Below are 121,896 nucleotides of genomic sequence, written 5' to 3'. Positions count from 1 at the left end.
GCACATTGGATGGATGTAGTGCTGTCTGTGGCCTGAATTCTTACTGTTCTTTATGTCATGAAAGTTTATGCAATTTATAATCTATCCGTCAAGGAAAGATTCAATGCCAAAATAAAGGGTACAATTTAGCACTTATTTCCCAGGGTACCCAGGATACCCAGAGAGGGTAAAATGAGGCTGAATTTGCAAAGTGCTTTGTAAATCTTAAAATGCTATGTAAATGCTAGGCTATCATTATCATCAATATTATTCTTATTAATGATAATAATAATTATAATTGTGAAATCAATAGCTAAGCAGTCGGGCTCATTAAGCACTGTTAATGAATGAGAATGAATGGATAAAAAGCATTTATTAAGCACTTAATATGTTTTAACCCTTTTTTTTTAAAGCTAGGACAGACCTTGCTTTCAAGGAGCTCATACTCTAATTGGGGGAGACAATACCCTGCAGTTCAGCTGAAGAGCACATGGAAAAGTCCAGAAGGTCCTAAGGATACAGTGGAAATTCCTGTATATACTGTATTTAATTATAGATTGATTTTTTCGCTTACAAAAATTAAAATTCAGTGATTTCCTTGGACATTCTGAATTCCTAGTGTTTTTTATACGTTTTACAGATGAGGAAATTGAGGCAAAAAAGACAAGGATTTTTATATCAATTAAGATTTACAAGAAAATATGTTTTTATAAATTTTAAATAAATATACCATAATTCAAAGAAATACAATAAAATACTATTTAAATATATATATTATTTAATTTTGGCGTAGCCTTGTAATTTCATTGATATAGAAATTCCCTCCACTCAATCAACAAACAGATCCTTGCCTTGTTTTTCATAGAAGACTCTACAAAAATATATAAATCAATAGCCTTGGTTTCATAGCCAGAAAAAAATAATGATTTTAATTTTCAAACACTAATATTTTACAATTTATACCTTTCAAGACACTTTCATGTTCACTATGTTGGTTGAACTCATAGCAACTGTATGGGCATGGGGGTTCAAGCAGAGCTCAAGTCTGAACTGTTATGTCAGGATAAACATGTTCAAATTCTGCCTGATTTTTGCCTCTCTATGACTCAGTTTACATCTAGTAAAAGAGGAATTTGGAGTAGATTATCTCTAAGGTCCCTTTCCCCTCTAAATCTGGGAGCCTAGAGGCAGCTAGAGGATGAAGCAGGTAGCCAACCAGTCAATAAGTATAAATAGATCACTGTACCTGTAGTCGAGAAGACTTGAGTTCAAATCCTGTGTCAGATACATATGAGCTATGTGACCCTGGGCAAGTCACCTTTCTGTTTGGTTTTTTTGGTTGTTTTTTGTTTTGGCAATTGGGGTTAGGTGACTTGCCCAGGGTCACACAGCTAGTAAGTGTCAAGTGTCTGAGGCCAAATTTGAACTCAGGTCCTCTTGACTCCAAGGCCAGTACTCTATCCACTGCGCCACCTAGCTGTCCCTACAAGTCACCTTTCTTAGCCATAGTTTCCTCATCTGTAAAGTGGCAAGAATAATAGCACCTACCTCCCTGGGTTATTATTGTGAGGATCAAATAAGTTAACATATGTAAAGGCTTTGTAAACCTTAAAGCACTATATGAACATTAGCAATTATTATTAAAATGATTCTTTTCATCAGTTTATGGGACATTAAGGCATTTCAAAATAAACTGATAATTTATGTATTTTGTCATTGTAAACTGATAAAAAACAAACTATTCTTTGGGGCATGGCTGGAATCATGGAGAAGGGAAGATAGACTGAAAGTTAGAGATAAAATGGAATATAATTGTATAATTGTGAAAGCTAAAGAAAGGGGGAATGACTCCTAATATGATATAGTCCATCTGAGAGAGTTTTTATTAGATGATAACTGTTCAAGGAGAGGAGGGGAAAATAGAGAGGAAAAGGAAGAGATGGATTGACAATGAAAGATGGTGCTTCATGGAGGGTGTAAGGGAAAGATTTTGGCACAGAGTTGATTAATAACAACAATCTTGCAAGTGGGCTGTGATTTCATTGGTGTAGGGACCTTCTTCATGAGGAAATGCCTACTCTGAATATGTTCTACAGTTTAAGTAATTTGCCTAGGATCACCTAGCAGGTATGTGTCAGAATCAGGACCCGAACATAGTTCTTCCTAATTTGAAGGTTGTAGCTGTATTCTGTAGGCCAAGCATGTGTCTCTCAATTATTAAGAGTTGTTCAACAACACTTTGGAAGTAGGTGTTTTATCATCCCCATTTTTGTTATTCAGTCATTTTTCAGTTGTGTCTGACTCTTCATGACCCCATCTGGGGTCTTCTTGGCAGAGATACTGGAGTGGTTTACCATTTCCTTCTCCAGCTTATTTTACAAATGAGGAAATTGAGGCAAACAGAGTAAAGTGACTTGCCCAAGGTCACACAGCTAGGACATATATTAAGACAGCCAAGAATACTAATGGCTCCAGCCCAAATACCCTCACCTATCCATTATCCTGGGAGGGGAACCCTGTGTAGATTTGGGCCCAGCAACTGCTCCTTCAGGTACTATTGTAAAAACACATAAAAGAAAATTCTTGCCATCCAAGTATTTGGTGCTGTAATATGGCTCAACATCAGAAGTTGAATTCATTTTATCACTGGAAATGGTATTAAAGAGGAGGTATTACCATCTTCTTTTTTGCTGCCCCCTAAGGACCAGGGGACCTTTCCCTCTGACACACAGCTGAAACCTTCCACATATATTCTTTCTCCCTTTTGAATGTGAGCTCCTTGAAAGCAGGGACGGTTTTAGTGTTCTATTTTTATTCACAGTGCTTTGCGCATAGAAAGCACTTAATAAATATATTTTTCATTCATTCATTCGAGTATTTAAAGCTGGATTTAGATCTAGGTCTCCCAGACTCCAATTCCAGCCTTCCCGTCTGCTAAATATACCACACTGAGTAGATTATCCATGAAAATTAATGTGTGCTCCAGGGACCAGGGCTTGATAAGAATCAGGATGGAAATTTTAAAAAATATATCTGTGAGCAAGTAAGAAATGTAATTAAAATTGAACATTTTACCCACAACTGTGATAATATATTTTTGTTTCGTTAATTGCTTGGAAACTTGGTAAAAGTATATGTTACCCCTTACAGAACTTACCTAAGCAGAGGGTATTAGGGAGCCGACCTGATTAAGAACCAAAATTGTCTCTTAGGAACACAGGGCAGGATTATTCCTCTCTCTCTCTCTTCCTGTGCAACCCTGTGTGACTCTGAAACAAGTCACTCCTACCATTTCCTGATTTGTATAAATGAGAGGTTCGGCCTGTATTTCTGATTATGGAGCTAATTAGGTTCATAAGAGATATAAACAAAGGTTACTTTTAGATCTAAAATCTCTTAATTCTAAGAAATATTAAAAGAGCTTACACCTTGTAGTTGAGGACCGGACAAATGCATGATAACTTCCAAAAGAAAAAAGGAACCTCGGGCAGTTAGGTGGCAGGAGGACCTGAGCTATAATACTGCCTCAGACACTTCACACTTATTAGCTGTCTAACCTTGGGCAAGTCATTTAACCCCCACTGCCTCATAAAGCAAAAAAAAAAAAAAAAGGAAAAAGGGACCCTTTGCTATTAGGAAATCCTGACCTCTTCCAATCAAGGACAACTTCCCACTAGCAGGAATTGTAAAAAAAAAAATGGAGATTGTAAAAAACAAAAAAAGAAACAAAAAAACTATAGACAGAAATTTCCAAAGGGGCAAAGTGGGTGAAGTACTTGGAGGCACTAAAAAGTGAGTTAGAATTCTTCCTCAGGGGCAGCTTGGTGGTGTAATGGATAGAGCACTGGGTCTGGAGTCAGGAGGAGCTGAGTTCAAATGTGACCTCTGACGCTTAATACTTACTAGCTGTGTGACCCTGGGGAAGTCACTTAACGCCCCCCCCAATTGCCTCAAAAAAAAAAAGAATTCTTTGTCAGGCACTTACTAGTTGTATGATCCTAAACCAGGGTCCTCAAGTGTAGCCCTTTGACTGAATCCAAACTTCAGAGAACAAATCCTTTTATTAAGGGGATTTTGTTAAGGATTAAACTAAAGATTTATTTTATTAAGGGATCTAGGACCTAGACAAATGGCTTAACCTCTTTAGGCCTCAATTTCTTCATCTCTAAAATGGAGGATTCAACTTGTTTACTTCTAAGGTCCTTTCCAGGCTAAATCTACAATCTCACTGAGGACATTAAAAGCCCTCTTCTAGAAAGAATATCTTATGGAGGTTGAGTGATATACCATCACCAATATAGAATTTCATCACCGATATAGAAAGCAAAATAAAGCTGAAAGAAGCCTTAGGGCAGTCCTTTCATAGTATAGAAGAGACTGATATCCATTGAAGCGTCTAGCCAAAGATCACACAGATTATTGATGTCAAAAACTCTGACTAGAACTCAGGTGTACTTATTCTTAATCAGTTGACAAGTAGGTACTGTGTGCTGGGCACTATGCTAAATGCTGGTGATATAAAGAAAAACCAGACCCCCTCCCTCAAGAATTTCAAATTCTTTTTTTTTAAATTATAGCCAACAGCCATTTATTAAATACTTACTATATATAAGATATTATTCTAGGTACTGGGGAAACCAAAAGTTATACGAATATAACTACAATTTACTGAAACAAAGATAGAACTAAGTAATTGGAGAAGTGAGTATGGTTGTATCATGCTAATAAAATAAACTTCATCAGTGTCTTTCTTTTTAGCTTTTTATATTTTTTTCCTGGGGTAATTTATTTCGTTGCCCATGCTTTCCTTGGATACTGTGTTTGTTTATCTTTGTCGTATTTCTGTTGTTGGCATTCACGTAGCAAATGATCTGCTCACTGGATATTTCTTTTTTTTTTTTTTGTAAATATACAAGAAGTTCACATTCTAATGGGGAAACGCAACATGTAAGTAACTAGGTTCCTAAGAGATAGATACAGAGTAGATGGACGTTCATCTCAGAAGGAAGGCAACAGTAACTGGGAAAGGCCTCCAGCAGAAGGTAAGATTTGAGCTGAGTCTGGGAACCATGGCAAGAGAGAGGGGGAAGTAGAGGTGAAGAGGAGGGACTTTCCAAGCATGGGAGACAGCCGGTGCAAGGAGACACAGAAATAGGAACGCCAAGTAAGCCAATGTAGTTGGATTATAGAGTGATAGAAGGGAGTGAAGTGTAAAAAGCCTGGAAAAGTCAGAAGGCTAAGTTATGAAGGGCTTTAAATATCAGAAGAATTCATATCTGATCCTTAAGGTAATAGGGAGCCATTGGAGTTAAGTATGAAAGTGACCTATACTTCCCTTCCACACTTAATAGCATTTTATTTTTTTCCGATTACATGCAAAGATAGTTTTCAACATTCACTTTTATAAGATTTTGAGCTCTAGATTTTTTTCTCCCTCCCTCCCCACCTCCTTCTCCAAGACGGCATGCAATCTGACATAGGCTGTAGATGTACAATTATATTAAACATATTTCCACATTAATTATGTTGTGAAAGAAGAATCAGAACAAAAGCAGGAAACTTTGAGAAAGAAAAAACAAGAGAGCAAATAGCATACTTCGATCTGCATTCAGACTCCATAGTTCTTTCTCTGGATGTGGAGAGCATTTTCCATCATGAGTCTTTTGGAGTTGGAAGACGACCTATACTTTAGAAAACTCACTGCCCCTTATGTAGAGGGCAGATTGGAGTAGAGAGAGAATTGAAGCAGGGGACTAATTAGAAGAGTATTGCAATAATCCAAGGGAGGGATGGTGAGGGCCTGAGCTGCTGGGGATGTATCAGAACTAGGCAATGTGATGGGAGAGGAGGGAACCTATGTGAGAAATGATATGTAGGTAAAAGCAGGAATGACAACCTTTGGCAAGGGATAGGATATGTAAGAGTGAATGACAGAAGTCAAAGATGACACTGGGGTGGTGAGCCTGGGTGACGGGGGAGGGGGGGGATGGTTCCCTAGATAGTAACAGTGAAATTCAGAGGAGGAGATGATTGGCAAGAAAAGATGAATTCCATTTTGGATGCGTAGAGTTTGAGATGCTGTGCTAGGCAGCTCAGGAGGCTACCCCAAATCTAGGTTATCCAGATGGCACAAATGATTGACCCAGCAAAAGCAAGGAGGTTGAAAAAGAATAGGTCTACTTAGTTTAGCAGGATCCAGATAGTGAATATAAAACAAGGCCACGGGTGGGTAATTCTGTTTCTAGTCCTGAATCAGATTCTGGCTTGGTTGAGAACCTAGATCTCTTCTCACCTTTCCCCCCAAAAGTGATATTGCTTACAATAATGACTGGTGGTTGGTACAGCCTGCATAGTGTGAAATAACACTGGGCTCTCTTGAGCTGAGTAATTTTACACATCCAGGGGTTAATGTGCAAAACCTTAAGTTATATGCTTGCAACAAAGCAACCTTTGTTCTCTGGCCGGGAGGGGAACATTGTCCATCAGCACCCCCTAACTCAAAGTAGTTTATAATCCTATGCTCTATCAGCTAAGGATTCCTCCTGTGGAATGCCATCCCTACTTCAACCTAGGAACTTCCCCCTTGAAATCCTGGCTGTTTCCTCAGACCTGTTTTTGGAGTTGTGATTAGATTAGTCATTGCATTAAATCTTGAGTCTTTCAAAGTTGTGGTCAGTGTAAAAACTGATGTCCTTCCCAATCAGTGTGTAAGCTCCTTGAGGGCAGGGACTATTTTTTGCCTGTCTTTATATCCTGAGTACTTAGCACATTACATGGCACATGGTGTTTACTAAATGCTTGTTGACTTGACTGCACGTGTCACTCTGCATCCATTCATATTTCTTCCCAGGTTTTTTTGATTCCATTCATCTTGCCATTTCTTAATATTCCATTGATTCATATGCCATAAATTGTTCAGTCATTTCCAATTGTTGTTGGGTATCCTTGTTGTTAAGTCATTTCAGCCATGTTTAATTCTTCATGACCCCATTTTGGGTTTTTTTGGCAAAGATACTGGAGTGGTTTGCCATTTCCTTCTCCAGCTTATTTTTTACACATGAGGAAAAGGTGAGGAGCTGAGGCAAACAGGGTCAAGTGACTTTCCCAGGGTCACACATAGTAAGTATCTGAGGCCAGATTTTATCATGACTCCAGGAGGTCCCTTCATCTACTTCACCACCTATTGTGTTTCTAGTTCACTGATATAACAAAAGTGCTGCTCTAAGTATTTTTAAATTTATAGTTCTTTTTCCTGTTTTTAAACAAAGTTGAAAAGCACATTTATGCTTTGTGTTGGAAAGAACTTCCCAACAACTTTAGCTGCCCAAAATCTAAACAAGCTATCCAAAGAGGTAGTGAGTTCCTGCTCATTGCAGGTCTTTAAGCAAAGGCTGAAAGACCGCTTATCCAGTATTTTATAATGAAAGTTCTGTTAGGGTATAATTTGGTCTAGATAGCCACTAAGTTCCCTTCCAATTAAAAAAAATTAGATAATTTGGAGATTCTTCTTCATCCATTTCAGTTTTGCAATGGACTCCTCCAAACATAGGTTAGGTTGGTCTCAGTGGAGGGTGGAGTTTGATACTAGAAACACAGGACTCCAAACAGGACTGGATTTTCTGAAAATACTAAGTGGATTTCCACTTTGGGATTGCCTCTTAACAGAAGAAAAATCTATTTGATTGTGTATAGACACAGAACCCATTCCTTAAGTTAAAAAAGTTTTATTTTATTAACAAACATTGATTTTCCTCCCTCATAACTTTTCCTCCCTGATTTAGAAAAAAAAAAGGAAAGAAAAACTAACCATGTAACAAGTACGTATAGTCAAGGAAAACGAGTTCTCATATTTGCCATGTCAAAAAAAAACTGTGTCTCATTTTGCACTATGTCCACCACATTTTTATCAAAAGGTAGGTGGCACGTTTTCTAGTCATTTCTCTGAAATCATGGAGGGTCACTGAAGGGATGAGAGGACAGAACCCAATCTTACCACTCCAACTTCCTCCTTACTTCCAGTCATGCCTCTCCAACTGCCTATTAGGTATCTTGAACCTTAATCTCAACATAAGCAAAGCTCAACTCTAAATTCCCCACACCCTCTCCTTTGATTTTACTTAAGTAACATCTTTCCTATGTGGCCCCTTCACAGCTCCAGCACTGCCACCACCCTAGTCCAGGCTCTCCTCACCTCATACCTGGATTATTGCAGGAGCCTTCTCCTTGGTCCTTCTGCTTCAAGTAACTCCCTATGCCAAATCATTACTCAGCTGACTAATAGCTCTTCCCAAATTATCTCTCACACACACACACCACCCTCTATTCAATAAGCTCCAGTGAAAATGCTATCCCTATACAGGGAAAGAACTATGGAGTCTGAATGCAGATGGAAGCATACTATTTTTCACTTTTTTTGTTGTTTTTTTCTTTCTTGTGGTTTTTCCCTTTTGTTCTGATTCTTCTTTCACAACATGACTAATGTGGAAATCTGTTTACATATTTGCACATGTGTAACCTATATCAGATTGCTTGCCCTCTTGGGGACAGGAAATGGGAGGGAGAAAAAATTTGAAACTCAAAATCTTATAAAAAAGGAATGTTGAAAACATAAAAAACAAACAAACCAATAAACTCCAGTGGCTCCAGTTATCTCAAGAATCAAATATAGGATCCTGATAGGCTTTTTAACCTCTTCATAACCTGATCTTCTGCTACCTTTCCAGTCTTCTTATATCCCACTCCTCTTTCCCCTAATGCTCCCTTCACTCCACAATTCAGTGACCCTGGCCTCCTGGCTGTTCCTAGACATCTGCAGATTCCAGGCCTTTTTCTCTGGCTGTGCCCTATGCCTGGTAAGCTCTCCCTCTTCATCTCCATCTGCTTGCTTGCTTCAGGTCCCATCTTTTATTGGAAGTCTTTCCTGATTCTCCCTTAATGTCCTCCTTCTGTAATTATCTCCCATTTCTCCTGTCTGTACTTGGTTGTTTGCATGCATGTCGTTTTCCCCATCAGACTGTGAGCTCCCTGAGGGCAGGAACTGTTTTTTTTCCCCTAAGTTTGTATGCCCAGCGTTTAGCACAGTGTCCAACACACAGTAGGTGCTTTATAAATGCTGCCTGATTAGATTTGTTAGTTCTGCAGGAACAAACAGAATAGTGGGAGGTGTTATTCTAGGGAGAAATGCGTAGTAATCTTTGAAGGGGAGACAGCCTTTGGGAATCATTAGTCCAGGTCAAGATGGGGCTTGTGGGGGCGAAGGCAGGAGAAGCGAGGAGCGGCTAGGCCTGGCCTCGACCTTGAAGAGGTTCTGGACAGCAGGACGTGCAGAGGGAGCCGGGTAGGGTTGGGGGTGGGGGGGAGGGATGGTGGGGAGGGGGGGAGGGTGACGCATGCGCAGCAGCTCCCCGTGCGTCTGCTCCCCGGATCCTCCACAAACATCGCCCCGACCCCTTCGCGCCTGCCTCGTTCTGGTCAGAGAGGTGTCCTGTGCGCAGGCGCCGCTTTCGGAGGGATCATGGCGGCGGCGCTGCTGTTGCTTTTTTCGCTCCGCCGCCGGCCGGGCAGATGGCGGCTCCAGGCCGCAGGATCCAGCTGGAGCCTCAGGCCAGTCGGCGCGGCTGTCGCCGGGCTCGGGGGTAGGCAGTTCTGCTGCGCCCCGAAGGGTCCTGCTGGGTCTGGCGACCGAGTCCTACAGGTAACTTCCTGGGCCTGGCCCCTGAGCTCCGCCCGCGGGGGGGAGGGGTGGTGGTGGTGGAGGAGCAGGCTCCGCCCCCAAGCCCGGCCTCGCCCCGCATCCTTACTGGCTGTCCTGAGGCGGGTCCTCTTTCCCACCCCTCAAACTAGCATCGGTCTTCCCTGACTTTCGGTCCTGGCTCCAGGCTCCACAAACACGGCCTTATCAAGCGCTTCCTATGTGCCAGGCACCGTGTTAAGGCTGGGGAAGCAGCCCCTGCCCTCGAGGAGCTTCCATTCTAATGGGGGAGACGGCATGCAAACAGTACAGTACCAAATGTAGGCAGAGTGGAGGGAGGGAGAAAGGAAGCTAGGAGACAAGGGAGGAGGGCAGAGCATTCCAAGGATGGCGAACAGCCAGTGAAGAAAGCATAGAATCAGATTAGTCACAGCTGGAAAACACCTTAAAGCTTTGTGAGTCCAGCTCATGAACTTTACCTTTGGGGAAACTGAGACCCAGAGACTAGCAGGGAGAGCTTTTGAACCCACGTGTTCTAGCTTCCCATCCAAGGCTCTTTTCTCTTTACCACTTTCCCCTATACCCCTTTTACAGTCTGAGGTCTGTGGGCCCTTTATTTCCATTCTTCTTTCTGCTGGTGATTATGAGCATGGGGGCTTCCAGAAGTTCCATTTGTTCTCCCCATTCATGAATACTCTCTGGTTCTGATTGTAATCAGTCTTGTGAATTATCTGCATAACTATCTGTTGGGCCATTGCTCACCTGGTCATATTCTCCATCACTACTATCAGTAGCATCCGGGGTGACCCCCACCGCCGAGTAGGAGGGTGTGTTTGTGTCGTTTTGCATGAGTACCAGGAGAGACTTGTTCTGCTTGGCCTTGAAGTACAGAAATAGAATGGATAGAAGTTGGATGAAACCTTTAACCTGTGCATAAGAAAAAGTCTCTGAACAAGTAGAGTGGTCTTAAGCAAAAATAATAATAATACAGTTCATCTCTGCTCAGCCATTTTTTTTCTGTCATGGACCCTTTTGACAGTCTGGTGAAGCCTATGACCCCTTTTCAGAAAAATAATTTTAAATGTATAAAATAAAAGATATAGAATTACAAAGGGGAAGGGAGCAAGCATTTGCTGTGTGCCTACTATTTATCAGTTACTGTGTTCAGCACTTTACGAATATCTAATTTAATCTTCACAACAACCCCCAGAGGTAGCTGCTTTTATTATCCCTGTTTTACAGTTGAGAAAACTGAGGCAGCCAGCAGTTAAAGTGACTTGCTCAGGGTCATGTAGCTAGTAAGGCAGGCAGTTCAGATTCAGGTTTTCCTGACTCCAGGACTGGCTCTCTGTCCACCCTACCACCTAGCTGCCCTTTTCCAATTATATGGAAATGTAGTCTCAAAATAAATATTTTGAGGCCCATGGACCTCAGATTAAGAATTCCCAACTTTGTGCTTTACAGTTGGTGAAATACTGTATGTGCATGATTCATTTGAGCCTTGTCCTGGCCCTATGAGGTAGATAATGAATACCTCGCCATTAGAAGTCTTAGCTTGGAGGCTGGATAATGACTTTGGGGATATCGTAGAGAGAATTCCTGTTTAGGTACAGGTTTGATCTGGGTGTCTTTCAGAAAATCACATAACCCGCTATGCTCCTCAGTATCCTGTTCTATAAATTGAGGGGGTTGGACTCGGTGACCTTTTGTGGTTGGTCAGTCCTTTCAGTCATGTCTGACTCTTCCTGATCCCATTTGGAGTTTTCTTGCCAAAAATACTGGAGGTTTGCCATTTCCTTCCCCAGCTCATTTTATAGATGAAGAAACCAAGGCAGACAGGATTAAGTGACTTACCCAGCATTACACAGCTAGTAAGTTTCTGATATCAGATTTGGACTTAGGATGATTACTCTTCCTGACTCCAGGGCTAGCCCTCTATCCACTGCCCCACCTAGCTGCTCTGCTAAATGACCTAAAGATCTTGAAGGTCCTTTCTCCCTCTAATTATGTGAAACGTGTTTTGTTTGTGGATGTGATGCTGTGAAATATTAACTGAATTCCCGCTATGTATGTGTTGCATGTGTTCTGTAAGGGGCCTCTCCTTTCTCTGATTGGTCTGTTCCTCTCAGTACTTCACTTTTAAGGAAGTGTACAGGTCAGCCCCAACCAGCCATGTCTTCTCCGGGCTCCATTCCTAATTCTTCCATTCCTTTTCAACTTCCTTTTATGTATTGTCTTCCAGTATTAGAATTGTAAGCCCCATGAAGTCAGGGACTGTCTTTCTTTCTGCTTGTATTTGTATTCTCAGAGCTTACACGATGCCTGGCACACAGTAAGTGTTTAAGAAATGGTCCTTGACTAACTGGATGGACCATTAGAGACTGTGTCTGGGAGGACCTCAGCCACTGAACACTCTCTGGGACCATTTGCCCTTATCTCCTCGTGAAGTTTTTAATCTGCCACCTTTCTCATATCCTATCCCCTCCTCTGTTTTCATGTCTTTCTCCGACAACTGGAATCAAATGATCATTGCTTTTTACCATTGGAAAAGGTTGACCACAAGAATTGGAAATTGAGGGGATGTCCCTCAATTGGGGAATGGCTGAACGAGTTGTGGTATATGAATGTAATGAAATACTACTGTGCTGTAAGAAATGATGAGCAGACTTCAGAAAAACCTGGAAAGACTTACAGAACTGATGCTGAGTGAAATGAGCAGAACCATTGTGCACAGTAACAGCTACATTGTGCTGCAGCTGACTTATAGATTTAGCTCTTCTCAGCCATGCAAGGATCTAAGACAACTCCAAAAGACTCACAATGGAAAATGCTGCCCACATACAGAGAAAGAACTTTGGAGTCTGAATGCAGATGGAAGTATACTATTTGCTCTTCTTTTCTTTTGTTGTTTTGTTTTGTTTCTTCTTTCTCATGTTTCCTCCCATTTGTTCTAATTCCTCTTTATATCATGACTAATGTGAAAATATGTTTAATATGAATATATAAGTAGAGTCTATATCAGATTGCATGCAGTCTTGGGGAGGGGGAGGGAGAGGAGGGAGAAAACTCAAAATCTTATGGAAGTGAATGTTGAAAACTAAAAATAAATAAATAAATTATTAAAAAAGAAAAAAGTAAAAGGTGATGACAGCCCCCTTTCCTGGCACCTAGATGGTGCAGTGCAAAAAATGCTAATCCTGGAGTTAGAAAGATCTGAGTTCAGATGTGGCCTCACACATTTTACTCCTGTGTGTCCCTGGGCAAGTCATTAACCTCTGTCTGCTTCAGTTTCCTCTACTGTAAAATGGGGGTAATAATAGCACCTACCTCCCAGCGTTGTAGTGAAGGTCAAAGGAAATGATATTTGTAAAGTGCTTAGCACATAGTAGGTACTTAATAAATGCTTTCTTCTTTCCTACCCTCCTGAAAGTTTGGTCTTCCCTATTAGAATGTAAGCTTCTTGAAGTTTGCGCGCGCTCTCTCTCTCTCTCTCTCTCTCTCTCTCTCTCTCTCTCTCTCTCTCTCGTTCTTTCTCTTTCTTTTTCTCTCAGGCAGTGGGGGTTAAGTGACTTGGCCAGGGTCACACAGCTAGTAAATGTCAAGTGTATGGTCTGAGGCCTGATTTGAACTCAGATCCTCCTGACTTCAGGGCCGGTGCCCTTTCCATTGTGCCACCTAGCTGCCCACTCTCTTTTTTTATAAAAAGTTTTTCTTGACTCCTTTTTTTACATCACTGCAATTTTCCCCAGTATCCTTTCCTCTCCTCCACCCAGAGATCCATCCCGTGTAACAAAGCATTTTTTTAGGATAGAAAAAAAGAGGAAAAATCAGCATAACTGATCAATGCATAGAAAAAGTCTGAAAATTTGTGCCATGTACAATACTGTGGATCTCCCTCCTCAAAAAAGGTGTGGGTGGGAGTCTTTTATTTCTTATTTTAGGTCATATTTGTTTTTCAGTCATTTTGCAACATTCACTTGATTTTTTTTTCTTAATTCTTTCCATTTACATTGCTGTAGTCACTGTGTATACTGTTTGCTTGGCTCTGCTTACTTCACTCTGTGTCAGTTCATATAGATCTTTCCCGCCGTCTCTGTGGAGGCAGGTAGATGGCCCACTGGATAGAGCACTGGCCTTGGAGTCAGGAGGACCTGAGATCAAATCACGCTTAGTGGCTGTGCTGCGACTGGGCAAGTCACTTCACCCTGTCTGCCTCCTTTCCTCATCTGCAAAATGAGCTGCAGAAGGAAATGGTAAATCATTCCAGTATCTTAGCCAAGAAAATCCCAAAGGGGGTCACAAAGAGTTGGACTGAAAAACAACTCAGCAATAGCAAGACTTCTCTGTAGTCATCATTCACATCATTTCTTACGGCACAGTAGTATTCCATTAAATTCATGTGCTGCAATTTGTTTAGCCATTCCCCAATTGATAGATGATGATTTGGTTTCCAGTTCTTTGCTTCACAAGTACTGCTATAAACATTTTAGTATATTGGGGGACTTTCTTCTTCTTCTTCTTGTTCTTTTTTTTTGGGGTAAGGCAATTGGGGTTAAGTGACTTGCCCAGACTCACATAGCTATGAGTGTTATGTGTCTCAGGCCACGTTTGAACTCAGGTCCTCCTGACTCCAGAGCAGGTGCTGTATTCACTGTGCCACCTAGCTTCCCCCCCGGACTTTCTTCTTATCAGTGATGTCTTGAGGGTATAAGCCCAGTAATGGAATCTTTGGGTCAAAGTATATGGACATTTTCTTCACTTTCCATAAGAGTTGTCCTGAGTAACAGCTACACCAAAGATGCCTTAGTGTGTCTTCCTTGCCACAGCCCCTCCTATATTTGGAAGGTGCAACCTCTAAGTTTTTTTATTTACATCTTCTTAGTGATTTCTATTATTCTTTCATGTGATTGTGAATAGTTTGCAATTCTTTTGAGAACTGTTTGTTTATATACTTTGACCATTTATCCTTTGGGGAATGCCTGAGGCTTGTCTCTTAATTAGAGCCTAGAGACTTTCATCCTTTTTCTTTTAGTTTGGGGAAGGACTGTCTAGCTTTGTATTTGAGTTCCTAGTCCTTGGTATAGTTTTTGGCACAAAGTGCTTAATAAATGTTTTTCATTTATAGTTTAAAAAAAATGTATTGATACCTTTTGTTTTTACATTGCCTAAATTTTCTGATATGTCCATCTCTCTCCTCCTCCCAGAGAGCCATCCAATATAACAAAAGATTTTTTTAAAGAAAAAATCTTTTACAAAACTGATCAATACATTTTAAAAATTTCAATAAAAATGATCAGTATAATAAAAAAACCAAACCTGGCAGTACATGCAGTGTTCCACACCTGTAGACCCTCCCCCATCTTAGCAAAGGAGAAGGGAAGGGTTTTTATTCTTTCTTTTCTTTGGAACCAACCTTGTTTTGGTAATTTTGCAACATTCATTTTTGATTGTTTTGTGATGGTTGGTCTTGACATTGTTATAGTTGTGCTTATTATTTTTCTGGCTCTGCTTACTTCTCTTTTAATTAGTTCTTGTAGGTCTTTCTTTGCCCCCTCCTCCCCTTTTTTAAAGTCATGTTCATTTTTTTAAAAAGTTAATTTAATTTTTAGTTGTGAACATTCACTTCCATATACTTTTGAGTTCCCAATTTTCTCCCTCCCCCCATACAGTGTGCAATCTGATATAGACTCTTCATATTCATTCCTATTAAACATGTTTTCACCTTAGTCATGCTGTAAAGAAGAATTAGAACCAATAGGAAGAACCACAAGAACGAAGAAACAGAACAAAACAGAAGGAAAAAAAGAGCAAATATTATTTAGACATTCACTGTTAAATGGTACCTAGTTTTGTTTCTAGTTCTTTGCTGCTATAAATATGTTGGAGCATATGGAACCCTCCCACTCTCCTTTTTGCCAGTGACCTCCTTGGGATAAATACCTACTTGTGGAACCTGTGGTCAATGAATATGTACATTCTAGCCACTTTATTTGAGTAACTACAACATTGCTTTCCAAAATGGTTGTACTAATTCATAGCTCTATCAACAATACAGTAGAATGCCTGTCTTACAGCTCCTGTGACTATGGCTATTCTCATCTTTTAACATCTTTGTTAATTTGCAGTGTGTGAAGTGAAACCTCAGGATTGTTTGATTTGCATTTCTTTTACTAGTGATTGGGAACATTCTTTCATAAAATTAAAAATGTCAAATTCTTCCTTTGAGAATGCTTTTATATCATTTGAACACTTACCTAATGGAGGAATGGCTTTTGATCTTATATATATTCTGTGCACTTCTGTTAGTTACCGAATGCTTCTTCAAAAAATTTGACAAAGCTCTTTTTCCCATTTAGCAGCTTCCTTCCTTATCTTAGATACATTGTGTTTGTGCAGAAACTTTTCAGTTTTATTTAATTAAAATTCTTTTTTTATTCATTTGTTGTGTGTATGTATATATACATTTACATATGTGCATATATGTCTATATATACATCTATAAGTAAAATACTTTAAGCACTCTATATAGCACTTTAAGGTTGGCAAAAGTTTTATATATGGGGGTGTGTGTGTGTTTGTGTATGTTCGTAGGTGTGTGTTCTCTCTCCCAATAGAATGTAAACTTCTTGAGGACAGGAACTGTTTCGTTTTTCTATCTTTGAGTCCTAGGATATAGTGCTAGGCATATATAATAAGCACTTAATATGTGGTCACTAATTGATTTTATGTATCTGGATAGTTAGGATTTTTTCCAAACTTGCTGAAATCACTTTTATACTGCTTAGTTTCACATATGGCTTACCCCTAGGTTTTTCTTTATTAGAGAGTTTTTTTCTTTGTGTTTTCTGTAGTTGACCTCATGCCCTGTGATCTGCAGCTCTTTTAAAATAGGTAGACTTTCTGTAGGCAGGAAATAGGAATTGTTAGTTATAGGAAGAAACAAGGGCAGCTAGGTGTCAAAGTGGATAGATTGTCAAGTCTCAGGAAAAGCTGAGTTCAAATGTGGCCTGAGAGAGATACTTACTAGCTAGGTGACTCTGGGCAAGTCACTTAACCCCATTTGCTTCAGTTTCCTCATCTGTAAAATGGAAGTAATGATTTTTGCCTGCCTGCCTCATAACATCATTGTGATGATTAAATGAGATACCATTCAAAGTACTTTGTAAGCTTAAAGCATTATGTAACTGTAATTATTTCTTACTTGTAACATAGCTAAGTGATGCCACTACTCTAGAAAAGCTTGTCATATCTACAAGCCAATTTTTATGTCCTTAATCTTTTCACTAGGAAAAGGTTAAGCATTAAAGAGCAGTTACTGTATCAGTTTTTATTTAATTCAGCAGACACTGCTAACAAAGAGAACAAATGAATATGGGGTAATATTTCTGTGGCGCAGCCGCAAGTACAGTGAGGTGGTGCAGTAAATAGAGTGGTGGGCCTGGACTCAGGAAGACTCATCTTCCCAGGTTCAAATCTGGCCTCAGACACTCACTAGCTGTATGACCTTGGGCAAGTCTCTTAACCCTGTTTGCCTCAGTTTCCTTATCTGTCAAATGAGCTGGAGAAGGAAATGGCACACCACTCCAAGTATCTCTGCCAAGAAAAGTCCAAATGGGGTCATGAAAGGTTGGACACAACTGAAGCGGCTGAACAATAACAACAACACTATTTTACTTTGATCCCTGATATTGTTTTTTTCTTTCAGAGTTTACTTTTGAGGACATTGTCCCCTACCTTTCAAGGAATCAGAGGATTGTTATTGAAACAACATCTAATTCAGAATCCTGTCAGACTCTGGAAACTTTTAGGTATGGACCTTTTGTGTGAATCTTAGGTGTGAACCTTTAGAAAAGCAGCTGCCATTGTAGTAGTAGGAGCAACAGCAGTAATAGTAGGTGTTATCTAGTGCTTCAGAGTTTGCAGAATCGTCTCTACGAGGGAGGTGTTAAACTGAGGCTTTCAGAGGTTCTCTCTTCCCCAGAGTCACAACCAGTTCAAGTGTCTGAGCGCTTTCAAACCCAAGTTTTTCTGACTCCAAGTCCTTTTGCGCCTGTACAATGTTTGCCTTTCAATATATAGGGGAGGGAGCAAAAAACCAAGGTGTAACAGTCCCACCTTTTCCTCTAGATAGCTGTGTAACCTTATATGTCATTTGACCCTGGGTCTCAGTTTCCACAGCGGTAAAATGAAAGGCTTTAAGAGCTCTTACAGTGCTAAAATGCCATTATTCTAAATTAGAAATAGGTAATAATGTTGCCAGTGTGATATTGGCAAAAAAGTTTAGCTATCTCTTCATGGTGATATAGTGGGTACAGAGTTGGCCTCCAAGTCAGGAAGACCTGGGTTCAAGTCCATCCTTTGACACATGCTAGCCATGTGACCCTAGGCAAGTGTCAGCCTTTGCTGGTACACATTCCTCCCCTGGGAGTTGCCTATGCCAGTGAAATCACAAATCTCTTTCTTAAAGGGGACTGAATAGTGCAGTGGCTAGAGCTCTGAGCCTGGAGTCAGGAAGACCTGAGTTCCAATCCAGTTTTAGTCATTTGCCTCTGCCTCAGTTTCCTTAACTGAAAAAAATGGAGGTAATATGTATCTCCCAGGGTTGTTATGAGGATAAAGTTAGATAATATTTGTAAAATTTTAACATAATGTCTGGCATATAATAAGTACCTAATAAATTCTTATTTCTGTCATTTCCTTCTGTCCTATGCCTAGTCATTTGACTATGAAGAAGAATTTTCACTTCTGCTCTAGGATTGTTTTATTCTTTGTATTTCTAGTGCTTAATGACGTGTCTAGCACATAACTGGTACTTAAGAAATGTTTGTTGAATTTCTTCCATCACTGAAATCCATATTTCGTTAGAATATGCTAGAGTGAATTAAGGAAGGACAATATATTTAAGGTCTGAATGGTATTTTTCTTTTTTTGCTTGATATGGAGTTGCTTTGATTTTTATGTAATGTTTTTCATATAGCAAGAAGTGACATTGTACTACTTGAAAAATAAATAAATCTTGAGTTTTAAAACTTTTTATTGTAAATTTTGACTAAAATAAACCTTCAGATATGTAAACAAGAATAAAAAAGATTGTTCCCAAACTGTACGAATCTGTTTTTCCATGTTGTCTTTGGCCTTCTGTCAGCTGTTGAAGGAAATAGCTCTGTTGCAGATCTGCAGTGTTGCTGTGAATGTTTTAAATGCAGAATGGAACTGAAAATAAACTACAAAGAATTTAGCACTTAAAATAGAGAGGTATTGCCCTTTAGTGAGTCACTCTACTACTTGGCTGACCTCCTACCTAATGCTTTCTTTTAGTCCTGGGTTAAAGAACCTTTAGCATAGATACTATGTACTTCTTGTTCAGCTTGTTTTTATCGTGGAGAAGCAGAAAAAGATTGAAAAATGTAGAATCCTAATTACCAGCAAGCAGCCTGCTATCCATATGTGATAATGGAGAGTGTGTGTATGTGTGCGCCAGTTGGTTTTGAGTCAGTAGCTTGCACATGTGAATTCTGTGTGGTTTTTCCTTTTAAAATGTGAGAAACAGAGGAAGGTGGCATATATCTTCATAACTTCAAAATAATCCTTTTAGTATGTGACAGTGACTCTCAAACAAACAAGATTCATTTGTAGTTCTGTCAGCATTCCTGTAAAGATAGTTACAGTTTATTCCACTGCTTTGAAATGTGTGTGTGTGTGTGTGTGTGTGTGTGTGTGTTTATAAAAATAAAATTTTGCTAAGGGCTATTCTCTTGTTCAAAGGCCTTAGACAAACTGAGGCCTTTAGTGTAGAAGTTGCTGTCTTTCTGGCATATCCTAGTGATAGTGACAAGAAAGTTACTTGATATTGCTTTGTTCAAGGAAGCTACTTGTTTGTGAATTCCTAAGAGATCCTAGAATGTCAGGGTGGATAGAGGAGCAACCTTGAAGTCAGAAAGATCTGAGTTAAAGTCCTTTCTCTGAAATGTGTTAATTGTATATCCATTGCTGATTCTATTAACCTCTCAGTCAGGGTCCCTTGCAACTCTCTAGGACTGAAAGTTACAAATGAGTTGCCAATATGTATTGGTGGAGCCACTTTCCACCTTAAATAGTAGGTCTGGACAAAAAAATTATTTTCCACATTAATGATCCATTTAAAGAGCTTTAATTATCTTCTGCAACATCTTCCCAACACATTTCCATAATCACTGAATATGATTGCTCTACCTTAGTTGTTTTAAACGGTGTCATAAGTCACACTCATTCATTTTATCCAGTGAATGGGTAAAATTTTTTCAGATGCTTTGTCTTGCTTCATTCATTTTATCATGTAGTAAGCTTTTTTTTTCTCTGTGGTTTCATACCTTGACACTAAATACTGCATATATTCCTTGTAGGTGGCACTTCTTATTTTAGTACCTCCAGGATGAAGCAAAAGAATAAGGAGAAAGAAAAATCCAAGGGAAAAATACCAGAAGATGATGAAGGTAGGTCTGAGATTTTGAAGTAGTTGTTACACCTGATGTTCAGAAATCACTTGGCTTTTCTTAGTGTAGACACACTAGTAGTGTGCAAAGCCAGCCTTACAAAGAGTGGCATTCATGAGATGTCACATTTCTATGTGTTGATTGGGTTTTAATTGGCATTTCAATCCACTTGTCTTTTAATTTTAAACAAGTAGTCCCACCTCTGACTCCATCCTGCTTGAAAGTTACTTCATTTATCTGTTTCTAAGATCCCTTTTGTTTCCTCAGTAGACACAGACACAAGTTTGTGCATTGGATATAATTGTACTTTTGGCTCTACGCACACCTTGATGTCCTCCCACATTTGGAGTTTATCTCCATGGGTGTTTGGAGTGATAGGGAGGAATGAATGAGGATGATTTAGCCAAAAGTGCCCAACTGCCAGCATTGGTCTGATGACTACTGCTGACTTTACCCTGGGAGCTACCCTAAGAGGGCTGCTGTAATGGAGAGAAAAGAATAGGTAAAGGTACCATCCCTTTGGACCACTAAAAACAGGGGGATGGGTTTCCTTTAAGGCTCATTTCAGCTGCCACCTCTTTTGTGGAGCCTTCCTTGACCCACTTTCCAGTGGTGGTTATTCTCTTCCTCTTCAGATTACTTTCAGTTTTCTTATCTGTGTCATGTGTTTTTCCTTTTCTCTCTATCCCTGTCCCCTTCAGTGTATTCTTCCCCTCCCCCCATGCACCTTAAGGTCAGGAATTATTTATAGTTTTGTTTGTATGTGTCCAATCCTAGCACATAACTTGCACAGTGCCTCGCATATAGTTTTTTTAATTGAATTGAAAAAAGATCAAACACTACCCGCATTCTACAGCTGTAAGAGGACCTCAGAGATATACCTTTGACTTATCCTCCAACTTGGTATGGTCATGTCAAAAAGCACCGCTTTAATCGATTTTTTCTGAGTTCTCCAGATAAGAGAGAAAGCCATCAGTGTGTCTTTGGGAATCATCAGTGTTCATGAAGTTCAGACATTTGAACTTGTCTAGAGTAGATGTTCTGTGACAAAAATAAAGCCTCCAGTGAAGATCAGAACTCTTTGGAATCTCCAGGACCCTAGAGTGTACAGTGGTGTCGGAGGAAGCTCAGTTGTCTCTGCATCTGGGACTCAGAAATTCTTCCTTGGAGCTGCTGTTGTTCTTGTGGTGCAGTTTAGCATCCCCTCCTTACCAGGTTCTCTGTGCCTTACCCTTATCGACTTGAGTCGTCAGTGGCAGACCTTAAGTTCACTGAAATTTCCATTCCCCCATCTCCCAACACGCAAGGAAGAATGGGTTACAAAAGTGAGTGACCAGGTTAGTTTATTTGATTAAAATATTTCATTCTATGACCTAATGAAAGTCTTTAGAACTTAGGTACAATGAGAGAAACAGAAGCAGGGCTGGTTTCATAGGTTAATTTAATATAGTGCCTCCATCTTAAACATGGAGTTTAACTATGGAGACATACTCCCAGTGCTTCTTGTGTCTAGATCTAAGCTGCTTGTATCTAGATAAAGCATAGCTTGCTGAGGCTTGTAGTTTTTCTTAAGTAACATCTTCACATTAAGTTTGAAAAGCTATTTAGATACAAGGTAAATGAAAGATTTATTATGAACTTACTGTGCTAAGTACTGGGGATACTTTATAAGCAAGTTCCTGCTCTTAGTGAGTTTACATTCTCTTGAGGGAAGAGGACACCTAAAGTAGGGCAGGGCAGGGCAGGGCAGGGACATTTCTCTGGTGTCATGATGTGGAAAGAGCAGTAGCCTGGCTTCCTTTGTGCCTTAAGGATTAACTACTGTTAGAAAAAATATTTCCGAAAGGTAGTTCACTGTACTCTTTAAAAGCTACTGAATCACAATGTGTCAACAGGTTTTAGTAGCTTTTTCTTTATGGTCTGTAGAGTTTGACCTAAATATTTCTTATTACTATCTCTCTGACTTTGGTGGTTTTGGCAGTAGTTACAGGTGCGTCAGATAATTGGCTATTCTGTGTAATTTGATTTTGTGGGTTGTACTTTCTTGGGGCAGAGTTAGAAGTTCCAGGTTTTAAGTTCAACTTCTAAACCTCTATTGCTAGCTGGAAAAATCTCACAGTTGCTTTTTTTAAGGTTCTGAATTTTTATTCTGAATTTAGCAAACACATAATAAAATAGACATTTCCATATACATAGAATATAAAAAGATTGTGTATGAAAATGTAGACCTCTATGGTGTATATACTACTTGATTTTTCTTTTACAGATAGTATAATAAATTCAGCACGTAGCTTTCAAAGCTGTCTTATGTCTGTGAGATTTTTCTGGGCTTCTGTTTTCTTGTGCACATTTTAGGAAAGCTTCATTGATTCTCTTTTCTTCTCTCTCTTCCTCTCTCTCCATCCTTCCCTTCCTTGCTTTTTCTTCTGATTCTGTTCACTTTAGTCTGCATCATTTCAAACAAGAAGTCATTCCAGCTTTCTATGGATCTGTCCCTGTGTCATTTCTTTTGGCAGAATGCTTTTACTATTTTTGCTTTCAAGTATTTTTATATATTTAGATGCTATTCCTTTTTCTTTGGTCTCTTTGGGATATAGGTCTTGTAGTAACATCACTGAGTCAAAGGGTATAGACAATTTAGTAACTTTTTTAGGAACTGTTCTGAATTGCTATTTACCAACAGTATATTAGTGAGCCTATTTTCCTACATCTCTGCCACATTTAACATTTCCCTTTTTTGTTGTCTTTGCTGATGTTCTTTTAATTTGCATTTTTCCAATTATTAATGATTTGGATCATTTAAAAATATGATTGTTGGTAGCTTGAATTTCTTCTGTCTGTTCATATTCTTCAACTATTTATCTGTTGGGGAATGGCTTTTGTTCTTATAAATTTTAATCAGTTGCTTATATATTTTGGGTTTGAGACTTTTATCATAGAAACTTGCTACAAAGATTTTTTTCTTTACATAATTGTTTCCCACTAATTTCAGTTGCATTGCTTTGTTTGTACAAAACTTTTTCAATTTTAGGCAATCAAAATTATCCATTTTATCCACTCTATCCCTTTTTTGGTCATCAACCAAATCTCCTATCCTTGAGATATTTAAGTTGTTTAAGAAAATTCCTTTCTTGCTCTCTAATTTGTTTGTGATATGACCTTTAATATCCAAATTATGGATCCATTTTGAGCTTATCTTACTATATGGTGTGAGATGCTGTTATACACTTAATTTCTGTCTGACTTTTCCTAGTAGTTTTTGTCAAATAGTGACTATTTCCGTTAATAGCTGGGGTCTTTGGGTTTACTGAACACAGTGCTGCTATGTTTATTTGCTTCTGTATGTTGTCTACCTAATCTGTACTTCTGATAAACTTCCCTTTTGAACAGTAGCAAATAATGTTGATGTTTACTGTTTTGTAGTATTGTTTGAGATCTAGTACTGTAACTCTCCCTTTCTTCCCGCTTTTTCCCATTATTCCACTTGAGATTCTTTACTGTTTGTTTCTAAGATAAAATTTGTTACTACTTTTTCTACCTTTAAAGTAATCCCTTGGCAGCTCTAATGGTAGGGCACTGAAGAGCTAAATTAATTTAAATAATATTGATTGTCATTTTTGTTACATTGTCTCAGCTTATCCATGAGCAAGTAATATTTCTCTAATTATAGAGGTCTCTCTTTATATAAAGAATGCTTTGTAGTTAAATTGATATAGTGCCATGTATGTCTTGCTAGATAGAGTCCCAAATATTTTTTAAAATCTTGGATTATATAGAATGAAATATCTCTTTCATCTCTTTCTACTGGATTTTATTGTTAAAATGCAGAAATGCTGATCAGTTATAGGGATTTGTTTTATATCCTGTAACCTCGCTGAAGTTATTTCAATTAATTTCTCAGTGAACTCTTTTGGGTTATTAGATGGACCATTTCATGTGCAAAGAGTAATAGTTTTGTTTCTTCTTTACCCGTACTTATTTCTCTGATTGCTTTTATTTGTCTTATTGCTATAGGTAGCATTTTCAATACCACATTAAATAAGTTATGATAACCAACCTTTCTCTATTGTGTACATTTTTTGCTTTTGGTTTTAGATCGATACTCCTTATCATATTAAGGAAAGATCCATTTATTCCAGTGTTTTCTAGTGTTTTTAAGAAAAATAGTTTGACTTTGTCAGAAGCTTTTTCAGAATCTATCATAATCATGTCTTTAAAAATTATTTTGTGCTATTAGTATAATAATAAGAATATGTCTGTTATGCTTATTATTTTCCTTATGTTGAATCAACTCTGTATTCCTAGTGTAAGTCCAACATAGTCATAGTGTGTATAATCTTTTAAAGATGTTATAATGTCCTTGCTAATATTTTTAATATTTTTGCATACATATTCATTAGGAAATTAGTCTATAGTTTTCTTTCTCTGCTTTGTCTTTCCCTGGTTTAGGTGTAAAGACCATAAATGTGTTATAGAAAGAGTTTGTGTGCTTCTTTTCTTATTTTTGCATAAAGTTTATATAATATTGAAATTAGTTGTTCTTTGAATGTTTGGTAAAATTCACTTGTAAATCTGTCTGGTCCTAGAATTTCTTCATTGGGAAGTTCATTTAGAGCTTGTTTGATCCTGGGCAAATCACTTAACCCCGGTTGCCTCACCAAAAAGCAAAAAAAATTTTAAAAAAATGACAGCTCTATTTTGGCTGTGATATTCCTAGAAGTTTTCATTTGGGGTTTCTTTTAGGAGGTGACCAGTGGATTTTTATTTTCTATTTTCACCTTTTCCTTTGGTTCTAATAGATGGGGAAGTTTTCATTTATTATTTCTTGAAATGTGGTATCCAGGCTTTTGTTATGGGTTGTGATTTTCAGGTAGGCCAGGTATTCTAAGGTGATCTCTCCTCCATCTATTTCTAGATTAATTGTTTTCCATAGAATCATTTAGAGATGGAAGAGAATGGAGAGATGTTCTAGCCTCTCCATTTTATAGATGAGGAGATGGAGGCCAGAGAAGTTACCTGCCTTGCCCAGGTGACTTAACACAACTACTAAGTGTCTGAGGTGAAATTTGAATCCAGGTCTTCTTGACCCTAAGACCAGCACTCTATCCACTGAATAAATAGTACTTGATTTTTCTAATGAAGCAGCTCACTTGATGCCATCAATCCCTTTCAACAGTTCAATTAAATTCAAGAACATATGTCTCTATTAAAGTTCTTTTCTTCAAAGAAATTAAAGGAATTCGAATAGGCAGTGAGGAAACAAAACTATCACTCTTTGCAGATGATATGATGTTATACTTAGAAAATCCTAAGGAATCAACTAAAAAACTACTTGAAATTATTAACAACTTTAGCAGCATATGTATATCATCAGCATTTCTATGTATTACCAACAAAATCCTGCAGCAAGATATATAGAGAGAAATTCCATTTAAAATAACTAGATTATATAAAATACTTGGAGTCTACCTGCCAAGACAAATCCAAGAACTGTATGAATACAACTATGAAACACTTTTCATACAAATAAAGTCAGATCTAAACAATTGGAAAAATATTGATTGCTTATGGATTGGCCAAGTCAACATAATAAAAATGACAATTCTACCTAAATTAATCTGTTTATTCAGTGCCATACCAAACTATCAAAAAATTTATAGAGCTAGAAAAATAGTAACAAAATTCATTTGGAAAAACAAAAGCTCAAGGATATCAAGGGAATCATTGGGAAAAAAATGCAAAAGAAAATAGACTAGCTGTACCAGAGCTCAACTATATTATAAAATGGTAAAAAAACCAATCTGGTGATGGATCAGTGGAATAGATTGCATACAAATTACATTATAATAAATGGCCATAGTCACTTAGTTTATGATAAATCCAAAGATCCACACTTTTGGAACAAAAACTCATTATTTGACAAAAATTGCTGGGAAAACTAGAAAACTATGGCAGAAACTAGGTATAAACCAACATCTCATACCATATACCAAGATGAGGTCAGAATGGGTACATGATTTACACATTAAGGGTGATACCGTAAGCAAATTAAGAGAGCATGGATGGGGCAGCTAGGTGGTGCAATAGATAGAGCACCAGCCCTGAAGTCAGGAAGACCTGAGTTCAAATCTGGCCTCAGACCAAACCCTTGACACTTACTAGCTGTGTGACCCTGGGCAAGTCATTTAACCCTGATTGCCTCACCAAAAAGCAAAAAAAAAAAAAAAAGAAATGATAAGCAGGATGATTTCAGAAAAACCTGAAAAGACTTACATGAACTGATGAAAAGTGAAGTGAACAGAACCAGGAGAACATTGTACACAAGAATAACAATATTGTGTGATCAATTGTAAATGACTTAGCTATTCTCAGCAATACAGTGATCCAAGATAGTCCCAAAGGACTAATGATGAAGCATACTATCTGCCTCCAGAGAAAGAACTGATTTTGATTGAATACAGATTGAAGCATGCTATTTTCACTCTTTCATTTTTTCTTTTATTCAAGTCTTCTTGTACAAAATGACTAACATGAGATGTTTTACGTAATCGCACATGTAGAACCTATATCTAATTGCTTGCCATCTCAGAGGGGTAAGGGGAGGGAGAGAGAAAAGCATAGAATTTGGAACTCAAAGCTTTAATTTTTTTTGAGGGAGGGGCAAGGTAGTCAAGGTTAAGTGACTTGCCTAGGGTCACACAGCTAGCAAGTATCAAATGTCTGAGACCATATTTGGACTCAGGTCCAAATAGCTACTCCAGGGCCAGTTTTCTGTGCTCCCTAGCTGCCCCTAAATAAAAAGGTTAGAAAAATAAAGTTCTTTTCACATATGTGTACAATATGAAAATCTATATTAATTCCAGTTTCCTAGATGTTACTTTTGTGGCTTTATATGTAGAAGTTTAAGGGGGCAGCTAGGTGGCACAGTGGATAGAGCACCGGCCCTGGAGTGAGGAGGACCTGAGTTCAAATCCAGCCTGAGACACATAACACTCACTAGCTGTGTGACTCTGGGCAAGTCACTTAACTCCGCAACTGCCTCACTTAAAAAAAAAAGTTTAAGAATCAGGTCTTTAATTCCAAGAATTTTAATTCTCACAATTTCATGAAAATGATCTTGTGAATTGTTTTCTTATCACGTTTTTGCAAAGTGATTCTTGGCTATAGCAATCCCTGAAGATCATACACTAAAGTTTTGTCAGTCAGCAAGCATTTGTTTATTAAGAGTCTGCAATAAACCAATAATGTATACTTTTCATTGTCTAATCTAATTTTCAAGCAGCTCAGTAGGTTTACCACCATCTCTTTTAAGCTATTAATTCTCTTTGCCTTTCTTACCCTCCCAGTTGTTTTCTTTAACGTTGTGTTTAAATCTTTCATTTCATTTCTTTCAGAGACTCTTGGCGGTACTTGTGGCCAGGACATTCTTTTCTCTGAGGTCTCCTTAATCTGGTTGTTAAGTTGCTCTCTCCTCTTTTGAGTTTATATCTTAAGCCATAATATTTATTTATTTTGTTCAGCATTTTCTTCTGTTTACCCATATCTCCAGCCTCAGGTTTTGAATTTGGGCATTGTACTTGAATCAGATTTAGCTCCCTCCTGTATTCTTATGGGAAGAACCTGTGGGAAGAAGTGACTAAGATCAGGATTCACTCTTTGCAGGAATTCCTGAATTTTGGCTTTTATCTCCTGGTGGCTAGACTTAGACTTTGGCCTTGCCTCCTTCTTTGTTTTTCTCCTTGGACATTTCTGAGCTTGGAGTTTCCTTTTCCTTCCTGTGATCCTTGTAGGCCCCCCAAAAATGTTATTGATTATGCAGATGGCAGGTTTTGGGTTCTGAACTGAAGCACTTGTAGAACTTTACATGGGTGTTTGTTAGGGACCTGTGCTTTTCTAGGTCCTGAAATGCAGCCATTTTCCCAGAATTCCACAGAAATAGTTTTACAGATGGTTTTATTGAAATGAATGAAGGGTCTCTGGTCGAATTTTCTGTTCTCACATGTATTTAGTAGCAAAAACTAGAAAGTAATAAGGCAGAAGAATAAAGGAAGCATTTGCAAATGTCTGTGATTAAGATGGAAAAAAATTTTTTTTGCCTCAAATGAAGTTTTTGAGCCTGAAGGGGGAAGGTAGGATTTGGGTAGGTAGAAGAGAGTGATTAGAGGAATAACTCTGGGATAGTTAAAATTTTATCTGTTAATATCTTTTATTTTTACATCACCTTCATTTCCAAATATATCTCTTCCCCAACCTGCTTGGTGAGCCATCCCTTGCAGTAAAAATTTTTGAAAGAAATGAAAAAAGCAGTTCAGCAAAACTAACCAACACATTAATCATATCTGACATTATGTGCAGTCTCCCTCACATAGTCTTCCACATTTGCAAAAACGGGAAAGAGGTGCATTTTCTCAGTGTTTCTCTGTGTCCTAGATTGGTCATGATAATAGTACAGGGTTTATTTTGTTTTCATTTTTTCCAGTCGCATTGTTTTGGTCACTGTGTATATTGTTTTCTTCTTTCAATTTACTTTACTCTTCATCAGTTCATACAAGACTTCCTATGTTCTCTGAATTTTTTATGTTTTTGCTTTTTAGGATACAGTGACATTTCATTACTTTAATATATCACAAATTTGTTTAGCCATTCCCTAGTCATCAGGTATCTACTTTGTTTCCAGTTCTTTGCTATGACAAAAAAGTACTGCTATCAGTATTTTGGTGTTTATGGGGCCTTTTTTTTCCCTTCTGTTTTTGACCTCTTTGTATACCTTATTGGGTCAATTGACCTGTTATCTGGGTCAAGGTGTATTGCCGTTTTGGTCTCTTTTGTATATGTTGACGTTGATTTGTGGAATAGTTGGACCAGTGCACAATTTCATTAATAATATATTAGTGTGCCTGTTATTTTTGTAGCCTACCAACATCGGCTGTGTTCATGATTTTTACCAACTTTTTGGTTATGTGGTGGAAGTTCTGAATTGTTTTATTCCCATTTCTCTTTGTGTTCTGTCCCCTCAGCCTCTTGTGCTCTGCGATCCAGTGACGCTGGATACTTGATGGTCCTCCCGTAAGACATTCCATCTTCAGACTCTGGGCATTCTTACTGGCTTCCCCCATGCCTGGTATCCTTTCCCTCCCCTCTCTCTCCTGGCTCCCCTGACTTACTTCAAGTTCCAGCTAAAATCCCACCTTCTACAAGATGCCTTTCTTGATCCTCCTTAATTCTAGTGCCTTTTCTTTCTTTATTGTCTCTGACTTATCCTGGTAGAGTTGGCTTTATTGTGGCTCCAAAGCAATAAAAAATATGATTTGAACTTTCATGATCTAGTTTAGGCCAGCAGCTTAATTTTAATGTAGCTATGTCTTTTTGAATTAAGTCTGTCTTTTGTTCAGAAAATAATTTTATGAGACTTTCCTTGCCTTGTGTTGCACATAAGTATTTGTTTTTTAAAAAATCACCTTCAAGATTCAGTTTATGTACCAATAACCTTTGCAAAGACATCCTGCAGAGAATTTAGTGCAGGCCCTCATTAACTCATACTTAAATATTGCATTAGCCCTGCCTCAAGTCTATCCCCACTCCAGTCCATCTTCCAATCAACTGTCAAATTAATCTTGAAGTACAGATCTGACCATGTCATTCGTCTATGCAGTAAACTCGAGTGGCTCTCTTTCACCTCCAGGACCAACTATGAAAAACTCTATTTGGTGTTCAAAGCCCTTGCAACTTGGCTCCTCCCTCCTTCCCAGTCATCTCTTATTGTCCATCTCCCCCACAGATTCTGCAGTCTGGTGACCTGGGCCTCCAGGTTGTTCCTCCCATACAGCACTCTCCAGACTCAGTCCCTCATGCCTGGAATTCTTTCCCTGCTCATCTCCATCTCTTGGCTTCCTTTAGGCCACAGCTAAAATCCGCCTTTAATTCTAGTGTCTTCTTTTTATTATCTCCAATTGATCATATATATGTGTGTGTGTGTGTGTGTGTGTGTATGTGTATGTATGTGTATGTGTATGTGTGTATATGTGTGTGTGTGTGTATATATATATATATGTGTGTGTGTATATATACATGTATATATCTATCTGTGTATCCTGTTTGAACTTTGTTGTTTTTCATCTTGTTTGAACTTTGTTGTTTTTCATGTTGTCTTCTTCATTAGCCTGGGAGCTTTGTTAGAGTAGGGACTGTTTTTTGCCTTTTTTTGTATCCATAGTGCTTAGCAGTTGTGCTACCGAGTAGTAGGTGCTTGACAAGTGCTTATTGACTGACAATCCATTCAGTTCATCAAACACTTATAAATCACCTACTAAGTGCCAGGAATTTTAATGTTCAGTAACTTTAGTGCATTATTAGGAAAAGGGTAAAACAATGAAAACTCTGATTCATCAAAAGAAGAGGCCTCATGCCTTTATATAGCATTACACAATTATGTAGAAGCCTCCTGCTCTACGTACATCCATATGTATATATACATACCTACATAAATGTGTACATATGTATACATTTATATATATCTAATATGTCATAGACATTTTATTAATAAGAGAGAAGCGCCTGGAAATGGAAATTGCCATATAATACCACAAGAGATGAAACTGTTACATCTCAATAGATGGCAAATAATTTGTTACTGATAGAGTTATTTCTAAATCAGTGGTCAGTATGGTCAGATTGTGCTTATTAAAAAAAAGATAAAAATTGTCTCCAAAGGATGACCCCTCTTCCTTCTCTATCACTTAGGTGCCTTCTGTCACACTCTTCCTTCACCTCTGCCTCACATGATGAAGTGGCCTTACTCTTTATCAAGGCTAACCCCTCTGCTTGTTTAAGCAATCCCATTCCATCCCATCTGCTCCAACACATTGTCCCTTGTTGTCATCCCCACTCTTGTACTTATTTTCAATCTCTCCCATTTTACTAGCTCATTTTTTACTGCCTACAAACGTGCCTGTTTCTCCCCCATCTTGAAAAAAATCACTTGCTCTTTCTATCCCTGCTATCACATTACCATCTTATAGATCTTCTGGAGCTAAGGAGCTTCAGGAACTAAGTTCCTGAAAAAGATGTGTACAGTAGGAGCCTCTAGGTACTCTTTCTTCTTAATCCTTTGTAATCCAACTTTTGACCTTATCATTCCACCAGAACTTCTCTTTCCAAAGTTACTAACAATTCAATAGCTTTTTTACAGTGCTCATTCTCCTTGATCTCTTGGTAGCCTCTGACACTCTTAATTACTCTCAACTCTTTTCTCCTTGATACTCTCTTCTCTAGGTTTTCAGGACAACTCCTCTCTCCTGGTTCCCCTCCTGCCTGCATGACTGCTCCTTCTCTGTTTTCTTTGCTAGATCCTCTGCCAGATCACACTCTCTAAGTGTCCCTTAGGGTTCTATCCTAGGCCCTCTTCTCCCTCTATATTGTTTTGCTTAGGGATTTCATCAGTTCCCATGGATTTAATTACTATCTCTATGCTGATGATTCTCATATTTTCCCATCCTGCCCTAATCTCTCTTGTGATGTCCAGTCTTGTATCTTCTTTTTTTTTTTCCAGTGAGACAATTGGGGTTAAGTGACTTGCCCAGAGTTACACAGCTTGTGAGTGTTACATGTCTTAGGCCGAATTTGAACTCAGGTCCTCCTGACTCCAGGGCGGGTGCTCTGTCCACTGCGCCACCTAGCTGCCCCCTAATCTTGTATCTTCTTCAACTGCCTTTCAGACATTCTGACTGTCCAGTAAGCATCTTAATTTCTTTTTGTATTCCCAGTGCTTAACATAGTGCTTGGCACATAAGTGCTTGCTATATACTTTTTGAGTGATTGATTGGATGCAGTTAGAATAGCTCCAATAGTACCTATTTAAGCAAGCTTTTTCTGCAAAATATGGATAATGAAGAACAGATATTGCTCTAGAGGATCATAATTTCCTCTTGAATTTTAACTGATATAAAGCAGTTGTTTTGAGAAGGTCGAAAGAACCTAGAAACTGCTTGAGCCAACAAACATTTGATCTCCTTATCAAACAGAGAGAGATGTTAGAAAAAGTAATACTGGTTTAGCATATAAGCTCATTGGTAAAATATTGCAGAATAAAAGATTGGACTGTTTATGAATGGCATCAGTTCTTAAAACAATGTAAAACAGTAGAGAGAAAGCCAAGTTTGCAGCAAGGTTAATGTGGGACCAATTAGGCTAGATTGTTGTGAAAGCAGTTCATTCTAAAACTGTAAGAAGAATAACAAACAGATGAAAAAATGGAAAAGATTTGTAAAAATTTCCGTAACAAAGTTTCTCTGTCAGTGACAGTGCTGCTATCACATTTTGGGCTATGAAATTACAGTCTCAGTGGGCAGAAATGGAACAGAAGAAGACAAAAACAGAAAGAGGAGCTGAACTGGACCACTATTTAGTAGGTAGGGTCCTTCTCCCCCTCACACAGATGAAATTAATTTTTTTCTTTAAAGGGTGACAAAACTCTCACCTGGAACTTATTGCCCTGGGGCCTAGGGCTTTAACTGTGTCATATGGTCACTCAGAGGCATAAAAAGGCCCAACTATGTGGAGTCAGAGCCCTTCAGATCTGATAGGTGTCCCAAGTGTGTATTACCAAACCTTTCCCAAACCAAACTCTTTCCATATGAGAGAGAGTCATGGCCATGGGTGGAGAGAGAAGGAAACATTCAAGAGATGCGGTGGAAGCAGAGTCGGGAAGATGGCAGTATGAGACAAGATAAAGCAGGATGGTTCCAAGGTTGCCATTTTTGGTGACTGGCAAGATGGTGATGTTCTTGACTGAAATTGGGCAGTCAAGAAGACAAGCACATTTGGTGATAAGAGAATGAGTTCTGTTTTGGAAAGAGGGAGTTGGGGGTGTCTGTAGATCATCCAGGTTGAGATGTCCAGCAGTTGAGTGATGATGCTCCAAAGAGATGACAACTGGGTATGAAGATTCAGGAGTCGCTCTCTGTAGAAGTTATCATTGAGATCTAAGACAATGTAGAAGGACTCATGAAAAATGCTCTCCATTTTCAGAGAAAGAGCTAACAGAGTCTGAATGCAGATTGAAGCATATGTTTTCTTTACTTTCTTTGGGGTTTTTTTTGATCTGTGTTTTCTTTCCTATGACTAACATGGAAATATGTTTTACATGATTGCGCATATATAACCTATATCAAATTGCTTGCCTTTTCAGTAGGGGAGGGAGGGAAGGTAAGGAGGGAAAGAATTTGGAACTCAAAATTTTATATAAAAAATGAATGTTAAAAATTGTTTTTATGTGTAATTGGAGAAAAATAAAATATTGGGGAAAGAAGTTTAAAAAAAAAGAAGTGATCATTGAAGTCAGGAGAATGGATGAGAGCACTATATGTGAATGTGGAGCAAGGAGAACCCCTGGCAGGACTGAGCAGTGGCAGAGAGCCATGAGGATTATTCTTGCATTCATATGGTGCCATAAGATGTCTGAAGAGCACTTTTCAAACCTTGAAACCCTATATGTTCTAGGTAAAGAAAAACTTTCTAAATGCAGGGCAAAAAAAGATCACCTTGGTTCTAAATTCGATATTGTTCTTGATTCAAGTTCCTTTTTCATTCCCTACATTCATTTGGCCTCTAAATCTTCTGTTTTTCCTTTGAAATTCATCTTATATTCATTGTGTGCTATATTCCTATTGTTTCTTTGGATCAGACTTGTAACCTCATTGTTTTAGGGAACTCCTAGTGAGGAAGCTTCCTCTGCCAGTACAGGTCAGCACCTACTCAGCAGTTTAAACCCTGCTCTATGGAGGAGAGAAGTGACTCGCCCAGGGTCACACAGCCAGGCTGGGGGGAGGCACAGAATTTCAGCCAGGCTTTGATTCAGGCTTTGCTCTCCATCCAGTGCCACGTGCTTTCTCTTAATTTCTCACCATAGTAAAGCTTACCTTCCCTCATCCATTTTTAAGGCTGTCCATATTCTAGCCCCTATTGTAATGTAATAATTCCCCATTTATGTTTGCAGAGCACTTTACAAAGTGCTTTCCTAGACAGTGCTTACCACACCTATTGGCCCATCTTCTGTTTGGGCAGATTTTAGGCAGGACTTTTCACTGGCCACTGCTCGTTTCTGCCTCTGTGCCTTCACTTTTGTTGCTTCCGTTGCCTGGAATTGACCCCCCCTTTCCTTGTACATTAAGTTCTTTGTCCTTTTTATGTCATGAGTCCTTTTGACAGTCTGGTGAATCATATGAATCCCTTCTTGTAATAAGGCTCTATTTAAAAAGACATAGAATATGTAGGATTACAAAGGAAACCAGCTCTATCACTATCTCTGCCTATATATTTGTAAACAAGTTCATGGGCCCCAGGTTAAGCACTCTTGCTCTATAGAGTCCCCAAAGCTGTGCATCCTTTAAGGCCTAGTTCAGGTCACTCTTTCTGATTAAACTTTACCTGACTTACTTTTTCTTTGATACCCTTTCCTTTAGATTCCTGTTGAACTTACATAGTCTGTACCACGCTGTTTAGCTTTTCATTACGTAGTCTTCTTTGCTCACTGTTACTTTTATTTAGTATTTGATTTCTTCCTAATTAATCTTCCTGAGGGCAGTGTGTTAGACAGAGACATCGCTGTTTTGAGTACATGGTAGATGGGTGGTGATGGGTAAAGAAAAATACTGCCTTAATTATGATAATATCCTCCACTATCCAGGATACTAGGGTTTAGAATATCCAGTTCGTGTTGATAGGAGAGGGCCTGCCTTTTATTGGAGAGATCTCCGGAGGAGGCGTGAGAGTCAGTAATCTTGTATGTACAAAACAAAGCTGTATTGCTTCTATTTATAGCTAAACCATGTCTTTCTAAAAGTCAGGCTTAAACCAGAAAGCAGATGAAATTTTTAGAAAATGCTTTGTGCTTGAAGAGCAGATAATTTTAGCAAGATGGTTGGATCATGTACCTTTTCTGCATAGAGTATAAAGATAGACTAATGAGAAATAATTGTGCTGCAGTCTTTGGCCTAAATTTCTACTCATAAATTTAATCTCTGGTACAAGTAAATATACAAAATGCTCAGCAACGTGAGTTAAATTGTTTCTAATGCTTTACTTTTATATTGAAATCATACAATTATCTGGAGAAAAGGGATCTCCATTTTTATTATTACCAAGAATTAATCAACTCTTGGAAACTTTTTTTTAAAGCATCCATCTCTCTAACAATGAATTCTCTGTTTTTTGGAAACAGCCTCTTGAATTAGAGAACTAGATTGAAATGAAGTATCAGAGATGATTTCTAATGCTGTAGCTATAGTAAACTATTTATTTGCCTGAAGTTATAACTTAGAAGAGAATTATGCATTCTAAGATGAGTAATGACCTGGGTATAGTTTACTCTTTGTGGAAATAGTTTGAAATGAAGTTCAAAAATATCTTTCTGTTTTCCAACTGCAGTTGTGCTCATTTGGTTTTCTCTCCTAAGCTGAACCAAAAATCATAACCATTATTCTAAGCCACATTGCTTTATCCTGTCACTCCTGTCGTAGGCTCCTCTTTTCCGCCTCTTGCCTGGTCTGCTATTTTCAGGCACCACCTCCACTAACCAGTGAAGGAGGACCTCTTTGCCCATCCCCTGCCTGTGGCTCAGGTACAGTTCATCAGGTTGTGAATATCTTCCCTGCTCTGGGCCTGAGCTCTTTTTATTTGGGGTGTGTTTGTCTCTTTTTGTCTGCTGGCCTACTTGCTTCTGTGTGGGGAAGCTGTATGTGCCTACTTAATGTGTATGAGTGTAATTTAGTGTGTCAAGAGAAGTGCCAGGAGATATGAACAAAGAAAGGGAAGAAAGACAAGGACTGTCTTGAGTTATTAAGTGTTAAAAGGCCTCAGGTTATGAAGAGCTATGTGATTTGTTCTGACTAAGCCTCAGGAAGGTTCCAGGATGTAATCCTCAGAGCTTAGTCAAAGTCATGATGTTGAAACTGTTGCTCATTTCTGCAGCAGACTCTACAGCCAAACTTTGCCTTTTTCCCTTGTGAGAACGTACTCTCCACACCTCTGGCCTCACCCCAGGGAGTGGATGTGATTTTTTTCCTTGTTAGTCACCGTTTCACCCTCCTTTGTTTGCTTTCTTCATTGGCCTTCCTTTCCTTCTGAAAGGCACTGCTTACTCTGGGAAGCCTTCCCTGATCCGCCTTCTTTGGATAGGTCATTTGTGTATCTACTTTATCCCCCTCTCAGATCTTATTTTCCATCTAGATCTGACTTTGTCTTCCAATGATTTGGTACAGAGCCTTTGACCTGGTAAGTGCTGCATTTATATTTAGTCCATGGAGTTGTTCCCTGCCCATAGATCATATCTACCAGAGGTCTGACACTCTCCATCCCTTCTTCTGCACCTGTACAAATCATACCTTTATTTGAGGCCTGGCTCAATCCAATCTAGTCTGTGAAGTCTTCTGTAGTAATTGTAGCCCACACTAATCTCTTCTTTTAGAATTTCACAGTCTCAGAGTTGCATAGCACTTCAGAGGTCATATAGTTGAATCTGTATCTGAGCAGGAATCTTCTCTATATAATATATAGACTCAAGTGAATATCTAGTAATGGGGAACCCATTACTTAAAAAAATTTAATTGATTTTTTTTGTTCTTATATCACCAAAATTCTCCTCTGTATCTCTCCTGCTACCACCCCCCAGTTTCCCAGAGAGCCATCCTATGTAACAAGGAATTTTTCTATTACTTTTTGATGTAGCCTGTTTCACTTTAGTACAGCTCTTATCATTAGGATTTCCTCTGATGTTGTTCCATTGTTTCAGTTGTATCTGACTCTTCGTGATGCCATTTAGGGTTTTCCTGGCAAAGATACTGGAGTGGTTTGCCATTTCCTTCTCCAGCTCATTTTACAGATGAGGAAAATGAAGCAAATAGGGTTAAGTGACTTGTCCAGGGTCACACAGCTAGTAAGGGTCTGAGACCAGAATAGCTAAGCTGCCTCAGTTTTTCCTTACGTGGAACCTAAGTCTGACTCTACAACTTATACCCATTATTCTTAGTTGCATTCTTGAAGGCCAGGCAAAACTAGTTAAACCTTCTTCTTTTTTTAAAATTTATTTAAAATTTATTTATTTATTTTTTGGGGCAGTTGGGGTTAAGTGACTTGCCCTGGGTCACACAGCTAGTAAGTGTCAAGTGTTTGGTCTGAGGCTGGATTTGAACTCAGGTTCTCCTGACTTCAGGGCCCTTGCTCTATCCACTTTGCCACCTAGCTGCTCCACTAGTTAAACTTTCTTCTGCATGACGGGTCTTCAAATACTTGAATAAAGCTGTCATGTCCATTCTGTTTTTTCCACTGTCCATGCTAAATGAGTTCTCATCTTTTCAGTCATGAGATGTCATCTATAGCAATCATTATGAACTGGAGGAGTCAAGGAGTATTCAGTGAAGGAGGCAGGACTAATGAAAGGGATGAGAATTCTCTACACTTGTGTAGCACTTAGTGTGGGTGCAGAATATATTAGTGCTCATTTATATGCTGTTTCATACTATTGACTAATTGTTCATGTATGGAAAAATTTCCTGACCAGATTATCAGTACCTTCCCAATCTCAATGAATTGGTGATTAAGTTCAACTTTACCCTGTTCTCTATTCTCAAATCTCTTTTCCTCCAGTCCTCTTGCTCCTCATGCCTTGTCAACCCTCAACTCGGCATTACTTCCATCATCTACTTCCTTTTATCCTACTAAGTTCTGCTAACTAGAGCTGGAAGAAATCACAAAACTATTCTGACTGGCTTTGCTGCTGTGTTATCTGATCTTAGTTGAACCCTTACTGTAGCAGGGCAGTCATTCTGCTCCTCTTTAATCTGTTCTTTGTCCCACCCACCACAGAAGCTGTTCTCAACTTTCTTTTCTGTTTCTTCTCCCATCCAGTCTTTAGCTACCTTGTACTTGACTGAAAAAATTTGCCTCAAGCTTCTTCTTTTCCCTTTTACAATTCTTTTTTTTTCTTTTTAGGCAATTGGGGTTAAGTGACTTGCCCAGGGTCCCACAGCTAGTAAGTGTCTAGTGTTTGGTCTGAGGCCGGATTTGAACTCAGGTCCTCCTGACTTCAGGGCCGGTGCTCTGTGCTCTGTCCACTGCGCCACCTAGCCTCCCCTCCCTTTTACAATTCTTAATCACCTGAAATTATTCCTCAGTATCCCCTCTTTGATCCCCATCTTTGATGGAGATGACTCTTGTCACTCTTAACTCCATTGCATGCTACCTTGATTCCGTTCTCTTCTCTTGGATTGCCCCCATATCATACCCTCCCTCTGTTTTCATTCTCATCCTATCTAATGCTTCCATCCATGCTATCTACAGACATTCCTGTTTACCATGTCCTCAGAAATCTTTCTGTAGAGCTTACTGTCCCACTAGTCTTCATCGTATCTCTCTGCTCCTCTTCCACTAAACGTCTTGAAAGTCATCTGTACTTAGTCCCTCCCCTAGGTTCCCAACTAAATTGTCAGTACCCGCTTCACACTTTCCTCTAAACTAGAGGTGTCCAACTGGAGGGATTGCCCGGAGGGATTGCAGGAACCTAATTAAAATGTAATTGGAAAATGTGGAACAAAATAAATGAAAATCCAGTGCAATCCAGTTGATGTTAATTTGTGGCTTTCTAAGTCAGTAGTGGCCAGCAGGGACTTTTTTTTTGTTTCACACCATTGCTCTAAACCTTCTGAATTCTGACTTCTAATCTCATTAATCAACTGAAATTACTTTCTCCAGAGGTATATTTTAAGTGCCAGATCAGCTGGCCAGCAGCATTTAACACTGTTGACCACCTTCTGTTGCATAATCTCTCCTTTCTTGTGACTCTGTTCTCGTATCCTTCTCTGACTACTCTTCAAACTCCTTTGCTGGATCTTTGTGTCTTGTTTACTCTCTGTGGGTTTATCCCAGAGCTCTTTTATGACCTCTCTTTTCTTTCTTCATTCTCTCATTTGGTGATCTCATCAGATATCATGGATCTAGTTATCATCTTAATGCCCCCCAAACCACTGGCTTTGCCTCAAGAACCAACCCTTCTGCAGGTAGAGCCCCTCCATCCCCCCTATCACCAAGACCAGCTGCCACTGATGGGACAGCCAAGCCAGCCTATCTGAAAAAGAGAGGCACCCAGTTGGAGAGACAAGAGGCAGTTTGTGCCTAGGCCCCTACCTCCCTTCATGCCCTGGTGGAGATATAGAAATAGCTTAGGATTTTGAGCCCACAAGCCTAGAAATATCAGTACCCCCCCATATCCTTCAACTCTCCCACCCCCCATTTGCTCTCCATTTGGCTTGGTTCCAAGTTAGCTCTTGCAGCTGTCATTGAATCATTGAGGGGACTGATCTTTGTGGGGTGGTTGTCTGCTACTGCTACCAACCATTGACCAACTGTAGCTTCCTGGCAGCTAAGTTCAAGAGCTTGGGGAACAGCAGCCCCTCTCAAATAACTGGCTCTGCTTTTCATCCTGGACCCCATTGCCAAAATACAGGGAGTCAACCCTTGTGGAGATGGGATCTGGCAGCCTCCCCTACTAGTACTGCAGCTCCTATATTCTGCGTAACCACAGTTGCTGAAGATCTGAAAAACGAGGTTCTTGCCTCCAAAGTCCTTGGTACTGTCAAATGGTTTAAAATCAGAAACCAATAAGTTTTTTTAAAATGGAGATTCCACTAAGGAAGATTCATTACTGTGTGCTTTGCCACTGCACTCTAAGGACCTTGGGGCCTTCGATCTGATTGCCTCTGAAACCTCCTCTGTGTATTGGCTTCCTCTGCTAGGATGTGAGCTCCGTGAGATCAGGGACTGTCTTGTGTTTATATTTGTATGCCCAGCAATTAGCATAATGCTGTGTACCTCAGAAGCACCTGCTATAAATGCTCATTCCTGATTCCCAGATCTATGTATCCAGGCCTAGTCTTTCTTCAGAGCTGCCTCAAATCCTCACACTGCCTTTTAGACCTTTTTCACAGGGTGTCCCATAGGTATCTCAAGCTTAGTATATCCAAAACAGCACTCCTCTTTCCCCCACACCTTCTTCTTTTCCAACTTTCTTATTAGTGGCAAGGGTACTGCCATCCTTCCTGTCACCCATTTCTTGTAATCTTCTCATCTTCTAGTGCTTGCTCCATATAGTCATTCAGTTGCCAGATTTGGTCATTTTTACCTCCACAGTGTTTCCCATGTACATCTCCTCCTCTCTACTCAAAGGTACCACCCTAGTTCAGGCTTTTGTCACCTCTGTAAGGGACCCTTGCTGTAGTTTCCTAATTATGCTGTCAGTCATTTAAGTGCCTGCTGTGTGCCAGTCACTGTGCTAAAACAGCTAGGAGGCAGAAGACAGTCTGTGCTCTCAAGGAGCTCGTAATTTAGTGTATCTTCTTGCCTCCAGTCTCTCTCCTCTCCAGTTCATTCTCCACGTAGCTGCCAAAGTCATTTTCCTAAATCTGGACATGTCACACCTTCTCTTCCCACCCTCCCCCCACAAGTAAACTTCAGGAACAAATACAAAGTCCTCTTTTTGGTATTTTAAGCCCTTCACAATTTGGCCTCTTTCTAGTCTTTTAACACATGAGACTGCCCTTTGTGCACTCAGTGGTCCATCTACCCTGGCCTCTTGGTGTTTCTTACACTGACTCTACCTCCTGTTTCCTGCCATTACTGGCTGTCTCTCTTGCTTAGAATACTCTTCTCTTCTTACCTCTTCCTCTTAGAATCCCCAGCTCCCTTCAAGACTCATCTCAAATGCCACCTCCTGAATGAAACCTTTCCAGGTCTTCCTAGTCACTAGAGCCTTCCCTGCCTTCTAAAGTCTGTTTTTATCTACTCTGAAGGTATCTTATATATATTATTTATTGTATAAGTTGCCTGTCCCATTAGAATGCAAATTCCTTGAGGACAAGAACTATTTTTGCTCTTTACTTTGTACCCCTAAGGCTTACTTAGCACAGTGTAACATTGTAAGCTTTTAATAAATGCTTATTAACATAGATTATTTACAGAAATCCTTCTAGCTCTTTTATTCTGTGATTCTCTCTTAAATATTTTTGTGACCTCATAGCACCTAGCACAATTGTGAGTATGTAGTTGGCATAAATGATTAACAAAAGGAATGATTTACCATAATTTACAGGCTTATAATTGAGGGGTTTTCTAGTTCAACCCCCTTATTTTACAGATGAAGGAAATAAACCCCAGAGAATGGAATTGCCTCCCCCAAGGTCACGCACCCCATAGCAGATCTGGCATCTGAAACCAGAGCTTCTGACTCCTAGTCTGGTACTCTTGATGCTATGTCACAGCTGCCTGATTATTGAAGGCACCGTTTGGGGCAGTGGACAGGCATTCTTCTGTAGGCTGTCTAATGTGATCTTGGACACCAGGACGAACAAGTCATATGATTGGCATTTGCCTCAGTGAAATTGGTTGGGAAACTGGCTAAAGAGCAAAAATCTCATGCAACACATGCTGCCTTTCTTGGATTGGATTTTCTTAAGAAAAGAACAAATAAGATGAAATGTATTTTAATTACCTTCTTTTTAAATATTAATGTGTTTCTTACGTATTTGTTTTAAATCTTTTTCATTGGTTTTCCCATTCATTAAGAGGAAAAGAAACGGAAAGAACGGGAAGATCAGATGTATCGTGAACGGTTACGGACCTTATTTGTCATTGCTGTTGTCATGAGCCTGCTGAACTCTCTAAACATTAATGTGGCTAGCATTTCCTGGAGCGACTTTGTGAATGAGATGCTGGCAAAGGGGGAAGTGCAGCGGGTCCAGGTGGTGCCAGAGAGCGATGTAGTGGAAATCTATCTGCACCCAGGAGCTGTTGTATTTGGCCGACCTGTAAGTAAATCCACCAACTTCCAAATGAATTATAGGTGAATCTCATCTTGTTCAGGACTTTAGTGTGAAGTTGATTTTTGTTTTATCATATAATTTTGCATGGTTTAGGGGAGCTGGTATTTTAAGATACCTTAAGGTACATGCTTTTGTAATGTAGATCACTGTGCCCTAATTTGTTTATTTTGTAAAATGCAATTTGGGAGTTTTCTTAAGAGAGGCAAGATTGTATTTTAAAATAATTATGAATCCTGATCATTTGAGACGTGTTTAGTGCCTGTTATGTGTTCAGTTAGAGAATCAGGGAAGCTTGATTTAGGGTTTGACATATACTGCCTTTGACATGTACTAATAGCTTTGTTGACTGTAAGATTATAAGTTACTGAGGAGTTGCAGATCTATATTCGTGGCGGAGGTTTCCCACACTCATTCCCCACACAGATGCTCAACATTGTGTTGATATGAGCTAGGATACAAGAGGTAGGGAGGGTATGGCTCTCAAGGACCCTAAAATGACACATATGGAATATGGAATAATACAAGTTATCTATTTAAGTCCTAATTTTTTTTTTTTGTGCAGATCCTGAATGTGGTAGGAGATCACTGAGAAATTTAATTGTCAGAGGAGGCTTCCTTAAAGAGAGAGACCTTGAGTTGGGCCTTGAAGGATAAGTAGGTTTTACATAATTGGGGAAAGGAAAGAACACTCCAGACAATGGGAACAGTGTAATAAAGCCATGAAGGTAGACTTGTTCTTGGGATAGATAGGAGTCCAGTGTGAATGGTCAAGGCATAGGCAATAAGATCCAATAGGTAGACTAGACCTGGCCTTTTCAGGACTTTGAAGGCCAAGCCAAGGAGTTTAAATTTCATATGCCAACATAAGGGGCTGTGGAAGATTTTCAAGCAGGAAAAGTGACATGATGAAAACAGTATTTAAGGGAAATGAATTTTCCAGAAATTGGCAGAATGAATTGGAGGGTCAAACACTTAGGAGGCCAGTTAGGAGTCTCTTACAGTAATCCAAATATGAGATGCTGAGGACTTGAAGTAGAAAGCTTTGTAAATATGGAGGAAAAGGTAAATATAAGATGTTTCATAAGATAAATGAGCAAGTCTTGGTGATTTGTTCACTATTGGTGGTGAAGGATGAGTTAAAGATAACCAAGCTTGGGTGACTAGATGCATGTCGATGCCATTGTCAGGGGTGAGGAGAGGTAAGGAGAGTGGAGGAGAGGAGTTAATTTTAAGACAGTTTTAGGTTGACATGATGATAAGACATCCAAATGGAAATGTATGGTGTAGATAGAGACCCAGAACTAGTTCATTTGAGATAACAGGACTGCTGTTGAGTATAAATCAAGGTATTTTCAGTATAGCAATGAGCGTTGAAGCCGTGAGAAATCAGTAAACATTTGTTAAGTACCAACTGTGTGTCAGCCATGAATAAATATAAAGGGAGAAGAGCAGAGGGTAAAGGAATTTGATCCTTGGGAAGAGAATTAAGATGGTAGCTAGAGAAGGCAGCAGGGTCAAGTGAGAATTTTTCCAAGGTATGGGAGGCCTGTGTGTACATTTGACTAGAAGAAAGAACTAGTGGAGAGACAGACTGAACATAGAAGAGATGGTGGAACTAGAGGAGCCAGGAATGTGACTTAGTAGGCAGTTAGGTTGGTTAGCTTTAGAGATCAGAAAGATACCTGAAGATATCTAAATCATAAGAAAAAAATAGTAATAAAAAAATTTTTAAAAATACTAATAGCTCACATTTATTATCACTGTATCATTGCCAAGAATATTGTGTTCACATCAAATAGATCAAAACTTCCAGCATATGTAGAATGGAGTTCAGCAGCCCCTGGATCTTCAGGGATGAAGCTGAATGGGGGTGGATCTTCTAAGTCATCTCCCCCTTGTTTCTCCCTTTTCCATTTTCTACTTGTGCTTAAGTTTGGATAACATAATGGTTTGGGGGTTTAAATCCTGCTTTGCCCTCTTATCATCTGTTGTCCTTAAAGTAGTTTCTTAGGAACATACATTTAGAGCTGGAAGGGACCTTATAGGTCATATATTCTAGCCGCTCTTGTTTTATTCACGAAGATTACAAATCCTAGAGAGGTTAAGTGACTACTGGCTGAAGGTCAGATTAAGTATTAAGTGTCAGATCCAGGATTCAAACAGAGGTCCACTGTCTCCAAATCTAGTGGTCTTTCCATTGCCTCTGTGAATTTACCTCTGTGAATTTCTGTTCCCTCCTTTGTAAAATGATGTGGTTGGAATAGATTACTTCTGAAGGCCTTTCTAGTTCTTAATTTATGTTGCTTTATGAATAGCCTTTGAAGAACATGGGCCTTCTGCTACATTATTCCTTCTTTTTCCTGGGCAAGCCAGCAATACTTACAGAATAATCTGGGTGTCATACTGTATCTCAATAAGTGGATTTTGCTTAGCCAGATTATTGGATTTTAAGAGTTGCTGTGTCCAAAGAATTCATCATCAGTCTGACAATGAGTCTTTCTGTTACTAGTTAGGCATATCCTTAGAAAATAGACTTGGTCTGTTGCAGGGACCATGCTTCAAACATTTTCATCATAACAGAACCTGCTAGAACTTGTGCTTCACTAGTGTAGTCCTTGAGAATCCAGGGTCACCTCCAAGCACTGATGAGTCATTGTTGGAGGAAGCATTCAGATCAATGAGATCACAGATCCATTTGAGTATTTGAGAACTGTCTCTTCATAGCATGCTTTTGCAGAATTGATACTTATCTTCACTCCCATTTCCCCAAGGTACTTTTCTTTGCTCATTCCTTTAGCGTTAGATAAAAATAGAGATACCACCATTTTTGGGTTAATTTCCTGACTGTCTGTTTGCAGAGCTTGAATTTTTAAAAAAAGTATTCTTTATCTTTGAATGTTTTTGGCTGTGGACTTTTAAGGTTTTTGTTCCATGTCAACAGATTCTGAGTGCCTGCTTCATCTCTAGCTTGTCATTGTTCTTCCTAAATTGTGATTCTCATAATTGAACACTGTACAGGAGATATAGTCAGAAGAGGACAATGTACAGAAGGACTCACATTGCCTGGTTCTGGAAGCTTTGTCTCTCAAGATATTGCTGAAGATTCCATTTGCTTTTTTGGCTGCCACATTAACTCTACTGATGCTCATTGAGCTTTCAGTCAGTAAGAATTAAGCCTATTATAAGTGCTGTAGGAATATAGAAGAAGGAAAATGACTTGAGTGGTTAGGAAGTTGTTGCCCTCTGGAGGTGGCATTTGAAGAGGATTGTTTGAGTCACAGTCTTTGCTTTGGGTTCTTGACAAAATTATAGCATAGGGGGATTATTTCTGGATAAATCAGTGACAAGCAGTTTTATACCAAGAAGCTAGAACATTGCCATGACGGTGGGAATATCTCTTTATCTCAGTGTCTTGGATCATTATTTGGGTCTCACTAAAGTTATACAGAGGTGATATTCATTGGGTAAAGCACCTCACACAATGCTAGTTATGTGTGTCATTAAATATGTAATGATTTGTTGATTTGTCTGATTGCAGTATCTGTCTGCCTGTCTGTCTGTCTCTCTGTCTATCTACCTGTCTACCTGTCTACACTACATAGTGATTAAATGAAAAGGCATTGCTGCCAGAATGACAACCGTTGGCCAAATTTTCCAAAGTCAAAAAAGAAATCTCATTGCACAATGAAGATGAAGGTTCTTTTTTTTCAGTGTAAATAGTATTTTATTTTTTTCAGTTACATATAAAGACAATTTTCGACATTCACTGTTATAAGATTTTGATTTCCAAATTTTTTCTGCTCTCTCCTTCCTTCCTTACCCCCCTCCCCAAGACAGCAAACAATTTGATATAGGTTATACATGTACAATCATGTTAAACGTATTTCCACATAAGTCATGTTGTGAAAGAAGAATCAGAACAAAAGGGAAAAACCACGAGAAAGAAAAAACAAAAAACAAAAAAAGTGAAAATAGTGTGCTTCAATTTGCATTCAGACTCCATAGTTCTTTCCCAGGATGTGGGTAGCATTTTCCATCATGAATCTTTTGGAATTGTCTTGGATTGTTGTATCATTGCTGAGAAGAGCTAAGTCTATTGTAGTTGATCATTGCACAGTGTTGCTATTACTGTGCACAATGTTCTCCTGGTTCTGCTCACTTCACTCAGCATCAGTTCATGTAAATCTTTCCAGGTTTTTCTGAAATTGACCTGCTTATCATTTCTTATGGAACACTAGTATTCCATTACATTCACATACCATAACTTGTTCAGCCATTCCCCAGTTGATAGCTGTCTCCTCAGTTTCCAGTTCTTTGCTACCACAAAAATAGCCACTATAAATATTTTTGTACATGTAGGTTCTTTTTCTTTTTTAATGATCTCTTTGGGATATAGACCTAGAAGTAGTATTGCTGGGTCAAAGAGTATGCACAGGTTTGTTGCCTTTTGGGCATAGTTCCAAATTGCTCTCCAGAATGGTAGGCTCAGTTCACAACTCTACCAGCAATGCATTAGTGTCTCAGTTTTCCTACAGAAGGTGGAGATTCTTAATGTGTGCGCAGAATCATGACATTGCAAGCAGATGATTTGATCCAAAAAAGTGCTTGGTTGATTAGGGAACTGTCACTGGTATCAGTTGAAGTATCTTGAAAATGATTTATGCCTCCCTCTTAAAGTTTCACTTGCCTTGGGTTATTAAAGGTGTATTTTTTTTTCATGGTAATGAGTAGTTCTTGTTTGTGTACTAGACTGCTATTCTGATGCATGCAAATAAAAATGAAGGACTCCCTTTGATTTTGATCAAACAGATGACTTTGGGGGCCCATCTGGGAATTCTTAGTCTGGTTGACCACCTCAAACGATGTAGCCGTTTCAAATTATATGTTGCTGGATTTTTTTCAGTTTTGGTTTTGTTTTTTGTGGTGAGATAATTGAGGTTAAGTGACTTGCCCACTGTGACATAGCTAGTAAGTGTCATGTATCAGAGGCTGGATTTGAACTCAGGTCTTCCTGACTCCAGGGCTGGTACTCTATCCACTGTATTGCCTAGTGCTCCTAAAATTATATGTTAATTAAGGTATCCACTTAGTGAAATATGGGGATAGTGGTGGAGAAGAATTAATTACTGCTGGATGCTTTTGGGAAGCCTCTGATTAGCCAAAATAATAATTTTGTAATGGGAAATCTCCCCCTTTTCTCTCTTCCAGCAGAGTTTACTGAATTTTTATGAAAATTAGGTTGTGATATGAATCTGTATATATAAGAGGACACATTGGAAGCATCAACTTTGAATGACCTCTGGGTGGAAAAATCCTAGAATGCTATTTCCTTATACTGTTGTTAATAGTATTCTGTGGAAATCAATCTAGATTCAAAACAGAATTCATTATCAACCCATCCCCTCCTGAATTTCTTTATTATTGTCTAGGTCACCACTGTCCTAATCACACAGGTTCACGGTCTTGGCATCATCAGTGACTCCTTTCTCTTGCTCAAGCCATGTATCCCTTAAATGGCAGTTGTCATATTTTCATTTCTGCCTTCACAACATCTCTCATGTGCCTCCCCTTCTATTTCAATTTTTCATCCTTTTTTTTCTGTATTGTTACATTAGTCTTCTAATTAGTGTTCCATCCCACTTCCTTGTCCACACTGTTGTCAAAGTGACTTTCCTAAAGCATTAATCCAACCATGTCACCATGACTTCCAGGAGCTCCCTGATATCTCTGTAATATAATAAGAAGTTCACAACCCTGTCCCTTTCAGTCTTTCTCATCTTCTTACATTCTGCCCAGGCACCCTGTGATCCATCCACAGTGACCTACTTGCTGTTCTTTGAACATGTTCTAACTCCCATCTCAGTACCTGTCTATTCACCATTCCTAGAAGGCTCTTCCTCTTACCCTCTAAGCCTTAGAATCCCTGATTTCCTTTAAGACTCTGCTCACATGCCACCTACTCTGCTAGACTTTCCTGGTTCCCTCCATTTGCTAATACTATTTTCTCTGAGGTTTCTCTATATTTTAATTGTATTTTGTGATGTATATATATATTGTCCTCCCATTAAAATGTTAGCTCCTTGAAGGCAGGGATTATTTTTGCTTTTCTTTGTATTCTTAATACATAGCACAATGCCTGGTACATAGTAAACATTTAATAAATTCTTTTTGATCAACTGAGTGAAGCATGATGTAAGATTGGATGTCATAGGGTCAAAGTGGTTTAGGTAAATTTTCCTAGGGAGAGTACGTGTAGCTGCCTACAAATGTTGAATAGTGAAAATTTCAAAGAGAAAAAAATTTTATGGAGAGTCTGAAAGAATAGAATTTAGAATGATGAAAATAACATAATAGAAACTCCATTGATAGGAGTCCTGAGTGGAATGGAAATATTTTAGTTAATTAGATTTTGAAAGCTAAGCAGAAATTCCTTTTTCACAGTCACAGGTAGAAGTCACAAAACTGGAAGGAACCTTAAAACCTTCTGGAAACAGAGGCCCAGTTAGGTGAATTCACCCAAAGTCACAATGGTAGCAAATGACAAAATCGGTATGGGCACTTCAGTCTGACTCCAAGTCCAGTGCTCACTCTGCTTTGCTATGCTGCCTCTCTTATTGTTGCAGTTTTTTTTTTCTGAAATGTGTTAGTTTACTTTCTTAATTACCTCAAAAATTAGAGTATGTGAAACATAATGTTTTTAATCACATTTGGACTTCATTTTGTTGTGTAGAGTTGTGGATGATACAGAAATTAGGCAATGTTTGTATTAAGCTCAGGATATGAGGTTAAAAAGAAAAATGCTGCTCAGTTTACTTTCCTTTAATCTGCCTTTCTCCCAACGCTGGAATCTGTCTGTTAGGTTAGTGGGCAAGGGAAGGGGGTGTCCATCTGATAGAGCATTTTTGTCAGTTGGATTTTTACTGTAGTTGATTCAGGGAGGCCGTGGATCTTTTGAGACTGAAATAATAAAAAGATCTGTGTTACTCCAGATTAATTGAATGGACTATTTAGGGGACGGAATAACCACTGCCAGTAGGTTTATATAATTCTGACAGTCCACTGCTTTGTTGTGAAGTCTCTTGGGTTTGGGACTCGTTCATATCACTGGCCTCCTCTGCTTTGTGTCCCCAGCGGTTTACCTTGATGTACCGGATGCAGGTTGCAAATATTGACAAGTTTGAAGAGAAGCTGCGAGCGGCTGAAGATGAACTGAACATTGAAAGCAGAGACAGGATTCCAGTGTCCTACAAACGGACAGGCTTCTTTGGAAAGTATGATTGTGGCCTCAGTGTTTTTCATGACTACTCTAAGTAGGTCAGGTTCATTTCTACCAAGTCATGATAACATGAGGGAGCGCAAGAAACCCCCAAAGAGCTTTGAAACTAACTAGAAGTGGTGATCTCAAGGGCATTTATTTAACAGTGTAGTTCCTTATGGGAACAGTAATTAAATGTACTCAAGAAATACTTAAAATTTAGAAAGCAGGAAATCTGTAACTTGGCTTGAAATATTTTGGTACTTTTCAGTTTTTATGACATTTATTAATTCATTAAATTTGTGAAGTTTTTGGTTTCCCACAAAGAGGAGAATGAAAAGTGTGGAAATGAAGGTCAAATGAAAACTTTATTGTGTTGTCAGCAGAATAGATGGGTGGAGTTGTTAATCTTGCAACCTGAGGATTTCGTTCATAGAGGTCGATGGAATCAGAGGAAGTAAGTTTAGTCAAGTGGATTTGGACTTTGCTCATCAAAACAGTCATAGGATTTTAGGGTCATAGATTTAGAGCCAGAAGGGATATATTATCCAACTCCTTTATTGTACAGACGAGGAAACTGAGGCTTAGAGAAATCAAATGACCAGAATCACATGGGTACTAAGTCATGGATTTGGGGTTTGAACTCAGGTTCTCTGATGGGTAGGTCAGACATAGAATAGATTTGGTATTGATTTAGAGTCTTGTGAGCTCATTTTAATGATAGGACACAATGTCGGGGAATCAGGTGTTCTTGTCATATTTATATAACTGTGAACTTGAAAGCCAGTAGTCCTTTATTGAAAACAAAATTCTGAGGGGGTAAAAATTTTGGTTTTACCATACGAATATACCAGGCAAAAGGAAAAAACAAGGAGAAAATGAACTTGTAGTGTATGAGTGGCTAGGTATTATTCAGTGTTTGTTCTGGGCCATGCATTAGGAACACAAGTAGAAAAGTCAAAGAGGGCTTCCTCTCAAAGAAGGAGGAGGAAGGAAACAAACATTTCTTAGTTGCTTACCATGTGCCAGGCATTATGCTAAGTACTGGAGATACAAATGCAAGCAAAAAACAGTACCTGCCCTCAAGGAGGGTACCTTTTATTGGAGAAAGAAAACAGCCCCCCCAAAAAAAAGAGCTGGAAAGGGAAGGGGTAGAGGGAGCATGGTTTGAAGTTAAGAATAAGGCCAAGAAGGGGATGGAATGAGTGGAGACAACACATACAGGAGAATTCAGCTTCGAGGCTGGTGGAAAGCTCTGACGGTCCTTAGGGTGCAGCAGCAGAGCCAGTGGCAAGGCTGCAGAGTCTTTAGTGTGCACGGTTGGGAAAGGGAGATCCTGGTGGGAGGGTGGAGTTTGGGCTAGGGCTCTGAGGGGCTGAAGAGCATCCTTTGTTGTTTCATTGAGATGCAAAAGATCTAGTCAAAGTTTTCCCCCATTTGCTGACATCCCAGTTATTTTGGCATAGTTTTTTTTTGTCGTTGCAGTGTTTTACTTATATTTCTTTATATATATGTGTGTGCGTGTGTATATGTATATTTTTTTTGTTTTTGTTTTGCTTTTTGGTGAGGCAGTTGGGGTTAAGTAACTTGCCCAAGGTCACACAGTAGTAAGTGATAAGTGTCTGAGGCTGGATTTGAGGTCCTCCTGACTCCAGGGCCAATGCTCTATCCACTGTGCCAGCTAGCTGCCCCTATATTTCTTTTTAAATGCAACAAATAAAAACAGCTTGTTTTTCAAAATAAAATGTATCGAGCCATGAAGTGACATGCTTGCCATTGGTGATCTCCACAACTCCATTAACTGCTAAATCCTTGAGAGAAGAATTACTTTGTTAGAAAAAAAAAAGCCCTTTTCCAACTTTGGTATACAGCAGATTATTCCACTGAGTTATCCACATAATTGTTTTCTTTCCTGTTTTTCACTATGTAGATTTTGAAAAATGGACGTATCTGTAATCTAAGTTTATTCCCTTCATCACTTGATCAAAAGAAATAAAAATGGGATTCTCTCATTAGAAATACACCAAACCATTCTGAATTAGACAAGCAAAAATGCTTTTTATTGAGTAATACTATGGCAGCACGCCCTGAGCCATGGGAAAAAACAAAAAACCAAAACCACCACTTTGGAAGGAGTTATGTCACCTCCTGTTTCAAAATGCTGCAGGTGATTAGTAATGGTTCTTCACATGAGGGCCTGGTGTGGCAAAACTTAGTCTAGCTGGGATCCCAGTCACTTTCTGACTTTTTTTTCCTTAGTGGCACAAAAAAATCTTTCATCTCCCATGATACAAAAGAGTGGGAATTTGCCTAGTGGTGAGATTGCCTGTGTTGTTCAGTTATCGTACTCAAGGTCTTTTGGTCCCATGTGGGACTTCATGTAGACCATGTTTCTGTAAGAAGCTTAAGGATTTCTGACTTTATGATGAGTGTGAGAAATGTTGATGAGTTACTGTTATGTTATTATCCTTTTCTAAGTGAACACTTGATCCTGGGTCTTGGATCATTTCTGCACAATGTCTGGGGTACCTTATGTGAACTCATATTCAGTTTAAAGGATTTGATGAATTTATGGAATGTCAATAGTTAGAATTTTGTTTGTAGCATAAGCTGCTTTAGAGGATGCATTCACTAAGTTGAAGCCTTGTATGGTGCATTTAGAAGTCTTGCTCATATGTGAAAACATGAGTAAAAAAAAAAACTTACATAAGAGACTAATTGATGTGAATTGGACAAGAAAGACTTACATTTGTGGCATTTTTTTTGCCATAAAGCCTCAGATAATTTTCTCACTTTTGAGAGTGTCAGAGGGCTGTTCGCTATTATTACTTTGTTTCATTTGTAATGATTTAAAGCCTTTAACTTGTCTTTTTGTTCTTTTTAGTGCACTTTATGCCCTGGGAATGACAGCTGTGGGTGTGGCCATATTATGGTACATTTTCCGCCTTGCTGGGATGACAGGAAGGGAAGGGGGATTCAGTGCTTTTGTAAGTTGCATAAATCATATTCAGTTGTATTTACAGCCTCAGAACTCGCCTCTGTTTCTTCTTTCCCAGATGTTACAATGTAAATAAAAAATAAAAATGAATTGATAGCAAAGATCATACTCTATCATATCTTCCATAATTTCTGATTCTGATTGGGTGACTGGAGGTTAAATAATAACTAGTTTTAACTCAGGCTATGTGAAAAGAATCCAAATCCTTATCACATGATTAATTTAAATGCATTCCTATAGATTGAAATGTAGTTTGGCTTGGGAATAAGGGTGGAGGAGGCTCTATAAGCTGAGCATGTGAGATAATTCACAAGTCATTTATTCGCACTGGCAGTCATAAGTAACAACTTTTTAAAGCATGTAGGAAGAGCCTAAAAATTGCTGTTAAATGCTACCAGCCAGCCACATTTCTTAATAGCCAGTTGTATTTAAACACTGATGTTTTACCTTGCATCATTGAAGGAAACTTACCTTTTCATAATGTCTCTGCCCTTAATGATTCTACTCCTTGTTACAGGGCACTATGGACAGAGGCAGTAGTGATATGGGAAAGAAATCAGTCTATGTGCATGTAAGAGGTGAACAGAAAGGTGGATAGGCCAAAGTACTGGTGCTGATGTACTAATTTTTTTCTCCCCTCTGTAAGACTTATTCTTTCAAAATTGATTGTTTTGTATGTTTTCTAACACAGAACCAACTGAAAATGGCTCGCTTCACTGTTGTGGATGGAAAGCTTGGGAAGGGAATCAGCTTCAAAGATGTAGCAGGAATGCATGAAGCCAAGTTAGAAGTCAAGGAGTTTGTGGATTATCTAAAGGTGGGAAACAAAAATTCTGGGGCAGAAAGATAGCTCAAAGTATAGAGGAAGCCTAGAGACTTTTCTTGAGGTCTCTTGATTAACCATTTCAGTCAACTCTGAGTTTTTATGTTCTAGGTAAGCATGAAGGAAAGGCATTCCGGTTTTCTTTTTTTTTTTCCTTTTTGCTAGGCAGTGGGGTTAAGTGACTTACCCATGGTCACACAGCTAGTAAGTGTTATGTGTCTGAGGCCAGATTTGAACTCAGGTCCTCCTGACTCCAAGGCTGGAGTTCTGTGCACTGTGCCATCTAGCTGCCCCAAGGAATCTGTAACTGACTGTAATCAATTAATTATAATTACCACTGCAATTGGACCAGCCTCCAGTTTTCCTAGAAGAAAACATTATGTCAGGGTTATTTTTGTGTAGAATAGGCATCATCTTCAGAACTGCAATTCCACTTTAAAAAAACCCAAACCGCCTGTATTGTGGATTGATTGATAACCTACATAGCATGTAGTTAATTTGATTTTATCTGTCTCTTTCCTCTTTCCATTGAGACACATTGGGCACTTACTGAATATGTAGACGGACCTACTAACCAGCTAGGAAAGCGAACTAAATCTGCCTCCAACATTTTAGGCTCTTGATGCTCTGGCTCGTGAGCGTCCTAGCATTCTCTTAACTACAAAGTTGGGTCCTTGGAATGGCTAAACATTTTCCCCAGTTTGAGTTTATAGCCATAAGGTTATATATGAGGGAACAAATTAATCGATGAACATTGTACTTCATAGTGAGCAAGGTTTTCCCTGAAGAAAGATGAGATAATGTCCCTCTCTTCTTTGAACAGGTGGGAGATTGTGCTTGTGAAACATTGTATACGTTGTTAGGCTGGTCCATGTTTTGTTTTGCTGACCTTTTTTTCTCCTTTTTCCTTTTTGCTCAAGGGATAACTTGCTAGGTAGGGCTAAGAGAAGAGATATATTTAGAAATGAAGGTGATGTAAAAGCAAAAGGGATAAGTAAAAAAGAAGAAAAAGAAAATAAGGTAGTTGAACCTCTTAGAGCTATTTCCTCTTAAAAACTATTTGAAACCCCAAATGACTATGCTCATGTAACATGTGCTCTGCCTCTAGAGTCCAGAGCGCTTCCTCCAGCTCGGTGCCAAAGTCCCAAAGGGTGCTTTATTGCTTGGACCCCCAGGTTGTGGAAAGACTTTGTTGGCCAAGGCAGTAGCTACAGAAGCCCAAGTGCCATTCCTGGCAATGGCTGGCTCGGAATTTGTGGAAGTGATAGGAGGTGAGTCATCAGCAAAGCAGTTATAAATTGGGGGGGAAATGTGTAATAGCTTTTGAGTACCCCAGTTGGTGAAAGAAAAATTTAACCTGCTTCTGTATTCCTCCTGTTTTGTGCTTCTTACTTCTTTACATGCAAAATTAATGGAGAGTTGGGAAAGAAATGGAGAAAGAAAGTTGAGATGCTCTAGCTTTAAATTTATTACTCATTTTAGATAATCATGTCATTAAAGTGAACAGTTTGCACTTAAAGCCAAGAGGTCCACAGGTAGTGAGCTCTGTAGTTTGGTTGGGCGTGGCTACCGCTATAACTATGTCTTATGTCTGTCTGTAGCTGTATCTATATGTAATGGTATCCTATTAGGGTTTGGAAATTATTACTGTAAGTATATCTACTCTCTGGTAGAAGATAATTATCTTACCAACTAGTTGGTATTATTTCCTAATCTTTTCCAATTTCTTATTCTTTCCTGTTTACTTCTCAGGTCTTGGCGCTGCTCGAGTCCGAAGCCTGTTTAGAGAAGCCCAGAACCGGGCTCCATGTATTGTTTACATTGATGAAATTGATGCTGTGGGCAAGAAGCGATCTACTACTATGTCTGGCTTCTCCAATACTGAGGAGGAACAGACTTTAAACCAGCTTTTGGTTGAAATGGATGGTTAGTATGCTGCTGACCACATGTCCACCCTTCCAGTTTGCCTGAAAGACAGTCTCTGCTCTCTGTACAGATAAAGTTGTTTAGTTTTGAATCCAACAATGTCTGCCACCACCCTTCTCAAGGGTGGGATACCCACACGATGCTCCAGTGGAGTGCAGGAAGAAAAGAGCTGAGGAGAGAAGCCCAGCTGTTCACCCTGCTTGCAGCCATCAGCTGCCTTTGTTGTTGTCCTTCCCCCAGTTGTATTCTGTGTGGCAGCTACCACTTGCCTTTGCAGTAATCCTTCCTAGGCAGATGGGTTGGTAGTCAGGTGAGCAGATGGGCCAGAAATCACTCCCTACCTAGCCCTAGCCTCTTCCGCAACTATACCCAGTGTCAGTGGGGCTGGATGGTCATTTTCTGCTTGGCTTCTTCCCTTCCCCTAATTCAGCAGGACCAGTGTACGTGAGGCAGGGTTCTTTTTTGCTCTCTCTGCCTCCCCTCGGCCTCAGGAGAGGATGGGAAATAGAGGAGGAATGGAAGCAAAGAAAGTCTTTGTGGGAGAGGAGCAGGCCTAGCCATGGTGGGAGTGAGCAGTAGGTAGCGGCCGTAACTGGGAGGCTAGAGGCGCCAGGTAAGCAAGCACAGAGCTCTCTTAGATCAATAAAAAAGTATTGTTCTAGAGTCTAGAAATACAAGAATCATAAATGAAACAATCTCTGTTTGCAAGGATCTTGCATTCTGACATCCACCAAGATTCCTCCTCAACCCCACCATACTCCCTCAGGCCCCCAAAGGAAAAACACTGAATAGATAGCTTGGAACCAAATCAAGAAGGCTATCAATCAGGAAGAAACCAAAGTCCAAGCAGTTTTGTTTCTGACCTGCTACCGCCTCTTTCTCCCCGTCTGGAACAGACACCTTCCAGACCTGAGACTTGCCCTCCAGAGACCGTTTCTCCCTCCCTTCCCCCAACAGCATCAGGTAAGATAGAAATTTACTGTCCAAATTTCAGTGAAAACCTTTGCATAATTATAATTGTTGGAAGAGATTTAAAAAATAAGTATTATGATTTAGGAAGTACAACCAATAATATGCTTCTTTCATTTTTGTTTGCCTACCTTTGTAGGGTATCTTTGTTAGCTTTTATAGAATCATACAGTTTGAGCTTTGGAAGGGTCCTCATCAGCCATTAAATTCAACCTACACATGAAAGGGACACCTACTATTAACACACCTAATCGCTGGTCATTTAGCTCTGCTTAAAGGTCTCCAAGGAGACAAAAGCTACCATCTCTCTAGGCAGATAATTTCACTTTTGGACAGGTCTGGTTTTTAGGAAGTTTTCCTTTATATCAAGGCTACATTTGCCTCTTTGAAGCTTTCACCTACTGTTTCTTGTTCTGCCATTTGTGGCCAAACAGAATAACTTAATCCTTTCTGCACATGACAGCCCTTCAAATACATTAAAGATGATTATCTTCTCTCCTTCTGCCCCCCCAAGTCATTTCTTCTCTAACCTAAATATGCCCAGTTCCTTGAACTGATCCTTATGAGAAATGGACTTCCTGTTTGCCCTCATCAGTATATTCTCTGGCTTATCAATATTCTTCATAAGCCATGTATCCAGAATTGAACACAACTCTGACATCTGAGAAGGAGAGAATACACTGGAACTGTTATTTCCCTTCTTGAAGCTAATACCAGGTATTGAAATAAACCAAACTTAGAAATAGATCTTTGAATAGCTGTATTGCAAAGTATAAAATCAAATTGTAAAAAATAATGAAACATATTTAATCATGTTGCCAGAATTAAAATGATTTGGACAAAAAAGGACCCAAAAGGGTTTTGTTCCATTAATAAAAAAGAAAAACATATTCTTTTTAAAAAATATATTCTTTTGGGACAGCTAGGTGGTGCAGTGGGTGGAGCTCCAGCCTTGGAGTCAGGAGGTCCTGAGTTGAAATCTGGCCTCAGACATTGATGCTTACTAGCTGTGTGACCCTGGGCAAGTCACTTACCCCCAATTGCTTCACCAAAAGGCAAAACAAAAAATACATTCTTTTAAAGTATTTATTTTATTTTTACTCTCTCGTCTTTAGTTTCCTTTTTTGTGGATGTTTTATAATATGCATACTACATTAATATAGTTATCACATATGATTTACAAACCAGCATACATATATTGGGAGTGCCTGTTCAAACATTTTTATGGTGTACATGATCAGTAAAGTTTATATATCTGTGTTGTACAGGTAGGCTCTCATTCAGTAAGAGCTTTTTTTTTTTAAATACTACCCCTCATATATGTCATTATTGCCGTCAGTATAAGACAGCAGTCAGCTGTCTCCCCATAACATCTGCCCCCCCAAGTCATCTCTTCTCTAACCTAAATATGCCCAGTTCCTTGAACTGATCCTTATGAGAAATGGACTTCCTGTTTGCCGTCATCAGTATGTTCTCTGGCTTGTCAATATTTTTCATAAGCCATGTTATCCAGAATTGAACACAACTCTGACATCTGATAAGGAGAGAATACACTGGCTTCCTTTTATGTAATGAGTTGATTAAAAAATTAAGCTTCCTAATAAATCCCTCATTATTCATTGGCATATAGTGATAAAAATGAGTATTGATACAACTTAAATCTCCTTAAATTTCAGTTGATATTAGATAAATATTCCCCCTTAGGTCACTGGACTACTTCTTTTCTTTTAGATGCAATAGTGTATGCACGTATAATCCAAGATGTCTCAAGATCTCTCAGTGGTTGCTAGGATGAGTAAATGAGTAATAACGCTTTGTTTTTTAATCTAATGGTTTTGTCTTTCTTTGGGATTCTTAGCCCATTAGAAGAGGATACAATCTTTACAACAAATAGAAACGTTAGCACTATCTTCTACTTTGCCAGTCTCAACAAATAGCATTTTTGATTTGCTGACCTCAGCCATTAGTTAAATAAACCAACCATGATCAAAATGTCTACACAAACATCCTCTTCAAATTTATTCATTTTAAATAAACAGCTGTTTCATGGATTCAAGACGTGTTTAGTGACACAAAGTAGATGGTTATACAGTAAATAGAAGTTTTTGCTGCATAATTCATGTACCTTTGAGTAGAGGACAGCAGAGTTGTCTTCTTTTTATAGGTGATATATTTAAAGGTTGAAAAGGATTTCTGAAGTAACTGTAGATTTAATGCTTTTTTCTTGTTTATTGAGATGTCTCAATGTAGATAGTATACTTACATTTTACCAATGTTGCACAAACTCTCATGCTCTCCTTGTGAGCAAGACAAAGACATGTGGATGGGATGGTAGTATAGTTAAGTAGATGCACAGCTCAACCCAAAGAATAGTCACTAATGGGTTGGTTCATGTCAATTTGGAGGGGATTTTTTGGTGGAATACCCCAGGGAATCTGTGATTGCTTCTGTTCTGAATTTTTCATAAGTGAGCGTGATGAAGTTTTAGATGATGTTTAGTTCCATTTTCATGTGACACAAAGTTAGGAGAGATAGCTAACACATTGGATGACAAAGTCAGAATTCAAAAACATTTAAACAGGCTAGGTTGATGGGTTTCATCTTTTCAAAGATTTGTGGTTTCATCAGTCTCAGTTTGGAAAGTGTCTGTACTGATCAAGATCATAACCTGTCTATACTTAGCAGATAAGTCTTGGGAAAGTTACCTCAGGTACATAGAGGGGAAGTATCAGAAGTAGAATTTGAACCCACATCTCTCTAAGCCAAACCTGGTGTTCTGCCCACTATATCATGCTGTCTCTAATGGCTTGAATCTAATAGGATGAAATTTAATAAGAGATTAATGGTTTAAAATTTTTTTCCAATTAAAAACCTATTTTCTCCCTCCCCAATGGAAAAAAAAAAGAAAGAAAAAAACCCCGAAATGTTTGTAACCTATTTATAATTGGGCAAACAGATTCCCATATTAGCTGTGACTAAAAAAAAACCCAATGTCTCGTTCTGCACGGACTCCATCACTTTTCTCAGGAGGTGCGTAGTGTGCTTCCTCACCCTCAGTCCGCAGGAATCCTGATTGGCGCTATCTTTCAAAGTTATTTGACTTTACCATATTGTTGTCATTGTATGAATTGTTCTCTTGGTTCTGCTCACTTTGCTCTGTATCACTTTGCCCAAGTCTCCCCAGGTTTCTTGGAAATAAAGATCCTACACTGAGTATTTTTTAAAATCTCCCTCACAAGGACTAGATGGTGCAGATGTTGATAACATGTACAGACGGTCTGGGAGTTTTAGTGGATCCCAAGCTCGCTCTGGTTTTTTAGTATGTTCAAGATTAGTAGTCTTCAACTGCATTGAGGTGTGTTGTGTCCAGAATTAGGAAGGTGGTGGCACCGCTGTGTTTACTGTGTTTTTGCCTTGTGAGACTGCATCTGCAGTGTTTTGTTCTGTTCTGGGCACCTCCAGTTGGGAAGGGCATTGATAAGAACATCTGGAGGTCAGCATAGACAGTGAAGGACTGGGTTATGGTATACAAGGAATTGGCACTAGTTAGCCTGCAGAAGGAAAAAATAGGTGGGGGAGGTGGTAGCTGTCTTCTAGCAAGATTTCTTTTGTGTAGCCCCAGAAGGAGGAAAAGAGAATAGGTGGAAGTTGGAGAAGAGGTCGTTTTAGGCTGGCCGTGGCAAAACGTGCTAATAGTTATACCAGAAGTGAATCAGGCTTCCTTGGGAGGAGGCAAATTGTGCCTCAGAAGGCCTCTGCCAGCAGGAATGTCAGGCTGGAATGGTCTCTTTCCTTACAGCTCTTCCAAGGTGATTTTCTGCATATCAAACAACACTTGTCTAACTGCTGTTTCTCAATTTTACCATACCCATTTTTAACCTTAACTTTTTTCCTTCAGCCAGTGTAATGATCTCACCTGAGATTGCAAATGGAAGGGTAAACTCTCTTCTTCCACTGTCCTTTATTCCTTTGAACTGCTCTGAGATAGCTGACACTTAGCTGTTTTATCTTTTTGCCTTGACTTTGGGCAAGATTCTTTTCCCTTTCTGAGCTTCCATTTCCTACTTAATAAAATGAGATAGTTGGGCTAGATATTTTCCTATGTTCCTTTCACCTCTAAATCCTGTGGTCCTCTGATTTTTTTCAAAACATTTTTGTTGTCATTTTTTACACTTACAGAGTTTTTATCATCCAAGGCTTATGGACTAAAGTATACCATGAATAATTGAAAATGTGTGTGGCATAGTCTAGGTACTTACTGCTCTCAGTTTCTTTGGAAAGATGCATCTCCTGGATTGTTATTGTGGACACTAAACCAAATGTTAATATTATTAAATATTAACATGATAATTTCTGCCTTTGCTCCCAAAGACCAGCTTTCTCAACTGTCTCATTACTTTGTCCTACCAGTGAATCCATAAATATTTATTGAAGATCTTCTCTTTATGCCTTGGATGATCAGTAGTTTAATAATCAGGTTCTATTATATGAGAAGCCAGTGTCTTGCTTCATGAATTGTCAGATTCCAAAGAGCTGAATATAGGATGATAAATAGATGATAGAAAAATGCTAAACAGAAAATGATAAATGATAAATAGAAAAATCCATATAGTTCTAAAGAACTAACAAGTGTCATTAAACTGAGAGATAGCTCCCGCCATGGATCTCCACACAGGAGTTCCACCATAAAATATACCCTCTCCTTGTCTTCTAGCTATTGGAAAATCCACACATAGTCCACACCACACAAGGTAGTTATCTTAAAATTCCCACTACATAGCTTTCTCCCACACTCCCTTTTATGTCTCTTTTTCCTCCCTCTATTAAATTTCAATGTAATTATTAATATTTATCAAATACCAATAACCTGTTAGGTATTATGACTGAAATGCCAATGTCAATTGTAGTTTCTATAACTTGTTAATAAGGTTTCGTTTATAAAAATGCTTTAAGGCTTATATAATACCTCATATACATTTCTCTGAGCTTCACAGCAACATTTTGATGTCAGGGCAGATATTGTTATTCTCATTTTATAGAGAAGGACATTGAGGCTCAGTAGGATTAAGTGATTTGACCAAGTTCCTGAGACAAGCAAATTGTACATCTGTGATTTGAGCACAGATCTTCTGACACACAGTCTTGTCTTTTCTTACTTATGGCTCTTATCTGAGGTGGGGGGGGCAGCAGAGTGGGCAGGGGGAAAGGAGTCAAGGAGGTCCCATTTGTTAAGCTACCAGGAAAAGCTCAGTGAAGACTTTAATACTGGAATGATAAAATTATGATAAACTTCAAAGGGTAAATCTGGAACCTAAATAACTGCTAATAGCAAACTTGAATAGACATTTAATGATGAAAAAGAATTAGATGCTAATAAGCAAGTTGGAACAATGTATTCATCTCTGCTTTCAGGAAAATTTCATTTTTTAGGCATATCTTCCTGTTATCTACCTACAAGAGTAAATATTTGAGACATAGGAATTCTATTGAAACGAATTTTGCCCCAGGAGCATAATTGACCTAGCTTTGAGGTCTCCTTCAGCTTGGAGAGTCTGTGTGCAAACATTCCCAGGCCTGGCTGGCCACTCACAATCCTGTTGCCTTTGAATATTGAACTGTTTGAACAGAGAGCACTCATTTTACTCTTTCACCTTTCGTTTATTTGTCTTGCCCTCTTCACGGCCTCCAGTAGGTGAATTGACTAAATTAGCTCTTAAGACTAAGCAAAGACTAGGTTTTAGCTGCATTTCTGGTGTGGTCGTCAGGCCTGGACAGCTCTAGTTTTACCTTTTTTAGTTTACTTCAAATGTAGCCCCTGAAAACATGAAGGAAATCATTCATTTGGCTTTTTGTTTGTTTTTAACCTGCCATCTGTAAGGTTGGGTAGTACTATACCTCTCTCCACTCAGGTTACTTTTAGTGCTGCAGAAGACTCTGTCCTTTGGGACAGAGTTTATAGCCTAACAGGAAATGTCCATCTTGTTGGGGAAAACTTGTATCACTTTTTTAGGGGGGAAAAAAAGATAAAAATAAACTCGCTCCTGGCCTCTCAAGGAGTTGTTATTTTTTCTGAGAAGGAATTTACATAGATAATTACATACAAAATTACATTTGATTGTCAACTTACTGGACATAAGGAGTGAGAGAAAATGAGTAGTCAAGGATAATACCAAAATTGTAAACCCGGCTACTTAGAGGAATGGCGGCGCCCATGACAAGAGTAGGGAAGTTCTAAGTAAGAATGGTTTTGGGGGGAGTGATGATGAATTCCATTTTAGACATATTGAGTAGAGGGAAGAGAAGCTGTGTAGGAAAGAGCAGGAACACTGTACTGGGACTTGGATGTAAAAATCTGGTTCTTTCATGAACCCCAGGTGTCTGAACAGCGAGGGGCTAGTCACCCCCTTTTCGGAGTCTTCTCACTTCTGTAAAATGAAAGGATTGAATTAGACCTCTAAAATTCCTTTCAACTTTTAATTGATGAAGGCACAAAGATGTTACTCCTGTGATACAGAAGAATAATAATGGAACAGATGTGGCCTTGAATTTCACTGAGGGGAAATTTCTTAGAAGGGCTGGTAGAAGCTTTTACTGTAGAAATCTCTCCCAGAGTAATGAATGAGTTGAGGCTAGCCTTGCAGATTAGCACTATCTCTCCAGCCCAAGTGGCAGAAAGTGCAGGCTTAAAGGCATCATTTTATGTTGTGTGAGTGAGTAAAAATTAATACACGTTGAAAATGTGACCCCACAGTGATGGTCCAGAGGTACTGTTTGGGTAAGCTCATATCAAGTGCATCGTGTCTTTGATACAGGGATTCTTGGCAGAAGTGGCAAAAGTGTTGTTAACTATTTGGAAGCAGCTTGACTGTTTTTAAAAATCTGTCAGCAAGTCTGTTTCCTCCATGGTCAGATCTGCTGGAGACGGACATTAACAAGGATACTTGCAGATTTGGGATTTGTCAACTTGGACATGGAATTCCAAGAATAGTTGTACCAGATGACCTTGGTCTGTTTGGAAACTTAAAATAACATTCCAGGTTCTTGATTAAAATGAGAAAATACTTGTGCATAAAAATCAGGCTTGCTTTTGTTTTCCTTTTACATTACAACGGAGAAGGAAAAACTTTCATTTTTGTTATTCAGCTAGGCAGTTTCTTATTTAAAAAAATCTCTTTCTGCCCCTTCTTAAGCCATATAATTAAAGTTTGGGGTTTTTGTTCTTCTTGTTGTTTTCACTGAAGCTGGTTTCTTAGCTCTGGTACTTATTTCCACACACCTGGCTCTTATTAGTGATTTCTACATTAGTCACTATTTGCCTGTGCCTTTTCTGTAGGCATTTCTGTAGCCACTACCATAGCTACTTGCTCTTTTGCACTTCAGTAATAGAGAAGTCTGCATTATATCCTCTGTACTTTTTTCTAAAGATTTATAATTTTACTACATAGTCTAAGGTGCTGTTCTCCATTCCTTCGAAGTGACAGATGAGTGTGTCAGAATGACTTCACATTGTGAAGTGTTACTCCAAACTTTTTTGGCTCACCCCTAGAGGTGTGTAGCATTCCAGGGTCTGAGTTGGATGAGGAAAAACCTGCTCTTGGTCACTATTTGGAGGTGCCTCTGTAGGAGAGGTTAGAATCTGTCTGATTGACATAAAGGTCAATGTTAACTCAGTTGTCCATTTCCAGCTTGAACCCTCAAGCTTAGGTCAGGGGAGTAACCTGGGCTAGGACCTAATACCTAAACAGCCACTCCTGGCATTAGGTATTGAAGACTAAGATACCTTTGTTTTTCAGAGGGACTCAGAGTAGGTTCATATTCCTAATAGCCTCTGTCGGTTATGGTAGTTCATTTGAGAGAGAGTTGGATGGACTAGTCCTTACTGAAACCCAAGCCAAATATAGCCTCTGAAATGTGCCCTGCCTCTCTTGGGAAACCTCTGACATGACTACATTTCTCTACATATGATTAGTAGAAGATGGAAGAAAAGAGGGGAAAAAATTAGAAAACATGGCTTCAAGAATATGCATGCAGTGCAGGTCAAACTCTGACCAGCAGTTTTGTTTTGAAGGAGAGGACACGCATTAAAGGATCTTTCTCCCACTTTGTGCAGCATCGAAAACATTTCTCTCACAAAAAAGGAAAGTCAGCAACCATTGATTAACTGATGACTGTATGCCAGGCACTGTCCTCAGCTACAATCCAGTTTTCTTTAATACCTAAAACTCCAACCCTGACATTTGAGGATGTATAGACAAATAAAAAGACAGTCCTTGTTCTTAAGGAACTTACAGTATAATACCAGAAGGCAGCACATGAAAGGGAGTGGAAAAGTGGGGTGTGGGAGGTAGAAGTACCTGGGAAGCGGGGGAAGGGTGGCGTCAGAGCAAATAGTAGCAAAATCCTGGTGATAAAGTGTGGGTTGATCTGGTCCTTACTGGAAGAACTCGACTTTGGGAGAAAAGGGCTGTAGTGGGGAAAGGCTTCCGTGATTTTATTGGTCTCTTTTGAAATTGATATTCCTCATTTCCCATGTAACTTTTGAAGTTTTCTGTGTGTCTTTACTATTCTGCCTTAATCACGATATCAAATAATTGCATGGCTTTATTGTTCCCAAAGCACCTCCACATACAGCCTTATTTGATCTTCATAATTATCCAGTGAGACATGTAGAACATGTATCATTATCCCCATATGACAGATAATAAAACTGAGGCTCAGTGAGGTTATATGACTTGCCCAGAATCACACAACTAATAATTGGAGGAGACGGAACTCTAATTGAGGTCTTCCAACTGTGAGGTCAGTGTTCTTTCTGCTGTGACCATGTTCTCTTTTGTACCAACTGTGGCTTTTTTTTTCCCCAAAGTATTGGCTACTTGTTGAAATGATATATTTTAAAAATTCTGTGCTCACTGGCTTGACCTCTTTAGAGGAGAAGCATTTCAGAAACCTAAGATAAATACTGGCCTAGATTCCTGAGAGAAAATGATAGAATCTCCATTCCCAGAGGTATGTTAAAGTAGACTAGATTCCTATCTGTCTGATAGTTATAGGCCCCATGTAGAAGACAGGGAAATGAACTGATTATCTCTCAGGGTTCTCCCATCCCTGTTATCCTTTGATTTCCTGGATCACTGTTTTATTTGAATTGATATTCTACCTTAGAAGTGGAACACAGTGGCTGAAGTAACAAATGTGTACTCTGTCTGGGGCTTCCGTTTTTGTTTATTTAAGTCATACTTATTTTAAGTAAGACGTGGTTTTTTGATCAAAACTACAAGCATTTATTTTTGCATCATTAAGATGACAGTGTACTGTGCATTTTGCAGTCTTGCAGCATAAATAAAGCTTTTTAAGTCTCATGTGACTGACATCCTTCTAGTTTCTCCTTCTTGGGTGCCAGACCAAACGATACTGAGCTTCATCTCTTAGAATAGGTTATTTAGATCGCGGGAGGGATTGTGCTCCAAGATGGAAGCACATTTGGGAATAAGCTACCCTATCCTATTGCTTATGTAGAGGCAAAACCACTCTCAGAGGATGATCAGCTCCTCTTGGTGAGAATCTCTTGTTTCTGCAGTGCTGGTGCTTGGAGTCTGCAGGCCTGTGACTCATCTGACATAAGCACGTGGACCAGCTAGAGCTCTGAGCTTGGAAGGCAGCTATAAACCTTGCAGCTTCCAGTTTGGCTGCTAGTGAGAAAGCAGAATAGAGTTTTGTTGACATCCATCTGTTGAGAGGCAGAAGTATGCTTGAAGATAGCAGGGTTTGTTTGTTTAATTATCTCTGTACTATGAGCTTCTTTCTCTCTGGTGAAGTGGCCTGATAGATAATTTTAAAGGTTGTTTTTTTTTTTAAAGTATCGGCTGAGCTTAAAGTTTAGAAAGATGGGGGTCACTGCATTTTAATAATATTCATCAGTGATTTTTCCATGAGCTCCCTTTTACAATTCTTTTTTAAGAAACCCTGTGCCTGAAAAACCACTGCTGTCAGACCAAATGTGATAAAATACTCCGATGTTGCACATAAAAAGTCACTTTAGGCAACAGAAAACTGTGGAATGGGGATAGAGGAAAATATTCCATAGATCCCTTAGGTTCAACAGTGGAGTAAACTCTCTGTTATGCATTTACAAGCAATCTGAATCCCTCCAAAGAGTACTGTCTAGAGCTTAGAGCAGGGTACTGTGAAGTTCCTGGCTTGTAATTATGTTTAGGCCTCGTGATTCTTCCCGACTTCCTGGGGTAAAAATGGGTGAATCCTCGTTGTCAGAATTGTTTTGAATGAAGGGCATTAGGAATCATAAACTAGCAGTGTTTATGGAGCTCTGTTTAGGAAGCTAGCTCAGTGTACTCATTCTCTCTATGTTAGACCTCTCTAGAAAATTCCTGCCTGGTTCTGTATCCTGGAACTTGAACAGAAACAAAACCAAAAAATTGCTTAAAAACCATCATTTTAACAAAAAACAGTTTTCTCTTTTTTATTTTTTGTTATCAAAGATGGCTTTCTAGATGGGGAGGGAAGAGATATATATATTTTTAAATAAAGATGATATAAAAACAAAAAGTAACATTTAAAAAAAAATTTCTTATCTTCAGGAATGGGAACTACAGATCATGTCATAGTGTTGGCTTCTACCAATCGAGCTGATATTTTGGATAATGCGTTGATGAGACCAGGGAGACTTGACCGACATATTTTTATTGATCTCCCTACACTACAGGTAAGAAATACAAGTTTGACTTTCATTAGGCTAATTTGCAAGGCCTTTTGGAATTCTTTCCCGGTGAATAGCTATATTCTTAAGCTTGTGAAAATTAAAGCTCTGCTGTGTGCCAAAGGCCCTTATCAGTTAATAGAAGGGGGTGATGAGAAATATTAACTAGCCGGAAGAGTGATCACTTGGCTGCTTCGTTGTTCCCAGGGCTGAGGGTGTAGGGTTATCCTTTTGTCATGGAAATAGTCGTTGAGGGAAGCTTTTTGGTCTCCCCTCCCATGAAATGAAGAGCTGCCTAAACTTGCTCAGCAGTGAGCACTGCCCCCACAGGGATGGCCCTTGTTTGTAACATTCCTCCAGTGCAGATGGAGGGAGTGAATTTCCTTTACTCTTATCTGTCCAGACTTTATTTGGCTTACTGCTTTCTCTTTGGTTTTGCAACTTGTTTTTGTTCATCCACTGTTGTTTTTCCTCTTTGTCCCTGAGCATCTGGGGTTGAATTTGCTTGCCTGGATTGAGTTTTATAGCAAATTCTCTGAAACCAAATCCAGAGAGGAAAAGTAAAAGAATCCCATTCTTCTTGCATGGCATCTCTTCCTTCCATCTGCAGCTTTGTAGACATCCTCAGAGTTTTCATTTTAAATACCTTAAATGCCTGATACTATCTGGCACTGAAAGCCTGAACTGTGCAGCTGCCCCTGAAGGAGGAAGGGGAAAAAGCCCTGGCAACTGAGCTCTGAGTGTTTTAATCAGGACCTCCTGGACCAGCTGAGTCATTCACTCCTTGGCTGCCTGCCACCCCTCCTCCACCTCCTAGCTTAAGGTTGGACACAGCCTCAGCTGGTAGAAGAGGGTCTTTGTAGCAGCACCTCCAGGAACAGGAACTCAAGCCTGGTGTGGTGCTCTGGTCCTGTGGGAGCAAAAGGAAGGGTTGGAGGGGTGGTGGGTATCGAGGAAGGGCTCCTTGAGCAGAATCAAAGTCATAGGTAGTTTTAATATCACCCTTAGAGAGGAGCTTGGGAAAGCGAGCTAGTGACTCACGGTAAACCCCCGCACATCAGGGCTGTATTTGGAAGCAGAGCTGTGACCAAGCCTCTGCTTGGCAAGGAAGGTGGGTGAATCTCCTGAGAGTAGAAGTGCACTTCCCTCTTGTGGCCTGGGGTGGCCGGAGCCATGGCTGTTTCAAAGACAGGTGGCTTCCATGTTGGCTGCTCTGCACGTATCCCACCCCCAACTCTCCGGTGTGTTTGTGCCTTCCCCCTCCAAATATTTGTCTCTCCTTTTGTGTTATGACAGGAAAGAAGGGAAATATTTGAACAGCATCTGAAGAGTCTGAAGCTGACCCAGACTGGTAGTTTTTATTCCCAACGTCTAGCAGAGCTCACACCTGGGTTTAGTGGTATGGGAATTCATTTATCTTTTGGAATGCTTTGTACCTCTCGTCCTGTACAGGGATCTCTTTTGATGCTACTTTATACATCCCTAGAGTTTGTGATTCCAAGCCTTCCCCTCTCCCTTTCCGTTCTGTTGTTGCCTTTCACCCCTACCACCAGACGTTTTGATTTAATAAAGTCAGCCCTTACAGCAGCTAGCTGCCTGTCCCACATCTGTAGTCCTCACCTCTGTGTGTGTTTCCTCGTTAGCTCTTGAGGATTGAAGTTCTTCACTGTAATTCGTCAGAGTTTGACTGCCTTTACTTGTGTTATGTTATTATAGTGATTGTTTTCTCTTTTGGTTCTGCTTGTATCATTGTATCATTTAATGCAAGTCTTCGCATATTTCTTTAAATTACTCATTCCTTTCTTATAGCATAGTCATATTCCATTGCATTCTTACATCAGTTTGTTTAGCCATGCTACAATGGATGAGCACCCACTTCTTTTCCAGTTATCTGTTACCAGACAGTGTCATCATGAATCTTTAGTTATACAGAAGACCTTACTTGCTGTCATTGACCTACTTTAGGCATATGGCCATAATGAGACTGCTAAGTTAAAGGTATAAAGTTTAGTGATTTTTCTCAAAGAATTCTCCTTAAGTCTGTGTTGGATTTGTTTGTCATCTCTTTTAAGGCCAGTGGAGATGGACAGTTCAGTTTTACCCCATGCAGGTGTCAGGATTATTTGATGTTCTTTAAGCTTTGTAGGTATCTACTACTTTGTAGTAAGTATAGAACTGTGTATTTTTGTGTGTTTCTGCACATAGACCTTCCTGTCTCATTATGAGGGAAACAATTCAGAGAAGGCCTGAGTTGAGAATAAGTTTTGCATTGCAGGGTAGGTGAAAGAAAAGTTAAGTCAATAAACTATAAATAAATAACAGTCATATTCCCTCCCAGGGGAGAAATGAACAGAAAGTATTTCACTGTGTATTTAGACCACCCACTTATGTTAGGTCAGATCCTAAATAAGGATCTTAGTGTCTGCAGCAGTATTCCTATCCCTAAGCTACTCCATAGTGGTGTTCTCTGTAGGGCTTTGCAAGGCCTGTTTGCACATATAATAAGACTTGGAATTTCCTTCCTTGGTTTCTTGTTCTGTCAGGCCTTAAGGTGCACTGGCTCTACTATTTATTTCAGAATTTTATCCCCTTTACCCACAAATTCAAACCGTATGTTCACATTGCTCTGTGGAGGGAGGTTGGTTTTGCAATTCTAGGAATATCCTAACACGTTCTGCCAGTCACAAAAGCGACCACTCCATCTTTCTCATTCTGAATCCAGATTTCATCTTCTATATTAGTGAGTCATTACAATTTATTCATTCCTTTTATACCTGACCCCTGTGTTTTTACTGAGAGTTTCTTTCTATGCTAGTTTTACTTTAGTAGAAATCAACTTTATCAGTGAAGGGTATTTTTTCCCTCAGTTTATTTCCTGGGAATCTAAAAGCTCTATATTTTATAGGTTAATATTAACAGCCTCATAACATTTATTTTATCAACATATATAACCTTTCTCTTTGGTTCTTCCTCCAATTAACAGACTTTTTTTTTTCTAGTAAATATTATAGAAGAGTGAAGACAACATTGTCCTTTCCAAAAAGGAATTTTAGTCTAATAGAATAAGCTAACTGAGATAGGTACATAAACCCTGACAGGGTAAAGCATGATGTCATTGTTAAGTGACATAAAGAGATACAAACGAAGTGCTCTCCTAGGGTTTCAGAGGAGAAGGAGATGTTGTTTTGAATGACCTTCCATAGAGTCTTGTCCACCAATGCCTTTTATTTCTTAACTACCAATTTTATACAGTAGCTAGCATTTATAAAGTACATCTCCTCACAACCACCTTGGGAGGTAGGTGCTATTATTATCCCCATTTTACAGATGGATAAACTGAAGCAAAACTGATTAAAAGACTTCCCCAGGGACACACAACTTAAGCAAGGTCTGAGGTCATATTTGAACTCAGGTCTTCCTGACTCTAGCTAGAGCTCTATGAAATGATGTTATGTCCAAGCAATGTACAAACTATTCTGAGTCTCACTTCTGTTGGGGAAGCCTCAGGAGTTCTCATTCATTGATCCCTGTGTTTTACCATTTAAATTTTATAACAGAATTCTCTACATTTATTCCAGTTTCTTACTAAACATATTAAATGTTGTCAAATGTCTTACCAATAGGAGCTGACATTGCAAATATATGTAATGAAGCTGCCCTACATGCTGCAAGAGAGGGACACAAATCAATTGATACATTTAATTTTGAATATGCCGTGGAGCGAGTGATTGCAGGTACAGAGACTCTCTGTTCTTCTGTGAAATTGTTTCTCTTCCACTCTTAACAGTGATCAAGTATTTTCTCTTATTATGTAATATAAGTAAATATTATATGATATTTATTGAAACATTCACTGAATAAATAAATCTGTAAAATGGGAGGAGGTCAGCTAAATAAAAATATTTCATTACCCCTCATAAACATACAGCAACCTTAGAGATTGGAATATCGCTCCTTTTAGGCTTGGACTTTATATGGTTTGGGAAGAAAAGGGAAGTTACAGAAGAAGGTAAGGTAGATAAAACAGTCTTAACTTCTCTGAAGTCAAGTGACAAACATTTATTAAGCACCTTTCTTAGTGCCAAGAACTGTGCTAGGTCCCAAATGACAGTCCCTGGCATCTAGGAGCTTCTGGTCTATCAGGGAGACATCCACATGTAAATATATACAAAAGAAATACAAGATAATATTGTTGAGGGCGAGACACTGGCACCTGGGAGAGTTAGGAAATCCCTTCCATGGAAGGGGCCGCTTGAGCTGAACTTGAACAGAAAGGATGCATTCTAAAAGGCCAAGGTGAGAAGGAAGTCCGTTCATGTATAGAGGCAGCCTGTGCAGAGGCACTGAGAAGGTGAAGGCGGCCAGTTTGGCCAAGTGGCAGAGAGTGTATGAAAGGGAGTCGGGTGTAAAAGATTGGAAAGGAAGCCCGGTGCCCAGTTATGAAGGGCTTTACAAGTCATACAAAGGAGTTTCTGTTTTATTCTTAATGGAAATGGGGAGTATATTGATTGAGTAGGGGAGCGACACGATCTTATGTGTGGTTTAGGAATATCACTTTGGCAGCTTTGTGGAGAACGGATTGGTGAAAGGAGAGACTTGAGAAGAGAAGAATTAGGAGGCTATTTCAGTAGCTCATGGGACAAGTGATGAAAGCCTGATCTAGTTGGGTGGCCATGTGAGTGTAGAGAAATGTGGGGATGCAGAAGACAGCTGTGGGAATATATGGGATGACAAGAGAATGAAGAGTCAGAGTTGACTACAGTTGTATAAATATGGGTGATTGGAAGAATGGTGGTGGTATCCTTGACAGAAAGAGGTGGGATATGGGGAATAGTTGATGAGTTCTGTTTTAGATTGGATTTGAAATTGCTATAGGACATCCAGTTTGAAAAATCCAATAGGCAGTTGGTGATGTGGAACTAAAATTCAGGAGAGAGGCTCATGATGGCTATATACATCTGGGAACTATTTCCATAGAGAAGCTAATTGAGTCCGTGGGAGCTAATGAGGTCACCAAAAGAGAAATTGTTGGAAGAGAGGTGAATGGGGCCCAGGACAGAGCATTGGGATACATCTACAGTTAGGGGGCTAGACATGAATGAAAACCCAGCAAGGGAACCTGAGAAGAACTGGCTAGACTGTAGGAGGAGAAGCAAGTTAGTAGTGTCATCAAAACCAAGAAAGTAGAGCATAACCAGGCAGAGAGAGTGGTCAGTAGTGTCAGATGCTGTAGAGAGTTCACGAATGACAAAGGTGGAGAAAGGCCATAAGATTGTCAGTTCAGAGATTGTTGGTGACTTTGGAGAGAGGAGTTTCATTTGCATAATGAGACAGATTAAAGGGGGTTAAGAAATGAATGAGAGGAGAGTAAATGGAGACAAAAAATATTCATTGCTTTCTTTTAGTAGTTAGGCTGGGAAAGGAAGAAGAGATATAGTATGATTGCTTTAGGGGATTTAGTGTTTAGTGAGGGTATTTCATAAGGATGGAGGAGACCTGGGCATGTTTATAGACAGTAGTGAATATACTCGTTATCACTCAGAAGGATTATAGGGGCAACACTATAGAAGTGACAGGAGAAGGTGGGGAGGGTGTGACGGGGTATGAGTCATCTTTGGCAGGTAAGTCCTAAACCCCAGGAATAGTAGTGATGACCCCCAGAATACCAGAATGTTGGGTCCTTGAGAGCAGGGACCACCTTACCTCTTCTTTATGTATACTCAGCACTTACCAAAGTGCTCTACTTGACAAAAATACCTTTTCATTCATTCTTTGTCAGAGTCTGGATTAAAGGAGAGGATAGGGAATAGGATGTGGTATGTGATGTCAAAGAGTTGAGATTTAGAGTAGGGGGGAAGAAGAGGGAGCTCACAACAATTGGCCATTCCTTTCTTGGTAGATTATAAGAATGAAGTCTTCTGCTAAGAGGAGTATGTGCAGAAGAGAACTAGGATAGGGAGGGGACTAGTATCTAGTATGAACTGGAGGTGGTTCACCTAGGGAAGCCAAGCTACATTAATAAAAATGTAGTGTCCAGAATGAGGGAGGCATTTTTCCATTCTGCTCTCCAACTATACTTGGAATATGATATTCATTTCTGGTTGTCACGTTTTCAGATGGTCATTGATAATCTGGAATGCATATAGACTAGAGGAACCAGGATGGGGAGGGAATTCAGAAGCATGGCATGTGAAGATTGCTTGAAGGAAATATGGATCTGGGAGAGATTCTGATCACTCCCTTCAAATATTTGAACAGCTTTTATGTGTTAGAGGAATTACTCTTATCACATGAGATTTCCAAAGACTTAGTAAGGACCAACGAATGGGATTGCAAACATTATAAAGAAAAAGGTTCTAACCATTAGAGTTGTCTGAAAATGGAAATGGATGTCTCCTGATGTAATAGGTGACTTTGTCACTGGATATTTTTTGAAAGATGCCGCAACTTAGGATTTATGTATCTGGATTTGACTAATGACTTCTAAAGACCCTTCTAGCATTAACATTTCATCAGGCTGTGGATTTTTCACAGTGTATCTTTATTATCTTATTTAAAGTATTGTGAATTCACATGTCATAACTGGAAAAATTAAGTACTAAGATACATTCTAAAAACATACTATTTTTGAATTATCTGCCATTTGGATTATTTGCGGCCATCAGTTGCCTGTTACTCATGTCTGAGATAGCCTATTGGCATTTCAAATACAAGGTCTGTCGTGGAACTGATTTTCTTTTTTTCCCTTTTCTTTCTATCTCTTATCCCAATCTATCCCTTTGCAAGTTTCTCTATTTCTGTTAAGGGGTACCACCATCTTCCTTATCACCCAGGTTAGTAAGCTGGTAGTCGTCCTTGAATCTTCCCTTTCTAAAACTCCCATATCTAGTTGTTTTCAGCTCTCATAATATTCCTAAGCCTGACCATGTGTTTGCCTTCTTTGAAAACCTTCATTGGTTACTCACAAACTCCTCAGCTGGTATTTTAAAGCCCATCCCAGATTGACTGTCAGCCTACCTTTACAGTCTTGTTTCAGACCATTCCTTCATGAGCTCTTTGACCAATCAGAAAGTATTTATTAAATGCTTACTATGTGACACACACTGTACAAGGCAATAAAGATTGAAAAACAAAAAAGAAACAGTCCTGTCCTCAAAGTGTTTACATCCTAACAGAGGAAATAGCATATACATAGACAGATATATGTAACAGTATAAATAACTGCCACTGGGCCCTAGGTGACCATGGTGCTTGTCCCCTCCCTAACTCACTCAAGTTTCCCTCTTAGCTCTGAACCTATGAATAAGCAGACCAGGTACAGTCTTAGTGGGTGGTCTAGCCTCTAAAAGAGAAGGGTTAGGTTTTTTCCTTGAACTCTCTGGCTCTTTATACCCTCATCCCAAAGTCCTAGGAAAAAATCACTTAAAGCTTAGGTTTGGCTCATGCCTGGGGTCTCCCCAAAAGGAGAATAGTACAGAGGTATACAATGTCCAATATAAATTAGATGTAGGACACTCAATTATTTCCTCCACACAAAAGAAATATTTATTTACTATGAGGGATTCATGAGCATACATTAACAGGGATTTAAACAAATAGCAATAACTTATAATTATTGTTATATTCTCCTAAAAGGTTGAGATTTAAAAACATCAAAGTCTGAAGCATTTTGTGGGAAACATAATCAGCATTTCAGCATGACGTCAGCTTTTCACTGTCCAAATAGTTCCACGTAAGACCAAGTCTTCTGGCAGGTAGGCCACAGCTTGGGCTAATTGTCTTTCCTGTCATCCTTTTCTCCAAGAACAGTGTAGTTAGCTGCTTGTAGTCACTTCTGACTGATGGGACTCAGGATCTTTTTCCTTCTTGACCCCATGAGACCCCATGAGACCCCATGAGAAACAAAACACTAGGAAGCAAATCAGATGTAAGCAAACAATGCATTCTGATTGGGCAGGACTAATTGTGTGGTAGATGAAAACAATAATCCTGACGTTCAGTAGATCCACTGGGACATCCATCTCTTGATCCCTCTTTAGTCATCTACACTCAAGGGAAGAACGCCATGTAGAGCTGAGGCCTTTAAGATCTAGTCTCACACTCGCCTAAGCCAGTACGTGTGCTGGCTTCCATGTGAGAACAGTTCACTACATGTTCTAGGGGCAATAAAGGAAAGACAAAAAGGAAGCTGTTTCTCTTTTTGGTTGGCACAATGCACCACCCGAATTCTACTAGCATAGGGCTGGGAGAGAAGGGGAGAAAGGGCTTCAGCTTTGCCTGGAAGTTGATGGCCCACTGTGGATCTGTCTCCAGATGAGCTTCTTGGGCTATATCCCAACCCAGCCCTGCCACATACAAAACACACAACATACATAGAAGTTAACCACTGAGGAAAAAGGACCAGGAAAGACTTCATTCAGAAGGTAGTGTTCGAGTAAAGTCTTGAAGGAAACCAAGGATTGATTCTACGAGATGAGAAAAGAGCAGGGGGACAGTCAGTGCAAAAGCATGAACACAGGAGATGGAGTGTCATTGTGAGAAGCAAGAAGGCTACGTTGGCTGGGCCATAGAATGTATAGAAGGCAGTGATGGATAAGATGAGAGCAGGGCCTGTTTTTTGTCTTTCTTTGTATCCTCAGAAGTAAAAGCAGGGTAAGTGCTTAATAACTGACTGTCTGAAGAATGCTAATGTAAAATGCCGAAACAGAGGAGTTCATATTTGATCTCAGAGGTATTAGGGAGCTTCTGGAATTTATTTAGTAGAGGGGAGGTGATACAATCAGGCTGAGGCTTTAGGAAAATCAGTATAAGGCTCTGTGAAGGATAGATTGAAAAAGGGAAAGGCAGGACATCAGCTAGACAGGATTGTAACGTTACATGTGAGAGACGATGAGGGCCTGACCCAGAAGGGTGGTTGTGAGTACAGAATGTTAGAGGTGTTGTAGTGATAGAAATGACAAGATTTTGCAACTATTGGATATATGGGGTGAGTGAGGAGTTGAGAATAGTGTTGGAGTTGGCGAGCCTGAGTGACTGGGAGGATGGTGGTACTCCGAATAATGGGGAAGTTCAGAAGAGGAGTGGTTTTGGGGAAATAGAGTGAGTTCTCTTTTGGACATACTGACTTTGAGATGCCTGCAGAACCTCCAGCTTAAAATGTCCAAGAGGGAGTTGGCAGTGTGGAAGTCATACATATACAGTCAAGTATAAGTTAACAAGACCTAAACAATAGAGATGATAATTGAAATTCATTCATTGAGAGAGTGTGTAGAGGTCGAGATTAGGTAACATAAGTTTGTTGGAACCTGATTATAGCTGTACAACTTAGTCCCTAGTTGAGCAACACGTGGGTAGGAGTGGAGAAGGTGGATGATGGGAGTAATCCAGGGTTTGAATAGACACGAACAGCAATAGAACAAAAAGCAGCAAGAAATTGGAGGTTAGAACTGGAATCGGCAAACTAAGGGCCAAATTGCCCTCTCTTCCTTACCAGCTAAGAATGATTTTTACATTTTAAAATAACATTGTATTTAAACAGAAGGACTAGATTTGACCCTTTGGCCATAATTTGTGAATCTTGAAATGAACTCTCTTTTCATCTCTGCCTCTCAAAATTGTTCGTGCTCTTCAGGGTTCAGATCAGGTACCACCTTTTCATTGGAGCCTGCCCTGCTCCTCCCCAGTTGCTAGGATTCTGTCCTTCCTCAAGCTGCTTATTTTGTTTTGCTTATTTGTGTATGTATTTATACCTTTAGAAGCCCCTTGAAGGCAGATACTGTTTCATCTTTTTCTTTGTATCCTCAGTGACTTGCACATAAGCAGGCACTTAATAAATACTTGCTTGTTTTGGACTAGCCATTAGGGTACGCTTCTTTCCATCAGTTAACAGAATCGATAGTTGTCTGTAGACTAAAACACAAGATAATTATTTATAAATCATTAGAAAGTATTCAGATTTTTTAACCAAGTAAATTCAAATAAGAATAGCAGTAGGGTTTTGAGGTTTGTACTTTAAGGAAATACCTCTCATTCTGTCATCTCCTTTTAAAAAAGTCTGTACAGATTGTCATGATGGAATTTTTAAACCATTGCCCTCTCCCTCATCATTAGCTTGTAATCTTCTAACTACAACTACAGAGGTAGAGCTACTTCTTATTGGGAATGCTAATTTACTTTTGTTGTTGTTGTTAATTTTGGTACTTGCTTTGCTCTGGGGAGTCACCTTCAGTCAAATAAGGGACGTTTAGTAAGCAAGGCTCATGTTAAATATCCCTGTAGAACTTTCATCTTGTAGAAGATCTACATTAAGAAACATCTCTTTGAAACTCCTATTTGACTTGACTTCAATTTTTAATAAAGGACATACCAGTAAATACAATTTGACTGGAGAATCAAACAGAAGTTTATAGGGAAAAAAATGGAAACGTTCTGGCCAGCAGCAGGATGGGGTTCCATCTTTTTTTGGTTGACCTGAGATGAATTTTTTATTTTTTTGCTTTTTGGTGAGGCAATGGGGGGTAAGCGACTTGCCCAGGGTCACACAGCTAGTAAGTGTCAGGTGTCAAGACTGGATTTGAACTCAGATCCTCCTGACTCGAAGGCCGGAGCTCTATCCACTGTGCCACCTAACTGCCCCTCTAAGATGAATTTTTTAAAAAATGTAGTTGATGAGGTCCTACCTTAGTCTGGGTGACCTGCTTTCCTATTCTCCTTCTCCCAGATGTGAGCTGTATGACCTTGGGACCCCTCCCTTAACCTTTCAGTGTCAGAGACTGTCCCCTACCATAACAGTTACTGACCTGCATTGGTAGTGGAAGGTTTTCTGCCTTTCTCTGCCAGTGAAATTCCTAGTTCGAAACAAAGACTAAACCAAAGATGAACCTCTGGTGCTTTAGAGCAAAGACTTTCTGAGGCCTCCCAAGTGCAGGACTGACGTCTGGCTGCTGATGCTATGCTTTCCCAAAAGGAGAAAGGGGGACAGCAGAAGATGACGATGACTGTTTTATTTAGAAGGCAATTTTGGTTTTTTCCACTGCATCCAGAGCAACAAAATGATCAGAGTTGAGGACTAGGTTTACCATACTAGTTCAAAACAATGATATTAATGCTACCTTAAGCCTGTATCATGCTTCACAGAAAAACATGTTTGCATTTGTTATCATATTTGGTATAATAGTTTTGTAAGGTAAGCAGAATGAGGAGTGGTATTCCATTTTTTTTGAGTGAAGATATTAAGGTTACCTGCCCAAAGTCACACACAGGGCCAAGAAGTAGCATCCAGATTTTCTGATTCTTTGCCCCATGCTCTTTTCTCCTACATCCTGTATTTGAAACTGCCACTTAAGTTGGGGGAGTTTCTTAGACATTTTCCCCTCTATTTTAAAAACTCTGATATTAACTTTTTTTTCACATTGTTTTTGTGCTATAGGCCAAGAACAACTTTTTCATGATGGAAGTTCATAAATCATCACGTACTTATGTGCTACGTATAATTAAATCTAATCTGAAACTGTGACCCATATTTGAAGAGAAGCGTGCTTTCCATCTGTTACATCCAAATGCCAAGTTATATTATAATGCTATAAATTCTTTCAAACCCAACCCTAATGGGCAATTCTTAAAATATCCAGTAGAGATGTAGCAGTGTGATAACCAACTATTCTGAACTTAAATCTCATCTGCTTTCACTCTAGATATCTTAAAGGAGATTTTAAAATGTATTTGGAAAATAGCAAGTTTTTTAATCTCTTAGGCAGTATGATGTAATGAATGGAAAAAGCAGGGCCTGTGGCCTAAGGGACCAGGTTCTTGGTCCGGGCCTACACCTGTGGCCAACCTGGGGACCGGGGACGAATCACATCTTGTCTGTCTACCAGATACTCTTTATAGATAAAAGGAAGCATTAGGGCTTAAAGGTCACTAAGGTCCTTGCCATCTTGTAAGTTCTAGATCCGTTCCCCAAAATGTATCATTGTCAAAGGAGCCCTTTTGATAACATATTAAATAATATAAAAGTAGGAATAGGAAAATGTTTCTGTCTAACCACCTCTTGCCCTGTTTTGGCCTTTTTTCAAGCAGGCAGAAGTTGTGGGTGATTGGTCTGGAAGGGCAAGGTATGGCCAGAGAAATTGAATAATGTACCTCACTTCTTAGATTATGCAAGGCAGAAATAGCAGGGCCTATGAGCAAGGACAGTGCCTGGCAGATTTCACCTAGGTATTGCCAGGACTTTTACTTTTGCATGACATCTAAAATCTTTGGTGCTTCCTTAGGTACTGCCAAAAAAAGCAAGATTCTGTCCAAGGAAGAGCTAAGGATTGTGGCATTTCACGAGTCAGGCCATGCTTTGGTTGGCTGGCTACTGGAGCACACCGAGGCAGTGATGAAGGTAAAGCTACTGATGTCTCAAAACTTGTCATCTCTGGGTTTGAACACATGCCATCCTTGCTGCTTGGGCTCTCATTCATCTCCTTCTCTCAGCTGACTGGCGCCAACTCCTCTTGTATCTATCCACTTCTCTCTACTCACACCACAGCTACTTGAGTCCATGCCCTCATCTTCTCCTAATTAGTCTTCCTTCATCTTCCTTGCAGCTCTCCAAACCATCCTCCATACAGTTGCTCAGGGGAGACTTCTAAACCCCATGTCCGACCATGTCACCTGCTATTCAGCAAGCGTCAGTCGCTCCCCAAACCCCTTGGGGTAAAATACAAATACCTGTTTGGCATTTCAGACTTTTCACAGTCCAGCTGCAGCCTGTATTTCCAGGCTGGTCACACGTCTCTCTCTCTCTCTCTCTCTCTCTCTCTCTCTCTCTCTCTCTCTCTCTCTCTCTCTCTCTCTCTCTCTCTCTCTCTCACACACACACACACACACACACACACACACCACACACACACACACACATTTTCTCTCTCTCTGTCCCTCCTCCTCTCCCCCCTCCCCCCTTTCCCTCTCTTCCTCTCTCCCTCTCTCCCTCTCCTAGCCAAATTGACGTACTTGCTCTGTGTCCTCAGCCCAACATTCCACGTACAAGTCTCCTGGTCTTTGGACAGGGCTGCCTCAGCCCTGAATTGTTCTTCTTCACATCTCCCTCTTAGAATCCCTAGATTCCTTCAAGGTTCTGCTCTGATTTTGTGTTCTTCAAGAAGACTTAACTGATTCCACCAGTTTTTATTCAGTTCTTCCCAGCCTCCCCCCTACTCCCCAAGTCACTTTTTATTTACCAAATGTCTTGTCAACTCCCATTAAGTCACTTTTTTATATTCATGTCCCCAGTACCTACCATGGTACCTGGCATGTTGTAAGTGCTTAATAATTATTTGTTGATTGTTTGATAGAAAGTATATCTTGGTGGGTGGAGAGCTAGACTTAGAGTCAAGAAGACCTGGATTCTGGCCCTTAGGAGGTGTGTGATCACCAGACCTCCCTCAGCCTCAGTTTATTCCTTTCTAAGCTTGGGGTGAGAGTTCCTATTGTACTTAACCTCCCAGCCCACTTGTGAGGCTCAAACATGAGAAGATATATGTGTGTATATGTGTGCGTACACACACACACACACACACACACACATATGTGTAAAACTTGGCAGACTTTCCGGGACTGTAGAAATGTTTATCCTGTATATGTATTAGGGAGCAAGCCTGAAAAGCAAGAAGGGTTGGCTTCAAGTTCCACCTTTCACACGAACAGGCCCTGTGACCCTGGACAAGTCATTGAACCCCTCGGTGCCTCTGGCAATGCTCTGAGACTCTCATTTGAAGAACAGCTGGCAGCCAACAGTGCTAGGGGATGTTTCCTCGTCGGGAATTCCCATAGCAATGAATTCACAGGTGTAGTCCAAAACAAATGTTTATAATGATCATTATTACATGGCAGCATCTAGAACATTGTGTGTCTGTCTACTCCAAGAAAACCACACCAAAAGCCAAAGGGGGTCAAGGGACGGAGTATGAGAGAAAACTGCAACCTGTTGAGATTTTTACATCTGGAAAGACTGAAAAAGGTGGTGATGGAAGCTGGTGAACTGATGACAGGTGTGGAGAGGAGGAACCCATACTTAGCCTTCAAATTCTGAAGTAGCACCATTCATAATCATCTTACCTGATTTTCAGTTGACTCAGAGTCTAATCTACTCTTAGGGACAGATAAGTATTGTTTCTAGACAGGTACAGGGTATTTGTTTACTCTTGCATTTAAGAGAAGTTCCAGTTTGTAGTATAATTTAGAAAATAATCTAAGCAAAGGTACTTGTTGTGATCTCATATGCTCTGTTCTGCATGTTTATCTTTATCTTATCCTGGAATTAAGGGAGTAATGGATTAATATAGGATCTGTGTTATAAATGTTGCCCCACTACAAAGTATGTCTCCAGATTGGTTGGTAATTGACATTGTTGTGTGATATTTTCTTTGGCACTTTGTGTGTTCCAGAATATCCTCAGCCTCAAAACTATTGTTACAGTGGCTATAAATTGAAAGTCCCTTTTTACTTCTATGAACTGTGCTACTTCAGTATTAGAATTCTATTCCATTGTCAAGATTGGTGTGTGTATGTTCTAAATTTTTTATTCTCTTTTTGTGGAAATGTCTTTATAATGGAAGATCTAGATTCTGAGAAGTTATAAAGGATAGATAAGCTAGAATTATCAAAAATAGATCCATGAACATTTCACTTAAGCCCCCTTGTTTCTACTGTAACACTTTAATCATATCTTCCCTAGTATTTTTCTTTTTTGTTATTTTTCTTTTTTTAAAAATTTAATTTTAGTTTTCAACATTCACCTCCACAAGATTTTAAATTCCATATTTTCTCCCCATCCTTCTCCCCCCTACCCCAAGACGGTATGCAATCTGATATAGGCTCTACATACACATTCATATTAAACATATTTTTACGTTAGTCATGTATAGAAGAATTAGAACCTATTTGAGGAACCACAAGAAAGAAGAAGCAAAAAAAAAGCACAAATGATATGCTTCAATCTGCATTCAGACTCTATAGTTCTTTTTCTGGTGTGGGTAGCATTTTCCATCCTGAGTCTTTTGGAGCTGCCTAGATCTTTACATTGCTAAGAAGAGATAAGTCTATCAAAGTTAGTCATCACACAGTATGGCTGTTATGTGTACAATGTTCTCCTGGTTCTATTCACTTCACTCAGCATCAGTTCATATAATAATTCTTTCTAGGTTTTTCTGAAGTCTGCCTGCTCATCATTTCTTATAGCATAATAGCATTCCATTACATTCATATACCACAACTTCTTCAGCCATTCTCCAGCTGATGGGCACCCCCTTAATTTCCAATTCTTTGCCACCACCAAAAGAGCCACTATAAATATTTTTGTACATGTGGGTTCTTTTCCCATTTTTATGGTCTCTTTGGGATATAGATCTAGAAGTGGTATTGCTGGGTCCAAGACTATGCACAGTTTTGTAGCCCTTTGGGCATAGTTCCAAATTGCTCTCCAGAATGGTTGGATCAATTCACAACTCCTTCAGCAATGCATTAGTGTTCCAATTTTCCCACATCTTTTCCAGCATTTCTCATTTTCCTGTTTTGTCATGAAGCTCATCTGATACGTGTGATGTGGTAAATCAGAGTTGTTTTGATTTGCATTTCTCTAATCAGTATTGATTTAGAACATTTTTTATATGACTATAGCTAGTTTTAATTTCTTCATCTGAAAACTGCCTGTTCATATCCTTTGACCATTTATTTTTTCTTTTTTAATAGTATTTTTTTCTTTTTTATTTCTTTCAATAGTATTTTTTTCTAATTACATGTAAAGAAAGTTTTCAACTTTCACTTTTATAAGTTTTTCAGTTCCAAACTTTTTTCTCCTTTCTTTCCCCTTCTTCCTAAGATGGTACGTGATCTGATGTAGGTTTATATATGTACAGTCATGTTAAACACATTTCCACATTAGTGATGTTGTGAAGAATCAGAACAATAGGGGAAAATGAACTGAAAGAAAAAACAACAGCAACAAAAAAGGTCAAAATAGCATGCTTTAATCTGCATTCAGACTCCGTGGTTCTTTCTCTGGATGTGAATAGCACTTTCCATCATAAGTCTGTTGGAATTGTCTTAGATATATGCTTTAATTTCTTTGGAAGCCTGGGATTAAAAGTAGCATCAGTGTTGCATTGCTTCCTCTCAGATTGGTTCTTTTGTTTTTTTTTTTAAGTCTCCATTCTGTTTGTGAAATTTGAGGTCCATTTTGACATTTTGCAGGTCTCCATAGCACCACGGACAAATGCTGCCCTGGGATTTTCTCAGATCCTCCCCAAAGACCAATATCTCTTTACTAAGGAGCAGCTGTTTGAGCGGATGTGCATGGCTTTAGGAGGCCGAGTGTCTGAAGCCATTTCTTTTAATAAGGTTACTTCAGGTGAGAAGCTAGCTCTTAGGTGAATCACTGGAGAATTTCTTAACATCGGGTACACAACAGTAATATTATTTTACAGAAGCACCTTTAAAGCCAGATTGTCTTCTTTCAGAGTCAGCGGCCATAAATAGGGTCACAAAATTTGTAATAAATTAGACTGTTTCCTGGAATATCCCATTCAGGTGCTCAAAAGAGGAGATATAACCAAGAGAAATATGGAGGTAGGAAAATAATTTCTAAAGACTCTTTAAAGTTAAAATGTATTTATTTTTTGTTTTATACATATTCTGTATCTACAGTTAATTTTGGTGTTTGAGAATTCTGGATTCACATATTTCAGTAAAAGCAGTTCCACATAACCAAGTCACTATCTGCCATGGAGATAGTTTATTCCTGAGAGTAAGAAAGAGGCCAAACAGCTTATTCATGACCACTGGGTTGGGATGGAGCCCTTTTATTTTGGTACCTGCGTCAGCCTCAACATTAGCACCTTGTTTGCACAAGAGTAGGTGAGGAGAACCCCAATAAAAATCTTAGGTAGACATTTTTAATCTAGTTAAAGTTAACGTGTATTTAAGTTTACTCGTAAAATCCAGATTGGTTTAGTACTGTCTGTGTACTGGTCCTCTTACAAATATTAGTTAAGAGCATACATATGTTAATGAGTGCTTTTTGGGACCTTAGAACATAAACCCAAACAACTTCAGATACAAACACAAACTTCAGGGGTTCAGCTGTGAAATACTCACCTGGCTTAAATTCATGGTGACTTATTGCCAATATGTGAAAATTTGCGGTGTTAGGTACTGGATTTTAATTTAAATTCACAAAACAGCATTAACTTGAATCTTTTTAACAAATTTTGTGAATCTAATGAAGCTGGTGGAGTGAAAGAAACTCTCTGCATTGCCATATAAGTGCATATTCATAATTATTGTACATTTATCTAATGCTTGATTTTAACAACACTAGGATATTAAGAATTACATTTTCCTGTTTTTAGAGAATAGAATTAAGTATAGAAATAGTTGTTTGTTTTTAATAAGGAAGTAAGATGACCAGGAAAAAGTGCCATTTGACTCTTGACTTATGTCTCATCATCCACTATAATTTTGATCACATGGAGAAGGTCTTAAATTCTGTTGTCAGATTCACATTTGTGCTCAGAATAAAGTCTTAACAAGAGAAATCTGTTAAATTGGCCAGCATAAAAAAACCTTTATTTCTTTTGATCCTGATTGTTTAGGGGCGCAGGATGATCTAAGGAAAGTCACTAAAATAGCCTATTCCATGGTGAAGCAGTTTGGGATGGTGCCTAGCATCGGTCCGGTTTCCTTCCCTGACCAGCAGGAGAGCACATCAGGCATAGGACGACGACCCTTTAGCCAAGGGCTTCAACAGATGATGGATCATGTAAGTATACTAAGGTGACTGACTGCCAGCATCACAGATATTTAATTACTAGAGTAGAATTTGCAAATTCCCTAGCAGGGAATCCAAGTTGACTGGGGCGGGGGAGCCCCAAATGTTGGTGTCCTTATCAATATGAGCAGCTCTAATTTCCTCATTTCCAAAGACCTAAAGTTTGTCCTGGAAAGCAGAGAGGGAAGTGTTAAAATGGTTTTAAGTAGTTAAAGTATAACTACCATTCCTAGTTGGCTCTAGTTTTTCACATCTTCTGGTCTTTGAGCAAATTGATTGACATTGCTTAAGTGCTTAGTACACTAAAAATTCTAACCCTCAGCCTGGTACTACTATCCATTCCTATATTTCCTCTTAGTATTTGTTTTTTGTTTTATTTTAAGATATGTGGAAAATAATCAATTTACTATCCTTTGTCATTTAAGTGGGCAGATGAATATTTAGTATGAAACACATCAGTACTTTCTTGCTCCTTTGCCACAGCTACCCATAGACTTACACTCAGGACGCCAAAGAATTGTTTATGGAAAGAGGCTGTAGGGTTTATACGGCCAGACTACCTTATGCTGTAGATTCAAATTCTGAGCATCAAGGTAACAGAAAATGACTGCTTGATAGAACTGATAACCATTGAGATAATCCAGTACCTATCAAGACAGTGTCATTCTCTCAGGATGAAATTAAATGAACCATATGTGAGAAATGCTGAGATGGCTGATTATCTATTCCTTTACTCATCTTATATTTCTTTTCTGTATGGGAAAGATTTGAAAAATGGAGTATATTGAATTTTAAGATTTGTGAGTTTCTTGTGATATGAAATGCAGCAGGCAGTGACACTTTGACTAAAATATCTCTGTATGTCAAGCATCTGCTGAACAGTCTTTTAGTTAAGGTCATTTCCTCAGAGACATTAAAGCCTGGCTCTTCCTGTACTCTAGCACTTCCTTCAAAGGGCATCCCACATAATAATTAATCCTTGATCAGTTTTTCTTTGTGATAGTAGGGGGAGGTTGGCTGTAGGATACAGATTTGCCTAGAGTCCCTATGTAACCTTAAAGAAAAATGTTGTGAATCATCTATCCTGCACCTCCCGCCCCCGAAAAAAAAAATATAATTAGCAACTAGCTGATGAAACTCAGGACCATGAACTCACTCCACATAGTTAGTAATGAAAACATCTTCCTCAACACTTGCCAAGAAGATAACATTAGCTCAATGTCATCTGCCGTTTGTTGTTTGGTTTTTACTTTACTGCTTTCCAGATTGAGGACCAGCATCAATTCCAAAAAACTGAGTACTGTCTGCCCTCCTGAAATAGAGCCTTTCCATGGTGCTGTCCAGGCTGATGTGTTTTCTTTGAGACCACAAAAAATAGTTCCCCTTCCTCCTCCCTAGCCAACACTGGGAGGTGAAACAATGATTTTTCTAAGTGTTCTCCAGCACTAGGAACCAATTCATGCTGCTGTCCATTTTACTTGGGCTTTAGTATTTTTGAATGTGTTGCCAGGTTTAACGTTATCTTTGATATGAAGGGAGCTTGGAAGGTGGAATACCATCACCTAGGGAAATAGCGGGGAGCCAACGGGAAGGAACCCAGAGTCCTCACAGGGAGCTGAACAACATTTAACGTTTCAGTGCATGGAGTAGAGCGGACTGAGCCTCTTCTTGCTTAGCTCTGTTTGTGAAAGGAGGCTGTGCATGCCCCTTAGGTGGCTGTGAATGAGCTGTACCAAGACACTGGCATGGGACAGAGGGAAGGAACTGCCTTAGGGGCTTGCTTACTCTGGGATTCATAAGAGACTTTTCTGCTCATAGGATTTAGGGCTTGGTGTGAGATCTTTTTTTTTTTTTTTGGCCAGGTGATGGCCAAATGGGGTTAAGTGACCTGTCCAGGGTCACACAGCTAGTAAGCGTTAAGTGTCTGAGGACAGATTTGAACTCCTGTCCTCCTGACTCCAGGGCCAGTGCTCTATCCACTGCGCCAACCTACCTGCCCCACTGGGGTGGGGTCTGAAGAGTTCACTTAATCTAATCCTACTGTTTTACTGATTAGGAAACTGTAGACCACAAAATTAAAGTGAATTGCCCAAATTAGTGCTGTTGTTTTTGTTTTTAAAGGAAAGAAACTTTCCTTTGAATTAGGAATTAGGAATTGTAGCTTCTCCTTAGGGGAATTTTTCCTCCTTTTCTTCCAGGAAGCAAAACTGCTGGTGGCTAAAGCGTACAGGCACACAGAGCAGGTACTGCAGGAAAATGAAGCCAAGTTGCAGCTGGTGAGTGTCACGCTGGTATTTTGTGCTCTCACCCCGGGGTCTGGGCCAATTAGAGCCATGGCTAAGGAAGGGGGAAATCTCCTGTAGCCCGTTGAGCTTGGGCTTCCCCCTCTCCACCAAGTGTGTGCCCTTTCTGCTTCTTTTCTTCAACCATCTTGCTCTGTCATTCGCTTTGCTCTTCTTTTCTCCTTCTCTTGTCTCAATAGTACTCACAAGTATTGTTTGGCTGTCCTGGTAGCACTTAGAGCTAAGGAAATTGCTTGTTACTGGCTCAGAGCCTATTAATAAAGAGGCCATTTTTCTTATGTTAACTCTATGTTATCTTTACCAAGGGGAATAAACTCTATTCAATGTCAAGCTCTACCCCTTAGCCTAACCCACATGAAGATCCCAAAACCTGTGGTAGGAGAATAGAGGATTCAGTGCAAACCTATCACCGTAATTCTCTCTCTATGTGTGGCTGATTGTGTAATGTGGGAAGGGTCAGAAATACCATTTTATATTAATGAAAAGGCAACGCTTGGATTAGGATTTTAAAAACAAAAGCAAAAAGAACCTAGGAGGTCAAGGTATTTAGCTAGTGCATTTGTTTGTCTCTGAGGCCTCCTGGTGACCCCTCCCATCCCTCAGGTCATCACGTGTAGAATTATATAACTTGGTCTGCCCAGAGCTGTTGCTGCTAGGTAACTAAGTAAACAGACATTCACACACCCATCTGGGGCTGATGGGCCTGCATGGGAGGGACAGAAGCCAAGCCAAGTTAGAATCAGCACTTGCTGAAGCCTTGCTGAACTTGAGAAGTCTAAGAAGAGAAGTGATCACTGGCTTTTTCTCCTTACTTCCTGTCATTGGAATAGGCTTCTGAAGAGAACATTTTAGTGTTCATAATATCTTGGATGGGCATATAACAGAATCCTAGAGCACAAACTGGACATCTAATCCACCCCTCCTTTTACAGCTGAGGAAACAGGCCTGGGAGCATCAGGTGACTTTGCTAAGGTCACAGCAGTAGCAGAAGGCTCAGAGGTGGGATTTAAACCCAAGTCCTCTGACTTCAGAGCTCCCCAGAAGCAGAACGTGTTATTTAGGGAGGTCATCAGTCCCCTGTTGTTTAAGTTCTTCAGGGAAAGGCTGGATGAGCTTCTCTGCTTTGACATAGCGGTGATTTGTCTTAGGTGTAGGTGGTACCAGGTGGCCATGGAAGTCCCTTCCACCTGTGAAATTCTGTGATTGCAAGCCTAGGACCTCTCTGCTTCACTAGGGCACTTGGGGAGCCACTGATTGTTAGGTAGTTCAGAGTTAACAAACATTTGGTAAAGACTCTGCTAGGGGCTACCTAAAACACAGTCCCTGCCTTCTTGCAGCTTATCCTTGTAGGGGAGAGGAGAGGACACTTCCAGGACATGGGGTCGCAAGGCACAGTAGTAGAGGCAATGGATTTGGACAGTTTCATGAAGGAGATGCATAGGAAATGATCTCTAGTGAAGGAGTAGGAATTCAACAAGGGAAAGCCATTCCCAGCATTGGATTATGCACGGATACAAAGCAGGAAAGTGCAATGTGTTCAGGGGACATAAATGAGTCTGGTGGGCTGGAGGTTGGAATTCAAGGAGGGCTCCAGGAGCTCATGCAGGAAAGTCAGGATGGCATCAGATAGAGGAGGCCCTTGAATGTTACACATTACAAAGGACTTTGAATGGACTTGTTAGGCAGTGGGGAGTCCCTGATGATTTTCAAGAAGTCTGGTAGTAGAGTAACAATGAAGTTGAAAGAGCAAAGATGAGATATGTGGGAAGACCCATACAGAAGTTATTAGAATACTTCGAGAAGGGAGGGTGGTCATCACCACCTGTGCTACAGGGGTGGTAGTGAAAATGAAGGGGAGAGGCCAGATGTCAAAGCTTTTGTTGTGGCAGAATTGATAGGGTTGGGCTACTGCTCATGTGTAAGAGGTCAGGGAGGACACCAAGATTTCAGTCACGGGTTGACTGAGTAGTTAGGTACCCGTGACAGAGAAGGTGATGTCAGAAGGAGATTGAGATAATGCCATTATGGGCATGCTGAGTTTGAAGTGCCAGTGTGACATCCATGTGGAAATGACTTGTCTGCAGTTGGGAAGCTGGATGAAAGGATAGATTTGGCAGTCACCGGGGTAGAAGTAAGAGGGACTAAGATTGAGTGTGTGGTGAGGGGACTGACTCTCTTTGACCCTGCACCTGGCATTGAGCTGGATCTTGCAGCCACAACTCCTGGTTCCTATCCCTGATTGGAAAACTTTTATTTTTCCTGTGAAAAGGAGGATTTTGCAGAGTCTTAGAGGTATCCACAGCTTTCTTCCCAAGACAGTGCATTTTTTCCATTCTCTGCTCCCTTCGCAGTGAGGATATATGGACTTCAGTTCCATGCTAGCTAGGAGACTATAGGGGATATGGATGATTTCCTAGAAGCCACTCATTTTCAGAAGTTCCCTGTATCGGCATCTCTCAGTTGTTCCAAGACTCTTGACTACATCTTCCAGGGGAGGCAGGGTGTTGAATGAATGAATGAACAAATGACAAGGTATCTATTAAGTACTTAACTGTGTGCCATGCACTGTGCTGAATCTGGGGATACAAAAATGAAAAAAGCAAAGCTGTCCCCATCCTTAGTGAGCTTGCCTTCTAACAGAGGAAAGCAATAAGTATTGGTCAGTTTTGGCCAGGGAAGGGTGTTTTGATCTAGGAAGTCAGAAGGGTGGTCAGTGGAGTCATAGGGGAATTGATTGGCATGTCCTTTCCAGTAATTGTTTGTGTTACTGGCATGTCCTTTCCAGTAATTGTTGTATTGGTTTGATTACCGTACTCCCAGTTACAAGTAACAGGTGGAGGGGTGGCCAGTAGAAAGATCAGAGGATCAGATAATTGGGTTCAGGTCCTGTCTGTGCTAAGGTGATTTGTGATCTTAGGCAGGTTACCTCAGGTGGCCTCAAGGAGTTCCTCATGTATAAAATATAAAATGAAGGGATTGGACTAGATGCCTTTTGCCTTTCTTTTCATCCCCGGTACTTAGCACAATGACTGGCAAATCAGTAAGTGTTTATTGAGTGACTAAAATCCCTTCCACTCTAAGTCTGTGATCCTGTGTTCTGTGAGCTTTTTCTCTGTGATAAAGCTCCTAGCTGGAAAAGCAGTCCAAATGACATCTCTTCTTTTTGATTGCTCTTAATTTTTTTTTGTGAGTTAAGTTTATTCAACTGAGAAGTCCTTAAAATAGCTCTGCCAGATCACAACTATTGCTTCTTTTTCTGAGGATTGCAGGATCAAAAGTGAAATGAGGGGGGCAGCTAAGTGGCACAGTAGATAGAGTACCGGCACTGAAGTCAGGAGGACCTGAGTTCAAATCCGGCCTCAGACCAAAACACTTGACATTTACTAGCTGTGTGACTCTGGGCAAATCACTTAACCCCAATTGCCTAAAAATAAAAAATAAATTAAATTAAAAAAAAAAAGTGAAATGAGACAGTTCCATTTCCTCGTTCTTGTCTCCTTTGAGAATCCTCAATGGTGATTCCCCAGCTCCTTAGCTTTCTCCCATTACTGAAAGTGAAGTTATAAGGAATAAGATGCTTTCTGAGGATAGATTGAAAATAGATACAAATTGTCACTACAGCAGGATCTAGGAAAGCTGTGGAACAAGAAGATTAAAGTTTGAAAAACCACCTAACCCCTTTAATCTGTTTTTCAGAACCACTCTAGAGTATTTATAGTTCATCTGTTGCTTGAACTATGGCCCAGTCTTTGAGTTTGGCAGCATACAGACAAGCCACAGTTTAACCAGTTTTCCTAAGGGGCCTCCAGTGGCCTGCAGAGCAGAGATTTGTTGGGAAGATGTTGGAAATCCCATTATCAGAGAGTGGTGGTGGATATTGAAGCCCTTCTGGCCCTAACCCCCACTTTCTAGCCTTAGTTTACACTGTTTTTCTTCATATATGATATATTTCAACCAAACTTCATTACATGAAGTTACTGAAGCCCAAATTTTCCCACCTCTGTTCCTTGCTCATGCTGCTCCATTCGCCCTTATCTCCGTCTGTTGAAATGCTGCCATTCAGGTCCCATCACAAATGCCTCCTTTCCCATATGGGAATATTCTCTTTCTGTTCTATGTTCCCATAACACTTTGTTTATACTCTTCCTATAGCAGTTATCACATTTTACAGTTGTTTGTAGTTGTCTTTTATTTTCCCCTTTATGTTCCTTGAAGGCAAGGACCATATCTTGTTCATTTCCTTTTTTTTTTTTGGGGGGGGTGAGGCAGTTGGGGTTAAGTGACTTGTCCAGAGTCACACAGCTAGTAAGTGTTATGTGTCTGAGGCTGGATTTGAACTCAGGTCCTTCTGACTCCAGTGCCGGTGTTCTATCCACTGCACCACCTAGCTGCCCCATGTCTTGTTCGCTGTTAAATACCCCATGGTGCCTAGCTCTGTTCTTTATAGGTAGTAAGTACTCAGTAAATATTTGTCAGATTTAAGACTTAGCTAACCAGAAACAAGGAATGTGTTATTCTGGTGGCATTCTTTGCACTTGAATTCAGGAGCAATAGAGCTAGTCCTGTTAACTTTGCTTTGCAGTTGCCTTTATGTCTTATTTTAAACCTCTACACATTTAAAATTTTACCAAATCAAGTGTCAGAGATGACTTTCCCTATTGCTGTTCCACTTACTGTAGGATATAACAATCATCCCTTGATGTCAGTACCCTTCCCCTTCCCCAGCTCCACTAAGGTTTTCTTTAGATAGATAGATAGATAGATAGATAGATATAGATATTTATATATTCATGGATATGTGTGTGTGTGTATGTGTATATGTGTATATGTGTGTGTGTGTGGGTGTCCTAAACCCCATCCACCTGCCTATAAAAAAAGTTGCTGCCAGAAAATGAGGAATTGTTAACTTAGGGAAGTGGAACATCATTCTCAAGATGTATCCTTCTTCTGTCTCCCAGTCTGCATTCTTGTCACTGCTTCCATGGGAAAATGATTTGTCCTAGAGCTTGATAGATACTACTCATAGAAATACCCTTTTGAGCTTCATTTCCTGGATCCTGGGAAGGCTGAGAGAGGTTTTACTCTGAAGTCTGTTAGCCTGCATGGATATTCTGTTGAATGGTTTTCTCTTTCATTCATTGATATTCTGATCTCAAAAGGCTCTTGTCTGTATCTTTGAGCCTGCTCTCAGGGCTTATACACTGGTATATTTGTTCTTTCTAGTTGGCTAATGCCTTGCTGGAGAAGGAAGTGATAAACTATGAGGACATTGAGGCCTTGATTGGTCCGCCTCCCCACAGGCCTAAAAAAATGATCACTCCGCAGAAATGGATTGACGCAGAGAGAGAGAGACAAGGCACAGACGAGGAAGAGCCACCCCAGCCACGGCAGCCCCGAGAGGACGACTTGGAGGAGGAAGAATCATCCCAACAGAAATAGTCTGAATTCCTTTCTCAGAGGGTTAGAAAAGGAGCGAGCGTCTCCTCCAGAAACCAGAAAACAAACGTCCCATTCAGTTAACCTGCTAGGTTTCATTTAAACTAGAATCTCCAGTTCTTGTGTTCGGACATCACCGTGAAACCTGTAACATCGCACAAATTACACTAGGCAGCCTCCCTTGGTGCAGGTCTGAGCTGCATTCACTCATTAACCATTAGTAAATCCTTTTGCAGAGGATTTGGGATTTTTATATCTTTTCCCCTACGGGGACACTCTCCATCACAGATGACAGGTGTTGCCTATTACCTAGTGTTCTGATATAAACACTCTTACTGAGAACATAAAACAGTGCTGACCTGTTGTCCATGAAGAACAATAGTCACATTTCTTAAGAATCCCATGTCTGCCTGACAGTTGATATATGACCTTTTCTCTGGTTCCTCTGGCTTTATCAGAATAACTAATGAAATGTTCAAGAAAGGACTCTACAGCTACACTGATCTGATAATTATTTCATCTCTTAACTGTGAGCCCTCTCATTATATCATCTGGTAAATGAGCTTATACTGTTAAGGGAAATGAAAGAAAGCAAATTTATGAGATTAAAATATCTTCACCTAATGCTGTTTAACTGGATATCATGTTTACAGAGATATTCTTAATGCTTTATTTTCAAAGTATTTATGACACTTTGCTTTTTATTACCTGGATGAACTGTTGTAATGTTTGATTAATAAATTTTGCAGGATGATATCCATTTCTGCACAACTTAACTAGGCCTCATTGAGGAGAATGGTTGGGTTTATGTGTCTGTTTAATTTTTTGATAATAGTTTGTAGATTCTGCTGTTAGAATAGGTTAAGTGAAAAACCCATTTTGTAGGAGCCATGGATTCACGTTATTTTTAATGTCTTATTCAGTGCATCCATCATTTACCATCTGGAAGAGCCTGTTTTCATCATTGATAGGTAGAGATGCATTTTGATTTACTTCTTCCTTCATACATGAAGGGAAAGAACTATGTAAGAGTATATCTCTGATATGTTGAATCCTGTTTTTCCCCATCCCTCAAATTTTCTCTGCAGAAAACCATTTGGAGGCATGGATTTGGGGGTACTGCCATGAAGGAATAAGATATAATATATTAAACTGGTAGTCTTGGAATCAGTGTACAAGAAGAAATGTCCTGTTTGTGTTAGGTATGTGAACCCAGGCAGCTGTTACACATACTTGTAGGGAATGAATTATAGGATGGCAATTTTGTTATCCTAGAGAGAGCAGTGAAACAGATTTGCCATATTGCTTTTTGGCATAAGCCCCAACTAAGTCAAATTGGTACTTATCAAGGGCTGCTTTATGCACCGACAGCTCTCTGCCGGCCCCTAGGACTTTGTGATAGGTTCCCATAGCCCGGGAGAAGCTTCGACTCACAGGATAGAAGCTCAGGGTAGATTTGGCTCAATTTGATTTTGGAATGCAGATCTTCAGGTGACCATCCAGAAAAACCTACAAGGAGGACCCAGTTTAGTTCACACCCACCCTATGACCAAATCCCCAAGTGAGCCTTAACAAATCATCTGTGAAAAAAGTCTATAGGAGCACAGGAAATGAAATAAATCAAATTCTTGTTTAAGCATTATAAGGGAGGCAGCCTAGTGTGGTGGGAGTAATGGTGCACTTAGAATCAGAAGAGACTGTCTGCAAGTGGAGTGTCTTGGATCCTTGATTTTCTCATCTGTTTACGGGAGTGATATTTCATAGGGTAGTGGTGAGGACTGAATGAGATAATATATGTATGTCTTTGGAAACCTTGAAGTGTTATCTAAATAGTATCATTGTGTTGGGTTAGGAACCAGTTTCCAGGAAGAAACTCCAGTTGTGTAATGCTTGTAAACACCTTGTAAGGAATGAATTGTAGGATGGCAATTGTGCATTGTGGAGAGGGTACAGACAGAATTCGAAAAGCCCTGGATTTGATCTGCCCTCCAGAGAATCCTCCAGACTGCTGGTCCAGAGCAGACTTCTGAAGGCAGTGCCATGTTAGAAACAGTCCCCTGATCTAGCTTTGGCATCTGTCCAGAGTCTAGGGGCACTGCCCAGCTGTTGGTGGACACGCCCCGGCCATACAGTGAAAAGCCTCTGGCTCACCTTATTCCTGTCATCTGCTAAAACACTGCATTACTTCCTGCCAGGCTCAGGTCGTTCTTAGAATCTTTTTTTTTTCATGTTCTTAGAATCTTGCAGGACAGTGTCTAGGGGTGTTTTATTCATTGCTAGACCATAACTCACTGGTGTTCAAGAGGGAAATCTAATAAGACTAGTAGACGGTTTTGAGGGAAGGAGGTATTCTGTACTGGCTGAAATTCACCTAGATGAGTGTCAGAGAGTCATATAGAAGCTTCCTAGGGTGGAATCGATGAGAGAGAGGGACAGACACACATCTGTCGTGGAATAGGAAAGTGATAGAGGATGTGCAAAAAGGATTTATTTAGCAAGGCACTCAAGGTAAAATTCATAGTAAATTTCTCTAGGCTTTCATCACAAAAATTTAATTCATGTATGATTTCAGGAACCAATTTACTGTGTGGACAAAAGTACTTCTTCTGGGACTGAGAGAGATCTAGTTGGTGTCATATAGCTGCCATTTCTACCAATATAGAAAAGTATACATTTTATTTGACTATTGAAAAGAATGGTTTGTATCAAAACCCAGGAGTTGCACATTTTAGACTTATGTGTCTCTGACATAATTTTCTTCTGCTTTTTGCTAACTTGTTGAAATTTTACAGTTACATGATTTTTACAAAATAACTATTTGGCAACTGTTTTGAACATCCTAATCTTTGCAAAATAGTATATTGGACAAGAAACTTGTTGCCAATTACTTCAGTATATTATCTTGCTAACTATTGAGTAGAAAAGTGAAGAGTGTCTCTCATCAGATCCAGTTCAACAACATTTATTAGTTGTTTACTCTGCACAACACTGGGGAAATGTTTAAAATTAAAAGGAAAAATTCTCTCCCCTGAAAGAGTTAAATTTTTTGTTTGTTTGTTTTAGGCAATTAGGGTTAAGTGATTTGCCCAGGAAGAGTTAAATTTTTTTGAAGGGAGGAAACATGGATAATAATATGTACACAAATACGTCTTTCATGGAGAGAGTGGTAAAGATGTAAGAAGGGAGGGAGGGAAGGCAATGTAGTGGGCAATTCCTGGTACCGTATCCTAAAAATTTGCAGTGGAGTATTCTAAACTCACATGTGGAGTGGATATCATACTCACTTCTCTGGTACTAATCCAAGCCAACAAACTTTTTTTTTTAATTAAATTTTCTTTTTTAAAATTAACAAAATTGATTTTCTCTTGCTCCCCAACTCTCTTCTCTTCTCCACCTTAACACACTGAAAAAAATAGAAGAAAAAAATTTTATACCAACAAATATACATAAAGCAAAGCAGATTTCTCCATTGGCCAGAGAAATATATTTTCCTACTCTACACCCTGAATCCATTACTTGATTCTCAAGAGGTAAATTGTATGTATGCTTAATCGTTGATCCTTTGGAACCATTTCATTGCTTTGATCAATTCTTTAAAACTTTCGAAATTTAATTTTACAGTTTTGTTGTTTTTATAGAAATTGTTCTTCTGCACATTTCACTCTTTTTTTCTTATACTCAAGGCAATCAGGGTTAAGTGACTTGCCCAGGATCACACAACAGCTAGTGGGTATCACGTGTCTGAGGCCAAATTAGAACTCAAGTCCTCCTGACTACAGGGCCATTGCGCCATCTAGCTGCCCCCAGCTCATTTCACTCTTCATCAGAAAGGGATGGGGAAGAGACAAGGGCATGTGTGTAGGCAGTAGGGAAGGAGCCAGGAGAGAGAGTGAGAATAAGTGAGAGAGTGGGGAAGACAAAGGAGTCAGTCTGTTGGAGGAGAGTAGGTAGAATGGGATCGCTTGAATAATCAGAGGGGTTGGCCTTGGTAAGGAGTAAGGCTATTTTACCACGTGAGACAGAGTTGAAGGAGAAGAGAGTGGCTGAAGGCAGACACAGATGAGGAAAAGGTGAGAAGAGGGAGCTCACTGAGAACGGCCTCCATTTCCTCTGCATTTGTAATAGCACAGTAATGTAACATTCACATGCCATGATTTGTTCCGCCATTTCCAACTGAAGGACATCCCCTTTCCAGTTTGCTGATATTACACAAGGGGCTCAACAAGCATTTTTCAAGTTCATACAAGAAATTCACTAGGTAGTGAGGATATAGACAAAAAATGGCCCCAGTCTTCAAGAAGCTTATGTTCTACTGAAAGCAATGCAGCATAAAAATAACTAAGCACGATAATTTGAGGAAAGAGCGAGCTAGGGGACCCAGAAAATCTTGGAGGAGGTCAACCATGAATTCCTCTGGGTGAACAAGAGAGATTCTAAGAAGCAGAAGTGAAGACAAGTAGTCCAGGCGTGACCCACACCTGAGGGACTGCCTGTGCAAAGGGTGTAGAGGCAGGCGGTGATTGTCAAGCTTAGAGAACAGTGAGTCACTTGGTTTGGCCAGTGTCCAGTGGGTGAATATGAAATGAGTCTGGAAAAGTCTCCTGGGGCCAGCTGGTGAATGACTTGACATGCCAAGCAGAGGCCTTCATCATTTATTCTCAAGGAAGGAAGAACTGCTGAAGGTTCTCAAGAGTAATGACCTGCCTGGGTCCAATGGACAGGGTAGCCCTGTGGAGAATGGATATGAGAGAGGCTGTTGGAATAAGCCAGGATGGGGACTTGTCATTGAATCCCAATAGACCTTGATGGTTGAGTAGAAACAACTCAGTGCATGCCAAAGGTTGAAGGTTTCAGTGGCTCCTGGCTTCTTCTATAGCTCCTTAGCCTAACACTTCATTTTTATTTTATAGTCACACTTTACAAATTCCACGTTCTAGCCAAGCTGGACTATCTAGCTGAGGCCTCGGCCGCCTCCCTGCATTGTCAGAGACCATCCCCCCTGTCTGATCCTCCTCCTCTCTCAATCCTCCCTTCATCTCTACCAAGTTAAATCCAGTTTCAAATCCTTCCAGACCCAGTTCAGCTGCCTCTTCGAGGAAACCTTTCCTGTCTGCCCAGCTAAAAGTGCTGTTTCCCTCCTCCACTTTGGTCAAGATTTCTTCTTTGCCCTTATAGTAAGCATGCTGTGTTGTATGCTTATTTTTATACCAGCTATGTCACCAGGGTAAAGAATATAATTGGCCTAAAGAAAGGAACCACTTCTTTTAACCTTTGCGTCCCAGTGTCTTGCACAAAGTGAGTGCTTTAAAAATGTTTGTTGAATAGAATAGGATTAATTTGCCTGCCTTTTAAAAGGCCAAAAGCTGGAGTTATTTAAAACTAACACTAAAATATGCTGGGTGTATCAACAGTAAGCCAACAAGTGATAGTATGGTAAAGTGCCTAAAGAGCTGGCAATTCTAATAAAAGGTTTTGGACCAGGAACATGGGATTAGGTAGTCACCTTGTGTCAGTGTACACAGTATTGGTAAAATTGTGTTTTCTCTGCCCTCAAATTATCATGAAGCTCCACTTTTGCTCTTTTTGCTAAAGAAGGGCCCTTTACTGAATTTTTTTTAATGATAAATTTTAACAAAGCAAATAAAAAAGTATAATCCAGTTAAGCAAAATAACAAGTCAGCAAATCAACAAACATTTACTATGTTTTAAGCAGGTGCTTGGGACATAAAGAAAAGCAAAAGGCAGGTCTTGCTCTCTAGAAAACTTGAAAGTGAATATACAGAGAGTATTTGTGAATTGTCCTTGCTTGGACCTGACATGCTTACTCTTGCTTAGAAGACTAACTGTATGTGTAGAACTTCTTCAGAAGGCTTTAAACAACTGATCACCTTGATCATTTGAATATTCATTGTGACTTCCAACACTATAAAAATACATTCAGAGGATATCCATCTTAACTGAGGGCGTGGGGAAGGGCGGTGTATCAGTTGTGCTGCTGAATGACATGACATTTTCAAAACTAAACATTGTCTTTGACTCATAAGCAACACGAGTGATCACTTAAAAATGGTTCTGCAGAAGTGGTATCAAGGTGATTTCATGTACCAACAGGCTCATTAGGAATTAAGATGCTGCATGTTGGGGTGGGCTTATTGAGGGCCACAATGGCAGGTGTCGTGAGTGTGAGACACCTTCAACTTTTTAAAAAGATCAAACTTACTTTTTCCTTTCAAGAGGATTATAAGTATCATGAAAGTGCCAAATGTTCCACAGAGTTCCACAAAGAACCAAGAGGGTAAAGGGTTACAGGCAGGTGTTTGGAAGTGGTTACTAAAAAATTAAGAAAGGAGTTCCTAAATTTTATCTAGTGATAATTCACCAAATTATTTGCAGCAAACCTAAGCCCATGGCCAAAAATATCCAGTGGACAGTAACTTTTTTTGTATCATTTCTGTGGTATCGTTGGCATGGGGAATGTCTTCCGAGTAAACCTACTTTGCCAAGGCAGAAAGGGACTGAAAGGCCTTATGGGTCAGAGATGGTCTTCCTGACTTTGATGCCAATTTGATATCCATTCGTTATACCATAGCTGTCTCCCAATTTTACAGGAAAGCTTAGCACAAAGGTACATCATTTTATACTCCCAGCTTCTTTTCTTTTAGGCCTTAAATTGGTAAAGGGCCAAGTGCTTGGTGCATGCACAAGGCAGTACAAATAAGGGAAGGAAATGAAACCGTCTCTGCCCTCAAATCAAAACATTTTATTTCAGCCTGTGTTGAGCCTTTGCTTTATGTTATGTACCAGAATGATAGCTCATCTTTATGTAAGACTTATAAGATTGGCAAAGCGTTTTCCTTATGTTATCTCTGAGCCCCATTCTGCATTGGCAGAATATGTTTACTCATAAAACGTTCCCATATGTTACCCCACCTGATCTTCATAGCATCCCTGTGAGGTGGGTACTATTTCTGTTTTGCAGAGGGGAAAACTGGGGCTGAGCACTATGAAGGATGGCTTGCCCAGGGATATTCTATGTCTGAGGCAAGCCTCACACTCTTACAGCCAACACTCAATCTCCTACGCCACCTAGCTGCCTCTATGGTCAAGTCAAGTTGGCTCAGCTTTGCCAGAAACCACAGTAAACATTGGGGATGTACAGAAAGGCTGAGTCTCGAAGGAAGCCAAGAGACAGAGATGTGATGGGAGAGCATTCCAGATCTGGAGGACCAGCAGGGAAAATGCTCGGAGTCAGGTGTTGGAGAGTCTTGTGTGAGGAAAAGCAAGGAGACGATTGTCACTGGGTGACAGAGTACCAGGAGGATCATCAGGTGTAAGAGGACTGGAGAGGTGTAGGAGGAGGGAGGTTAGGGCTTTCAAAGCCAAACAGGATTTTCTGTTTGATCCTGGAGGGTCATGGCAAGCCCTGGAGTTTATTAAATAGGATCAGACTTGTATTTCCTAAATATTAATTTCACAGTAGTGAGAACAAAAATGAAACTCTGGTCTCAAGCTATTTATGTTCTCCTGAGAATGTACAAATCTTTTGCATGTAGTTCCAGTCCCACTCAGGTGGGCTTACAGTAGTTTCCCAAAGGACAGCCCTGGACTGCGTGCTGCAGGTGTCTGGGAGCCAGCCTTGTCATATTTGTGGTTCTAGTCAGCCATGTTCTTCAGGGGTCATGCATGCTCTTAATATCCCTTTCCACCTATGGGGGCTTGAGGGTGGTAGAAGAAGTACTATATACACTTTATTGAAGTGTAATCTTACAGAGCTGAGATGTACACAATGAATATGGGCCAGAGTGGAATCAGCGTGAAGAAGAGATTCAAGCAGAGTGCTGAGAGATTATTGAGGATCATTCACTATACCCAGAGAGGGAAGGGAAGGTTTGAAGGAGATGGATTCTGAGCGGAATCTGGAAGGGAAGAATTTCACCTGGGAAGAAATTAAGGTTGGTTGGGAGTGGGAGAGGAGGGGACAGGATAATCCATATTAGGTTTGGAGGGAGGGGGTGATATGAGTCAAGGCCCAGGGATGGGTGAAGGATGAGGACACAGGAGCAGTTTGGTTTGGCTAGATGTAGCAAAGGTGAAGACAAGAATGTTGAGGTAACCTTGAAAAAGTAGGTTGGAGCCTGATTATGGAAGGCCTTAAATGTCAAGATAAGAAGTATATATTTTAGGCAGTGGAGGATTTCTTGAAGGTTTTTGTTTAGACAAGGTATGAGAGGGGACAGACTGAAGGAATAGGAAGCCATTACAATAGGATCAATGTGTGATTTGTGTATGAGTCACAGCCCTCTGTTAGATTAAGACCTCCATGGGGGCAGATACTACCAGCTCATGATTTTTGCATTTCCCCCAGTGTTTTGGGGTAGCTATTCTTAATCCAGTATCAATGAACTTTGTGTGTTGTTAGTGTGTGTATATTTATGTGTGTATATATACACACACACATACACGTGTAGACAAATATATTCATTTATCTCCTTTGTGATCCCATGTATTTTATGCCTTTATTTTGCAGTATGGCAGAAAACTAAGTGTAGACCAGCATTTCACACTGTATTCCAAAATAAGGTCAAAATGGGTACATGATTTACACATGAAGGGTGATACCATAAGCAAATTAGGAGAGCATGGAATAATTTACCTGTCAGATTTATGGATAAGGGAAGGATTTAAGACCAAACAAGATATAGAAAGCATTACAAAATATAAAATGGATAATATTTATTATATAAAATTAAAAAGTTTTTACACAAAGAACCAATGCAACCAGGATTAGAAGGAAAGAAGAAAGCTGGGGGAAATTTTTTGCAGCAAGCATCTTTGATATGGGCCTCATTTCTCAAATTACTTAGAGAACTGAGTCAAATTTATAATAAGAGTTATTCCTCAATTGATACTTGGTCAAAGGATATGAACAGACAGTTTTCAGATGAAGAAATCAAAGCTATCTCTAGTCATGTGAAAAAATGCTCTAAATCACTATTGATTAGAGAAATGCAAATTAAAACTCTGAGGTACCAGATTGTATAACATGACAGAAAAGGAAAATGATAGATATAGGAGGGAATGTGGGAAAACTGGGACACTAATGCTGGTAATAATGTTTGTAGACTTGTGAACTGATTGAACTATGCCCAAAAGGCTGTAAAACTGCATACTTTTCATCCAGCAATACCACTGCTAGGTCTGTATCCCAAAGATATACAAAAGAAGGGGAAGGGACCCATGTGTATAAAAATATTTATAGCAGCTCCTTTCATGGTGGATAAAAATTAGAAATTGAGGGGATGCCCATCAATTGGAGAATGACTGAACAAGTTGTATGTGATTGTAATGGAATATTATTGTGCTATAAGAAATGACGAGCAGGATGATTTCAGAAAAACCTGCAAGGACTTACATGAACTGATGCATAGTGAAGTGAACAGAACGAGGAGAACATTGTACACAGTAACAATAATAACTGTGTGATGATCGATCGTGAATGACTTAGGTATTCTTAACAACACAGTGACCCAAGACAATCCCAAGGGATTCATGGTGAAAAATGCTATTCACATCCAGAGAAAAGACTGATGTCTGAATACAGATTGAAGCGTTCTCTCTCTTTCTCTCTCTCTCAGTCCTTGCACAAAATGACTTTTATGGAAATGTTTTACAGAATTGTACATGTATAACTTAGATTGCTTACCATGGGTGGGGGGGGGAGAGGGAGGAATAGAATTTGGAACTCAAACTAAAAAATGTTAAAAATTGTTTTTACATGGAATTGGGGAGAAAATAAAATTATTATTTTATTATTTTATTTTTATTTTTTAATATAAATTAATTTATTTTTAGTTTTCAATATTCACTTCCACAAGTTTTTGAGTTCCAAATTTCTCACCCATCCCCCACCCCAAGATGGCAAGCATTCTGAATACCCTTCCCCTGGTCTGCCTTCTCTTCTATCTCTCTCCCCCCCTCTTCTCTTATCCCCTTCCCCTTCTATTTTCCTGTAGAGTAGGATAGACTTCTGTACCCCATTTCCTGTATTTCTTATTTCCCAGTTGCATGTGGAAACATTTTTTTAAAACATGTGTTTTTAAAACTTTGAGTTCCAAATTTTCTCCCTTCCTCCCTCCCCACCCACCCTCATTGAAAAGGCAAGCAACTCAATATAGGTTGTACATGTGCAGTTATGCAAAACACTTCCTTAGTAGACATGTTGTGAAAAACTAACTCTATTTCCCTTAATCCTATCCTGCCCTCCCATTTATTCTATTCTTTCTTTTGACCCTGTCCCTCCTCAGAAGTATTTGCTTCTGATTACCCTCTTTCCCAATCTGCCCTCCTCTCTATCACCCCCCTTCTCTCTTGTCCCTTCTCCCCCTATTTTCCTGTAGGGTAAGACAGATTTCCATACCCAATTGAATGTGTATGTTATTCTCTCCTTAAGCCAAATCCTATGAGAATAAGATTCCCTCATTCCCTCTCACCTTCCCCTGTTTCCCCTCCACTGTGAGAGACTTTTCTGTTTTTTTTTTTGTGAGATAATTTACCCCATTCTACCTCTCCCTTTCTTCTTCGAGTATCATCCTCTCTCATCCCTTAATTTTATTCTCCAGATATGACCCCTTAATCTTCAACTCACCCTGTGCCTTCTATCTATCTATCTATACATATATACATACATACAATTTTTTTCCTTCAACTACCCTAATACTGACAAAGTTCTCATGAGTTACAAATATCATCTTTCCATGCAGGAATGTAAACAGTTCAATCTTAATAAGTCTCTTATGATTTCTCTTTCCTGTTTACCTCTTCATGTTCCACTGGAGTCCTGTATTTGAAAGTCAAATTTAGCTCTGGTCTTTTCATCAGAAATGCTTGAAAGTCCTCTATTTCACTGAATGACCATTTTTTCCCCTGAAGGATTATACTCAGTTTTGCTGGGTAGGTGATTCTTGGTTGTAATCCTATCTCCTTTGCCCTCCGGAATATTATATTCCATGCCCTGCGGTCCTTTAATGTAGAAGCTGCTAAATCTTGTGTTATCCTGATTGTGTTTCCACAGTACTTGAACTGTTTCCTTCTGGCAGCTTGTAATATTTTCTCCTTGACCTGGGAACTCTGGAATTTGGCTACAATATTCCTAGGAGTTTTCCTTTGGGGATCTCTTTCAGGAGGAGATCTGTGGATTCTTTCAATTTCTATTTTGCCCTCTGGTTCTACTATATCAGGGCAGTTTTCCTTGATAATTTCTTGAAAGATGATGTCTAGGCTCTTTTTTTGATCATGGCTTTCAGATAGTCCAATAATTTTTAAATTCTCTCTCCTGGATCTATTTTCCAGGTCAGTTGTTTTTCCAGTGAGATATTTCACATTGTTTTCTAATTTTTCATTCTTTTGGATTTGTTTTACAGTGTCTTGATTTCTCATAAAGTCACTGTCTTCCAATTGCTCTATTCTAATTTTTAAGGAAGTATTTTCTTCAGTAATCTTTTGGACTTCCTTTTCCATTTGGCCAATTTTGCTTTTTAGGGCATTTTTCTCCTCATTGGCTTTTTGGACCTCTTTTGCCATTTGGGTTAGGCTGTTTTTTAAGGTGTTATTTTCTTCAGTATTTTTTTGGGTCTCCTTTAGCAAGCTGTTGACTTGTTTTTCATGATTTTCTTGCATCACTCTCATTTCTCTTCCCAGTTTTTCCTCTACTTCCCTTCTCAAAATCCCTTTTGAGCTCTTCCAAGGCCTGGGACTGATTCATATTTTTCTTGGAGGCTTTGGATGTAGGAGCTTTGATTTTGTTGTCTTCTTCTGGTTGTATATTTTGATCTTCTTTTTCACCAAAGTAAGATAATATAGTCTGACTCTTTTTGCGCTGCTTGCTCATGATCCCAGCAATTACTTGAGTTTTAAACTCTTTGTTAAGGTAAGAGTCTGCTTCCAATGTGGAGAGTGTACTGTCCCAAGCTTCAGGGGTTTGTGTAGCTGTTTTCAGAGATACTTGTAGGGACCTGTAAATTTTCAGTTCTTCCAAGGTGGTATGATAAGGGGCGAGGTGTTTACTCCTTTCCTGGCCTGTGACTACGAGTACTCCTTTCTGTTCCGTAACGGTGAGGAGGGGTTTCTCTTCACAGCCACCACAAGCTCCACCGCACCAGCGCTCCTCCTCACTCCAGCACTGCCGCCCAGAATTGTGACTCAGATCCACACACAGGCAAAGCAAGAGATTCCTGCGTCAGCACTGGCAAAGAGATCCCTGCGGTCCCTCTCTGATCAGCCACTGGATTCCCCCTCAGTCTGTGTGCCAGAAGCTCTGGAAGCTGCTGCCCCCCCCCCAGGGCCACGCTCTTGGGGAATGGAGCTGAAACCCCGCCTTCCTCTCTGACCACCGACAGAAACAGACTTTTCCCACTGACCTTCTAAGTTGTCTTTGGCATTCGTGGATTGAGGAGTGTGGAAACCTCCACAGCTGCCCTCGATTCAGTCCTCTGAGGCCTGCTCCAGGTTTGCTGCGGCCTGTGCGCCCACGCCGCGCTGCGCTGTGCACCCAGCCCGGCACGATACACCTTTCTGATCAATCATCCAGATTGTCTTGGGCTGGAAATTTGTTTCACTCTGTCTTTTTGTGGGTTCTGCTGCTTCAGAATTTGTTCAGAGACATTTTTTATGAGTATTTGGAGAGGTTTGGGGGAGAGCTCAAGCAAGTCACTGCTTTCACTCCGCCATCTTGGCTCTGCCTCCTAAAATATTATTTTAAAGAACATGATTTTGAAAAGGAGTCTAAATAGCCTTTACCAGATTTCCAAAGGAATCTGTGACCCCTCAAAAGATTAAAACCCTTGTTTTGAGCATATAGTTTCACAAAATACAAACACTAGTACAACATTAAGTTTAGAAGGTGAAGAGAGAGGGTACATGCCCCCAAATTCCAGTAAGGCTAATATATGAAAGATATTGCAGAGGCACAATTGGTAAGAATTGGCAGCTGATTAGAGCATGTGATGGAGAGGGGGAAGCCAAAATAATTCTGAGATTTGAATCCCTGGTGAGTAGGAGGATTTTTATCAGAAATAGGGAAGGTAAGGGGAAGGGTAAAATTTATAGAAATGACAGCCTGTTCAGCTTTGGTGAGGATGAGTTTCAAGTACCATTGGAATATCTAAGTGGAAATATAAAGCGGTCAGTCCGAAACAGGACACTGGTACTCTGGAGTAGAATATAGATATCAGGGTCATCAGCACAGGAGGGGCTAATTGAAACCAGGAGAGAAGATATCTACTCGTCTCATTGCCTATGGTGAAGTATGTAGAAAGAAAAGAGGGGGAAAGATAAGTCTTGGAGGGTGTCCCCATTTAAGGAAAAGAAAGGAGAGCAAGGCAACATTTTCAGCAGAGCTGTCAAAGAGCTAAGAAGGAGAATCATGAGAGTACAGTGTTTTGGAAGCCAAAACAGGAGAGAATATTAAGAAAGGGGGTGAGGGGTGGGGGAGGATTTGAGCAGTGTAGGATGCAGAGAGGTCAAGGGAAATGACTAAAAAAAAGCCATTGAATTTTATAATAAGGGAATCATTAGAGACCTAAAATAGTTTTATTACAAGATCATAGATCTACTTAGGGCACTAGTCTCCTAGTCTAAACCCTGACTCCTCACTTTCATCTCGGATGTACTTGCCAAATCTGCTGTAATATCTTCCCTCCTCTGACACTGCCACCCCTTGGTGCAGGCCTCATCCACTCACACCTAGACTATGACACTAGCTTACTAGTTGGTTTTCCTGCCACAAATCTGTGCCCACTCCAGTCCATTCTCTACTTATCCATCGAAATGATCTGCCTGAAGCGTAGCTCTGACCCTGTCATAGAGACATACTCCATTCAATCAAATCCAATGGCTCCCTCCTAACTCCTGGATCAAATATAAAATTCTCCTTTTGGCTTTTAAAGACCTTTACTTTATAGCCTTCTTACACCTTTACCCCCCTCCAAGTACCTTTGATCCAGTTACTCTAGCCTCCTTTTTGTGCTTCACACAAGATGCTTCGTCTGCTTCCGGGCATTTTCACTGGCTGTTCTCCAGGCCTGGAATGCGCTCTCTCGTCATCTCTGACTGCTGGCTTGTCTGGATTCCTTCAGATACTGCTTACATCCCAGCTTCTACAAGAAGCTTTTGTGAGTCCCCTTTAATGCTAGTGCCATCCCTCTGTGGCGATCTTCAATTTATTCTGCATATGCCTTTTTTAATTAATTAATTTTAGTTTTCATCATTCACTTTTATGAGATTTTGAGTTCCAAGTTTTTTTCTCCCTCTCTCCCTCCCTCCCCTTGCTTCTCTCCAAGACAGCAAGCAGTCTGATATAGGTTATCTGTATATGTCTTCCCTATTAGACTGTGAACTCCTTGAGAGCAGGGACTATCTTTTGCCTTTCTTTGTATCCCCATTGATTAGCACATGGTAGTCAATTAATTTGCCTCTAGACTTGAGTGGACTTAGAAGGGACCTCTAGCTCATTTAGTTCTTCCTTTTTCATTTTATGACTGAGGAAACTGTTAGTCAATAAACATTTATTAAGCACCTACTGTGTGCTGGGCAATATGCTATTTGTGGAACCTGGGGTGGGGGCAAGTTATAAAGACAGGAATTTATATTTAATCCTGGAGGTGATAGGGGTTTATTGTATGGGAAGGTCGGATCTGTTTTAGGAAGATCTCTTTTAGGAAGATCACTTTGACAACTGAGTGGAAAATGGACTGGGAAGATTTCATGGTAAGCAGACCAACTCCAGGTTATTGCAGGAAGTGTTAGGTGGTATCTGCACAGAGCTAGTGGCAATGCCAGAGGAGAGAAGGGCGTATTGGAGAGATATCGGGGGGAAATGGCAGACCTGGGACACAGATTGGATATGGGGGGAGAGGTGTGAGAGGATGAGAGAGAGGGAGGGAGGACTTGAGAATGAACCGCGGTGACTGGCATGGTGGTACCCTCTACAGCCAGAGGGAAACGGTCCTGAGGAAGAGGGGAACATTTTGGGGGAAAGAATGAGCTCAGTTTTGGACGTGTTGAGCAGAAGATGTGGAACGTTCAGTTTGAGGTTCCTGATGGGCAGTGGGAGATGCGAGGTTGAGGGTCAGCAGAGCTCCTGGCTTTGTATGAGTAGATTTAAGAATCCTCCGCCTAGGGACGATGATTGAGTCCCCGGGAGCTGAAGAGGTCACCAGTGGAGGCCCAGTGAAGTTTGGGTCAACGCCGCTAAGTGAGCGGAGGGATTTAACCCAGGTTGTCTGGCTTGAGCCTACCTCCATCCCCTGTTACCACTGCTACCCGCCAAAGTTCACCCGTTGGGGGTCCGCGAGCCAGCAGAGCCTTTTTCCATTGGCTCCAGAGCTAACAGGTGAGAAGAGAGTGGGTGAGACCTGGCGAGCACAGAAATGAAATTAATTGCTTACTGCCACAAAGGAAACCTAGCCTCCTGCCTTAGCACAGAGTTCTTTTCACTAGTTATAGTTTTTTGGGACACATTCCGAATAAAGGAGAATTTGTGATTTTTCGCGCCTGCAATGTACAACCAATAGGAAATAAACACTAACCACATTACTTTGGTGATTTCAAGTTTAATTGCTGGGGTAGTGGAGAAAAATGAAGTCATGTACCTTTAAGGCTGGCGCCATCTTTGTGAAGGAAAAAAATAAGTTTATCCAGTAGGCTGGAGAACCCCTTTGCCCTTGCTACGCGTTTTCGCCCCCACTTACAGCTCCGATTGGCTGCAAAGCGCCGGGGACTCTGATAGGCTGAAATCATCGCTATCCCGGCGTGCTTCACTACGCCGCTTTCCTTTGCGATCGGCTGAGGTGCCTGTGAGGAGGTAAGAGGGTTTAGTGGCCCAAGCCATCCATTGCCATCCGCCCTCATGTTGGGTCATCTGGCTCCCTTCTCGATCTGGACGGCAGCGCCGGGCCTGGACCCGGGCGGCGAGGCCCTCAGGCGAGGTCGAGAGCCCTCGTATGGGTCTTTTGCTTCCCTGCGCAGCGCCGGGCCTCCCGAGGCCTCGGCCTGGCCTAACCCGCCCGCGGTTGGCTGGAGCGTGGCTCCCCGTGGGAGGCCCAGGCGGCCGCCGGGGATGGGACCAGGCCGGCGGCGGGTTCCGTAGCACGTTGTCCCGGGGCGAGGGTGGCGAGAGACGCCGCATCAGGTGAGCTCGATCCCGGGCCCCGCGGCCTCCTGGAGCAGGCCGGAGGGCGGCGCCGACTTCCTCAGGCCCCGGGGCTTAGCAGAGGTTTCTGAGGGCAGATAAAGGGGAAGGCTGAGAAGTGCTCGGCTGCACAGGCCAGCCCTCCCGGTGGCTTGGGGAGGTAGGAGATGGGCCCAGTAACCAGCGAGGCAGGGGGATCGGGCGAGGCGTGGGGCGGGGGTGGCCCTTGGTCCGAGCTTGGGGGGACGCCAGAGCGTGGCTCTGCCGGCGGGGCGCCGCGGGCCGGCGAGCGTGGCTGGAGAGCGCGCGGGGCCAGGGCGGGGCTGGACTGCGCTCCAGCAACAGTAGGACGTGCCCGGAGCCCCCGGGGTGTAGGGGGCGAGATGATAGGGTCAGGCCCTGCTGGACGAAGTGACGTCCATAAAGCAAGGCCTTTTCAGTCTCGTTTTACTTTATCCCCCGATTGTTTAACAAACTTCGTGCGAAGCACCACGAGGGTACAGTCTTAAGGGCGTGAGGGCAAAAAAGTCTCTTTCAAAGAGCTTTCACTCTGGGGGGGGAGAAAACACAGATAAGTAAATAGAGTAATTTGAGGGGAGGAAGGCCCAGCATTTGAAGGGAAAAGGTAGAATTGTACAGCATTCCAGGTGTGGGGACTGGTTGATGCGAAGACAGATAGTGCTTGTTGGAGCCTCTCGTGGAGGACATGAAATGCCAGAGGAACTTGTATTTGATTCTGGAAGCAGCAGGGAGCCCTAGAAGATTCTTATAGAACGAAGAAGGGCCATGATTAGACCTCTGCTTCGGAAGCATTTATTTTTACAGTTGTAGATTGAAAGAGGCTATAAGCGCTCGAAGGGCAGGGTACAATGTGCCCTTTGTATCTGTAAGTGCTTTATGATTTTTTTATTCATAAAGGTAACATAGGGCGTAGAACACTGAACTTGGTATGAGGAAGGCATGAGTTGACCAAATCTTCCCTCACACAGATATTTATTAGCTCTGTGAACCTGAGCAAGTCGTTTATGATCCCAGATTTAATTTCCTCATCTGTAACAGGGTTAGTTGAGGGGAACAGTGGCAGAGTTCTAAAAAATGAGGGAGTGAGATAAGGAGGGGGAGTGGAATAGTTGATGGGTTGTAGGCTAAGGGGAAGGGGAGGCAGAGGTGAAATTTACAGTTGGATACACTCTCTCAGGTTTTCTTGGAGCTACTCTCCTAGCTTTCCTACCTGTGTTATTGTCCTCCTCAGCTTCTAGTTTCAATTGTCTTCATGCAGAGATATGTATATGTCACACTTAGTAAACATGGAAATGCTATATAAATATAAACGATAACTTTTCATTTCTGCTTTTTTTAAAAGAAAAGTGTTTCTACCTCCTCCATGAAGCTCCTTGATATTCCCCACCCCCAGTATTCTCTCAGGTTGCCCAGGTCTTTGTTCCTGGCACTGCTTTATGCTCGTACCTTGTAGGTGCAGAAATCTTTCCTTCGTTAATAGAAGATCTTGAGATCAGAGACTGTCACCTGGCATCTAACACAGCAGTTGTACAAAGGTACTTAGGTAGTGTTTATTGAATTGATTATTAAAGCAGGTGTGACAATAGAGTTCATCCTGTAATTGAGTAAGTGCAGCATCAAGTGGACAAACTACAAAGGCAAATGAAATTGCTGACTGGGTAGTACTGTGTGTCTTTTTTTTTTTTGACACTTCAAACTTAGGTACTTTTTTTTTCCACAATGTTTTATTAATTTGTTTTGAATTATTAAAAATCACTTCCATAAGCATTTGAGTTTAAAATTTTTCTCTACCTCTCTCCCCAAGACAGCGTGCAATCTAATGTAGGCTATGTGTATGTTCCTACTAAACATAGTTTCACATTAGTGTTCTTGTAAGTAAGAATTAGAACTAATAGGAGGAACCACCAGAAAGAGGAAACAACACAACAGAAGGAAAAAAAAGAGCAAATAATATGCTTCTTTCTTTGGATGTGGGTAGCGTTTTCCATCATGAGGCTTTTGGAGATGTCTGAGATCCTTATATTGCTGAGAGGGGTTAAGAATGTCTTTTTTTCTATGTACATAAGGTGTGGGGTTTTGTTTTTCTCCAGGGCTCTAAGCAGCCATGGCGCCCAGCCGAAATGGCATGATTCTGAAGCCCCATTTCCACAAAGACTGGCAAAGACGAGTTGCCACATGGTTTAACCAGCCAGCCAGGAAGATCAGGAGGTAAGTAATGTGAGAGGTTTTAGTTGGTCCATTGCTCTTTTATTTGAAGTCACCTCCTAGGCTTTGGTTTCCTCACTGAAATAAGTATTTTAGACCAGGTCTTAGTGTTCTGATTCTGGTTCAGAAGGTCTGAACTTAAAGCACCCACTTCTGTGGTTGGTAAAAGCGGGGAGCATGCCTCTTGGTCTTTTTATGGTCATATTTTGTTTTTGTGATTTTTTTTGTTGTTTTGTTGTTTGAATTGGGCTATAGTTTATATTTTGTACGGGGTTAACATCTCTATGAGACTGGACCAGAGGTTTCATATCTTAGAAGAAACTTGATCGCACACTCAAATGATGACATTTTCTCCGGAATCTCTGTACTGCCTCTGATGAAAGTACATTTGAACCCTTTTCCATCTGATGAGTGTTGTGATCTCTTTCATTAGGAGACATATCTTTATTGTTAACCTTATCCCTGTGCTGATCCTCAAGCAAAAGTAGGAAAATAACTCCTGAATCTCATTGAACAGGCGAAAGGCCCGTCAAGCAAAAGCACGCCGAATTGCTCCTCGCCCTGCCTCTGGTCCTATCCGGCCCATTGTGAGGTGCCCTACTGTCCGATACCACACCAAAGTACGTGCTGGTAGAGGATTCAGCTTGGAAGAGCTTAGGGTGAGTTACATGGAAACCTTATGTTTTAGCTAGACGCAACATAGTACTTGTTTCTGCATTGGTCAAACAGTCAAATGATGACATTTTCTCCGGAATCTCTGTACTGCCTCTGATGAATGCACATTTGAACCCTTTTCCATCTGATGACTGTTATAGCCTGCTGTCTTTCTGTAGGATGTAGAAGTCACAGGGCATGAGCAGCACTTAATAGTTATCTTTATGGGGTGTAGGTGGCTGGTATCCATAAAAAAGTGGCACGGACCATTGGTATCTCTGTGGACCCTCGTCGCCGAAATAAGTCTACAGAGTCTCTCCAGGCAAATGTGCAGCGGCTGAAAGAATATCGTTCCAAACTGATCCTCTTCCCAAGGAAACCATCTGCACCCAAGAAGGGAGATAGCTCTGTAAGTATAAGACGTATAATAGGGGAGAGGACGGATTATCAATTCATCTTAATTACTTACTGTTTTGGTTAGTCAGGCTTTTACTGAGCACCTACTATGCTAACTACTAAAGGGGTTACAAGAAAGGCAAAAAATAGTCCCTGCTTTCAAGGAGCTCATAGTCTAATGGGGTAGACAGCATGAAAACTATACAAACTGCATGCAGAATTCATTGAAATGATCAACAGAAGAAAGGCACTGACATTAAGTAGGGATAATCAGCAAAACCTTCTTACAGAAGGTGGCTGAGACTTTTAGGTAGGAAGCGAAAGAGTTGGGGGGGGCACGAATCCCAGGTGTGGTGGAGAGCAAGTGGAAATGCTTGAGGGGGCAGGGGATTTCCTGACTTTTGAGGAACAACAAGGAGGCCAGTGTTACTCAGTCTTAAACTTCATGGCAGGAAGTGGGGTGTAATAAGGAGCTGCTGGAGCTGATTGATGGGGGAGGTGAGGGAGCTAGCATGGCCAGATTTTCTAAAGATCTAAAGTTTGGTACCTGGAATGAGGAGGGTCTTGAGGCAAGGGAGACCAACCTGAAGGCTATTGCTTCTAGACATGAAGGGATGAGGGTCTTTGCCAAGATGGTGGCAAATTAAGGTAAAATCAACAAGACTTGTCAGGAGATTGGATATGGAGGGATGAGAGTGAGGAGTCAGGATGACACTTTAGTTTCTAGCCTAAGTAATTGGGAGGATCCTTGTGCCCTCTACAGAAATAGGAATTTAGTCTTCTAAAACTGTTTATTCTGATGAACAGAAAAACCAGCTCATCTTGAGTTCGTGAAAGTTTCTATGCTGTTTCACTAGACACTGATAACCAAAGACGAATCCCTTCCTTCAAAAGACACATTGAATACTGTCACATAAATGTTAACACAATTCACTGAATGTGAAAAGTACAGAGCACTCTACAAAAACTTTGTAAGATGTTTGAAGGCACCTGGGTTGATAATTAATGAACATTTGAATTGAGGAGTGTATTCTTCCCCTGCCTCAAATGTAAGGGACAAACACTAAAGCACCAATTGAATGTTATTTTACTATTTGAGTTTATGGAGATCTACACGTCAATAGTTTGTAAAATTGTGGTGTTGTTTTTTTTAATGAGACCTAGAATCCTGTTTAATGTATTTTAATCTTTGTCCTTGACCACCGTGCATTACTATTTGCATAAGACAAGTTCCGTCAAAATTTTCCCTTCCAGATCTAACCAAGTACAGTAGTAACAGAAACTCCTTGGTCTGTGAATGAGATAGTGTCACTAGTTGTAGGCAAAACACTGAAAATTTATTCTCTTGTTACAGGCTGAAGAGCTCAAGTTGGCAACCCAACTTACGGGACCAGTTATGCCCATCAGAAATGTAAGTGAACTCATGAGCAGAGGTGGGTCAGTGCCCACGTGACTCTTGCTGGGATTTCTTCTTTGAAAGAGGAAAAGACTGGACTCCTACCTCTGGGCATTCAATGGGGGAGCGTTGGGGCACCTTACGTTGCAGAAAGGTCTTTGGAAGCTTAGCTTTGAATGCTTAGGAAGGGGAAATCTCTGAATTACCTCCCTTAGGTACAGTTTAATTACTTTTCTCAACCCTGGAGTTGGCCCTACATCATCTTGCTACTCTGATGCAACTTTAATGTAGTGGACTGGAGAAGGAGGTAGAATTAGTAAGCATAGATGCTACAATTGTAAAATTTCTTTTGTTTGAAAGAATTGTTTATACCAGGATGTAGGTGTGTCTATAGGACAGATGGAAAGTTTTGTGGTTTTGTGTGTGTGTGTGTGTGTGTGTGTGTGTGAGTGTGAGTGTGTTTTGGCGTGGTGGTGTTTTGTTTTTGGCCAGCTCCAGTAGAAGCATGCATTTTACTAGCCAGATTTTAGTAACTCTTCTCTATGTAACTTCTCTTACAGTTTGGTCAGCTTCTCATTGGTCTCTGGATAGAGTTGACTATTTTGTTAGAATTGTTAGTAATAAGTAAAATCCAAGAGTGCCCAGGCAGGCTGTCAGCTTGTGGGTAACCTAGATGGAAATAATGTCCTGTGAGGTAAAGAGAGGTCTTTCTGCCCCTTCAGGTCTACAAGAAAGAAAAGGCTCGAGTCATCACTGAAGACGAGAAGAATTTTAAGGCGTTTGCTAGTCTTCGAATGGCCCGGGCCAATGCCCGTCTCTTTGGAATCCGGGCAAAACGAGCCAAGGAGGCTGCAGAGCAAGATGTGGAGAAGAAAAAGTGAACAGCCTCTGAGAACTTTCAATAAAATAATACGAAATATCTGTGTGGTATTGTCTTGGATCAGCTGTAAAGAGCTGGAGAGGGATTAAAAAGCCAGTCTTTCTGGGTCAGCGAGTCCTAGCAAGTCCCAAAGGCTGAGATGAGAGCAAGTTGTGCCTGAAAAGGTGTGGTTGTGCTCTTGAGGTCATTTGCTCTAGCTGCTGTGGTCTGTAAAAAGACTGCCGACATAACATAGGCGTGGGTCTTGAAGACAGCGCCTGGGCCCTGGTCCAGCTCTCTACCTGCTGGCAGGCTTAAAGATTGCTGTCGGTTCATTCTCTAGCTGTTCTCTTTCCATTGAGTGCCTTAACTGCCTTGATGGACATGACCCATCTTGCATTCTGTCCTGAAGATTTTCTTCACTTGCTTATTCAGTGATTGGCCAAAGCACTTTGGTTTTACCACAGATTATTTTTATCTTAAAACAGCCAATCACCCACCCAATGAGGCTTCTCTCACCTACCCTAAGTAAAAGGAAGAAGGTTTGGGGTTCGTAACACACCCCTTTTATAATACTTACATGACCCTTTGGCCTTCCTAGCTCTACTCTATCCACTGTACCCTGGAGAAGCTCACCGAGTGAACCTTGGCGCTAGAGGTCATCACTCATTGCTGAGGTGCTTCCCCCACCCCCATCAAGTAGCCAGACCAACCATCTGCATTCCACTTTGGTCGTTCCCCAGTCGGACCCATGTTTCTTCAGTCCTGTATCTGCTGCCAAGCACCCCTCTTTAGGAACACATCAGTCAGTAGCTGTAAGTGCTACTTTCCTCCTGTGAGGTGGGAAGGTTTTCTCTAAATGTTCTCCAGGGTCACACAACTAGTGTTGGGTGTCTGAGGCCTGATTTGAACTTGGGTCCTCCTGACTCCACTGCACCACCTAGCTGCTCCTTGATCTTTTTATTGTACATTGGATGTTGACTTGAATTTTGGGAGTAAGTTAGGCTTATTTCGTGCTGCATAGCTTAAGTTTTCCTGAATCCTCATTGGTCGTTTTGTACAGTATGAGTTATTGCTAGTTTTTTCTGCCACTACCAGTTGATGAGAACTCACATCAGTTCGTCCAAGAAATAGCACTGATTGTGTATCCTGAACCTTTATTTCTGACTGCCTTAGGATTTATTTCTGTTCCTGTAATTGCTATAATCTAGTTGTTTTTCTTGTATAACTGCAAATGATCTTCAGAAAGTTTGAGCCACTTGGGCTCAGCTAACGTGCCACTCTAACCGTGTCTGTCTAAGCATTGACTTGTTTCTTGCCAGTTTGCAGGCTGTGGGTGAACCCTCTTCACCTTCGTTTGTATTTCTCTTAACCAATGATTTTGTGTGCCCACTGCACACTTAGGTTTTTTCATTACCACCATAGTAATACTGGTGATAGGTTTACAGAACTGCATTGATGCCTAGCGACTCATGCAAATAACTTAGTCATCGGCAGGAGAATGCAAAATCTTACTCAGTTCTTTCTTATGACATATTGTAGAAATATAATTGATTTCAAAGTGTTAAGGACTTTGATACTGCGAATATTTGGCCCTGAAGCACTTGATTTGTGAGAAGAAATGCATCTCACCACTAGGTGGGGCTGGTGCAAGTCCTTTGGAAGAATCTTGGTAAAGATTTTACTGGAAGAAATGGGAGGGGAAAAAGACATGCAATGGACTTGTTAACTTGTCTCCTTTTCCCCAGTCATTCCATAAACATCAGGTACCTGCTATGTGCTATGTGCCAGACATTGTTCAGAGTGTTTGGGGATACATATGTGAATACAGTTCTTGTCCTCAAAGACCTGACATTTTAATGGGGGAAGGCAATTTAGAAAAGGAAACATAAGAGCAAAGGGACATGGGCTGGAGGAGGTAGGAAAACGAAGACACCTGGTGTATGATGGCAAAGCCCAAAGAAGTGCAGCTGGATGGAAAAGGAAGAGGCGTCTCGTTTGGGTGCCCTCAAATGGAGGTTGGGTGAATTGTCAACCCTCCATTCAGAGGAGTCCTGAGGCTGAGGCTGCTGATGGGGCTGCCGCCAACTTACACGATGATGGGGATTCTGGGTCCGAAGGGGTACAGCCTGAGAGCAGATAGCCCCAGATAGATACTCCCTCTGTCATCCATTTGTTTCTCCCACTGACATTTAAAAGTCAGCACCGTGCCTTTTTAAAAAGGGCCTACTAAGTGCAATTTAGGAAGTGCTGAGGTTATAGGATCTCTCAAGGAGCTTGTTCAGGGCCTACAAAGTCAGGATGGAGTCCAAAGAAAATTGGCCTTCAGTGAGAAGTGATGGCTATGACCCTAAACAAGTGTTCGTGGAGTCCGTAGGGTATGATGGATACAACAGGGCTAAATGCTGGAGACCCAAATCCCAAAATATGCTATGCTGCAGCTAAAGCTGAGGCTTTGCTTTAAGCTGGATGTTAACAGGTATGCCAGATAGAACACTGGCATTGGTGACCAGCCTTCAGCTCAAATCTTGTGTTACTATTTAATACATAGCCAGTCTGCCCTCCCTTTGAAGATGTGGGGCTGCAGGCTACTGCTACACCTGCCTGAGCTGTCAGACCTGTGTCTGTCCTGTTGCTTGGCTTTGCTGAGCTGGTTTTTTTCATTTTTTCAAAGCTTACCCGATTAAGCCCCTTCTGTGTGCCTGGCACTGTGCTAAGTGACAGGGATACAAAAAGAGTTCACTAGCCTAGCTTACCGGGGAGGGGAAGGAGGGAAGGATACATGAAGATGTTGAAAGAAAAGATAGTAACAAAAAAAGCTTTTTTAAAAAATCTTTGCAACCTTGGATAAATCACAACTTAGTAGGCAGGGCATCTCAGTTCCCTCCCAGCCCCAAGTCTTTATGATTCTGTGATTGTATTCTGATCGAGGCAAAAAAAAAAAAGTTGCTTTTAGTCTATGAATGTATGCTACCTATCTAAAGGTGGGAGGATAGGATGGAGGAGAGGCATTTCCATGTATAAAGGCAAGTTACTGAAATTTGCCTACAAGGTAGTAATTTTGCAGTGGGCTAAGGCAGTCTCTGGAAATTGCTGATATTAAAAGCAAGATTTGCCTAGATATTGAATAAATCGAAACAATATTAAAAATTGTCAAAAAAAAAAAAATCAGTGTCATCAATGTGCAGATGAGCCACGGTCCAGATTTGGCTTTTAAAATACACATGCTGATGTCATCTGATTGCAGTATTGCACCAAAGAGTTCTGCTCAGGATTTTCTCCTGACAACAGTAATGAGACTATTGGCCTGGTGATAAGGGATTTTCTACCAGCAGTCTTGATGGCTAACCATGGGCAAAACCCCTAAAACTCCCAAATGACTGATTTTTGACATCACCTTTCTTAGGTGTCCTAGAAATCAGAAGCAACTGCAGAATGCTCCATGAGCAGCACCTAGAGAGTTTGTTGTTCCTGATAGCTTAAACTCTATTTGCCTCAGTTTCCTCATCTGTAAAATGGGGATAATAATATAGCCTACCTCCCAGGGTTGTGGTAAGGCTCAATGAAATCATAATTGCACGGTGCCTGGCACATAGTGCTATATAAATGTTAGCTATTATTATTATTATTATCATTAGCTGCGGGAACCTGGGCAAGGCACTTACTTCTGTCTGCCTCAATTTCATCAGCTGCAAGGTGAGAATAATAAAGGCACCTACCTTGCGGGGTAGTTGTGAGGATCAAAATATGATATTTGTCAAGTGCCTGACACAGGAAGTGCTATGTAAATGCTAGCTATTATTAGTGTTGTTATTGCTCCTGGAGGCCTGTCTTTCCAGCCTAGTTGTACGTCATTCCCTCTCCTGCACTCTGATTTAGTCAAACTTATTTTCTCTCTGTTCTTCACACACACACATATTCCCATCTCCTTTCTCTATTCCTCCAGACTTCCATGTTACTTCCTTTTTTTAGCTTTTATTTTGGTTATTCTTTCTTTACCCATTTATTTATTCATTCATTTATCCATCCATGCATCCATCCATCCACGCCTGGGGGAAATGCACTCCTTCCTTATGTGTGATTCATTGAATCCTTTTCCTTCAAGAGAAAATTTCCTCTAATTCCTGTTCCCTTTAACTGCTGGTGCCCTCCCCACCAAACTACCCTGCATTTAACAATCCTGCATTTATTTTCTTCTTATTTTTTCTGCATATGCCCCTTTATGGCCCAGTCATCTTCCCCATCAGAATGCAAACTTCTCTGATTCATTTTTTGATACTTGTATTCCCAAGGCCTGGGATGGTGTGTGGCATATAGTAGGTGCTTAATAAATGTTTGAGGACTAATTTGTTGATTTCCATAAGTGCCTCAGAGAAATGCAAAGCAAACGCCATGAGGAGTGAGGGGGAAGTTCATTACTAACTCTGGATAGCTTCCTAGGAATGTAGGATTCAAGTCACCCTACTCTAAAGGAGGGATAGGAAATCAACAGGGGGAAAGAAGGCATTCCAGGTGTAGGGAACAGTGTAAACGAACAGAGGCAGGAAAATCAAAGGGAATTTTTTTTTAAAATCTGGATCTCATTTCATTGAATGTGGAAGATGGCCACTGCCAAAACTCCCTCCAAAGAGTTTCCTGAACCATTGAGAAATTTGCTCAAGGTCACACAGCCCAGTATCAGGCCCAGGGTTTCCCAATCCAAGGCTAATGCTCTATCCAGTATAATACGCTCTACTATTTTATATGTACATAGTTATTTGCACATTGTTTGCTCCCTTAGAATGTGAATGTCTTGATGGTGGAAACATCCCCTCTACTCTGACAGTCATCTCTACCGCCTCCCCACTGCAAACTTGGTCTCCACCCCTGGGTCTCTAGTTTCTGATAGGATTTGCTTTATCTGGCTGGGTCCCGGACTTCCACACCACTTTCTCTCTCTCCTTTTTTTTTTTTGGCTTCATTTTGGCCATTTATTTAACCATTCATTCATTTTTTAAATTTAATATTTTATTTCCCCCAATTATGTGTAAAAACTATTTTTAAAATTAATATTAAAAAAAATTTTTAGTTCCAAATTCTCTACTTCCTTCTTCCCCTCTGCTCTTCATTGAGAAGGCAAAGAATATTTGTATGGGTCATACCTGTGCAGTCATACAAAACATATTTCTACATTTATTTATTTATTTATTTATTTGCTTACTCATCTATGTATCCATTCATTCATTCATTCATTCATTCATTTATTTTTTTGGTTAGGCAATGGGGTTAAGTGACTTGCCCAGGGTCACACAGCTAGTAAGCGTTATGTGTCTGAGGCTGGATTTGAACTCAGGTCCTCCTGAATCCAGGGCCAGTGCTCTATCCACTGCACCATCTAGCTGCCCCTACATTCATTTATTTTTGCCTTATTTTTCGGGGGGTGGTGAGGCAATCAGAGTCACACATGTGTCATGTTCCTGAGGTCAGATTTGAGCTCAGGTTCTTCTGACTCCAAGGCCAGAGCATTATCTACTGTGCCACCTAGCTGCCCCACATTTATTTTTAACATTCATTTTTAGAGAATTTTGAATTCCAAATTCTCTTCCTCCTACCCCTCCCCCATCCATTGAGAGACAAGCAATATGATATCAGTCATACCTGTGAAATCACTGCAAAACTCATTTCCATATTAGCCATGTTGCAAAGCAAACAAGCAAGAAAATAAAGTGAAAAAATATGCTTCTATCAGTACTCAGGCCTTTCATCAGTTCTCTCTGCAGGTGGGTAGTATTTTTCATCATAGGTCCTTTGGCATTGTCTCGGATCGTTGTATTGATCAGTGCAGCCAAGTCTTTCGCAGTTGATTATTGTTACAATATTTCTGTTAATATGTACAATGTTTTCCTGATTCTGCTCAATTCACTTTGTATCAATAGCCTTCCCAGGTTTTTCTGAAACCATCTTGCTTGCATCATTTCGTATAGCACAAAAATATGCCATCACAATTGTGTATCACAACTTGTTCAGCAGTTCCCTAATTGATTTCCCCTTCTTTCCAGCTCTGATTTATTTGCTATCTTCCCCCATGAGAATATAAGCTTTTCAAGGGTAGAAACTGTCGTACTTGCTTATGTAGTATTTGCTTTTAATTTAATATAATTTTCAAATGAAGATCTCTCTTCTGTCCTTTCCGCCTTCCTACCTCCTCTGTTAAGAAAGCAAGAAAAATAAAATCCCAATATAAACAGGTACAGTTAAGCAAAACAAATTCCTGCATTTGTCATGTCCAAAAATTATAGTTCGATCTGTCCTCTAAGCCCATCAGCTCTTTGTCAGGAGATGGTACCCCATTACATCATGAATCTTCTGGAATTGGGGCTGGTCATTGTGATGATCAAAGTTCCTAAGTCTTTTGATTTATTTTTATTAATCAATTTATTTTTAGTTTTCAACATTTACTTCCACAAGATCTTGAGTTCCAAATTTTCTCCCCATCTCTCCCCTCCCCCCACCCCAAGACAGCATGCATTCTGAGTATCCCTTCCCCTGATCTGCCCTCCGTTTTATCACCCCCCCCTCCATTATCCCCTTCCCCTTCTATTTTCCTTTAGGGCGGGATAGATTTCTATATCCTATTGCCTATATATCTTATTTCCCAGTTGCATGTAAAAACAATTTTTAACATTTGTTTTTAAAACAAATTCTAAATTCTCTCCCTTCCTCCCTGTCCACCTACCCTCATTGAGAAGGCAAGCAACTCGGTACAGGTTATACATGTGTAGTCATGCAAAACACTTCCATAATAGCCATGTTGTGAAAAACTAACTATATTTCCCTTCATCCTATCCCACCCCCATTTATTCTATTCTCTCCTTTGACCCTGTTCCTCCTCAAAAGTGTTTGCTTCTAATTACCCCCTTCCCAATCTGCCTTCCTTCTATCAACCCCCCCCCCCCCCCCCTTATTCCCTATTTTCCTGTAGGGTAAGATAGATTTCCATACCCATTTGAATGTGTATGCTATTCCTTCCTCAAGCCAAATCCAGTAGAGTAAGATTCATTCATTCCTTCTTATCTCCCCCTACTTGCCCTCCACAGTAAAAGCTTTTTTCCCCCCTCTTTTATATGAGATAATTTACCCCATTCTACTGCTCCCTTTCTCCTTCTCCCTGTACAATTCTCTCTCAGATATCACCGCTTCATCTTCAACTCACCCTATGCCCTCTGTCTATTTATATTCCCTCCTGCTACCCTAATACTGAGAAAAATCTCATGAGTTGTAAATATCATCTTTCCATGTAGGAATATAAACAGTTCAAATTTAATAAGTCTTATGATTTCTCTTTCCTATTACCTTTTCATACTTCTCTTGAGTCTTGTATTTGAAAGTCAAATGTTCTATTCAGCTCTGGTCTTTTCATCAGCGATGCTTGAAAGTCCTCTATTTCATTGAATCCCTTGAAGGATTATACTCAGTTTTGCTGGGTAGGTGATTCTTGGCTGTAATCCTAGTTCCTTTGATCTCCAGAATATCATATTCCAAGCCCTCTGGTCCCTTAAAGTAGAAGTTGCTAAATCTTGTGTTATCCTGATTGTGTTTCCACAATATTTGAATTGTTTCTTTCTGGCTGCTTGCAAAAATTTTCTCCTTGACCTGGGAACTCTGGAATTTGGCTATAATATTCCTAAGAGTTTTCCTTTGGGGATCTCTTTCAGGAGGAGATCTGTGGATTCTTTCCATTTCTATTTTGCCCTCTGGTTCTACTATACCAGGGCAGTTTTCCTTGATAATTTCTTGAAACATGATGTCTAGGCTCTTTTTGATCATGGCTTTCAGATAGTCCAATAATTTTTAAGTTATCTGTCCTGGATTTATTTTCCAGGTCAGTTGTTTTTCCAATGAGATATTTCACATTGTCTTCTATTTTTTCATTCTTTTGGTTTTGTTTTATAA

The 121,896-nt window shown here is 40.2% G+C and overlaps 2 protein-coding genes and 2 non-coding genes across 6 annotated transcripts; all 4 read left to right on the top strand.

The window, feature by feature from the left end:
- Positions 1–9,463: 9,463 nt before the first annotated feature.
- Positions 9,464–93,023, top strand: SPG7 (SPG7 matrix AAA peptidase subunit, paraplegin). 2 transcript variants are annotated; one of them, XM_020989134.2, is made up of 17 exons: positions 9,465–9,673; positions 17,376–17,478; positions 20,053–20,142; positions 41,752–41,993; positions 49,140–49,279; positions 52,148–52,250; positions 52,953–53,078; positions 54,193–54,355; positions 54,837–55,010; positions 66,578–66,702; positions 67,993–68,095; positions 70,320–70,430; positions 78,969–79,084; positions 82,933–83,089; positions 84,333–84,499; positions 86,707–86,784; positions 92,035–93,023. In XM_020989134.2, exons 1-17 carry the CDS (start codon positions 9,494–9,496, stop codon positions 92,248–92,250), a joined length of 2,394 nt encoding a protein of 797 aa, XP_020844793.1. In that variant the 5' UTR covers positions 9,465–9,493; the 3' UTR covers positions 92,251–93,023. The 2 variants fall into 2 exon arrangements, with proteins under 2 accessions (XP_020844794.1, XP_020844793.1); XM_020989135.2 differs by lacking the exon at positions 86,707–86,784 and having other exon boundaries at positions 9,464–9,673.
- Positions 93,024–108,016: 14,993 nt separating this feature from the next.
- RPL13 (ribosomal protein L13) lies at positions 108,017–114,024 on the top strand. 2 transcript variants are annotated; one of them, XM_020989133.2, is made up of 7 exons: positions 108,067–108,106; positions 109,908–109,989; positions 110,545–110,662; positions 111,177–111,318; positions 111,549–111,722; positions 113,064–113,120; positions 113,828–114,024. In XM_020989133.2, the coding sequence occupies exons 3-7, from the start codon at positions 110,559–110,561 to the stop codon at positions 113,984–113,986; spliced, it is 636 nt and encodes a 211-aa protein (XP_020844792.1). In that variant the 5' UTR covers positions 108,067–108,106; positions 109,908–109,989; positions 110,545–110,558; the 3' UTR covers positions 113,987–114,024. The 2 variants fall into 2 exon arrangements, with proteins under 2 accessions (XP_020844791.1, XP_020844792.1); XM_020989132.2 differs by lacking the exon at positions 109,908–109,989 and having other exon boundaries at positions 108,017–108,106.
- Positions 110,999–111,086, top strand: LOC144456053 (small nucleolar RNA MBII-202). The gene has a single exon (XR_013484959.1). It is a non-coding gene; the product is annotated as a small nucleolar RNA MBII-202 (small nucleolar RNA).
- LOC144456054 (small nucleolar RNA MBII-202) lies at positions 111,394–111,486 on the top strand. The gene has a single exon (XR_013484960.1). It is a non-coding gene; the product is annotated as a small nucleolar RNA MBII-202 (small nucleolar RNA).
- Positions 114,025–121,896: the final 7,872 nt, after the last annotated feature.

This window comes from Phascolarctos cinereus, unplaced genomic scaffold, assembly GCF_003287225.1.
Source record: "Phascolarctos cinereus isolate Bilbo 61053 unplaced genomic scaffold, phaCin_HiC Scaffold_2;HRSCAF=192, whole genome shotgun sequence".
NCBI classification, from domain to species: domain Eukaryota; kingdom Metazoa; phylum Chordata; class Mammalia; order Diprotodontia; family Phascolarctidae; genus Phascolarctos; species Phascolarctos cinereus.
Note: the sequence above shows the minus strand (reverse complement) of the source record. Positions and strands in the feature narration are given on the sequence as shown.

Bases quoted from the DNA above. Each gene is read 5' to 3' on its own strand.
- SPG7 (XM_020989134.2), top strand. From the start codon at position 9,494: ATGGCGGCGGCGCTGCTGTTGCTTTTTTCGCTCCGCCGCCGGCCGGGC. The intron at 41,994-49,139 runs GTAAGTAAATCC...TTGTGTCCCCAG, and splicing joins CTGTTGTATTTGGCCGACCT to CGGTTTACCTTGATGTACCG. The intron at 84,500-86,706 runs GTAAGTATACTA...CTTTTCTTCCAG, and splicing joins TTCAACAGATGATGGATCAT to GAAGCAAAACTGCTGGTGGC.
- RPL13 (XM_020989132.2), top strand. From the start codon at position 110,559: ATGGCGCCCAGCCGAAATGGCATGATTCTGAAGCCCCATTTCCACAAA. The intron at 111,723-113,063 runs GTAAGTATAAGA...CTCTTGTTACAG, and splicing joins CCAAGAAGGGAGATAGCTCT to GCTGAAGAGCTCAAGTTGGC. The intron at 113,121-113,827 runs GTAAGTGAACTC...CTGCCCCTTCAG, and splicing joins CAGTTATGCCCATCAGAAAT to GTCTACAAGAAAGAAAAGGC.